Source organism: Lepidochelys kempii, chromosome 1 (genome assembly GCF_965140285.1).
Source record: "Lepidochelys kempii isolate rLepKem1 chromosome 1, rLepKem1.hap1, whole genome shotgun sequence".
In the NCBI taxonomy this organism is placed as follows: Eukaryota; Metazoa; Chordata; order Testudines; family Cheloniidae; genus Lepidochelys; species Lepidochelys kempii.
In genome coordinates this window covers 261402669-261537456 of record NC_136380.1, presented here as the reverse complement: position 1 = coordinate 261537456, position 134788 = coordinate 261402669, and the positions used below count along the sequence as shown (strand labels likewise).

Sequence of the window (134788 nt, the reverse complement as noted above, 5' to 3'; positions counted from 1 at the left end):
CCTATAGCTCTGCTGGCTTTGTGGCAATAGCAGGAGCAAAAAGTACTAAGGGTTTATTCTGGTCACTGAAATCAGCAGATCTGACTCCACTACAGACAGGAAGCAGACTGGCTGAGGAAGAGTTTTACATTGCCACTCTTCTGAGCATCACTGCACTTTCCTGCAGGGAACAGGTAATAAAAATGTGCTTATTTAGCAAGTTTGTAAGTTTCCACAGAAGACATTGACCAGGAGTGGGGGAAGGAGCATCAATGAGTATTTCTACTGCTAGCAGCAGCCATCTTGCTAGGCACCAACCCCAAGTGTTCTCACTGGGATGTTAATCTGTTTCTAGAATGAGACCCATACATACAGACCTCACTGCACCCACACAGTTCCTCTTAAAATGCGCTATCAAGCCCATGGGCTGGACATGACCTTAAATGTTAAATAGGTCAGGTTCTTATTTCTAGTTAACCGATTGAGAGTTTGTTTATGCTCCTAGCCTGAGTCCCCATGCTACCCAGGTCATTGGCAATCATGGCATTTCTCAGGGAGGTGAGCAGAGAGAAGAGGGAGTAAATAATTTGTAGCAGGAGACCACTAAAGCCAGTCATCTAGTCTATTCTCTGCAACACCTTAGGGATTTTGTTCAGTATTTCATTAATGATCTGGATGATGGGATGGACTGCACCCTCAGCAAGTTCACAGATGACACTAAACTGGGGAGAGAGGTACATATGGTGGAGGGTAGGGATAGGTTCCAGAGTGACCTAGACAAATTGGAGGATTGGGCTAAAAGAAATCTGATGAGGTTCAACAAGGACAAGTGCAGAGTCCTGCACTTAGGACGGAAGAATCCCATGCACTGCTACAGACTAGGGACCGAATGGCTAGGCAGCAGTTCTGCAGAAAAGGACCTAGGGGTTACAGCAGACAAGAAACTGGATATGAGTCAACAGTGTGCCCTTGTTGCCAAGAAGGCCAATGGTATTTTGGGCTGTATAAGTAGGGGCATTGCCAGCAGATCGAGTGACTAGATTTGGCACTAGTGAAGCCAAATCTGGAGTATCGTGTCCACTTTTGGGCCCCCCACTACAGAAAGAATGTGGACAAATTGGAGAGAGTCCAGTGGAGGGCAATGAAAATGATTAGGGGGCTAGGGTACATGACTTATGAGGAGAGGCTGAGGGAACTGGGCTTATTTAGGCTGCAGGAGAGAAGAGTGAGGAGGGATTTAATAGCAGCCTTCAACTACCTGAACCTGAAAGGGGGGTTCCAAAGCAGATGGAGCTAGGCTGTTCTCAGTGGTGGCAGATGACAGAACAAGGAGCAATGATCTCAAGTTGCAGTGGAGGAGATCTAGGTTGCATATTAGGAAAAACTATTTCACTAGGAGGGTGGTGAAGCACTGGAATGGGTTACCTAGGGAGGTGGTAGAATCTCCATCCTTAGAGGTTTTTAAGGCCCAGCTTGACAAAGCCCTAGCTGGGATGATTTAGCTTTGAGCAGGGGGTTGGACTAAATGACCTCCTGAGGTCTCTTCCAACCCTATTCTTCTAGGAGTGTATGATTTCCATTATCCCTTAACCCATACCTGATAGATGGGCATTTAGTCCGACCCCTGGAGCACCTCCAGTGATAGAAATTCCACTTCAGCCTTCAGCGGTTCCTTCCAGTGCCCAAGCAAATGAATTGATTGCTGGTAAAAGGTGTGCCCCCAGCTGTTGCTGTAGCTTCAGCGGTCCCTTTATTCCCCAGAGAAAGTAAAACGTAACACGAGTATCAGCAATGCAAGCTTTGTCCCTGCAGCTGTGCCTCAGTCAGACTCTGCTGGAACACTCTAGGGAGGAGATGTCAGTGCAGTCCTTGGACTCTCTGCTGAGACTGCCAAGGAGGCCACTTGACACCAATGGTGAGCAGCCACTTCATGCAGAGCTAGACTGAGAAACTAACTTCACCGCAGTAACTTTTGCTCACCACAGACCTGGGGAGGATCAGAACAAGCAAGAGCCCATCATCAAGCCCCTCCTCATCCAGACTGCAAGGCCATTCTTACAACTCCATGTGGCTCTCAAAGGTTTCATTTAAACAGCAGAGTATGGAACCTTCTGCCTCCACGTGTATTTTGTGTTTATTGTTCAGTCACATCTAGACGCCCTTCCCACCACTGCTTGAGACCTGGGGAAATTTGATTTCACATGTTTCTCTTACACCGCACCTTCCGTAGATGAAGCTGACAGGAGATGGGGCTGTTGTTCAATAAAGGGAGATTTGAGTCCAAAAGAGAGATTTGCTGACATTTTGCGAACTTCAATCCTGCTCAGCACAGCTATAGAAAAAACGGGAGTTAGAAGCAGATGACTCAAGGGTCAGGCACGAGAAAAGGAGCTTTAAACCTCATCAGACTGAAGCAGGAGACATTAGAAATCACTGCTACTATCCTATGGCCAGTCACTGTGAAAAATGGTGAAGACGCCTCAGTGCATTTCCTAGTAGAGAGAGTTGTCCACATAATTTTTTCTACATTGTTCTTTGCAGAGGTAGTCCTCCCCCAGCCTTCCCTTTTAAGGGACTGTAAATTTAGACAGTGTCATTACAGACAATACAGTTTTAGGTGCATGGAACAGGTCTTGGTTTGTTTTGTAAAGCACCATGTACATTTAAACAATGAGGAGTCCGGTGGCACCTTAAAGACTAACAGATTTATTTGGGCATAAGCTTTTGATAAATCCATTAGTCTCTAAGGTGCCACCGGACTCCTCATTGTTTTTGTGGATACAGACTAAACACGACTACCGCTCTGATACCATGTACATTTACAGCACCTTAATTATTCATACTAAAGTCACAACTGGCCCCATTTTTGATAGTCTCAATGGGAATGGCCAAGGACTGAATGGGGCCAGAGACACCAAGGCCTTTCCCCAGTAGTGGTCCTTTTAAGTTAAGTCTGAGGCACAGGGTGGGGATGGGGGTAGTAAAAAGCATGTACTACCACTATGTAGGATTTACCTGATTGGGGGAATAAGTAATCCAGCACTTTTCACCAGCACCATTTATTAGAAAGTTTGGTTGTGGTTTAAAATAGGCAAGGGGAGGGGGGAAGAGGGAGAAAATCATTTTCAACATATTTTCTCCCTGGAGTTCTAAATAAATTCTGCGTCGTCCACAAGATTGCCAACTAAATCCTAACTACCTCATTGTAGTGCTGAGGCAGAGAGAGAGCACAGATGATGTTTGTGGCATTGGCAGGTTTTCTTTGGACCTTGCAAAGTGGAAGTTTGATCTGGAAGTGATCAAGGGACAAGAAGTATGAATGGTGAGATTTGTGACATTTCCGAAGTCAGTTTATAATCACAATGTAATAAAGGAAACAGAAGATGAGAAACTGTGTTGCATGTACACCATATACGCATACAAAGGGACCAGTAGGACCTAATTTTGGAAGATGAAGCACCTTCCAACAACAACTGAAGGATCAGCATCAGGCAGAATGCTGGCAGAGAGAGAGAGAGGAAAAATACATGACTAGATCTTCCTGTAGTGGAATATACACTTTATTTTTTTAAAAAGGAAAAATACTAAACAATTTCATACAGTCAAAACTTTACATATTAAAGAAAAAAGCATTAAAAAAACAGTCATCAAGAGCAGAAAGGATTTCAACTACAGTACCCACAAATTCCAAGCGATTTTTCAATACTTGGAAACTTCAAATCCAGAGTTCGTTCATTAAAAAAAAAAAGTCAGAAATGGAAATATAGGAGGATACTGGGTGTACAGTGAAATGCCCCTTTCCTCATCAAACTGCAATTCAGGTACCTTTATTTTCTTTGATCAGCTGGCAAGAGTATGTGTACAAAATGAGCAGTTTTGGGTACATGATTAATAGCGAAGCTAGATTATTTATGGTAATAGACAACTTTACTCACCTGTTTCACAAACATGATATCTGGTAAAAGTATCAATTTTACATTTCTATAGGGCCTTTCATTCAGAATGACCAAAAAGCATTTTACAGACTGACTTACAAAACTATATACAGGAATTACTCTGCCTTCCTCAAAAATGGAGACACCCAAGAGGTGAAACACAGCAACTGTTTAATGACACAAAGCAAAACTATATATTAAAATAATATTTTGCAGTTAATAAAATATTCCGCAGTCAAATTTTTCCTTTTGAATGAGTGGGATAGAGTGGTGTCATCTGTAGATCCAAATAAAGGACACTTCAAAATTCTCTTGCTTCTGGCATTAAAATGTAGTGTAAACCAAACACACCAAATGCGATTCTTCCAGAAACACTAATTAGATCAAAACAGACTCTCTCCTCTTCTCCAAAAAAGGTTGACAGGTGCAGAACTCCAGTGAATAATTTGCACATAAGTAACTGTGAAGCAGCTAAATTAACAGCTTGGGAACAGAATACAAAAATGTACCACCATTTCTGCCCACTATAAAAAAAAATGTGTAATTTTCCATTGTTATTTCAATGGAATGCTGCAGCAGCAGATAATGGAGAGCAGGCCACTGCTGTACATCAGTTAAGGTCAGTGAGCTAAAGATAGGTCAGCAGGAAGGTTTTATAACAGGGCTGTGGGCCCCAATGCTAGATAAAGTTTGAAGGACAAGGACAAGTTGCTTCCTAACACATTGACCATGATTCTCAACCATTAATTTTGTTTTCCTCTAGTCTAAAATTGACACAAAGAAGAATTTCACTGGCTGAAAGTTCCATCTGTGCAGTATACAATGAAAATGCACTGAAAACTCAAGTCTTTAGTCAATGTATCTCTCCATGCACCAACGGTGTGCGAGCAGGATAACCATATATTTGTGTGTACACACAACACGACTGATGAAGGTTTATTCTACTTATGTTATGGGTGAGTTGCGGTAACAGTCAATGACAGTGCAGTCTGGTTAGAGGGCTACGTTTAAGCCACAACCAAGCAATTTAAAAAACAAGTTACTGTTTTTTCTGGACTCGCACAGTGCTTTTTATGAAACTGACCAATTGGAGTGCTTTCTGTTATTGGCCAACAGCAAAACGGACAATCCAGAAAATGGGATTGTCTGAGAACAGTGATGAATGTCACCTCAGTGACTACTGTAAAAAAATAAAATGAAGTTTCTCTATTTGGGTGGTTTATTATTTTTAAATATTTTTGTGAACAGGAAGCATCACAATTAAATGAAAACTCCACAACATCAATCTCACTTTGATTTCTGCAGTTCTCTAGAAAAAAAATCCCAAGTCATATGACATGAAGCACTTTTAACAATTTTCAGGTGTTACAATAGAAGCGTTATTTATTACTTTATAAGACAGATTAATTTTAAAAATGTATTTACATATTCTAAATTATACAAAATACAATATTCCAATAAATCACATCATCACATAAGAGTGTAGAAGATGAATCCTTCCATTACCCTGACCAGTAGCAAACAGATACCTCATCGCTTCTCCAAAAAGATAGATACCAGCTACCTGCTATTCCATTTAGGTAAGTGAATGAATCCTCACCTCATCCTCACATATGGATGCAGTGCTGTCAAGCAGTTCAGGTAACCACATGAGCAAAGTGCAGCATTACTGAGATCTGCACGTCAGAATCAAGTGCCTTAATTTAATGGACATACAGTGAGTAAATTAATATAACTACAGTAGTTAAAAATAATAGCAACTTCCCCCACTCTCCAAAGTTCTTTTCACCTTCACTCTCTATTGTGGCCCATAAGAAATATGAGCAAGAAAAGGAGGCACCCATCACTTTAAAAAGTGAACATCTTGGATATGAGCTCAAGCTGTGGGGATGAGATCTGGATCTGAACTGCCCCAAAGTTAGAAGCAGTTCGGCTTCAGTTTCAGCATTCTGGCTCAGGCTAGTATTTTGCCTTAACCTTATCTTTCGGTTTTTCCTCTCTTCTTTATGCTCTGCTTACTTTTTTACTTCCCTCACAACTCTCCACTCTATTGTGACTGCCTGAACTTTAAAAGTTTGTATTCCAAAAAAGCCACACAAAATATAATGAACCATCTGGCTAGAAATATTGACTTTGTCCCTTCCCCCAACCTTTAGTGGTGGTTTTGGTAGATGTACAACAGAGAAATTACTGAAGACCAACAAATCTGGTGAAGATTTTGTATTTGTGTGAGGGGAAAAGCCCTTAAAAAAAAAGATACTAAAATAAATGTTCTTTCCTCAGTAAAGATTTAGATATAGGTTACTGTAAAATATGAAGTTAATGGGTCAGGTCACCTCTGCACCTCCCCTTTGTCTTGGGTTCACCCACTACAGCCAGGAGAAAACAATACAGGCACACCCTGATTTTACAAAGCTTTGAGATAACTAAACACTTTGTAAAATCAGGACTTTTGATAACCAGGAGCTTCAATTCTGTGAAGTTTAGGAGGTCTGTGGATCTGAAGTTGCACAGCAGCACTGCTCTCCTACTGACTACACAGAACGTTTTTGTCACAACAATTGTACTTTTACAGTATTCCTAAACTCTGGCACTGCTGGACCTCCACTGCACCTGCTACCTTAAGATGTACCTGGTACAGTTAGTAGCAGCTCACCAGATGATGCGGAAAATAGTATTTCCAGCTAGAACACAAGGGACTTCCAAACAGCACAGCAAAGAAATGAAATGGATAATTATCAGCAGTGAAGACCTTATTAAAAAAAAAAAGTAAAGAACTATATGACACCTGGAATTAACACATTTCTTCTCTTAGCATGCACTGCATATTTCTTCTTTACCCAGACCAAACAGCAAATCAAAGATTAATTAAGCAGACTATCTGAATAAAAAAAGTTCTCTCGTTCGTAAGATAAACAAAAGTGATGGGAAGATCAGTCCACCAATACTGCACCTGCAATCACAGGGGTCTCTTCTGGTCCCAACTCAGGGCTTGTCTACCCTACAGAGGCGACAGCTGTGCCGCCATGGCACTGTACACGCTTCCTACAGCAACGGAAGGGGTTTTTCCGTCAATGTCACCGATCCAACGCTCTGAGGGGGTTGTAGCCAAGTTGACAGAATTCTTCTGCATCTATATGGGAAGTTAGGTCAACCTAACTATGGTGCTCAGGAGCATACACTTTTCACAGCCCTGAGTGATGTAACTAGGTCACTCTAATTTTTAAGTGTAGACCAGGGCTCAGTGTGCTCCAGAGGAAAGCAAAGTCATCCACCGCTCCAATGTTTGATGAAAACTCAAAATCACCAGAGCAGAGAATAAAGACCTTTGTCTATGGAAGTTCATGAGAGCTTTGCCAACAACTTCAATGGGAACAGGATTTGGCTGTAAGTAAAAAATGTACTTAAGGAGTATTTATTGCAAATGTGCACTGCTATTAGATATCTTACGCTGTTAGACCTATTGGCAGACTTTGTATGAAACTAATGCCCATTGAATTCTCTCTTGCATCATTTATTGAACTGTTTTTTCTGGTTATGTAATAGAATAGACATTTTTAAAGCAGACGTTCCCCACAGGTAACCCTATTAATAGTGGGGACATTTTGAAAGTTTGTAGTCTGATGGCTGTTCAGTGGAAGCTAGATTTAAACCACTAGCCATTTCACAGGGGCTACTGAACAGGCATCCCCATCAAACTGCTCCCTTCATGATAGTCTCTGTAGTAAGGCCAAAGATGCAATTTCCTTTTTTCCCTTTGAGATGGTCCCTATCAGTGAGGCATAGGACACATTGCCATGAAGCAGTGTATGTGAGAACCTTGCTTAATTATTGCTCAAGCTGAACTTGTGCTGTTAGAAAACTTCAGGCTCTTGGCCTGTCAATTCAACCCCTTTCAATATTAAATTTGTTTGAAACAATTTGTCAGTATTCCACTGCAGACACTACGGTACTGTTACCAAGGGGAAGAGGCTGCACAGGTAAGATGGCAATCCTAGTTACATTATCGTCTATCACAATCTCAGAGTTCATGGTAATTTACTCTAAAAGGAGTGGAAAGCTCTGAAGCAGCATGCCTAACCTCCAAGAGACTGTAAGAATTGGAAGAAGTCTGACATAATCTCGCAACAGAAAGCCAGAACAAGACAGAGAGAGGTGTTGGCCCCGCACAAAGGAGGTGGCTGGTAAGAGCTGTGTTCATATGGGAATAAGAGATCACCACCATTACCTCAGAGAACTTACTGGATGTCTCACAACGTGACGGTTCTCCAGCTATAAAAATCAATCCACACTTGAGAAAAAACTATGCTTGACTGACACAACCTTGTATCACCTAGGTACAGCAGCACACATGATGTGTAACTTTGTGCACTAATCTACACAGAAGGACCACGGCATGCAAGATGGATAGTCTTCTCTGAAAGACAAACCAAATGAATATTTCACTGGTTTATGTTATATTGCACAAATTAATCTGGAAACCAAATGGGACTATTCACATTACTTGAATATTATGGTGATAATGTAGCATGATTATTACAAAAGACAATTCTCCATACATGCATTGTTCTAGACGATAGCATTAAAGGTTACCATAGTCCACTGCAGTTGCCTATTTAAATATCAACTAAGACTGCTGAAATAAGTATATTAGGATTGTTCCTAATGCAGAACGATGGTAGGATCCAAATGAATCATACTTGTAAATTTAGTCAGTTATTATTTAACTAAAAAAATCCACCTCACTTCAAATGGTAAACATGGCTGTGAAAAACAATAATTCAGAGCCAAGTAATTGGAAATAAATGCTAGAAGATCATATTTACATGCATTCAGCGTCTTTAAAATCAAGCCCCTTAAACTAAAAAAGTAACCCCCCAAAAAAGGGTTGTTCAAGGCTGTACTACAAGGTGTAAGCCTGTGGCACTTTCTACAGGTGGCACTATATTCCCAACATTTTAGGAATTTGATGCTGGAATAGTAACCCATTTGCAGATGTTTGGAAACTTTCATGTACTATCCTAGCGAATCTTAAGAGTTCCAACTTATACAAGTACTAGTTGTGTTGTTCCATGGATGTAATTTGTAAAGTCATGTGTGCAAAAAAGCCAAAAATGGCTGTGAACTTAGGACAGTAACAGATCACAGCGATGGCTGCACCTGCTGATATTCAGAACAAAAAGAGCTCTCAACCACCTGTGTAGCTGTTTTCCACCGCTTCACACTGACTCTACAGCAAGTTAAAGAAGTATGGGCTGGATGAATGGACAATAAGGTGGATAGAAAGCTGGCTAGATTGTCCGGCTCAACGGGTAATTATCAATGGCTCCATGTCTAGTTGGCAGCCGGTATCAAGTGGAGTGTCCCAAGGGTCGGTTTTGTTCAATATCTTCATAAATGATCTGGAGGATGGTGTGGATTGCACCCTCAGCAAGTTTGCAGATGACACTAAACTGGCAGGAGAGGTAGATACGCTGGAGGGTAGAGATAGGATACAGAGGGCCCTAGACAAATTAGAGGATTGGGCCAAAAGAAATCTGATGAGGTTCAACAAGGACAAGTGCAGAGTCCTGCACTTAGGACGGAAGAATCCCATGCCCTGCTACAGACTAGGGACCGAATGGCTAGGCAGCAGTTCTGCAGAAAAGGACCTGGGGGTTACAGCAGACGAGAAGCTGGATATGAGTCAACAGTGTGCCGTTGTTGCCAAGAAGGCCAATGGCATTTTGGGCTGTAAAAGTAGGGGCATTGCCAGCAGATCGAGGGACGTGATCGTTCTCTATTCGACATTGGTGAGGCCTCATCTGGAGTACTGTGTCCAGTTTTGGGCCCCACACTACAAGAAGGATGTGGAAAAATTAGAAAGCGTCCAGCAGAGGGCAACAAAAATGATTAGGGGACTGGAACACATGACTTATGAGGAGAGGCTGAGGGAACTGGAATTGCTTAGTCTGCAGAAGAGAAGAATGAGGGGGGATTTGATAGCTGCTTTCAACTACCTGAAAGGGGGTTCCAAACAGGATGGCTCTAGACTGTTCTCAGTGGTAGCAGATGACAGAACGAGGAGTAATGGTCTCAAGTTGCAGTGGGGGAGGTTTAGGTTGGATATTAGGAAAAACGTTTTCACTAGGAGGGTGGTGAAACACTGGAATGCGTTACCTAGGGAGGTGGTGGAATCTCCTTCCTTAGAAGTTTTTAAGGTCAGGCTTGACAAAGCCCTCGCTGGGATGATTTAGTTGGGGATTGGTCCTGCTTTGAGCAGGGGGTTGGACTAGATGACCTCCTGAGGTCCCTTCCAACCCTGATATTCTATGAATAGGCTTCAGAGACAATCCTGGAATCTTATTACATACATATAACACATTGATAACATTTCTTACTGGTTAGGAAAAAAGTTAAAGCGTGTTCTTTAACACTGAAAACATGGTCCACTTGTAAGACTAGATCAAGCAGTGCACTTGATGGATCAAGCCCATTCATCTTTCCCAGGTTCCACTGAAAAATTAATTGGTTACAACTTTGTTTAAAGAAAGTTTGCAACAGTCTGCTTCTCCCCATTGCTCCCTTTCCTCTTCACCTTCCTACTAAGATGTTCTGGGGGCAGGAATCCCTCTGGGGAAGAAGAAGACATGGTATTTGTACAGTATTAAACCATATGTCATAAGTTTCAGTTGTAATGGATCCTGAGCCTCCCATTTAGGCCCTTTTCGTTTTGCTGGCTTTCAAAAGGTCTTTATCAGCCAGGTGTCTGCCATTAATCAGCCTCCTGGCAGAGAGTTTAGAGAGTTTTCTGTGTGTCATACAGTCACATAGAAAACCTCCTCTCCATTTCTATGTTATTGACATAACCTTGGATACAAGTGCAGCCCTACAATATTTTACTGGAAATAAGCCATTCCATTTTCTCTTTCACCTATACATTTGGTTATGATGTCTGGTTAGGAGTCTTTTGCTGTACTGATGGCAATTTTCCTTCCATGGACATCCTCCCTTTTCTACACAGGGCCAACATCCCTGCAATGCTCTCTAAGTGCCTCATCTATCTCCATACACGCCCAGAGTCTGTTTTTAAAGCTGTTCCATTATGACACAATGGAATTGCTGGATATTTTGGGTCCATGAGACAGATGCCCACCGTACTTTCTGAGGTGCTTGGGGAATTAGAGTGCAGTAGGAAAAAGAGAAGGATGCATAGCATAGTAGCTGCTAGCCACTGTTCCTCTGGGGCTTCAATACAGACTGACTGGTCTGGCCTGCAGCCAGATACACGGCTCAGCAGCTCAGAGAGGTATACACCTCTCCTCTATTTTGGTACAGCAGCCAAGGAAACGGATGTAATTTGTTTTATTGAGATACAAAAGTATCCCCTTAAAAGTAAAAGGGGAAGGAGGTGGGCTCCCCATAGTGTACATATCAGGAGAGGAAGTAGTTAAGGAGTTTTGTGTCATCTGGGCTATATAACAGGATTTATTTGTTACTCTTTGTACAGCACACTCTATGGTGCTTTTTAGTTTACTTCAACAAATCTGTTGCATTTTCTTGCACTCCTAGACTATTTTCCATGGATGCCTCTGGTTCAGCACCCCCAGCAGTACGTCACAAGATGCTACGCTTGTCAGAACCCAGCTGCAGCAGTAGCTAAAACCTATTCTACTGCTCCCCCCAACCCCAAAAATCGGTGACAATATAGTTTAAGCCATTTTAAGTTAGAATCCCCCTTCCTTCCATTTCGTTCAAGTATCAAAACAGAGTCACCATTCACACAAGTCATCAACAGATTGGACTGAAAGACATGAGCTGTGAGTGTCATTGACAAGTGTCAGTAAGTAACATTACTGTAGTTTGATTACAGAGAGAAGAAAAACATTAGTACAAAAAAAGAGAGATAAGAAAGCCATACACAGCATTAAGGAGACCTTGCACTTTTCATCATGTCAGCCCCCGTGCAGTTCAGATGGGATACTTGCAGGCAGTGTCCCCGTCAGTTGTTTTTGTTGGATACCTCTCACACATCTCACTGTTCACTCTGAAGACAGATGGTTTCATGTGTGCTTTTTAGTTTCTTTGTTTTTAGAAGTCTTTAAAGTTGCATCACTCGGAATCAGATAAGTCACTTTAAATAAAGCAAAGCAGTAAGTGTGACAATTTATTTACAGTATACTCCATCTATCACCACTACACACCACTCTGTGAAAGAAAAAACCCAATGGTGTGGGATTCTATTTTCCTGCTGCAAAGTTATCTCCCTCCTTGATGCTCAGGAGGAACCTGACTGGCGCTGCACAAAATAACCAAAAACAAACAAACAAACAAAAAAAAACAGCTCAGCCCAGACAAGCAGGTAATAATGCAGGGAGAAAACAGCTCCTGTATAGATTTACTTTAATCATGCTAGATTAGCTTCCTTCCCCACTCCACTGGGGAGTGAACATATGAATTTAGACAAGCTGTTTTATTCTCACATTGAGCTCACAAAGCTGACCTAGTCAAAATCTGTTACAGAAAAAAAACCCTATAACTTCTACGTGCTCTTATAAGTTTCTAATTCCTTCACTCAAATCTATCCTAAAACCTTTTATCTCCCACACTCCTCTTGCTCCCAAATACAAACACCATCCCCAGACATCTAACCAACAGTTATAACATATTCACTGCCATAAGCCTGGGATAAAATACATATGACAGTGACAGTCTACTTTTGTACCAGGCATTTTACTAAAGCTCTCCATTGCAGGTGGAGGCAGCCTCCAACATTCACAAAAATGCATTTTTCTTTAGCACCATTTACTGTACGAGCAGTACTCGGAAGTAATCCATTCTCAGCACCAAGAGGGCAAGTCATGTGCTTGAGAGAAAACCAGCTGGCATAGAGAGACTGCCACCCAAAGAGGTTGTGAGAGAAGTTCTTCATGTTTAGAGTGGGTGTGGCTTCTCCCTTGCTTGCTCAAAAGGCAAAGGACCAAGTATCACTTACAGAGGTGCAACTCTTGTACGACTGCGAAGATGCATTAGAGTGGTGGATTGGGTTTGTCCCCCCTTCCCCGCCCAAAACACAAAGTGCTGGTGATTCCCAAACCAGATGGACCTAAGAATTGATCTGATGAGGCCACAGGTAAATGACTCAAAGTTTGGTGGTGCCCTTCTCCTTCACTTCTGAATGAAGAGTCATGCGCTGCATAATTAGTAGTTCAAGAAAAGAAGTCCCCTAACTGTATTAGGGGAAAGGAAGAAAAGAGTGATGCACTCCCTAAAACCCATTGCTGTGAACTCAGAAAGTGTTACCTCACATTAGTAAAGGAGAAGTATGGGGCTCTTTGCCCTGCACCTCATCCTATGCTTCTGGGAGCTAACCAAAGAAAAACGTGTAAGTATTGTTTAGAAACAATGTGTTCACTGCACTATGGTTTACACAAATGCACGTTCATCTGAATGTTATCTTCACCTCTGCAGAAGACAGACAGTTCCCAGGCCTAGGAGGTTTCCCTGTTCCTCCTGAGCAGGAGCACAGAGCCCTGCACAACAGGGGCTGCTCAGCTACGTTCCAGTGTCTAGGAACTGGGGAAGGAACTTTTTTATGATGCTGTCCAGCAGCACCCATTTGTATCCCAAATTATAAAACTAAGTTTTAAAAAGAAAGGGGGAGAGAGAGAGAACGAGAACGAACAGGAGACTTTTGCACTTCAGCCAGCTCTCTTTCCATTTAAAATGGAGATTAGAACAGAAAGCAAAAGCCTTGTCCAACAATCTAAACAGATTCACTTTTATTTCCCTGGATGGATGAATCCATTCTCTTGGATTAGCATCACCAACTGCTCTAGCAGTGTTAAAACAAAGCTGTAAAGATGGACACAACTTAGATTCTGGCACCACAAGGGTCAGGAAAGGACCTGACCAAGTTGTGCCATCAGAAGCGGATCTTTGCTATAGATGCACAATGACAAGGTCTCCATACATGTTATTTCTGGGAGTCTCTACAGAAGGCAGAGAAGTCCAAGAACTAAACAAGGAGCCCTAGCAAGGAAAGAGGGTGTGCTTACAAGGGTCCGTATCTGGTCTCATATTTAGAGACAATGTTCTTGCATTTCCCCACTTCCTTGCGCAGCTCTGCCACCTCTGTCCTGAGGGCAGTGTTCTCCTTCTCCAAGAAGGCTGCTCGGATTGTGATCTGATTCTCTTTCAGTCGCCGAGCGTCACGGGAACGTTTCGCTGCCACGTTGTTCTTCTTTCGCCTTGTCCAATATTTTTCATCCTGTAGGAAAGGGGGGGGGGGGGGGGAGAAAAAAAGTCAATCTGACAGCTCAGCATTTCATATCCAGCATCAAACAGCTACCTTCCTGCCCTACCACAAGAGTCATCCTACCCATAAAAGCCATCCTACTTGCTATCAGATTTCCTCCTGTAGCTCATGCAGGAAGTTGTTGGGTTGGCTAGGCTCAGATACTAACTGAAGTTTAGACAACATGGTACTGGAAGATTGTCTCCTCAAAAGAAGCCTATTTAGGATAGTTCAGGGTGGGGTGGGGAAGTAAAATTGAGGTGAAATTAAACAAAGGGAACATTTCAGCTAGACATCAAGAACAATTTCTTAACAGCTATGTCTATTAGCCTGTGGAATAATCTCCCAGTGAAAGTGATTAACGTTCCATTGTCTGGGGCACATAGAATTGGACTAGACAAAAGCATTGGCAAATGAGCATATGACCATTTGTGGGGCGCAAATTTGCATTAGTGAGGAAGAGCAAAGGAGGAATGAGCTGAGACAACTTAGTTTTTCCATCCTTTTCTGTGTCTACCACCACAAGTCACTCCTGCCCAACAATTCACTCACTGTTCCAAGTTAAAGCAGTAAGGGCCTTACAGCTGAATAGGAATCAGTCTTCCAACCCTCTTCTGAGCAACGTTCTCCACTCAACCCAGTAGGTATGGCCCACTGGCCTTGCCCCAAATGTATTTCAACATACAAAAAAAGACCCCCACACACTCTGCGTAAAGCCTTATCAGTCTGATAAAAGAAGTCTGTTACCTTTTGCTCATCTGGGACAAAAACCTTCTTGGCCTTTTTAATCATGGGCTGTGGTTTCAGGTCCTCTTCAGCAAACTTGTGCTTGCGAGGATTGAAGAGCTCACCACCGGGCACGCTGGAGAGCACTAAGTCAGCAGGGTCGGGATTAAAGTTCACATCAATCTCAATGCACTCTGGATCAACAGGGCTCGGAGTCTCTCTCTCACTCTCTGGGGAGGAGTCTAGCAAAAGGCAGTAAACATCAGAATAGGAGATCAGCATGATGAAGAAAATAAATCCAGGTACCCATATATGGGCATCTCTGCTCACTGACCTAGTGTATGCCACATTTATCACTTCTATTTAATAGTGAACTCAGTACTGTACAAGACATAGTTCCATTCCCTGCAAGAGATAACATCTCAACTTTACACAGAAGTGCTGGATAACCTGCTTCACCATGGAAGAAATACAAGCCCTGGGCATGCATGCCCAGAATGAGATACACAAGAAGATAAAAATGGCAGAAAGAGATGAAAGTTTCTCCCTTCAGCAAAAATCTTGTGGCCTTGTGCACCTCGCTACATATAAGAAGTATTTGCTCCAACAGAGTGAAATCAGAAATTCAGAGTTCTAGCTCCCTGCCATTTATGGCTCAGAAATTCCCACAGAAGCATGAGCTGGCCTAGAGATTTCTCTCACTGAGCCCACGGAAGACCATAAAAATTTGATTTTCAACATGAAAAATAGAGGTTTGATAAAAATCCACACATCATGTTCTTCCTTATTTGTTATATGTAAATGGAAGAGTAATAACAGAGGGCCTGGTGTGGAAGAGATGTGTACTGTGACAGAAACAGATTGGTAGCATGATCTTTAAAGACATGAGTTAAAAGTCACATTACAGTAACTTTATGTTTATATACATCTTTCACATTGATGAACTGCAAATTTTAGCACTAAGTGAAATATAGGTAGGGATAAATAAATCTCTTCTTCCACCAGTGAAATGCAGCCACATATCTGGGCAGTAAAACATTAGCAACACTACACGAGAGTTTAGGAGAAGCAACAACAAAAACTATACCCAAAGGATAACATAAAACACATCATATATAAACATGGAGTCAATAAGTGAGCACTTGATGCACGGTTGCTTTCCTCTCTCCTGTTGAAAACCTTTGTACTCCATGTTGTGCATATGTCTACCAGGTTCGTGGAAAGGGGGTCAGGGTTCAGGCCCTTTCCATAAAGCCATCTCGCAGGTTCTTTTCCTCACAAAATAGCCATTAAGTCTGTGCAGTGTTATTGTGTGGAGTTCCCAAGTCCAGCACTAAACTGAAAAGTGAAGGTCCTCTCCAGATACGCACACTGCTATCTAGGATCAGGTCACGGGTAGCTAAGGTGGAGGCACCAGAAATGTGTTTTATTTCTTTGTCTCTCCTTTCTCACCTCAGGTACTCAAGAGACTTCCAAGCATTCCTTGGAGCTTCAAACTAAAGTATAAACAGCCTCTGTCCAAAAAACTTAGCTGTCACACTTCACAAGCCAAATGAAAGGCTTTATTATAACATTTCCATAAAGCACAGTTCACTGGATGTACACTAACTACTAATGGCTTACCTCAATGGACTGAACCACCAAGGTATTCAAAAGCTTATCTGAACCTATCAAGACTGCAGATCTTATAGTAACAGATTCTTTCACAAGAATTCAAGGAATTCCAGACTCTTGCTAGGTTAGAAGTACCAATCAGAAAGTTGGTATTTCAGATTTGCCAATTCCAACTAGAAACAAAACAGCACAGAAGCAATGTGTTTTTTGTTTTTTTTTAAAGACAGATATTAAAACCTTAAAAAAAGTCCAGCTTCAGTTGTTGGGGAATGTTTGGGCTGGTTCTTATTTTATCCAGGCTCATCCACCCAGCTCTAGCATCAACAGCCACAAGATCTGCAATCAGATACACTGAATGTGAAGTGGCTAAGCAGCAGTGGCATTAAGGCCTTGTCTACACTAAAAGGAAAAGTCGATCTAAGCTACGCAATTTGAGTTACATGAATAACGTAACTCAAATCAATGTAGCTTAGACCTACTTACCACAGGACCACACTAAGCGATGTCGAAGGGAGACGCTCTCCCGTTGACTCCCCTTACTCTTCTCGATCAGGTGGAGTACAGGAGTCAACAGGAGAATGATCGACTGCCGACGCATCAATCGCCGCAGCGTGGATGTTCCGGTAAGTGTAGACAAGCCCTAAGTTATTTTGAGGGTGGGAAAGACCTCTTCATAAAGATTAGCAGGAACTTACAGATGAATGAGACTCTATAGGCTAAACACTGTTTATGCTTCTGAAGCTAATCTCCTCAGGATGGTAGTGCTTCTCCTCAGGTTAAGGAGGTCTCTTTACATATCACAACAGCAGAAACCATTCACAAGGCTTCAAAGTATTTCACCCTACCTGTGCCGGAGGCAGCTTCAGATGGTTGGAAAACTACAGTGGAAGATGATGAGGGAGGGGAGGCAGCAGATGCACTGGTGGGCTCTTTTCCTTCCAGCTCAGCCACAGGCAGAAGCGGGTTCTGGTTCAAGCCTAGGTGAGCAGGGCTGGAAGGGATTCCATTCTCCAGGAGGAACTCATCCAGATCCATGTACTCCAGGTGGAAAGATTCCCCATCATAAGGGATGGTTTTGTCCCAGATGGGAGGCATGAGGGAGGCAGAGACTGCCATAGTGCTGGCAGCTGCAGCTTCATCCTCCTCAAGTTTTTCCTTCTTTTCTTTATCTAAAAGACAAAAACATAAAGGTCACAGTGTAAAATATGGGTTAGAAGATTAAAGACTAGATTTAAATAATGGTAAGAATTCAATACAGACTCCATCAGAGCAAGAAAATTAACTCGACATGTTCTACACCAGTTTACTCAGACCAATCTCCATGTGTAATGTTCGATGAAGTGGGTTTTAGCCCATGAAAGCTTATGCTCAAATAAATTTGTTAGTCTTTAAGGTGCCACAAGTACTCCTTATTCTTTTTGCTGATACAGACTAACACGGCTACCACTCTGAAACTTAACAGTTCATTGGTCTCCATCTAATAGGTAGGCCACAGAGATTTACAGGTACATGAAAGTCTTTGAGCTAAGAGAGCAGGGTCTTTTAGCATAGAGGTCCTCTGTACAATCCGTGCTGCAAACAACCCACCCAGGGGTGGCATAATACACATAGTCCTAAGCACCATGATTCACCACAGTTTAGATTTGATTATCTTTAGGATTTATGGCAGATATTTTGTTTCTCCCAGGCTTTTCCTGGAAGACAGGAAAAGTAGATGTGGAAGGGTCAGGTTATAATGGAAACTATTAAGAAGCCTTTGAGGTAACAAGAGTTTATCCTGAAGTTGGGAGAGAAGTGCAAAGAGGGAAAGATTAGGTACAAGCGGGGGTGTGGGGGGGGATTTTCATATTTGATTTGGAAATAAGACAAAGTCCATCTATATTAAATGCTAACTGTAATGGTTCAGCTAAGCATTTATAAAAGCATTTGTTCCTGAAAAAATTCAGCGTCCCCACACAGTACTCCCTCCAACACTTAATTATAGGTCAAAGCACCTATCACAGCGCTCTCCAAAAGGGGAGCTTGTAGGAGAGCATCTCAGAATTTTCCCCAGAAACTGATGCAATTTTCTGTTTAAACTACACTATAGGGTATACACAAAAGAAGCACAGTTGTCTCTATGCTAAGCAAAGCCCATTTCTGACTGAATTCCTGGAAGCATGGTCAACTGGCTGCTGAAGGTCATAGATAAGCTGAGCAGAATCTCAGCAAAGAATGAGGCCCAGAAGAATTAGAAGACAGCCTTAAATAATGGCACTACTTTGTTAATGAAACCCACACTCACTCAAGGTGCCTATCTCTAGATCTTACTAGACTGAGTACCATTTTGGGGGCAGAAGCACATCCACAGATGGGTGAAAACATGCTGGTGGAGACCTGGGATGACGAGCAATGGCTGTAGAGCAATGAGATCTTTTCAATTTTTGTGAGGTGCTCACTCCCACACAAGAGTACCTGGATGAGAGCTCCTCTCACTTTAGGCAATACAGTGAAGATTTCTCTCTGGAAGCCAGGAACCTCAGGTAATTAGTGCTTGATGGGATGTTAATTTGGGAGTTGGAAGTCTACATACAGGCTATTGTGTGGGAAGTGTATACAGCGGTACAAATTCATGCAGCAGGTGTGATCAAAGTATAAATATATACTTGCAAGAATGCTCAGCAACTGTAAACTAAATTTCCTTATGCTGCAATATGGAAATAGACAGCACCATCATTCAGATTCCGAATAAAACAACAGTGACCAGAATGACAAATTCCAGAGAGATGTAAATCCTGTTGCATCAGAGGTCAGCTCTTCAATGTTCACATAGGGTAGCCTGGCAAAGGGCACGATGCACAAACCTGAGAACACTGCGCTGTTCCAAAGCAGATGGAATAGATCAGTCAGTAGGCCAGTAGGGTCAACTACACACAGAGACAAGGATAGCCGTTTTAGCCCTGCTGTGATTTTAGAAGATCCTGCCTACTAACCCTTAGAAAACCCTACCCCGATTACTCTGGCAGACATTACTTCAAACTACTTCCTTAACAGGAACAGAAGCAAGGTGGAATATGTCTTTTGAAGGCTCAAGGCAAGAATGAGGTTTCTGTTGAAAAGGACAGCACTGTGATAGAGTATCATTGTTACTTCAACCTGCTGTTTTTCTCACATTATGTTTAAAAGCACAGAAGAAAATGTAATTCATAGCAAATAAACAAACCTGGATGAGAAAGTAATTGCTTTGCCAGCCAGAGGCTCAGGACTCCGCAACAGCTGGCAGGAACACACAGGCTGATATTACATCATAGGCTCTTCAGATAGAACTATGTCTTTCCATGCATTTGTTCAGTACCTAGCAATAATCTAGCCCATCCTGCCTGAGATGGCTGGGTACTAGCATAAGTATTAATCATAGAATATCAGGGTTAGAAGGGACCTCAGAAAGTCACCTAGTCCAACCCCCTGCTCAAAGCAAGACCAATCCCCAATTTTTGCCCCAATCCCTAAATGGCTCCCTCAAGGATTGAACTCACAACCCTGGGTGTAGAAGGCCAACGCTCAAACCACTGAGCTGTCCCTCCCCCAAATGCACCAAACGACACTGACGACTTGATTCTGGTTGGAGTTGTAAGGCAACTGGACACTTGCATGCCCCAGGTGGCCACGCCTGGAGCAAAGCCCAGCCCTGGGGGTCAGGCCGCGCTGCTGCGGGGGGGGAGGTTGTTTTTTAGTTTATGTTGCGGTACTTTGCACTGGCAAAAAGCCCCGAGGCTGCAGCCAGACTCCGAGCAGGGCAGTCACCCAGGCCACAAGTCTCCTCAGGGCAGCCCTGGCCGCGTGGCTAAGGAAGGGGGAAGACACTGGACGGGGGGAATCTCTCCCGCTGCCGCCTGGGCACACCGGGAGGGCCCGGAGCTCCCCGGCCCGCAGCCACTCGAGCCTCGGGCTGGGCCCGGCCCGGCCCTGCAACCGGCGGGGCGGGGCAGCAGCACGCGCCACTCGCGGGCCCCGGCCCAGCCAGGGCGCCTCCCCGGCAACCAGAGAGATGGGGCTCGCCCCGCCCCCTCGACACGCGCGCGTCCCGCCGCTCGCGCGGGCGCGCCGTGCGTGCGCGCGCGCTCCCGCCCTCACCGAGGCGCGCGTGCCGCGGAGGATTCTCCATCAGCTTCTTCAGCACCAACGGGAAGGTGCCCGCCAGGCTCCGCTCCTGCTGCGCGGAGGCGGCCGCCCCCGCGCTGCCCGCTGCTGCCTCCTGGCGCGCGGCGCGGCCGGGCATGCTCCCCGCTGCCCGGCGAGCGGTGCCAACACCGAGGCCCCCGCAGCGGAAGGCTACGAATTAGGGCTGCGCCAGCAGCTCCCGGAAAGACACCGCCAAGGCGCACGCGCCAGCAGCTGACGCCGCGAGCCAGCCTCGCCTTACTTCTTTATTCATGAGCGCGAGCTTCCCTCACTTCCCGCCCACAAGCCAGGCCGCCTTCTGTGATTGGCTGCGCCGCTCCAGGGCAGCGCTCCCATTGGCCGCAGGGGGGGGGCACGTTCAGCCGGCGCAGGCCAGGAAAGTGCAAGGAAGGCGTGTGACTCATTAGCATGTTAGTCCCGCCCACCCAGCGCCCCAAGCGTTCGCGTCTCCGCTGCCGCTGTTTCTTCCACAGACCGCGCGCGGAGGGGTGCGGAAAGAGCCGCGCGCACACGAGTGCCGCGGCCACCGCAGGAGAGCGCGCGGGCGAAGCCACTGCGGCCGGGAGTCGCGAGCCCATTAGCCGCCGTGCCCCCTCGGGAGGGGGCGGGGCTGCGGGCGCGCGCAGCGGCTCCCCCCCACTTCCCCAACAATCCCTTCCCCGAGGCGCGGCCCCGCTTCCCTGCAGCGGGTGGGGCCGCGGCTCCGCACCCAGCGGAGATGGGGGGCCGGATTTCGGAGCGATCCCAGCTCGGGCTGCAGCCAGCGCTCGGCCGCGCGGGGGATTATGCCCCACGTGTGTTCCCGCGTGACAAGCTGCGCTGTGCATCGCCCCAGCTTACACTGGTTTCAGGCAAACAGCCTCTGTCTACACTAGGGGTCGCATTACTCCAGCTCCACTCCGGGCTGGCCCCAGCTGGCTGTTCGCGAGTCACCTTTCCAGTGAGGACAAGGCTGATCACGTGACACGGGCTCCACTTGCGTGCAGCTGCTAAATGTCAGCAACACACGCTAGAAATACGTTCGTTTCTTTGATATTCGTATCCTCTAGAGGCAATTACTGTCATTGCCGCAGCGGAGCTATGGGCCCAGAAATATTTAAAAAAAAAGGAGTTGTTTGTGCACAACCGGGGAGGGGAACATACTCTGAGATAAAGAACTCCAACTTCTTCTCTTTTCCTTTCCCACCCTCTGCTTCTCCCCAGCATTTGGTGCTTTTATTTTACCTTTATTATGTTAGTGATGAGGGGCCAACCAAGAATCCTTCCCTGTTGTTCCAAGCACTGTACAAACATAGAAGATGTCTGTCTGTTGCCAAAGAGATCATGTCAGCACAGTGAAAAAAAAATGTGAAATCCGACTCAGCCCCCTCCCTCCAGGGTCTGAAGCAGTGATGTGTATGATCATTCTCCTTGCACAAAAGTCATCATCTAACATTTGTGCCTGACCAGCACCTGCTTTACTTCTTGGAGTAGATTTTCAAAAGTACACAAGCAGGAGCAGAGTTTCAAGAGAGCTCAGTGAGCTAGGAGCTGAGCTCTTGACATCTGGATGCCAGTACCACAATACAACGAGCACTTGAAAGTCTGGCCTTGAGTTCCTTACGAAATCTATTCCTTATTTTTCATCCAGGGAATATTGCTGAGTAAAGATGTGTTTAGAACTTCCATCTCTTTAGCTTTTTTTGTTTTTTTTGTTATTGGGGGAGAGCAGGGAAGATAAGTCACAGTCTAGTGATAATGATTTAGATTAATGGGAAACATAGCGTATTGACCGACATAAGGAAACTAGGTGAAAGGCAATGTAAAAAGGCAGAGCACTCTATGGTACTACCAGTCTGCTTAAATTCAAATGTCATGCAAATTTATTCTCTGTGGCCAACATCAGGGGAGATCAAACCTAACACAACCTCCAGATGGGATACTAGCATTACTGCCTGCATCAGGCAGCATAGCAATTAGGAGGATACATGAAGACCATAAGAACATCGAGGAATATAATTTGGATCCAGAGATCACCTATCCCCTGTGACATGGATATGATCTCCCCCTGTCCTACATCGTGACAATAGCTGCTATGTGTCCTATGTGATGTCAAACCCCCTAGGAGAAGGAAGAAACTTTGAGGTTGTTTCCAGCCCTCAAACAAACAAGGAAAATGGTGCTGGATTTAGAGGTGCAGACCCAATATAACTATACTGGTGAAGTTGGTGAGAAACAACCCAGAGTTACAATCTGACATTGGCAGGCTTTGGATAGGGTAATCTACGAGTTCTTGTTTTTCTTTCTTGTCTTTAGTAATTTCCCACCTCTGTTCCTGCTGAATGTTTCCTGTATCACTCAAACACATATATGACACTTGCCACCTAAATGCATAAGTGGAGAAACTACATCCTGCAATCTTCCATTTCAAAACACACAGATCTCTACCCAGCCAGGTGTTAAAGGAGTACCTCCAGTAGCTCAGCTAGCAGAGCTAATAAGCTCATAGACAGTGATATACACTTCAAACGGACAAATTTTTGAACCGCAACACTGTCTTTTACTTTTCAGAGTAACAGCCGTGTTAGTCTGTCTTTGCAAAAAGAAAAGGAGGACTTGTGGCACCTTAGAGACTAACCAATTTATTTGAGCATGAGCTTTCGTGAGCTACAGCTCACTTCATCGGATGCATACTGTGGAAACTGCAGTAGACATTATATACACACAGAGACCGTCTACTGCAGTTTCCACGGTATGCATCCGATGAAGTGAGCTGTAGCTCACGAAAGCTCATGCTCAAACAAATTGGTTAGTCTCTAAGGTGCCACAAGTCCTTCTTTTCTTTTTGTCTTTTACTTGACTGTAAAAGTGCCACACACATCTACAGTGATGTATGAATAAATAATATATTCCAACCAGTGGAGGACAGTGTGACACATGCTCAAGACGGTCCACCCCATATCTAAAAGAGCCACTTCCATAATTCAGCCAGAAGGGAACTGCACTCCTCTGGCACAAGTGCCATTATCTACCACAAAGATGAAGCTCATTTATGCATTTTCATGGGTCAGACCATGACCATGGAACTCACTCCCATAGAATCTAAGAACTACCTCAGATTTCATCACTTTCTGTCCCAGTTGCAAGGCAAACTTTCTTTGACCTGACCTTCACTAATACAAGCTCATAGTACATCAAAATCAATTTCCCACCCACGCTCCAGGGGGATAAATGGAGAAGAGATAGCACATGATAGTAATTAGTCATGTTGCTCAATGCATCACTGGAAGACATTGAGCATACCATGATGAGCAGCACAGTGAAAAAATCTAAGAAGAATAGAACTGATATATGCCCTCTACAGATTCGAAATAGTAGGCAATTAGTGCCCACATACACACAGCCAATCTCCTCTAGCTCAGCCGGTAGAGGACAGAAATATACAGATAAGAAGATTTAATATATTTTATCCAGCAAGGGGCAATGAAAGGCATGCACAAGACTACTCATAATAAATCCTCCATTTGCAGACCATGATACTCCATGTGGGGCAACTGGACTGTAAATGAAGTTTCCACCATGTGCTAACTTCCTACAGCTAAGACGAGAACTCAGCCTGGGGAGACTTAAAAGGAGAAGGAATCTCCCAGGGGAAATGAGATTTTGCAGAGGAGGTGTCACTGAGTGCTTGTTAGAGGGTTACAGTCCTCATATCTGCTTCCCACCATTTTGTTCAAGGCTGCAGTTTCCCTGGCAAGGCTGGTTTCCAGTGACCTACTGCACCCATCCACTTTATTCCATTGGTGACTAGACTCTGAGTATCTAATCCCAGGAAGAGTCCAAGGAAACGAAGATCTGTAAAGGAATCTAAACTACTGTACTTAGGCAGTGAATTAGCTCAACAGTGTCTTCCTCATCTCTAGGCCCCAAAAGTGGAAGACTGTCTGGTGGAGGTGCAGTGTTTGTGCCTAAGACTGACCTTGTTCCCTGACTTACTTCCAGATGAGTTCAGCAGATGCTGAACATTAGGATTAGCTTTGTACAGTCATAGGCATGTGCCTGTGCACAGGGAGTGTTTAATTTATGCAAAGATGATTTTTTGCATAGGCTTTAACAGGAGTTTCCAGGGAGCTTCTTGTGGGATCCTTCACAATGCACTCTGCATGGGTGTCAAGTGTCTGGCTCTTCTTCAGGCAGTGATGGGAGAGGCTGGTTTGAGAACGTTTCCTTGGACTCTTCCTGGGATTAGATACTCAGAGTCTAGTCACCAATGGAATGAAGTGGATGGGTGCAGTAGATCACTGGAAACTGTAACATCAGCTGCACCCTCCTGCTTTATTTAGATTTTGCAAATGTAACTGTCAGTTTCTCTTTAGCTGTGGTACTAAGAATTGGGGCACGCAAGATGGGAATCCTCAGTGGGCTTAGCTTTTACACTGCTTAGCTTGTGATGGGGAATTCAGCTCCAAAGGGGATGAGGAGAAGCACAGCTCTGATGTGACGGGAGAATCTGTAATAAGGAGCCTACGGCCAGGTAGGGGGGTATGTGTGCAATCAACACCACTAGGAGGTCTGCTGCAGGATAGCAGAGTATGTAAAATGGAGGGGTGTGTGTGATGACAGACCTGGTCCCTGAAAGAGGGGGTTGGAAAGTCTGGCTCTGGCAGGGAGGTGTACTAATAGGGAACTAAGAACTAAAGGAGACTAAGAGAACATGAGGGAGGTCCCCAGGCAAGGGGAGGGAGTTGTCATGGTACCATGTCCCCATGCAGCCAAAGAAAGTCATATCCAATAATCAAAGAATTTCCTCTCTAGCCCCCTCAACAAATTCTTCCCAGCTCTCCTAGGTTGGATGGATTCCAACCAGTTGCCTCGCTCCGCTGAATCTAGATACCAAGGATCTAAGGAATTTACTTAATCCAGCCTTGGCCAGAGCACCATCCAGGCACATGCACTAGTGACACTGTTTTCCTAGCTCTGCCACAACTACACCCTCCTCTCTCGGTCAGCTTTTCACCATGGCACAGGATAGCTGAGAAACACGTCCAGGACCAGCCATCCAGCTCCATATTATATAACAGTCTGGTTATTGTACAAGTCTCAGCAAGGGAGGGAGTGAATTTACAGAGAACAACAGACGGACTGTGCTACAGGGACTTGACAAAATGAATCCGTTCAGAGAGGTGGGGACCTACAGTAATCCCTTCGTCATCACAGGTCTTCCTAATGCCACAGGTCCTTGTGTCTAATTATTCTGTGCCATAAGCCACTTACTACCAGCACTCCTGCCCCCATTTATATCCCATTAGCCGCTCTCCTTGGCTAAGAGATTCTTTCATTAATGCCTTTTCTGGTGCACCTCTCCTGTACCATGTTAGCCCCTTTTGCTGCCACAGAACCATATCTGTGTCCTGGCAGCAGTTTCCTGAGAACATTTAGTTCAGTGAACATCAGTCTGTGAGGTAAGGAGGCACATGTCCAAACATGACTGAGGTGTGCCATGGCATTTCCACGTGCACTCCCACCCACAACGCTGCTCAGCCAGGAAAGAGTTAAAACAACCACAAAGCAGCCTGCAAGGGACATGTTTCAGAGTAACAGCCATGTTAGTCTGTATTCGTAAAAAGAAAAGGAGTACTTGTGGCACCTTAGAGACTAACCAATTTATTGAGCATAAGCTTTCCTGAGCTACAGAAGTGAGCTGTAGCTCATGAAAGCTTATACTCAAATAAATTGGTTAGTCTCTAAGGTGCCACAAGTACTCCTTTTCTTTTTGCCAGGGACATGTAACTATCCCATCTGAAAATGGAAAGGTCCCTGGGTGTAGCGATTCCCCAGTCCTTAGAGTGTATCAAGCAAGGGTACTGCCCCGGAGAGGACAAGAGTTTGCACCGGGGGACCTCCTAGGTTTTTTGCATCTGGTTTGTGCGGTACAGTCCTAGGAACACAGCAAGAGGGAAAGTCCAGAAAGGAAGAGGCTCTAAGTGTACAGAAGGTGGGACATCGCTCTTGCTCCCTGCCCAGCTTTGCATTCGTAACCCCCTCCGCAGCAGCAGACACAGAGTTTGCCCCACAAACACCCAACCCCCTGGGTGACTCGTTCCCACCGTGCGCCCCTGGGGGCGAGGGGCAGCAGCAAAAGCCGGAGGCTCGGCCGTTCTTGTGAAACGGGCCAAACAGGGCAGAGGATCGGCCGGTGGCGAGGAGTTGCGCCTATTGCGGCGCAAAGCCCGCCAGGAGCAGAGCCCCAAAGGCTCGGCAGCTGCGCCCCCTTCCCGGGGCTGGCGATCCGTCTAACCGGGACCCCCGCCTCGCCCTCTCCCGCGGGAGCGCAGCCGGGCAGCGGAGCGCTGGGGGTGGGCAAGGCGGGGCGGGGAGGGGAGGGGAGGGGAGGGGGGCGCCCGCCTACCTGCGAGCGTGTCGGCCCAGGGTAAGGAGTACTCCAGCAGGGACTTCAGCACTTCGGGGAAGTCCATGGCAGGCGGGACGCCGAGGTTGTCGCAGCCGGACATGCCGTGTCCCGGAGAGGCCCGCTGGGTGCAGAGCGCGGATGGCGCTAATGGGAGTCACGAGAGAGGTTGCGGCCGTGCTCGGCGCGGGATTGGCGGAGCAGCGCTGGGCTGGGCAGAGGAGAGCGAGCGAGAGCAGCAGCCTGTCCCAAGCCGACCCTGCCCCGCCCCGCCCGCCCGCCTCCGAGCCGCGTCCCCGCTGCGGGGCCCGCTGGTGGAAATGGCCTCCTGACTGGCTGGGCCGGGGCCGCCTGGCACGATTGGCTGATAGGGCCCGCCGCAGCCAACCAGGCGGCAAAGAACTGGGCCTGTTACCTAACTTTGGGAAAGAAGTCACCGGCTGCTTGGAAAGATGGTCGGACAAGTAATACACGCACCGAGAGGCAGTCAGTCACGCGCCCTGAGAGCGGACACATGCACAGAGCAAACACGGGTCATCACAGGCGCTGAGAGCAAACACACAGGGGGAAACCATGCACCGAAACAACAGACCGAGAGAGAGAGACACACACACACACACAGCAAACGCAAACACCCATTGAGAGACAGCGGAACACACACAGAGATACAGCAAGCAAACAAACACACATACTGCGAGCACATACATTGACAGCAAATATACACTATGAGACACAGAGCACAGGGACAACGAACAGAGGCAGCAAATACACACAGTCACACATAGGAGAGTAGGAGGACTTGTGGCACCTTAGCGACCAACCAATTTATTGGAGCATAAGCTTTCCTGAGCGACAGCTCACTTCATCGGATGCATACCGTGGAAAATACAGTGGGGAGATTTATATACACAGAGAACATGAAAGGATGGGTGTTACCGTACACACTGTAACGAGAGTGATCACTTAAGGGGAGCTATTACCAGCAGGAGAGCTGGGGGGGGGGGGGAAGGGGCGGACCACACCTTTTGTAGTGATAATCAAGGTGGCCATTTCCAGCAGTTGATAAGAACGTGTGAGGAACAGTGGGGGGAGGGGGGGAAATAAACATGGGAAGATAGTTTTACTTTGTGTAATGACCCATCCACTCCCAGTTATTACACAAAGTAAAACTATTTCCCCATGTTTATCCCCCCCCCGCCGCCGCCACACTGTTCCTGAGCTGTTCTTGTCAACTGCTGGAAATGGCCCACCTTGATCATCACTACAAAAGGTTCCCCCCAATCCTGCTGGTAATAGCTCACCTTAGGTGATCACTCTCATTACAGTGTGTATGGGAACACCCATTGTTTCATGTTCTCTAGCTTGTCTATCTTGGTTGCTTAAGGTAAGTGGAGTAGCTGTGGGGGCTATTCATTATTAATGTCTGTTTAATGAGGGGAGGAGACAGACTATCCTCAAATATGCAGAGGCCTGCCCCTCCTCAGGGACCCATTCATTGACACTGGCATGCTTGCCTGTTATCACCAAGTCTAACTTATCCCCTTGATTAAAAAAAAAAAAAAGTTGAGCAGGTAGTGGCTATTCAGTTCCAGATGCATTTGTACACCCAGTGACATCCTGGGTTGATTCCAGGTGGGCTACAACCTCTCTTTGAAGGTGAGATGACACCGGTGAGGGACAAGAATGTTTTTTTTATTATTATTTGTTTTTAATTGCATATAGCTAGCCATTTGGGGGCTAGAAGACTTCTCAGTAATTTGTGGAACAAATGCCTGTGGGTTATTGCTAAAGAAGGATGTTGCTAGTGTCTGAAATTGCCATCCAGTGGTTTGAGCCATTAACAGAAAAGAGGGGCTGTTCTGTGGTGATAGATATTCATGTGTTATTCACCAAAGGTCTAATAAGTAGTATCCCCCACCATGTGTTCACCATATAAATGAGGCCTTGTGAAGGTTTGGACTCACCCAGCAGCACCTCCTGCTGGCAGTCATCAGCTCATCCAGGCACCGGAGCACCCTCTGCAGGCCGGTGATCCACCTTACCACTGGCCCCTGTGTCCCTCCCAGAACCCGGTGCACCTTTCTCTGGAGTGCTGCCCCCCTGGCAGTACCCCCACACTCTTAGGTTCTGGGTCTCCCCACCCAGAGGAACCCCCACCCTCTAACCTCACCTCACTCTGGGCTACTGCCAGTCCCCACTTAGCTCCTTGTATCGGGGATAGACTGAAGTGTATACTCCACTCATCACAGGCAAGGGGGTTTTGGGCCTGCTGCCTCTGCCTACCCATGGGCTACCCCTCTGCAACCCTGCACCTATTTGGCCTGTAGTCAGGCCTACAGCCTGAGGCTTTCCAGGCCAGAGCTCCCAGCTCCTCTAACCCTTGCCTTGCCCCAATCTAGGTGTCCTGCTCAGCACCTTGCAGCCAGGCCCTTCTCCCTCTACAAGCAGAGGGAGACTAACTAGGCTCCTGGCTCACAGCCTCTTATAGGGGCCAGCTGGGCCTGATTGAGCTGACCACAGCTGCGGCTGCTCCCTTAATCAGCCTGGGCTTTTCCCCATAGCCCCAGCCCTCTCGCAGGGCTGGCCTCAGCCCTGTCAGGACCGGAGCGGGTAACTGCCCCGCTACAGGCCTCTTGCCAAGACTATGTCTTTCATGCTTCATAGACCCTGAAAATATAGTCCCTGCCCTGGAGAAATGCTTGACTGATTTCACTAGAAGGATGCATCAGAGCGGTCTTGTTTTCAAGGCCTGGGGTATCAAAAATCATGGCAGTAGGTACTCATCGTAACAGGAAGGTTCTCTCTTCCTTTGTGCCCCTGCTGTTGAGGGGGCTTGCTCTGAGATAGTGAATAATGTTTAAAACGCTGGCTCTATCTTTGTCCATGGAAAGCTGTGTGTCAGACATCGTAATAAAATGTTTCAGATGCACAGTTTGTCCTGGCCACATCTTTATCATCTTGCAATGACCTTGCAGGCCCTCATGCTCCTGTGCGGTTTATTATTGTAATTCCATCTGAGTGGAGCTCTCAGCAGGGCTTCTCCATCATTCACAACTTGTTCAGCCTCTGGAAGCATGTTTGCTCACCGGTTTGAACTACCAGGGTCAAATTACGCCTGCCATGCATTCTTTATATAATGTACGTAGATGTAGCTTAATTTTAAACTGGCACTCCTGGGTTTTAAAGCCCTCAGTGGTGTAGGCTTCAGTTACATGCAGAACCATTCCCCTAAACCTCATCCCACCAGGTATCTGATCACACACACCATCTGCTGTGTGGTAATAAGCCTGTTAATCTTGCCTTTTAAATTTGTATGCAATGGTGGCTTGACTGCACTGGGCCCTAAAGTGGAATATTCTTCCCTTGATATCTATCTTAGTACATTTCTTCCCACTTTTACAGTTTTCACCGCAAAGTTGGCTTTTCATATAAAACTAATGTTGAGCACATATTTGTTTCCTTTACACCCCATTCCTACTCTGAGTTTGGCCCTTTTTCCCAGTAGCAGACCCCTCAGTTTGCTTTATTAATTCCACATTTTAAGAAGGTATTTTTCTATAGAGTTTTATTGCATGTTGGTATGGCTTAAAGCGTACAGCAGAGCGGCCTGTTACAAATTATTCCAGTTAGGACACATACAGTTCATTGCTAGGCTGAGGCAACCAAATAAAGACAGACTGCAGAGTATCTCAAAGTTTGTAGGTTTATTACGCTCGAGTGTGGTACCGGTCTGTTAAGCAGAACGGGACCCCGATTACAGGTTACACAAAGATTATATACTGTTGGCAAAACATCCTGCCTGGGTGCCTCGGTCTGGGGGGGGCCTAAACCAATAAACAGGCCTTCTCCTTATCTATCACCAATCCCCTGCAGCCACCTTCCCCCTGCAAAAAAGCTGAATTAGCAACTGTTTCAGGCATGTTGGCTGGTTCCTGTCTCCTTTGTTTCTCTTATCTTGAAACTGTCCAGCTGTCCACCCTGAAGGATCCTCCCTTGGTACGTGATGTGCTCGCCTCTAGTTAATGGCCGAGAGGAAACCAAAAATGGAGTCACATATGCTAACTAGGTTGATTTCCCCTAACAGTCCTGAGTGCAGTTATTATTAATTCTTCGTCTATCACTCCGCCTCTGTGTGGGTGAGGCAAAACTCTGTTGAAAGCAACTTGGTTATCCAGTAGTTTTGTCTCTTCTAGTAAACAGATGCTATTTTTTCTTCAGCTGAGACAATTGATTTTTGCAGCATTGTCATTTGCTTTGGAATGTCACAATTGCCCTCACCGAGACTTCGCATCATTCTGCCACGTGTCCTGTGGATCAAGATGACTCATAGCGTTCGCCATCAAGGCTCCAAGCCCTGAGGATGGAAAAACTCAGCACTGACAGTTGGCCCCTCTTTCCCATTAGAAAAGTTTCTTGGAGGCCAGGCAATGACCTTTCCACATATTTCTTCTTTTCTTTGTCTAAACCAGGAATTGGGCTAGGTAGTCAATTGAAGTCAAGGGGAGTTTTGCCTACTTCCTTCAGGACTGAATTTGGCTTCTTTGGGGATTTTTGTAACTTTTGATGAGAGCCACCTTCTCTGCCAATGACCTAAATTTCACCACAACCTTTTGAAAAAGAATGTTTGTGCCATATCCCAGCTTCCCCTTTACGGTGGACTTTATCCAACCCAGTGCAGCAGGGGTCCTAGGACAATTTTTATAGTAGGGGTACTGAAAGCCATTGAACAAAACTGTAAACCCTGTATATGATGGAAACCACTTCTGCACTCCCAGCATCCCTAGTTCTTGCACCCCTGAATTGCAGTAGTTCATGAAGTAAGAGAGAGATGGAGATCAGAAGTGAGGGGCATTTGGCAGAGCTGCGTGGGACCTCAGGACTGCAACACTAGGGGAAGCTGAAGCTCAGGCTTGAAATGGATTGGCAGTAGGGTTGCCAATTTGGGTTCAATGTATTCCTGGTAGGGCTGTCAAGCAATTAAAAAAAATTAACGCAATTAATGACATGATTAAAAAAATTAATCGCGCTTAATCTCACTGTTAAGCAATAATAGAATAGCATTTATTTAAATATTTTTGGATGTTTTCTACATTTTCAAACATATTGATTTCAATTACAACACAGAATACAAAGTGTACAGTGCTCACTTTATATTTATTTATTACAAATATTTGCACTGTAAAAAACAAAATAAATAGTATTTTTTGATTCACCTAATACAAGTACTGTAGTGCAATCTCTTTTTCATGAAAGTTGAACTTACAAACGTGGAATTATGTACAAAAAAACTGCATTTAAAAACAAAACAATATAAAACTTTGGAGCCTATAAGTCTACTCAGTCCTACTTCTCGTTCAGCCAATTGCTCAAACAAGTTTGTTTACATTTGCAGGAGATAATGCTGCCCACTTCTTGTTTACAGTGTCACCTGAAAGTGAGAACAGGCGTTCGCATGGCACTGTTGTAGCCAGCATTGCAAGACATTTACGTGCCAGATGCGCTAAAGATTCATATGTCCCTTCGTGCTTCAACCACCGTTCCAGAGGACATGCGTCTATGCTGATGATAGGTTCTGCTTGATAATGATCCAAAGCAGTGCGGATTGACGCATGTTCAATTTCATCATCTGAGTCAGATGCAGAAGGTTGATTTTCTTTTTTGGTAGTTCGGTTCTGTAGTTTCCACATCAGAGTGTTGCTCTTTTAAGACTTCTGTGAGCATGCTCTACACCTCATCCCTTGGATCGAGTGCTGTAGCTATCTTTAGAAATCTCACATTGGTACCTTCTTTGAGTTTTGTCAAGTCTGCTGTCAAAGTGTTCTTAAAACATGTGCTGGGTCATCATCCGAGACTGCTATAACATGAAATATATGCAGAATGCGGGTAAAACAGAACAGGAGACATACAATTCTCCCCCAAGGAGTTCAGTCACTAAGTAATTAATGTATTATTTTTTTAATGAGCATCATCAGCATGGAAGCATGTCTTCTGAAATGATGACAGAGGCATGAAGGGGCATACAAATGTTTAGCATATCTGGCACATAAATACTTTGCAAAGCTGGCTACAAAAGTGCCATGCAAATGCCTGTTCTCACTTTCACAGTAAAGAGATTGCACTACAGTACTTGTGTGAGGTGAATGGAAAAATACTATTTCTTTTATCATTTTAAGTGCAAATATTTGTAATAAAAATGCAAAGTGAGCACTGTACACTTTGTATTCTGTGTTGTAATTGATATCAATAAATTTAAAAATTTAGAAAAACATCCAAAAATCTTTAATAAATTTCAATTGATAGTCTACTGTTTAACAGTGCAATTAAAACTGTGATTAATCGCGATTAATTTTTTTGAGTTAATCACGTGAGTTAACTGTGATTAATTGACAGCCCTAATTCCTGGAGGTTCATCACATGACAATCTTTAATTCCTGGAGACTCCAGGACAATCCTGGAGGGTTAGTGACCCTTATTGGCAGAGCTCAGTACTGGTGGGGGCTAGTGGGATAGCTGCCACATAAATCTGAAGTGCAATGCCCACATTGTGTTGCCCTCCAGTACCTTTGTAGGGGACATAATTTTAGCCTATCCCTAGCAGCTGACCGTCCCTTACACTAAATTACCTGGGTGATGATATTGCTCATTATAGACAAATATCACCATAGATTGGAGGATCTTTCATTCAAGTATCATACAGGTTGTGATTTATTTATTTTTTAAGGGAAAATAATCAAATATCAAAGGCGGATGGATGGCTCAGAGGTCTGAGAATGGGAGAGGAATTTTTCCACAGTAGACCACTAGTGACCTAGTTCAGTGACTGTGAAACGAGTCAATGAAACAGGAGTAGGTTAGTGTATACTAGGAAACTTTCAGCACATGGTAGCTGGGTCCACAGAGACAGTTAGTGTGTGGCACCCTAGTGTGCTGTGCATTTACAGCCCAGCTTGCCACGCACTAACAGTTCATCTGGACAAGCCCTTAGGTAAGTGCCCACATGGCAAAAGCCCCATGACTACTGGCCCTAATTCTCAGCACAGAAGCCAAGGATTGAATAGCCTGTAACAGAGAACCTCTCCCATAGGGGCTTGAGTGCCTAAAGCTAGCCAACCCTGATTATGAAGGAGCCACACCTGGGTTGGATCAGGTGGTCCCACTATCAGAGCAGCAGGAAGCTGCAACAAGGAGGAAGCCAGAGAGTGAGAGAAAAGCTGCAGCCGGAGCACTGAGAGAGTTGGTGAGACTGCCAGAGGCAGGAAACTGTGGAAGAGACACCCTGAGGCCAGAATTCAACACTAGCAGAGTAGTGTTATTTTCAATTTTTGTTTGCTGTACTAACAAAACGAAAGAGGACTAAAAGCCTGGCCAGAAGTGTCTGGAGACTGAAGCCTGATAAGAAGCTGGTGAGACTGTTCCTTTGATGTGGAAATTATGGGAGAGTCCTGAAAAGGGGAGGAATTGTTAGCAGGGGCAATGCCCAGGCACCCCTGGCCATGAGGGGGTGCCCAGGAGGCAACTGACCCATAGGGTATGTCTACACTACAAAACTAGGTGAATTTTATAGAAGTTGTTTTTTTAGAAATCGTTTTTACATAGTCGATTGTGTGTGTCCCCACACAAAATGCTCTAAGTGCATTAAATGCATTAACTAGGCAGAGTGCTTCCACAGTACCGAGGCTAGCATAGACTTCTGGAGTTGCACTGTGGGTGGCTATCCCACAGTTCCCACAGTCTCTGCCGCCTTTTGGAATTCTGGGTTGAGATCCAGATGGGGCAAAAACATTGTCGCGGGTGGTTCTGGGTACATGTCATCAGGCCCTCCCCTCCCTCCGTGAAAGCAACGGCAGACAATCGTTTTGCGCCTTTTTTCCTGAGTTACCTGTGCAGACGCCATACCACAGCAAGCATGGAGCCCGCTCAGCTCACTGTCACCCTACGTCTCCTGGGTCCTGGCAGACGTGGTACTGCATTGCTACACAGCAGCAGCTCATTGCCTTGTGGCAGCAGACGGTGCAATAGTCCTGAAAACCATCATCATTGTGTCCGAGGTGCTCCTGGTCACCTCGGTAAGGTCGGTCAGGAGCGCCTGGGCAGACATGCACAGGGACTGAAATAGGAGTGACTTGACCAGGACATTCTCTTTAGTCCTGCTGGCAGTCCTATTGCACCGTCTTTTGCCAAGCAGGCAGGAGATGAGGATGGCTAACAGTCCTACTGCACCGTCTGCTGCCAGCCAAAGATGTAAAAGACAGATGGAGTGGATCAAAACAGGAAATAGACCAGATTTGTTTTGTATTCATTTGCTACCCCCCCCCTGTGAAATCAACGGCTGACAATCGTTTTGGTGAGGTCTGTCGGGGCACCTTGAAAAGTTTAATGGAGATTCAGTCCTGCCTAAAATACCATGTGGAGAGATAGCTCAGTGGGTTGAGCATTGGGTTCAGCATTGGCCTGCTAAACCCAGAGTTTTGAGTTCAATCCTTGAGGGGGCCATTTTGTGTGACAGTTGTTTTTGTTTCTCCTTGATGTAAAGCCACCCCATTAGTTGATTTTAATTCTCTGTAAGCTATGTCGTCAGTTGCCCCTCCCTCCATCAGAGCAACGGCAGACAATCGTTCCGCGCCTTTTTTCTGTGCAGACGCCATAACACGGCAAGCATGGAGCCTGCTCAGATCACTCTGGCAATTAGGAGCACATTAAACACCACGCGCATTATCCAGCAGCATATGCAGCACCAGAACCTGGCAAAGCGAAAATGGGCGAGTAGGCGGCAACAGCGCGGTGATGAGAGCGATGAGGACATGGACACAGACTTCTGTCAAAGCACGGGCCCTGGCAATATGGGCATCATGGTGCTAATGGGGCAGGTTCATGTGGTGGAATGCTGACTCTGGGCCCAGGAAACAAGCACAGACTGGTGGGACCGCATAGTGTTGCGGGTCTGGGACGATTCCCAGTGGCTGCGAAACTTTCGCATGCGTAAGGGCACTTTCATGGAACTTTGACTTGCTTTTTCCTGCCCTGAGGCACAAGAATACCAAGATGAGAGCAGCCCTCACAGTTCACAAGCGAGTGGCAATAGCCCTATGGAAGCTTGCAGTGCCAGACAGCTGCCAGTCAGTCGGGAATCAATTTGGAGTGGGCTAATCTACTGTGGTGGATGCTGTGATGCAAGTAGCCAGTGCAATCAAAGATCTGCTGATATCAAGGGAAATGACGCTGGGAAATGTGCAGGTCATAGTGGATGGCTTTGCAGCAATGGGATTCCCTAACTGTGGTGGGGCCATAGACAGAACCCATATCCCTATCTTGGCACCAGAGCACCAAGCCTGCGAGTACATAAACCTCAAGGGGTACTTTTCAATAGTGCTGCAAGCACTGGTGGATCACAAGGGACGTGATCAACATGGGATGGCTGGGAAAGGTACATGACGCTTACACCTTCAGGAACTCTGGTCTGTTTCGAAAGCTGCAGGAAGGGACTTTATTCCCAGACCAGAAAATAACCGTTGGGGATGTTGAAATGCCTATAGTTATCCTTGGGGACCCAGCCTACCCCTTAATGCCATGGCTCATGAAGCCGTACACAGGCAGCCTGGATAGTAGTCAGGAGCTGATCAACTACAGGCTGAGCAAGTGCAGAATGGTGGTAGAATGTGCATTTGGACATTTAAAAGTGCGCTGGCGCAGTTTACTGACTTGGTTAGACCTCAGCGAAACCAATATTCCCACCGTTATTACTGCTTGCTGTGTGCTCCACAATATCTGTGAGAGTTGGGGGAGGTGTTTATGGCAGGGTGGGAGGTTGAAGCAAATCACCTGGCCACTGGTTACGCACAGCCAGACACTAGGGCGGTTAGAAGAGCACAGGAGGGCGCGGTGCACATCAGAGAAGCTTTGAAAACCAGTTTAATGACTGGCAAGGCTATGGTGTGAAATTTCTGTTTGTTTCTCCTTGATGAACGCCCCCCCCCTTGGTTCACTCTACTTCCCTGTAAGTTAACCACCCTCCACTCCCCCCTTTGATCACCGCTTGCAGAGGCAATAAAGTCATTGTTGCTTCACATTCATGCATTCTTTATTAGTTCATCACACAAATAGGGGGATAACTGGCAAGGTAGCCTGGGAGGGGTGGTGGAGGAGGGAAGGACAAGGCCACACAGCACTTTAAAAGTTTAAACTTATTGAATGTCAGCCATCTGTTGCTTGGGCAATCCTCTGGGGTGGAGTGGCTGGGTGGCCGGAGGCCCCCCCACCGTGTTCTTGGGTATCTGGGTGAAGAGGCTATGGAACTTGGGGAGGAGGGCGGTTGGTTACACAGGGGCTGTAGTGGCGGTCTGTGCTCCAGCTGCCTTTCCTGCAGCTCAACCATTTGAGTTTGATCCTCCAGCAGCCTCAGCATTGAATCCTGCCTCCTCTCATCACTCTGCCACCACCTTTCAGCTTCAGCCCTCTCTTCATCCCGCCACCTTTCCTCCTGATCATTTTGTGCTTTCCTGCACTCTGACATTGTCTGCCTCCATACATTCATCTGTGTTCTGTCAGTGTGGGAGGACAGCATGAGCTCAGAGAACATTTCATTGCAAGTGTGGTTTTTTTTGCCTTCTAATCTTCACTGGCCTCTGGGAAGGAGAAGATCCTGTGATCCTTGAAACACATGCAGCTGGTGGAGGAAAAAAAAGGGACAGTGGTATTTAAAAAGACACATTTTATAGAACAATGGGTACACTCTTTCATGGTAAACCTTGCTGTTAACATTACATACATAACATGTGCTTTCGTTCCAAGGTTGCATTTTTCCTCCCCCCACCACGTGGCTAGTCCCTCACCCCTCCCTGTGGCTAACAGTGGGGAACATTTCTGTTCAGCCACAGGCAAACAGCCCAGCAGGAATGGGCACCTCTGAATGTCCCCTTAAGAAAAGCACCCTATTTCAACCAGGTGACCATGAATGATATTACTCTCCTGAGGATAACACAGAGAGATAAAGAACGGATGTTGTTTGAATGCCAGCAAACATACACTGCAATGCTTTGTGCAATGCTGACTATGTGCTACTTGCCTGGAGTGGTAAAGTGTCCCACCATGGTGGACGGAATAAGGCTGCCCTCCCCAGAAACCTTTTGCAAAGGTTTTGGGAATACATCCAGGAGAGCTTTATGGAGATGTCCCTGGAGGATTTCCGCTCCATCCCCAGACACGTTAACAGACTTTTCCAGTAGCTGTACTGGCCGCAAATGCCAGGGCAAATTAATCATTAAACATGCTTGCTTTTATACCATGTATACTATTTTAAAAGGTACACTCACCAGAGGTCCCTTCTCCCCCTGGCAGGTCCGGGAGGCAGCCTTGGGTGGGTTTGGGGGGTACTGGCTCCAGGTCCAGGGTGAGAAACAGTTCCTGGCTGTCGGGAAAACCGGTTTCTCTGCTTACTTGCTGTAAGCAATCTACAACCTCATCATCATCTTCCTCATTCCCCAAACCTGCTTCCGTGTTGCCTCCATCTCCATTGAAGAAGTCAAAGCACACGGTTGGGCTAGTGGTGGCTGAACCCCCTAAAGTGGCATGCAGCTCATCATAGAAGCGGCATGTTTGGGGCTCTGACCCGGAGCGGCCGTTCGCCTCCCTGGTTTTCTGGTAGGCTTGCCTCAGCTCCTTAAGTTTCATACGGCATTGCTTCGGGTCCCTGTTATGGCCTCTGTCCTTCAAGCCCTGGGAGATTTTGACAAATGTTTTGGCATTTTGAAAACTGGAACAGAGTTCTGATAGCACGGATTCCTCTCCCCATACAGCAATCAGATCCCGTACCTCCCGTTCGGTCCATGCTGGAGCTCTTTTGCGATTCTGGGACTCCATCATGGTCACCTCTGCTGATGAGCTCTGCACTGTCCTGCAGCTCGCCACGCTGGCCCAACAGGAAATGAAATTCAAAAGTTCACGGGCCTTTTCCTGTCTACCTGGCCAGTGCATCAGAGTTGAGAGTGCTGTCCAGAGCGGTCAAAATGGAGCACTCTGGGATAGCTCCTGGAGGCCAATACCGTCTAATTGCATCCACAGTACCCCAAATTTGACCCGGCAAGGCCAATTTCAGTGCTAATCCCCTTGTTGGGGGTGGAGTAAAGAAATCAGTTTTAAGAACCCTTTAAGTAAAAAAAAAGGGCTTCGTCACGTGGACGCGTGCAGGGTTAAATCCATTTAACGCTGCTAAATCCGACCTCAACTCCTAGTGTAAACCAGGGCTTACTCTGAACCGCCTCTGTATTTCTGGGGGGGGGATCACCCACTGGCAGTGTGTCTGCTGCCCCTGTGTTTCGGCTACAGAATTTGATTGCTAGGGGCACCAATCTCACCCCTTTCACCAGCGCTAAAGAAACATCTCCACAGGCTGGGAGCTGAGGGTGGCCTCCCACCTCACTGCTTTAGCAAGCAGAAAGGCCCGGCCTAATTAATCAAAGTGCTCCTGTCACAGCATCCATGGGAGGGAGAATTAGAGTTAATACCCACAGGCAGGTGTCTGAAGAGCACCAGGGAGGTGTGCCTGGTGTCAGCATCAGCGTGACTGCTTCTCCTTAATCCCTTCCCTCGATCACTGGGCACAGCATGGTGTGGGTGTTCAGTTTCAGCTCAGCTCCCTTGAGACAGAGTGGGAAGGGCAACCTAGTTGTTTGAAGGAGGGAGGGAAGGGGGAGGCACTCCCTTACTTTAGCAGAGAAAGAAGCAGCTATGGTTTTCGCTTATGTGAGCTGCAAATGCTTCCCTTAGACATCCTCCTGCAATGATTAGAGCAGCATTTCGGGTGTCCTAGGCTGGCATCCCTGTGGCTCCAGTGAGGAGCTGCTGTGATCAGTACTTTGAGCATCCAGCTTGGCACCTCTGTAATGGTCATCAGCTTTATGTAGTCTATGGGCATGTCATCAGCATGTGTGAGCCTGCAGCTCTTCATCTAAAATCACTACAGTCTTCCCCAGTCCCAGCCTAAATGAAACCAAACTGCACATGGGCAATATTAACAAGTCCCAGCAGCATATCCTTGGCCCCTTCCTTCCCTTCCCCCAAACTGTCTAAAGCCAGCAGGCCTTACTTATGGAGCCCTGTGTTGGACAAGCAACTGATCTCAGTGCTGGGAAGAGGAATCACCTGCACCTCCTGAAGCAGAAGAAATTCCTTTCACATGTCTGTGCCAAAAACTAATTAGCTTTGCTTCAATCCAAAGTTGTGCCCCCTCCCCGAGAGCTCACGTGGCAGCTGGCTTCACCACAGCTCTGCACACCCATGGCCATCTATAGCCCAGCGATGACTCACCAGTGCAGTGCAACTCACTGCTGGTTGTCTCAGGAATTAGCTCTTCCAGCCCAGAGTACCCCCTGCAGGCCAGTATCTTGCCTGCTGCTGGCCCCAGTGTCCCTCACGGACCCCGGTGCCCCTTTTCCTTGGGGGTACTGCCCTCTGGCAATGCCCCCACACTCTGGGTTTCCCCTCCCAGGGGAACCCCCAACCCTCCATCTCCACCTCACCTCAGTGGCTACTGCCAGTCACCATCTAGCCCCTGCTCACTGGGGCAGACTGCAGTCTGCAAACCAATCATCACTGGCAAGGGAGTGTTGGACCAGCTGCCTCTGCCTAATCCCAGACTGTACCTCTGCAGCCCCAGTACCGTCTTTGGCCTTTAGCAAGGCCTCAGCCTGGGGAGTTGCCAGACTGGAGCTTCCCAGCTCCTCTGGCCTTTCCCTAGCCCTGCTCCACTCCAGGTACCCTTTTCTCCCAAGCAGCCAGGTTCTTCTCTCTTGCTCTCCCCAGCTAGAGAGAGACAGACTCAGCTCCTGGCTCACAGCCCTTTTATAGGGCCAGCGGTGGCCTGATTGGGGCATGGGCCCAGCTGTAGCTGCTTCCCCACTGTTAATCTCATAGGGAGCAGTGGAAGCCTTTTGCATAGGGAGGCAAGGAAGGCAGTTGACACGGATTCCCCTCAGGGCAGGTCGATGTACTTCCTCTAAAAATAAGTGAGGCCAGCAGTGAAATTAATGAATTATGTTACAGCACAAACATGCTGGGTAAGGTAATATCTTTTTCTGGATCAACTTCTGTTGATGAAAGACAAGCTTTGGAGCTCTTCTTCACATCTTATGTTACAGCAGACATTTCTCCAGCACCTTTCACCCCCTACACATCCCAGAGCACTTTACAGACTGGATCACTCCCCCACCACTGAAATGCAGGGGCCTCTGGGGTGATGTGCCCTGGAGCAATGCAAATGAGAAGAGCAAGGGAAGACACTGTATGTGACTGAAACTGTGTGTGTTGGGGGAGAATGTATGTCAGAAGGATGTAATTACCCAAACTGGAATTAGGATAGGGGCAACACTTTTCCTCATATGGAAAGCAGCTTTTTTGATGACTCCAGATAGTCAGGGCCTCCATTTTTAGGTCTCAAAAGAAAGATGGCATCTGCAGCTGAATAGATTCCCCTGCCATCATTCTGAAATATTGGTTCCTTACTGACTCAGAACATCCCTGCACGAGTCACTAACACCACTTCCTGCAGCACCATGCAGTTTCTTGGGGGTCTCCTATTGATATTATCATTTGGGCCTGATGCTGTTCAGCATATGAAAACCGGTGCAGTCACCCACACACACTCCACGCAATCAGGGATTTCCAGTTCTACTGCACAACCAGTATTAGGTGCATGTTGTTACCAGGTGTTCAGTTCTAGCAACACATGGCTATCTACCCCTTCCCAGCATCTGCCTGTAAGGTACCAGAAAGTTAATTGTCACTGCAGACAGAGGGAATCTATAGGAGTAAGAGTTACTCAGGGTTCCTTTAATGTTAAGTGTTTCCCCCTCTTCAGAGCATGAGGTGGCCATGATGGGAGTCATGTTTGAGAGGTTCCCCTTCCAGTCCTGGGTGAGCTTCATTTATGAGTTCCACTCATCTGGTACCTAACAGTCTGTTTTTCAAAGGTCTGGCCCACAAGCTTATAATTCCCAAGCATTAACTGTTACAATATTTGAGCTGGCCCACAGGTTTAGCATCACATGTATATATTTCATCTTCATGTTGCATCATGGCTTGACATTGCTCTATAATCAATCAGTGATCATGCAGCTTGACTAGGAACCCCATTTACAGATTTTAGAGCGTGCAAGGTAAACTCCCCGTGCAAGATCACCTCAGAACTGCCTTTTTCAGTTCTCCATATCTAGCTTGTGTTGCATCACCAGGGCCTCCACCACCTGGCCTTGAGAGTCCGTCACTGCTTGCTCTCTGTTACTGTTGAAAATTTTCATCATATCAACACTTGAACTTCTTGCTCTTTGGTCATCACGTGTCCTGCTGCCTTCAGAACACAAGAGTTCCCTTCTTTCAGTGCTCATTTTATAGTTTTGAGTCATATCTCCAGGGAGGTTCTCCTTTCTCAACACCGCACATTTAGCTCCAGCTCTTTCTCCTCGTGTTGTCCTCCAAACCTCCTATATTTGACATTTGTATTTTATGTAGCTTTTGCCTGAAGCATGGAGACCAAAACTCCACTCCGTATTCCAGACAAAGTCACACTAGTTCTATAGAGTGACACTTACCACACAGTTTTACACAGGTGATACCTCCATAGACATCTTAAAACAGCATTGGACTTTTTTTCCTAAAGCTTTGCACTGCAGGCTCATGCTTAGCTTGGCATTGCTTGTTACCAGTAGGTCATCCTCTGTCTTCACCTTCCACATAGCTGTCCTGGTGCTTGTATCCTGCTGCATTCAAGACTGCAATAATGAATCTCAGCTAGTCGTTCATTGCATGTGGCCCACAGTTCCAGTAAGTGGCTGGGTATTTATACAACCGAGTTTCTTGTGTTTGCCACATCTCGATATTTTGGTATAATCAAGAAATGAAATCTCAGATAAGTCATTATTGAAAATATTTAGCAAGTGTCCCAGTATTGACCTCTTCCCCTCACCTGTGGTGCTCCACTGGATAGTGTTCTCTATAGGGGGAAGTCTGGGCAATTACTCTGCATTGCCTTAGCTGCTGGTACTAGGTGCAGAGGACTGTGCGTGTCCCAGGATGTGGAATGTCCTCTTACAGTGAAACATGGGAGGCAGGAGAACTGGCTAACCCAGTTAAACAGATTCAGTTATTCCGACCAATCTACACAGCAGAACTCTACAACAGCCTGACAATCAAGTTACAGACTTGCTCACCCACAGCCTTGAAACATGGGTGCCCCATATACTTAGGAAGGATGTGTTAATGCAGAGTGACCTTGTACAGGCTCAACACGCTTGGTAAAAATATGTCATTCAGATGGACCACTTACACAAAGATTTGCATGGCTGGTGGAGAGTTGCAACACACACACCCACACACTTTTCCATACAAGAGGGCAGCTCCATATTATGAAAGGTACCAGGTTCAATGTTACTGTGGCATTGAGAATGAACAGATTCTTCAGGGTGTGGAAGCTGACTGTTGGAAGAGGCAGTTGGTTTTAGGTTAGACTGATAGATTGACCTGAGTTCAGATGCTCTGTGTAGATGTTAACTATGTATCTAAAAAAGACAAGTTATTAGCAATTAATAATTATGAAGACTGGTGAATTACATGAATATAAAACACAGGGTACCAGGAGAGAAAGTACTGATAAAAAGAACTAGAAGTTAAAAAAAACAAACCCAAACCACCACCACCCTGAGGTAAAAAGGTTACTCATAAGTGAAAAACAAGTTTGATTGAAATAAGATGGATCAATTAAGAGTGCCCCCATTCCTAAAAATGTCAAGAAATGCTGCAGAAAATTGGAAAAAGCTTAAATGTGAACTTGATTGATTTTTGAGGGCGTTGGGATCTACTCATAAGGAAGATGAATAAAAGATTACCTGCAATATTCAAAAAGAAGGACTTGAAACAATTATATAATTCATCTGATTTTAAGGTTAGAGAATATTCTAAGAGTGTGCCTTAATTTGAGGAATACTGTTTACAAAAAAAAAAAATTGAAAGATTTCACTCAAGAAATCAAATGGACGCAGAGACTTTTGAAGCATTTTTAACAGATCTAAAGATAAGTCAGAATATAATTTCCAGAATTTGAGTCAATGAGAGAGATGAAATTGTGATGGGTATATAAAGATTTCAGCGTAAGCACGTTGACTAGAGTCACATATAAATCTGGAAAAAGCAGCAAGAATGTGTCAAACTGCTGAACTTAATCAACAGTGATTGCCCATTTAAGAAAGAAAACAAACTGATGAATAGAGAAGTTAAAAAAAATAGTAGTATGGAGGAAAACAAAGTGAAAGTATTAAAGTTAAAACATATAATCATATGAAAGAACGTTCTAGATGTGGAAGGAGGTACCAACCTAGGCAATGTCCAACATATGGTCAAACTTGTCATATCTGCAAGAAACAATCATTTCACAAAAGTTTATAAACAGAAGTCTGGAAAAACTTTAACTTTTGAATGTTGAACTAAATGTATATTTCTCACGCAATACCAAAGAAGGACAACAGAGCTGACATAACAGATGAAGAAACTTGTTTCTAGGTATTTTGAAACAGTGACTTTGAACTACAAGGAGGATTGGTCAATTACACTATCTACTAATGGAACATTTATTTCCTATGTAATAGATACCGGTCCACAAGCTAATGTAATTTCAGAAAAAAATTTAAAAATGTCTAAAACTAAAATCTGTAGTTATAACAAATACATATTAATTTACAATATTATAGGGATGAAAAAATTCTTATGGCTATTTATGAATTACAGGTCATAGTTAAAGGTAATTTAGAAAACAAGATTTGTAGTAGTTAAGGGAAAACATTTCTATATTAGATTTAGAAACGATGTTTAACACTAAATCTACCTGGTAGAATTCAGACTATTCAGGATTCCAAGACACTGGAAAGAAAACAGCCACTTACAGAGTTATTCACTGGCATTGGTAAATTGAATATAATGTGTAAAAAAAGAGTTAAATGAAACAAACCAGTAATACATGCAACTAGAAAGATATCCTTAGCTTTAAAAAATGGGATACAAAAAATTGGGTTAGTTAATTTAGATATAATTAGAGTAGGTGAATTCATTATTAACAGTAGAAAATAAAGATGGATCATTACATTTATGTTTAGATCTAAAAGACTTGTTTAAGGCTGTTAAAAGGAAACATCTTAAAATTCTTACTAAGAAACAGTTAGACAAATGTCAGGAGCAAAATACTTTTGATGCTTCAAATGGATTTTGGCAAATACCGTTGGAGCAAGAAAGTTGATTGAGATGTATGTTTAATACACCTTTTGGCTGTTACTGGTTTAAAAGATTTTTTGGATTACATTCAGCTCCAGAGGTATTTCATAGAGCAATACAAAACATTTTTGAAAGTGTACATAGATAAAATAATAAGGGAAAACTTTAGAAGAGCATGATATAAGATTAACTAAAGCATTGTCTAGAGCTGAAGTAACAGGATTGAAACGTAATAAAAATAAATAAGTTCAGAGTGCAAGAATTAACATTTCTAGAAGGAAAAACTGACCGCTCAGGGATTATATATTGATCCACAGTGAATAAAACCCATTGATAGTATTGCTTACCTAAAAGACGAGTCATTACAGAAATTTTGGATATTGTTAATTTTATAGGAAAATACATACCTAGCCTAGCAGAACCACCACCATATTTAAGGGCTTTACTTTGTAAAAGTAATAATTGGAAATGGGACCGTCAACAGCAACAAGAATTTAAGCATCTTAAGCAACTAATAAAAACAGCTCCAATATTAAAACGATTTGATAGTAACAGACTTATAAAATTGTCTTCATATGCCTCCAAACAAAGCCTAGGAGCAGTTCTATTACAAAAGTAGGGTGATGTATGGAAATCACTCTCTTATGCATCCTAGAGCCATATCAAAAATGAAATGTCAGTATGCTCCGAGAGAGAGGCTTTGACATTGGTTTTTGCATGCAAAAACTTCACATGTATATAGGGTAGACCAGTATTGGCAGAAACAGATCACAAACCATTAGTTAATATTTCAAAAAGGAACACGACAGACATACCGCCTCAGTTCCAAAGATTATTTTTTCAATTATTTAAAATTAGGGTATCAGCCAAGCAAATCATTAATGGCTGTTGCTACTGTTTCTAGAGCTTATTGCATAACCAATGTAACTGAAGAAGGGGGATGTGGTACATGTAAATGTATTTAAACTGTTTTCTATATCGGAGTGCACAATCCAGACCACAGGTGGTTCTGCAACCTTGGGTGCCTTATGCCTTGCTGTAGTATCTCCCCCATGATCCGCTCACAAACAGCCTTCCAGCATGCAAGCCACACCCTGAGTGTCTGTGTGTAACTGCAGCCTGCCAGCTACACTCTGGCTCTCACCAGCCTTGGTTATACTGCAGGGTGACCCCAACATTTCTCCAGAAGTGTGTGTGCTACACTGCCCAGCCCTGAGTTTGACAATACAAATATATAAAGTCTGTTAATCCTTAAAGGGAATAATGCGCCATTTTATTATTTTAAATAGAGTACGCAGACACTCCCACTTAAACACACTGGAGTAGAGAACAGTAAAACAAGCTTATTAACTACGAAGAGATTGACTTTTATGCCTCATTACTTGTACTCACTTAATCTGAAATGGTTACAAGTAGGGTTGCCAATTTTTGGTTGGACATATTCCTGGAGATTTCATCCCATGACATAGAATCATAGAATATCAGGGTTGGAAGGGACCCCTGAAGGTCATCTAGTCCAACCCCCTGCTTGAAGCAGGACCAATTCCCAGTTAAATCATCCCAGCCAGGGCTTTGTCAAGCCTGACCTTAAAAACCTCTAAGGAAGGAGATTCTACCACCTCCCTAGGTAACGCATTCCAGTGTTTCACCACCCTCTTAGTGAAAAAGTTTTTCCTAATATCCAATCTTAACCTCCCCCACTGCAACTTGAGACCATTACTCATCGTTCTGTCATCTGCTACCATTGAGAACAGTCTAGAGCCATCCTCTTTGGAATCTTTAAAGATCATAATCTTTAAAGATTGATCTTTAATTCCTGGAGACTCCAGGACAATCCTGGAGGGTTGGAAACCCTAGTTACAAGACAAAACAGAAAAAATGTTGACTAGTGCCTAACTATATTAGATTCATACAAAAATTCTCAGCACCTGCTTCCAGCATGGTTATTGTCCAAACTCTTCAGGTCAGGACCCCGCCCCCAAAGTCCAACAGGTATTTCCTTTTGTCTTCTCATGTGCTGACACTGCAACGGGCAGGGGAACAGAGAGGTGTCTTGGGGTGGCTGCCCCCCCCCCCTTGAGAAGCATTTCCAGATTAATCTTTAATTTAAAAACATCATGTAACAAAACCTCCAGGCATACACCCAACCAAAATTGGCAACCCTAGCAACAGGCAGTATGGTGAAGAAAAGAAACTCCATGCTGTTTCTTAGCTAAGATGTAGATTTTTTTGTGCCTGCCTCTTCCTTGCCAAAAAATAGCCACTTCACAGGTAATGGTCCATCAGCCTCATTGACACCTGGCTGAGGCCTCAGCTTGCCCTTTGCCTCGGAGGAACTGGTTTAGTCCCTCCCCAGACTTATCCAGGAAACATACACTTCAGTCATGATTTCAGCTTATGTTCATAACTTTACATATAATGTTATGTGCATTTTGCCATGACATTATTGATCAACAAATTGAGTTTTTTTTAAATACCACACAAGGCATATCTTGTACAAACATTATTACAATAGCATGTAGGGTACATGCATGAACGCAGGAGCATATTCTGTCACACAGTCTGGGAAGAAATTGTACAAGCAACTAGACAGAATGAGAATTTATAAAGGATTATTACAGCTATTGGAAAGCTAATAATACTAATAAAATGATACTGAAGCCATATAATCAATTTATTCAAGGTTTACCAGTAATTGAAGGAATTCTGTTTAAAGGTAATAGTAGTAATTCCCTTTAGGGTTAACAGCAGAGATGTTGAAACACACACAGGAGGGACAGTTAGGCATAGAAAAATGTAAACAGAGCAAGAGAGGTTCTGTATTGGCGACAAATGAACCAAAACAGAGCATTATATACAAGAATGTGACATTTGTAAAAAGATGTAGAAATGCTCAGTCTAGAAAACCTGACATTTATTCATGAAAATTCAAGACCTTGATCTAAAGTAGGTTTAGATCTATTTGAATATAAAAGACCTGCATGTTATAGTTCTTGATTACTTGCATTTTCCTAAATATATCTATACTGGAAAACATGCCAAACAAGTCATTAATAAAATGAAAATTTTTTGCAAGGTATGGCATTCCCAATATAGTAACAACTGATAATGGACCTTAGTTTCAGAGTCAAGAGTTGAAAAGCTTTGCCATAGCATATCATTTCAAACATATTACATCAAGTCCAGGTTACCCATAATCTAATGCGCTAGTGAAAATTGGTGTTAATAGTAAAAAGATTATTAACAAAAAAGGTGAAGAAACAAACACTGATTTATATTTGGCATTATTAAATTACAGAACATCACCATTACAAGGTTTATCACCTGCACATTTGTTGTTTAACAAAAACAGATTACCTACGTTTGTTTAAAAAAGGATATAAAGAAAAGAATAAGTATAAACGGTTGAGTTTGTATCAAAAGATTCATTATGATACAAGATTGCATAAACTACCTTATTAGAAACGGAATGATAGAGTGTGTGTCTATATTGGTAGACACTGGGCTCAGAAAGCCATTGTAACAAAAGAGGTAGCACCTCAGTTTTATGATGTCATGACTAATAATGGTCAAGTGTATAGGCGAAATCAGAGACATTGCAGTTGTTACCTACAGACCAGACTTAGTTGAAAGAAGAAATGAGGTAGTACAGTACCAAGAGCAGGAAGAAAATGACCTCATTCCTCTCAATAATAAGAGCAACTTCATTAATACAGCAAATATAGAATTTAGACAGCCACTGCCTCAAAGAAGATCTGTTAAGACAATTTTGATATGAATAGATTTGTATTAAAAAACTAGAACACAGATGTGGTGTTAATGTGGATTTAAGAGACTGAATAGAATTTTCAGGGTGTGGGAGTGACTCCTAGAGAAGGCTGTTTCTCACGTTAAAAATGATAGATTGGCCTGAGTTCAGATGCTCTGTATATACGTTAGCTATGTCTCTAAGAAAGACTGTTAATAATCATTCATTGCTAGTAGCTTAAGACTAGTGGATTACTTGGATATAAAACCACACCAGGTGTCCTTCAATCCCATACGCTCTCCCCTCCCACACCACTCTCTTCCTGGAGCAGCGATGTCATTTATCAAGGAGGCCTTGAGGCCCAGATAAGGCCTTTCACCAAGCTCTTTGCAACACAGACACGCAAGTCATCTGGAGAGGGTTTAAAGTGCACACTTTTATTTTCTATTACAAAGGCTAAAAGAAGCAAGTTTGTTTTAAGAACAAAAACAAAATTGTTAAAACATCTACATTATTATCTTGGTACTAGACCTTATGAAAGGTACTAAGGTTTTCTTTAATAGTAAAGCGTGGTATTCTTAAATTACATTAATACAAAGACATTTTAAAGGACTCCATCTTATTACTATCCAGCTTAGAACTGCAGCAACCCCTTTGCTATTTTCCCCTTTCACATGCCAAGAGCACATCCATTTCTGACGCACTGTTCATATGAGCGGATTTGTTGTTTTTTGCTTCAAACATTTGGTTACCTCTGACACCAACTTCACAAATCCCTCCCTTCACTTAAAGGATTGGGAGAAGGATTTGTATTATATCCCTCAGCACTTAACAAGCTGAACTAAATCAAAGCCTGGTGTGTGTGTTGGTTTTTATAAATAAAGGGGCAAGATATTTTTCTTAACGTTAGCCCTCAGATTTGTTTTCTTGCTGAAAATCCTCCCCTTAGCCCCCACATAGCACAGGCAAGATTGTTATTGTAGGAGGAGTGAGTGCTGTGCTGAGCATACTGGTTCGTTGTCGGGTTCTTTTCGAACACTGGAGCTTATGGTTTAATTATCGTACAGCTGATAGTGCTGAGTATTTTTGGTGAGATGAAATATCACACTGAAAAAAGCTAAGCAAAATAAAACGAGGGGTCAGATCTGGAGTCTCCTGCCCTTTACATACATATAAGCAAAGCTTTTAATCATAACTTTTACTCATTAGCTAAGCACCTGAATGTTCTTTCACTAGGGTGGGGTAGGAAGGTCATCACCGGAGGGTTTTCAGAGGTGTGATCAGGAAAACCTGTCCCAGCTTGAACCTTATACCTGAACTCCTCCCTTCCTCCTCCTTTCTGCCACCCCAGCTGAGGGTGGGGGGGGGGGGGGGGAGCCTTCAAATTGAAACAGGAGATGCTGCATTTCCTGGATTGAGTCCTTTTCCCTTACCCTCATTAAAAAAGATTCCTTCGATACCACACACATATATAATATTATATAGAGCGATATATTTAATACCTGTGTATATATGCTTCACAGGGGTCACATATATACACACTAAAACAAGTCTGTGACAAAATACTGCAACACCACAGATCAGGTTATCATATCTGGGAAAACAAAAATAGATACGCAGTGCCCATGAGCATCCCCAACCCCTGTGCCCCCCCTCCCCAGCCAACACTATCAGTCTGGAGAAGAGTGGGTGCAGAGCAGTTATTTTGATTAAAGAGAAGGGGGGGCATCACCCCGCTCCATAATCTAAACAAATGATCAACTCTTAAATCACGGCACAGCAAATGTGACAATTACACTGTAAATGCAGATTTGTTTTTAAAATAAAAAACAAGCATTTCTTTCCCCCTTGATTAATTTTTCCTCTCTTCTCCCCTGCACATGTGCCTGCTGCCACTCCAGCGAACATGGTACAAGCCTACGCACTGGTGCGAAGATCACTTTTTTGGTAAATTCTGCAGAGGGAGTGACCGGCTGAGCATGCGTTGGTAAAGCAGGGATTAGACCGCTACAAAAAGGGGTGTGTGAAGGGAAGGCTGAATTAGCTCATTTAGCAGCAGTTGGGTTCCTGTTACTTTGCTTAATCCAGTGTCTCAGCAATTCTATACATTATGACTATACTTGGCAAAATAGAAGACAAGCATCCCTCTCCCTTGCCATCTAGCCTTTACAATTTCAGTACTTGAGACAATGAAATGTACGTACTAGGAGATGAGGTGCCCAGTTTCAAATCTGAACAGAAGTCACACCTCACCGTTGATCAGTGGAAACAAATACAGCATCAGCCTGTTCAAAAACCATGGGCATCCAATAAAACTTGGGATTGGGATCAGTGGAGCAAGGATCTTTCCAGCTGCTCTGCTGTCTCCTTGAGGCATGCGTGCATGCGAGAAAAAGTATCCTCCCTTCTCCCACCTCTCTATCATAAACAATGAATACATACTCAATCTTTGTGCTTCAAATGCCACTTCCAGGCAAGGATCCCAAAGAACTGTACACATACTAATGAATTAAGCCTCATATCGTTATCGCAATTTGGCAGAAGGGAAAACTGAAGCATTGAGGGGCTAGCGGCTTGTCCAGGGGACCCAGTGACTTAACAGCAGTGGCTGGAAAGACCAGTCCCCAGGTCTCATTAATACCCCGAGGCTCTAATCACTATGCAAGAGCTAAGCCAGCTGCCTATGAGTTGTGTACGTCCAGAGTTAGGTCTGTATAAAGATGCCAGGTGCCAATTCAGTAACTCCCACATATTACTCCCTACCTAATATCTCTTGTCTAGGGACACGTGTTCTCAGAGGCAGGGTGAAGAAAAGGGGACCCATTGCTGCTTAACCCCCATGCAAAATACAGCCATGTTTTATTTATTGTCCATACAGCACTGGAGGGCTCAGACTTCTCACAGGCAAAACAATCTCATGAGACCCTACAAAGAAAACAAAACCAAAAAAACTACACACACATTGCTTTAAGAAGGTGGAACTGTTTGTTCTTGAGCTGATGGTGCTGTATCAAATTATGTACACACATGCACACTGTATTAAACTGTAATCAGAGTGAGGGGTAGGGAGGCTCAGGACAAAGGGGGAAGATGTCAGCACACCCACTCCCCAGTTACAGGTGAACCAGGATGAGGCACAAAGCTGACCCCCAGAGAAACTCTGGGGTGTTGGCATAAGCTCATTATTGCCATTATAAATACTGAGATCATGACCTCAGTGGAGTTATATCTGAGACTCTACTCCGCACCCCAGTTTGGCCAATCCGTTTGAGCTGGCTTGTTTTAACATAATTTAGATCATACCAGTATTGGAGATATAAAATCCAGCGAGACGTCCTATCACCACCCCTCAAATTAACAAGGCAAGAGTGCAGGTGGTATAGCATGCACTATGGACAGTCTCTGCCATCTTCTTAACATAACCCTGCATCAATCCCATCCCACCCAAATGATGTGGGGTCACCCCGCCAACCTGCTGACAGACGGCAAGTGCTGGGCCACATCATGGATCTTCCCTCTGGAGCCACGCATGCCACATGCGCTGATGAATCCCTTCAGCTGGGCTCAACGGAGAATGGTACCTGCTCTGACAGGAACAGCATTCAGCTGGGTCACTTCATTTGGCAACACTAGCTTCGCTTACAGTGGACACAGTCTACGGGCTGGTCTACACTGGGAACATACAGCCGTACAGCTACAACTCTCGGGGCGTGAAAATTCCGCACCCCTGAGAAACGCAACTATGCCAAGCTAACCCCCGGTGTAGACAATGCTAGGGTGACAGAAGAATTCTTCCATTGTCCTAGCTCTCCCTTCTCAGGGCGGTGGGTTATCAACGCCAATGGGAGAACTGCTCCTGTCAGTGTAGGAGTGTCTACACTGACATGCTACAGCGGTGCAGCTGCAGCTTTGCCCCAGTAGCATTTTCAGTGTAGACATACCCTCTGAGTATCAGCTGCTCCCCCTAGAGCTGACCTAATTCAAAATGAAAGTCAGCACAATACCAGCAGCGGACCTGACAGCTGTTCCCTTTCTTGTGCCACGAGGCGGGGTGATTCTATCAGAGGCTCCTGTATCCCCTGCGTGCCTGAATGTTCCCATGACAAAGAGGCACTCCTCTATTCTTCCTGCTGGGAGGGGCCAGTTTGCTGAAAAATGACCTTACTTGCAGCACCGGCAGTCTAGTGAGGGGAGGGAGGCACAAAAGCTTAGAAGCCAGTTTAAATGCAATGTTCGTAATGATTTAAAAAAACCACAATCAGAAAAGCACACTTCCTACTGCTGAACATTCCCCACCAAAAAAGCAAGGTGTAACCTGATGGGGACACTGCGTCTAGGTGGTTGTGTTTCTATTTACCCTGAGGGACCCTCATATTACAAATATGATCTTCCTCTTCTCTTCCAGACGGTTGTTGAACATTTTGGCCTCTGTCTGACAATGGATACAGGAAGAATTCATTTCCTTTTTCTTTTGGGAGAGCGGAGGGGAGACTGCAAGGGGACACACAGTCAAAGTAAAATCACATTCTAAGAACAAACAAACAAACAAACAAACAAACATTCTCCTCACTTGCATTAATAACTGGCTTCAGTTTAATAATCTAAAAGAACCTTTAAAATTGGTCTCTTCAGCACGCTATTGGTTTGTGTTTTGCACTTCACTCAGCTCCAAACTATCCTGGTCGGTTTGGTCTTCCATTTCTAGTTAGCTTTGTTTTCTGGTTCCCACACACTAGTCAAATGCTATTGAGCTTGATTTTGCAACACTGCAAGAGAAAGTTTCAAGCCCTTCCAGCAACCACACTGTATTCATTTCAATTGTGAAATCATTTCCAAACGCGTTCTTTGTCAAACACAAACTCTGAATTTTGGGCCTATGCTACTTGATAGTGTCCTTTAAATCGATTTATGCCCACTTCCTCTGACAGCACATTCAGCCTCTACAGACAAAACCCATATCCAAGTAACCAAGTATGTAGACTATTTAAAGACGTAATCCCCGAAGCAGAAGCTGACTGACTTTACACTGCTGACAAATAAAAATACAAGCTCCTTTTCTGTTACTTTGTTTTTTCTGGCTGATCCCAAGGCCCAGAGCACACAGATGACAACAGCACCACAGTATTAGCTATATCCTGTGGACAGACTCAGGTCTTACTTACATAATCACACTAGTTTTTAAAAAAACAAACAAAAAAAAACAAACCTGCACTCTTCTGTCCATGAGAAAGACATCAAATGACCCATTACTAGTTTGTTTTTGGGTACAACCAATAGTAATATCAAAAAAGTCATCCATGATCACTTTCAAACTGCCCCTTCTGCAAAAAGCACCCTGCTTGTTTTCTCAGCTATGCTCCTTGCATCCATGTATGTGGGGGCTAGACAGCTGTTACCCTCCTCAGTTGTCGTGTGCCTCAGGGGAAGACTTGGGATGTAATTTTGCTCCTTTGCGGTCATCCACAGCAGCTAACAGGCCAGGAGTTTTAAAACCACCCTTTTAAATCACATGGACTTAAAGGCTTTCCTCACCTGCATCTCAGCTATAATTGTTTTTTATATTGTTCTTTCAGGAGAGTGTGAAAGAGAAGAGGAATTTTCTCCATCATACTGAGGAGAATGAGCACAGAAGACTGCAGACACATATGCTCCAGTAACCCTTTCCCCAATCTCGGCTCCCCCTCTCAGATGCATTCATGACACTGCATTGTCCCAAAAAACCTCCCAGCTACTCTTAAGAGTCTAGAGGTGGGGAATTAAAACGAAAGGATTTTCTCTCTTTCATGCCCAACTGTGTTCATTCCTTTCAATTAAAAAAAGAAAAAAGAAAAAAAGAAGAAGGTGGGGAGAGAATAAGGAAAGAAAAGAGAAGATAGAAAATAAACTTTATGAGCACGGCATTCACTGGCCACAGAGGAATCGGGTCACAATTTCATTCACCACCGGAAAATCATATTGGTAATCTTGAGACAAAAGGAAAAAATAAAGTTCTCCTTGTGAGACATGTATCTCAGTTGCCTTGCCACAGTCTCACTCTTTGAAAACTTGCTTCTGCTTCTCCAGTCAACGGATAAAAACCACCCCCCAACTATACACCGTCCCGCAATAGGAAGTTGTATTTGCCGAAGTCGTCATCCCTGGGGCACAGCAGCATGTCCTTGCGAGCTTTGGCCAGTTTCTGCTTCAGCACCTCCCGCCGATCCAGCCACTCTGTCAGTTCGTCCTGGCCATGAGCAAAGCAACATTTCTCCCCCTCAGGGCAGGCCTTGGTCTTCTGGAACCTGCCAGGAGAGAAACACAACTCACTGGACTATTTTTTTTAATGGGGAAAGGTTTAAAGGGTTGATCCATTTCTCTAGCATTAACATTGTGCTGGATTCTAAAGCACTTTACAAACTCTCTCCCTGTATCGGGCTCATTCTCTGACTGAAGACATGTAGCACCACCTCCGGGGTGAAGCCTGGAGGTTGTTTAAGAGAGTATAGCAATAACAGGTTTGGCCAAGAAGTGATGTATCCATACCCAACTGAGACTAGAAGGGGATTTAGGGCTGCAGAACGAAATGACAAGTTGAAACTGGGCTAATATTTAGGGTTGAACAGCCCTACTCTTGAAAAAAACGCCAAGGGATCTTTAAACAGACACGAGTGACCAGGACCCCAGTTTTCTATTTCACCTCCAGCGGCACAGTGCCTCCGGTCACCATCTTGAGGCATGGACAAAAGAGAGAGGGGCACTCTAGTGAGACACTAAACCCACTTACTGAAGCAGCTGGGTTTCCCAAAGAGATGTCTCAGACAAGCAAGGACCTAGCCAGGCTCTGATTAGCTTGTGAGAGCTGATGTCACCATAGTCATGGGTGGCATGGCTGTTGGGTTAAAGGTTCTTTCATTTCCCAAAATATAAACAGACTGTGAGCCTGGAGAAGCATCACTCGTGCCTTTTAGTTTTGTAGTTTATCACTTTTAGGTGCGGGAAGGGAGTGTGTTCCCAATAATGCAAGGGTGGGCACACTTTTTGGCCTGAGGGCCACATTGGGGTTCCAAAACTGTATGGAGGGCCGGGTAGGGAAGGCTATGCCCCACAAACAGCCTGGTCCCCGCCCCCATCTGCCCCCTCCCACTTCCTGCCCCCTGACTGCCCCCCTCAGAACTCCCGACCCATCCAAACCCCCCTGCTCCTTGTCCCTTGACCACTGCCCCCGCCGGGACCCCACCCCTATCAAACTTCCCCGCTCCCTGCCCCCTTACCATGCCACTCAGAGCAGCAGCAGGACTGGCAGCCGTGCTGCCCTGCCAGAGCGCTGGTGGCAGGCAAGCTGAGGCTGTGGGGGAGGAGGGACAGCAGGGGAGGGGCTAGGCAGGACGGTCCGGCAAGCTGTAGTTTGCCCACCTCTTCAATAACATCTCCTACTTTTCGACCTCCCCAGAACTTCTGCGAGCTGCAGTTCCTTGGGGCTCCCCATTTAGGAGCAGAGCGACTCAGTACCAGGTCTGCTCTCCTTTCACCGGCAGCGGCCCCCCGTGTGGAACGGGGGCGTGGCGCACGCGGTACCTGTCACAGAGCCGGAATTCACCCATGGGGAAGCGGTAGTTCCAGCAGCTCGAGTCGTTGTCGGAGGTGAAGACCTTCTCCTTATGCTTCTCCGACTGGATGTGCTGCTGCCATTGCTTCTTGCTGTTGCTGTTCTTCCCACACAGCCAGCAGTGGTATCCCATCTAACCGGCACAGACCGAGCAGCCCGTTAGCGGTGCCCACCCTGACCTGCCCGGCGCTGGGGAGTGGAGAGGAAGGGATGTCCCCTCTCCGCCAGAGCATCAAGGGTCTCCCCACCCCACCCAGCACCTCCCTCCCTCTCCTGACACATCAGTGTTGGGAACATCAAACTGCTGGCCACAGGGGACAGGACTAGTCTCTTTGTCTGAGCCCACCAGTATCGCTCCCTATAAACAGCCATAGGAGGGATTGTTGAGCAATTAGATATGGTTTCTCCAGACCTTAGTGGCCTGCCCATCCCCCTTCCCCATACCTCTCCTCTGCCACACATTAGTATGCTGCCTATGCACTCTCCCCCTACTTCTCTTCCCACCCATTGGTGGGCCAGTTACACTCCCACAGATCTCTCACCCCCAACCAACTATTTTCAAAACGGCCAGCCGTGGGGCTTTGCCATTCCAGGGCCCCAGGGAAGGGTGGGAGCCTGGGTGGAAGGCGGGGGCCAAGGAAGCAGGAGTTCATGCGTAAGATACAGTTTCAGCTGACTTCTTGGATAAAAACATGTTTAACGGACAGAAAAGTCCTGGAGCAGCCTTGCTGACCCGGGCCTATGGCCTCCTGCCTCATCACTGCTACCCCGGCTGCCCTCCTCCTAGCTGGCAAAGATCACAGGCTTTTCCCCAAGGGAGCGTTCCAACCCTGCTGGATTTCCAGTTAGCACAGCCTCCTCTCAAGAGACTCCTGCAGGGATGCACAGGAGAGAGGGAGGAGAGGTATTACCATGATGTCAGCATAGTCAGTGGGCATCTGGATCTGCTTCTCTCCTTCCCGCGACGTGAGTGGTGTCCCCTCTCCTGGCTTCCCAGGGTTGTGTTTCTTTAGCCACATGTCATAGGTCTGCTGCATATCCAATACTGTGAGGAGGGAATCAGCCAGATCAGCCAGGCAACTCACCTACCCACCCACTATGGACACACTCAGAACAAGGGACCTGTACAGATCTGGTGTTGAGTGTGCACCCTCCCTTCAGTTACAGACACTCCTTCTGAGGTGCGGTTACCTCCTCAGGTGAGAGGCTGGGTAGGGAAATCTCTTTCCCTTGGTCTGGGGGAGGGAGGCAGATGCGAGTTCTGAAACTCACAGGGTACTGTGATGGCAGCTTTTATAAATATTGAGAGAGAAGGAAGGAGGGCAAAGAGTTAGCGATTGCTCTGGACTTCACACCCACAAGGAGGTGCCAGATCAGACCCGAGCCTGGTCCCTCTCACTGGGTAGCTCACCTCCTGCTGCAACAAAGCAGGAGATGCAACAAAAAAAAGTAGCGTATTTGGGTTTCAAATGTTGTGATTTTTTAAACAAAATATTAATTCAAATAGACATTTTCTTCGGAAACAAAGTATCCAAACACTGACATGGGGGCGGAGAGGGGGATCATTCTTTTTTGGCCAAAACTATTCACCAAATTTGACCCACATTTTTGAATAGTTTTGGAACCCCCCAAAAATGCATTTTTTAGCAAAATTGCCATTAGGTAAAGCATTTTGGCCAGCTCTACAACTCAACTGGCGGGACAGTGAGGTGGCAAGGGTAGAAGGAGAAATTTTGGCCAAGACCATGGGGCATGGTGACCACCTACATTTCCAAGAACTATTAACAAGTGAGGACAAGCTTGTTTGTAAGGGGCACTGCCCAACAGCATCCTCATTCAGGACACAAAGTTCACACACCTGTGTACGATCTTTCACACAATCAGCAGGGAATGCTGCAGCCTAGGCGTGAGGGACATTAGCAGAACAAGGGGAGAGGCAAGGACAGGGGCAGAGGTCAGGAGTGAGGTGTATGGAGCCAGGGCTAGACTAGCAGAGGAAGAGCAAAGCTGTGGAGCATGCAGGCGAGAATGGAATAGCACCAGGTGCGGGACTTGGATGCGCTGGCAGAAGGGTGATTGCGCAGCTGTGCGTGGCTGTCGTTTGAATAGCTCTAGCTCACGCTCTGAGAGTCTCATTTTTCAGAGTAATTTCACCCTCTTGCTGGAAAGGCGGGGGTGTGCGACATCCTTTCCAGCTCTGGGACGCCGGGGAGAAGGGGCGTAACATACCCTGTGCTCTTCAGCGTCCCCATTCCTGCCCTCAGCTCACCACTCACTTTTATTTTCTTTCATGAAGGTCCACATGTCTCTCTCCTCAGGGCTGTGGGCAAAGGAGCAGTTCCCAACATACTGGCACTTCCTGCCATTTTGTGCATGGATACACAGCTGTCAAGAGACAGAAAAGAAAACACAGCCCCCCCCCCCAGACCCTTCTGGTTAGGGAGGCAGAAGAGAAAGGGGCAGACCAACCAGCAGAGGCACTGAGCAGGTGATGCTGATCACTCGTGCCTTTTCTCCCTGGGTCCCGTAAGACTTTGGGGGACGAGATCTTTGTATAAACGTACAGGAGGCTTGAGTTCAGTGACTTTCCTCTCACTACCTATCCACCAAGCCCATGGCTGGCCCGCTTACAGATAAGGTTACTCATGGAGCCAGGTGAGGTGGTGGAAAGCAACTTAAGGGGACTCTCACTCATGTCCTCTCCAGCCTGATGGATGGAGGTCTTTAAGAGATGGAGAGGCTTTCAGAGGGAAGTGGAGAGATACCCAAGGTGAGTTTGGATTCAGAGCAAAAGTTCCCAATGACAAAACTCTACTAGGAACAGCAAAGCTTTCCCTGCATACTTCCAGCCCACCCATTGCTAGTAACACACTCGCTCCCTTTCCCCCTGTAAACAGTCCTGCCAAGGAGAGTCCGGAGGGCTCAGCGAACAGCGGGTGGCATATAGAGCCTTTCCTCTCCATTCACGGCTGTCCTTATGCACAGCCAAAGCAAGCAGCTGTTTGGGGCCCTGTCTCCTTCGCAAATCACCAGCTGACCGTATCTCCCGCTTCAGCGCCAGGAAACGGGTCCCCTCCAGATCCCCTCTCCTCTTCCAGCAACCGGGCTGGAATTACGGCTGGGTTTCCCCCCATTTCAGCAGCTTAGCCCCTGAAAACTGTCAAGCTAGCCCTGACTAAGCTGATGGCTGCAATCCAGCCCAGATCAGCAGTGACACCTAATTGTTACCCACTGGGAAGCTGCAACGTGGCCCCACATGAAATGAGCAAGGCATGGTATGAAGAAGGGAAACTGCCTTTCGGAAGCACCTGACCGCAGAGGTTTTTGACACTGCAGCCCCCCCACCGAACCGTCTACCTTGCAAAAACCACCCCCGCAGTTAACACACCGACCCCCTTGTTGCAGCCTCAGCAGCAGGGCCAGGGACTGAAGGCGTCACTGGAGACATAACCATTCTCTCGCCCCTTGGAAGCGAGAGAGAGAGCGCGCAGCAGGGCCGGGGTGGGAAGCTTGCACTCTTGCTGCCCATGCACTACCTATTGTGGAAACAAACCAACGGGTTCACTCCCCAGCAACAGCCAACGTGGCTCCTTTTCCACAAACACTAACCACACGTGTCCACCCGCACAGGAAAGAGAGGAAAAGCCCCGCAGACTCTCCAGTAACATCAGTGCCAGCGGCGGCGTTTGGGGCCGCAGGTCAATGATTCCCTCACAAGCTCAGGAAGAATTCAGAGCCAGGCCCAAGGCTCTTGTCAGGTCCTTCTCTCAGGACACAGACTCACAAAACAAAAGCTGTCACCCTAGAGCACATGTGCTGCCCCCGCCCAGGGGTCCCTCCTTCTGCAGCTCTCCCATGGGCACACCCCCCTTCCTCTTAAAGCCCCGCTGAACCCCGTGACAGGCAGGCCTTAGCCTCCTCCTGGCAGTGCCTGTCACAGGCTCTTTAATGGAGGCACGGTGGAGAAAACAAAGGGCTACTTCTTCTGCCAGACACCGGCTCCCATTTCCCATAGCACTCATGCCTCCTTTTGCACTACGAGGAATCTTAAAAACAAACAAAACCAAGTCAGCTATGCTGTGAGTCCACACCCTTCCCCTCTCCCTACCCCACAGCTGGGATCTCTCCTGGGTGACATCTCAACAGCAACTTAGTCTGACCTATCACCCCCTCCCACCTCCAGCACACATACATGATTTTGGCTTTGGGCTGAGAGGGGAGAGACACAAAAATCTGATTAGGAACAGACTGAAAAACCCAGGACAGTTTCCCAGAAGTCAGCAGCCACTCCAGGAAGAAACTCCCACTCCCCCAGGCACTGCCTGTGACTGCCATGGCAGCACATGGAAATCTTTCATTGCGAGGCAACGGAACACACTCAAGCAGCTGAATGATCCAACTGACAGAGGTCACAGATGCTTTATAGCTACCCTGGCTGTGAGCAGAAAGGGATCCCCAGCATTTTCACATGGGCTCCCCTATGGCTCTAGATTAAGACATGCCAGACACCTCTTAATTGAGGGGAGGGGAGCTCTCTGAGGCAGAAAGGAGAAGGGCACTATCCCACCTCCCATCACATGCTGAGCTGGGATTGGGCTTTACAGCTTTTCACATAGCTCTGGGGTTTTAATTTAGGGTGTGAGGGTTTTTTTTGTTTGTTTTTTTTAAACATATCAGTTTTCAAATCACCTTTCAAGAGATCTGTAAAAACTGGTGGAAGTGGCTAGATTGGAAGCCTAGAAGGCTAGTGCTCTCTTTACCAGCAGAACAGGAACAGCAAAAGCAGGGACAACATAAGCTTATCCCATGCCTACTGCCCCACCTGTGACCTGGTCTGGAAAGGTGTGACCTGAGGTGAAGGGCTAGATCCCATCCCCTGAGCCGGCCAGTCCTATAGGTGGTGACGGTGTAAAGAGCAGTGTCAAAAACCTTGCTGCAAGGGTCCTTTCATACCATGACACGGAGCTGGCTGAGATGGAACTGATTTCTCTTGGCTTTCAGCTGGTCTTTGCTTTCCACCCGAGTCCACGTCTACCTACCCACCCGACCATTTACAAAGCACGCGCCCTCGGAGCATCGAAGCACTGGCTCCATGCTTGGTGCGTGCAGTGTTGCAATAGGAAGGGAGAGGATTCTGGAGCCACAAAGGGGTACAGGGCTTACATCATATTGCTGTGGGAAGTTGCGGATGGAAGGCAGCGGTCGGACAGATACCCACTTCCTCTTTGCTTTGGACATCACCAGCAGGACGCGACGCTCCTTTGTCCAGCTAGGAAATGGGGGAGGGGGAATTAAAACAAAAAGGCAGGAGGGGAAGCAAAGGGGGTTTAAAATATCCCATCACCACACCAGGACCGTCACTCAGCCTGCCCCTTGCACTGGTTGGTAGCTGGACTGGGACGCCTGTGTGCGCATGTGCTACAGGTAACTACAGCAGACGCACCAGAAGAACAGACTGTAGCTCTCCAGGGTGAGCCAAAGGGACCCTTTCCTCCCCCCCCACAACCCACTCTTGTGAACTGCTGAACATCTGCAGCACTCCATCCCCAGGGGTGGCTGAACCGGTCCTGATCTATACAGTCTGTAAAAAACAAACAACAAAACAAAACACCACTTCGGGACCCCTCAGGGTGAGAGATGCTGTAGAACATCCTTACACACAGACACTGCACTGTGAACAAGATCCTACAGTTAGGCAAATCACTCTTCCACAATGCCGTACAAAAGAATCAGAAGAGGGTATTGTGGCAAAAAAAATCCAGGCCAATAGACCACAGTCAGAGAAATGACATCCCAGGAAGGGAAGGTGACAGTCCCTCTCTATGTAGCACTGAGGAGACCTCTTCTAGAGCACCACATTCACAGACCAAGGCAGAGAAATGCAACAAAAATGATCAAAGTACATACCATGGCTAAAAGTATAACCAATAGCGATAGGATTGCCACCTACAAACAGCAGACGTCTGGAAACAAGTTTGGAGATGAATTGTTTTGGGTGCTCCAGCTGAGTATAGCTAGGAGAAATGGGATGAACTGAACAAAGGGAAAGTGGGCTCCTAGAGTGGGGACTGTGTAAGCTCCTAGAGAGGGGATTGTGTCTTTTCTCTCTCTGCAAAGTGCCATGCCCAAAAAGGGCCCTGCATACAAATGAAAAATAATAGAATCTGACAGCAGAAAAAAAACCCAACAGTTACCTACCTTTCCGCAACTGTTGTTCTCGGAGATGTTTTGCTCATGTCCATTCCAGGTGTGCGCACGCCCACGTGCACAGTCGTCAAAGATTTTTGCCTTAGCGGTATCCCTAGGGCTGGCTGTAGCGCCCCCTTGAGTGCTGCACTCATGCGCCGGTATATTAGGCACTGCCAGCCCTATGCCCTCTCAGGTCCTTCTTGCCAACTCCTCCGACAGAGGGGCAGGAAGGCGGGTAATGGAATGGACAGGAGCAACACATCTCGAAGAACAACAGTTACGAAAAGGTAGGAGACCGTTTTTCCTTCGAGTGCTTGCTCACGTCAATTCCATTGTAGGTGTCTCACAAGCAGCATCAGTGGAGGTGGGCTCGGAGCTCACAGTCTTGCAGCTTGCAGCACTGCTCTGCCAAAGCCAGCGCCGTCTCGAGCCTGCTGGGTAAGAGCGTACTGAGACGTGAACGTGTGGACATATGACCAGGTAGCGGCCCTACAGATCTCTTGGATTGGCACCTGTGCCAGGAAGGCCGCTGACGATGCTTGCACCCTAGTCGAGTGTGCCGTCACGATTACTGGTGGAAGCATCTTCGCCAGTTCATAGCAGTGGTGGATGCAGGCCGTGATCCAGGACAAAAAGTTCTGAGTAGACACTGGGTGACCTTTCATTCGGTCTGCCACTGCAACAAACAACTGCACTGAGTTACAGAACAGCTTCGTTCTATCTGTGTAGAAGGCCAGCACCCTCCTGATGTCCAGAGTGCGTAGCCTGTGCTCCCTATCTGACGTACGAGGCTTTGGAAAGAAGACGGGTAAATATAGGTCCTGGCCAGTATGAAACTGGGAAACTACCTTGGGCGGAAATTACCTTGGGTGCGGTCGTAACTGGACTGTATCCTTGTAGAAGACGGTATAGGGCGGCTCTGAAGTAAGCGCCCCGATCTTGGACACCCTGGGGGCCCGATGTTATCGCAACCAGGAACGAAACCTTCCAGGAGAGAAGCAGGAAACCAGAGGTTCAAAGGGAGGCCCCAGATGCCTCAACAGCATGAGATTCAGGTCCCAGGGAGGGATGGGATCCTGGACACGTGGGTAGACACACTCCAGACCTTTCAAAAACCATGCCATCATGGCATGAGCAAAGAGCGACCTGCCTTGGAACGGAGGATGGAAAGCCAAGATAGCAGCCGGGTAGAACTTGATCGATGACAGGGACAACCCTTGGAGTCTGAGGTGCAGCAGATAATCCAGGATCTCCTGCCGTGGGGCCTCCTCAGCTCAGATACGCCGTTCGGAGGCCCATCACATAAACCTTTTCCACTTGGCCAGGTAAGTCACTTTGGTGGAGGGTTTCCTGCTACTCAGCAAGACCTGCTGAACACAGGGGGAGCACACCCGTTCGTCTGTGCTCAGCCACGCGGTAGCCAAGCGGTCAAGTGCAGTGCTGTTAGGTTCAGGTGCAAAAGGCCGCTGTAGTTCTGGGACAGCGGCAGCAGGGTGGCTACCGAAAGGCTCAACAATGTGCCAAACCAGTGCTGGTGAGGCCATGCAGGGGCTATTGGGATAATTCTCGCCCCGTCTTACTTGATCTTCACAGGGACCCTGTGAATCAACGGCACAGGTGGAAAGGCATACATCAGCGCCCCCGACCACAGAATGAGAAAGACGTCCGATAGGGGGCCCCTGTTTATTCCCCCCGGATCAAATAGAACACATGGCATTTTCTGTTCTGGAAGATTATGCTGACCGCCTCCAGATGGAGCAGCCACTTGTGGTGAGATGAGAAAGTCTTGCTAAGGTGATCTGCTATGATGTTCCTTGTTCCGGGCTGGTGCGCTATCATGCCGCACACAAAAAAATCCCGAAGGCGGAGAGCTTCTTGACAAAGGGCCGAAGACCCGGTGCCACCCTGCCTGTTGATGTAATACATCACGGCAGTATTGTCCGTCAGGATCTGCACCACCCTGCCCTTCAGGAGGGTCAAGAAAATTGCAGAGTACAGCCCTGAGATACTCTGTCCAGCACCCCGCAGTCCGAGGTGACCTGTGACCAAACGGTAGGGATGAACATGATCAAGGAAAGAACAAGGTGGATGCGGGGATTTGACTGGGGCGTCGCTCTCGAGCGCACCTTCAAAATGAGCATTTCTGGCCCTGGGATGCTTTGCCAGGCTGGGCTGCACAGGTGGCGATGACGAAAGCTCGTGTCTCTATCCCTTCTCCTTGCAGACCCCTGGAGAGGCTGCCAAGGCCTTGGTAGTGGGTGCAGCCAGAACTGCTTCCGTGCAGACTGCGGCATATGCATGCCCAGTGAGCAAAGGGTGGCCCAAGTGTCCTTTAACCTAAGCAGGCTTGCATCAGTCTGCTTCGAAAAGAGACCGTCCTCACAAGTTTAAACTGTACCTGCCAGAGAGGGCCTGTTGGTTCACCATGTGGAATTGCAGGCTGGCTGTTGAATAAATTTTTCTCCCCAAAAAGGTCCAGTCTTTTGGCGTCTTTATTTTTGGGAGTTGAACTGGTGTGTCCCTGCTTGTCCTTTTTGTTGGCCACAGAGACAACCAGCAAGCCCAGAAGTGGATGGGTATAAAAAGGTACTTGAACCCTTTGGCTGGGATGAAGTACCTCTTTTAGGCCCTTTTGGAGTGGGAGGGATGGACGACGGGATTTACCAGAGAGTCTTGGCAATTTTCAGGACCCCATCATGCACTGGAAGTACAACACATGCCGGGGTAGAGGCTGAGAGGACACTGAACAAGGTGTCCACCTGCCTGGCCATCTCCTTCACTTCTAGGGCCAAGTTCTCGGTCACCCATTGAAGCAGGGCCTGGTGTTCTTCTAAAACTGTCCGGCGGGCTGGCCCTCAAGGGTCCCGTGACAGCCTCATCCAGGGTTGAGGACGACAACTGTACTGCTGGGGGAGGCTCCGGAGCATCATCCCCCCGTGGAGGAGCGGGGTTTTGGGGTGGATGCCGTCTCCTCTACTCCGACCTCCAAGCAGGTCTCATGCACCTAACCCGGTGCCGCCGGCTGTTGCTCCAGGTGGTGGCAGATGAGCGATGTGAAGGGGGCATTGTCATTACCAGCATGCCCCATGCACTCTAATAAGGCCACTGCACCGGCCACGCTGCCAAGGCAGCGCTGTAGATGTCAACACAGCATCAGGTGCCCAATCGCGCTGGTGGGGTCTTGGTGAGGGGCTGAACTGCCCTTCCATGCCAGAGCAATCCCCTTCCGGTGACCACGGCAGGGCCATCACCGCCTGTGTCTGCCTGCTGACTGTCGCCGCCAGAGACCAGTGCCTGGAGTGGGGGGGTGGGAGTGGGGAAGAGGAGGAAGAGAGACCGGTGCCGGCATAAAGGGGACTGGAATCGCGACGGGGAGTGCTCCCACGGGGCAGGCAACCAAGATGTGTGCCGAGAGAATGACTGGCGGGAGGGTGAACAGTGCCGGTAGAATGGAGACCGGTGCCTCCCCCTAGGTGATCAGCATTGAGATGGTGGGGACCGTGATCGCAGTGCCGCTGACCGAGGGCGAGCCCCAGAGGATCTGGGGTGCGATGCTGTAGATCTGCGATGCAGAGATGGAGAGCGCTGCCTTGTCTTGGGGGATTGGTGGAGCTCCACTACCCCCGGAGGGGTCTTAGTGGCTGGCTTGCCCTTGTAGGGAGCCTTTGCCACTTCCTGTGGCACGGGAGGAGACCTCTACTCTCTCAGTGCTGGGGGAGCTTGGGAAAGCGTCAATGCCGCCAGAAGTTTAGGTCCCCTAACCCTCCCGGGAGTCAGTGGTGGCTCCTTTAAGGGGCTAAGGGCCCTGAACGGGAAGCGCGTCCACATGGCTCTGGAGCGACTGGTTGGCCCGAACTGGGTCCTTTGCTTGATGCCCCATGGCCCTTCTTGCCCGGTGCCGGGGAGCCGTGCTTTTTTGTTTTCTTTCTGGGCACCGGCAACGGGAAGCAGTGCCGGAGGTGTGCTGTGCACTGAGGCTGAGTACTAGGTGACTCTTGGTGGGACGGCTCGGAAACCAGACGAAGGGCAGCCTCCATGAGGAGAGCCCGGAAACAAATATCCCGCTCGGAGTCCTGGGTCAAATTTTCTTTTTTTTACAAATATGACACTTGTCCTCCACATGATTCCAAGCACTTGAGGCAGCTGCTGTGAGGGTCACTTAAGGCATAGGCCTGTTACAGTCCATGCAGGGCTTAAACCCTGGAAACCGGGGCGTGCCCCACCTGGGGCAAATTCCCCTCTGGGACTCTAACTTCTAACTACATTTAACAGCTACTTAACACTAACTACTATAAACAACTATTTACAAGGCCCTAAGGCTCGAAGTCAGAAGAAATGAAACTGCTAGCCCTTGCTATGCAAGGAAAGGTGCTCTGACTAACCACCCCTGGCAGTAAAAAGTAACAGATGGCATAGTGCTGGCGGTACTTGATATACTGACGTATGAGCACGGCAGTCAAGGGGGCGCCACAGTCGACCCTACGGATACTGCTAAGGCAAACATATCCGACAACCGTGCACATGGGTGTGTGCACACCTAGAATGGAATCGACACAAGCAAGCACTCAAAGAATGTTTGCTAATGGTGATGTCTATTAAACTGTGGAAGAGTCTCCTCAAGGGAACAGTCTGCCAGGATGGAAGCCCTCACAGATATTTCAAAGTAGCCTGTATAAAGCACTGGAGAATGAATACATGGCGGGGGGAAATCCTGCACTGAGGCTAGGGGGGGAGACAGAGGAGAGGGCAGGAACACTCACCAGTGGCGGGCTTTGGCACTACAATACTTGAGGTCCTTGTCTGGCTCCACCACCTGCCCGTTCCTCCAGCATTGGCCACAAACAAATTTCATCTGGAGGTCAAAGCTGCTTGACGTCGGAGCCCGGGGGGCAGCCTGTGAAGGATCACATGAAGAAGCAGGATTCAGGCAAATGGACCTCAACACTTTGCCCCAGTCATTACTGTGTACATGCATGCATATGCCCTGGGATAGATGCCTTTCCCCATAGGCACTTGTACACTACAGCAAAGAGCATAGTATAAAAGCCAAGACAGAGGCAGACTGAGCTCTCATTTGGCAGCACAAGCCATTGGTCCATCAAGATACCAGATCAGATCAAAGCACTGGTCAGTTTAGTCTGGTTTCCTTACTTCTTGCCATATGACATAGGGCCATTGATCCCTCCTGTTTGTACCCTCTCTCTAACAATGGCTAAACCCAGGTCTTCAGAGGAAGACACAACCACCTCACAATGCACGTAACCAGGCCACACACACACCACTAGCGCTGACCGAGGGCTCAATCCGTACCCACTGGTGCAGCTGCAGACAAGGGGTGGGGATTCATTCGCAGGGAGGGTAGGGGGCATCTGCACTGAACTTCCTGGGGATGCTGTCTATCTGGAGAAAGCAGTTTAAAGTCACAATTTGGGCCCCTTAGGAGCTCTGATAGCAGAGGAGGCCCCCCAGGCTGCACTGAATCAACATGTCTCCTGGTCACACTACATCCAGCCACCGCCACCCACTTTTGGGTCACAGCTGGATGATGCGGGCCCCATCTTGTGCCTCTAAACTCCATTCTGGGCAGACTTTCCACCCCTGAGGTTCCTGTGCCCTGAGTTGCACAGCCAGACTCAACCCACCAGCCTATTAACCAACATGTGACCCGACGCTTGAGAATTCATAGCCCTTACATCATGATCCCTAGCTGAAAGAGTCACAAAATGTCCGCAGTCCTTTCACATGCTGTCTAGGGAGGAAGAACGGTCATATGATTAAGATACACAATTTGCAATCAAGAGGCCTGAATTCTGTACCTGCCTCTTCCACGCACTTACAGCAGAGTTACATTTGGAATTTGCGCCACTAACTCAGGCACTTATACCTGCAACAACAGGGAACACGTGATGTTTGAGTCTACAGCTCAAGGAAGAAGCAAATGCAGATGCAAGGAGCTGTGCTTAGCAGCCAACCACCTGGGGTGCAGCCAAGGATCCAGAGCCAAGGCGGAATTCCCAAAGGAATGCCCCTAGAGGCGAGCGGGCTGCGGAGCCCAATGATTTTGTGCCAGTACACACGACTGTCTGCCTGTGCCAGCTAACCAGCTTGCACCAGCTGTCCCATATTGACTTTCCTATGCTGGGCATTTACCAGAGAGCAAACAATCTCCATGAGCAGCAGGTTTTAGTCAGTTTGCTCAGCAGCAATGTGGATCCTAGGGACGTTTGGGCCAATATCTGGCAGGTGGAAAGGTCCAATGGACAATGCAGAGCCCAACTGTACCTCAGTTACGGACCTACAGGCTTCCAGTTCGCAGACTCAGTTCTTTTGATTGAGGCAGATCTGGTGGCATATTCATTTTCACCAGCCCTGCAAGATCTGCTGTATTATCCTACCATGTGGTATATTTCCCAACATAACCATGAGATGCAGGTTAGCTCTACCCGACAGGCCAGACTGACATGTCAGATCCAGAGCATGACAATGTTCAGGGACCTGAGAGGATTAGCTGAAAAGGTCCTAACAGTGTCTGGCTCCTGTTCCGAGAACTTCAGGCAGGAGCTAACCAAAAGTTTTCTGATGTGAGTAGTGCAAAGACCGTGAATATTTACTGTGACGATCAGGATCCAGACACCCCAAGAGGAGAAGAGAAGGTTTAAACCCACAAAATGAGCAGTTAAACCAACTGAATTACAGCATAATACAGTACGCAAAATTTATCGAATAAGGTCTTTCACAAAAGCTCGTCATGCCCTGAACTTGCTGGCCAGTATGAGATATGTACACGGAATGAGGTTATGACTCTATGTGTACAGAAAACTGCTCAGAAGCTGTACTACATCTCACAGCAGGGCAGTGAGCCGTCAAGCAGAAAGGGGCACCACCCAAGCCAGGTGTTTTAACATGAAACCAGCTTTTTTTTTTCAGCCCAGAAAAAGGCAACAATGGACCATTAGCGATAACGGGAAGGCAGAGAGACAGCCTGGCTATCAAGCCAAGAAGGAATTTCCCCACTCTGGCTAAGCAGGAGTCATCATGGACAGAGAGAAAATAAAAGGGAAAAAAACCTTTTAAAAACAGGCTTGAGACTGAGGGCTCGTCTACACTTAAAAGGCGACAGTGGCACAGCTCTGTAGCCGTAGTGTTTCAGTGTAGACGCCACCTACACAGACGGGATGGTTCTCCTGTCAGCATAGGTATCCACCTCCCCAAGAGGTGGTAGCTAGGTTGACAGAAGAATTCTTTTGCCAACCTAGGGCTGTCTACATGGGGACTTCGGTCGGCTTAATTATGCCGCTCAGGGGCGTAGATGTTTCACACCCCTGAGCGACGTAGTTAAACCAACCTAATTTTCCAGTGTAGACCAGGCCTAAAGTTTTTTATTCCAGAACTTGAGGGACAGTATCTAGGCAGGAGGCTGTCCATGAATGCTGGATCCCTTCTATAGCTAGAGGGTATGTGGAGAAACTGTTTTAGGGCAATAGGTAACTTGTATTTGAAAAGGGATTTTATCTAACACGGAAGAGTAAAGTCGGAGGTTGTGTCTATGTTTATTTACTATGTAACTTGTACAGGTTTTCACGACTTTACAATTTCATCTTTGAACCTGTGTTTTTTTAACAAACAAAACTTTTGTTTATTTTTACCCCAAGCGGGTCTCTAGTGTGCAAATTGAGTGGAGAGTGGGGGCCAAAGTGAACTGATAACTGGGAGCTGGTTTCATGCCTTTAGGGGTGAAGAACCAGATGGGAACAGTCTGAGCATCTTGTACTTAAGAACTGGGGGAGAATGAATTTGGGACTGGAAGGGCTGGTGGGGGTCTCTCTGCAAGGAGCACCTAGGCTGTTGAAAGCCAGGGTGAGACCTTGTGCTTGTGGGCAGGCTGCTGGTGTCAGGGGATTGAATCATAGCTGCACAGCACAGGGACACAAGGTTACAGGGCAGGCAGTGACAAAACCCCTAACCAGGCGGGTGATCCCCAGAACGTCTCACTGACCATGTGCAGTAAATCCAGCATGCATGCATGCTCAGTGGGGACTGGGCGTAAAGAGTCAAAGCAGCTGCTGCTATACACAGCTGTATTTGTAAGGACATGCTACACGTCTGGCAGACTGGTAATAAAACAGATCGCCGTGACATGGAAATTAGGGTCTCGAGAGGTTGCTACACATTAAGTCAGTCAAACGGGCTTCAGGTTATAACAGCGCCCATTGTTATGAAGCCAACACAGAAGACTACAACAAAGTTAGCTACTAAACTGTAGCAACCAAATGAATCAAGACTTTGGCACGGTCGTTCTTAGCTTTATGTTCCAAATAAGGCACCAGACACATTATAAAGGAGGCAAAAAAATTCTCCTTCCCACATTTTCCCCTCAGTGTCTAGCTACCAACTCTGATGCTCACCTCAGATGTTGTTCAGCAGCTGGCCACTGTGATGTGGCACAGTAACTTCTGGAGTTGCAAAGACCTCCGGGAGCCAGGGTAAGTCTACTGCAGATTCCCCAAACCACCTCCTCTCTCACCCACATCCAGCAGCCGTTTGCTTCTGCACTGCAGCAGACTCTGATCAGAAACTTCTCTGACCAGCTCTGGGTGAATGGCCAGAGAGCCCCACGTCCTCTGGGACTGAGCTCCAGCACTAGCCTGCAGAGCAGGCCTTTGGCATGTGGCACCTCCTGCGTGAGCCTCCTCGTCTGCACAGCATTGCGGCCTTACACGGTTCTTCTCCAGCCAGAGGCATCTAGCTGGTTTTGGGGCTCAATTAGCTGCTGTGACAGTTTAGGTTGCTCCTAACCCTATAGGAGATGCCTTGTTCCTGCTGTCTGAAGAACACCCTGAGAAGCTGACATCGGAGCTATTTAAGTTAAGGGTGGGAGGAGGGGCTAGTTTGCACAGTGCTCCTGGGAAGTTGCCTTTGCCATGCAGCTGAGTTGTGAAGCTGGGTGGATGTTATGCCAGATTAATCTGCTCAGGCTGGAGAAAAATAAAAGCAAAAACAAACTTCGCTCTGCCGAATGGGCTAGCCCTGCCCTGCAGTCTGCAGCAGCGAGTTGCTGACTCTCCTGAGCCTACTGTCCGAACACTCACTGTTGCCAGAGCTGTGGTGCGCTGCCAGGCACGCATGTGGCTTTAACTGACTGTAGGACAGTCTCTCTCTCTTTTTAAAGACACAAACGATGCCGTGCATTGGCATCAGGCTGGGGCACCGACCAGCTCCACGCTCGTGACAAGGGACGACGTGATAAGCAAGCACCTTCCAGCTACACTGACAATATATCCCACGTGTCCCACGACAAACACAGCGACACAGGCCCTGCAGCTCTGTTATGTTGCACACCACCACAAAACTCAGCGCCTGGCTGTCATGCAGCTTTATGAAACCGTTAGCAAAGGGGGCTGGAAATTGTCAGCTTGGTCTTCAATCCCCACAGGCACTGATGTCCTCCTGATCCTGGCACTGCACATGTCACTGCTATAGGCCTTTAGCAATAAGGGGAACCCGCATATTCCAGGTGTTATTTCCTACTTCCCAACCTTTGTCTTTATTGTTTGTACATTGTCCATTTTAGGACCTAATCCCTCTGCTAGGCCGAGGCACCTCAATTCCCAGTGATTCTGATGGGAGCTGAGGACGCTCAGGGTCTCACCCGACTGGATTCTAGCTTTTCAGCTCTGCAGGGAGGGAACTGGCTCCTGTGGTCTCTACACTGCCAACAAAGTATTGTTGCTCTGCCACCCAGGCACGGCCCCTACATCCTGGGTGAGCCACTAGACTCCTCGGTATGTTGCAGATGGAAGCCAAGACCCCCCCTTGTGGCAGGAGGGTTTAACAAGGCATCCCCCGGTGGGGTTTGTATGCCAAGGCCTTGATTGGAGGCATAAAGAGACTCTGCTCCTACTTTTCTCACCTTGTCAGCTGCACCAGACAAGTAAAGAAGAGAGAACTCTGTGTTCTAATGCAGCTTTAATCTGACCCCAGGGCGGGGCTGGGCTCAGATGGTTACTCACCAGCTGGGCTCTGCTCCACAATGCAAACAGCCACCACCACCAAGGTAGAGGGCACGTGGTTAGGGCTAGGTCTGCCTGACACCACCCAGACCCTACAGCTCAGAAGGAGGCAAGCGTGGAGCAATGCTCTCTGCTTAAACACCCCTCTTCAGGGTCAGCGCTGTCTTGAAAGCCTGGGGGGGAGGAGGAGTACGACCAGGGGGACAAGCAATGCCCTCCATTTGCTCTGCCCTGCAGCCAGGTTGGTTGGCTGGCGTGACCAGCTTCACCAGCACCTGAGCTTGAATGTCCCTGGACTTGTTTTTAAAAATGGGCTCCTCCACCCTAAAAGGTGTGTTTGAACCTGGCACCCGTATGACAGTTACTGCTCCTCACGGGATCTGGCTTGCATTAGCGGGATGCCCTCCTTCCCTGCAGAGGCGACACAGGGGCAGGGGGAACGCAGGGTCACGTGCCCACCCCCCCCCCCGATTTCTCATGCCACGTCTCGCCGGGATGCCTAGCAGCAAGGAGGCAGTGGCTCGCCCTGGTGGCAGCGCTCACCATGTACCCATGCAGCGCGGGGAGGAAGGAAGCAGCAGGGTGGCTGTGGGCTGAGCTCCCCCGCGCACTACATGGGGCTGCTTCTCCTTCTCTGCTGCTAGAGTCCCAGCGTTTTGCAGGCTGCCCGCTTTGCAGGCTGCCCGTTAAGGTGAGTCAGGTGGCATCTTCGAGATTGGGAAGAGGAGCTGTGACATGGTGCCCAGCACCAGGTAGCTCAGGTGGAGCCCCATCCAGCCCGAGAGCCCTGGGGTGAGTGAGGGGAGCAGGCGGGGGGAGAGGGGGAAAGAGTTGGAAAGTGGGGGCTGACCCTGCTGCTGCAATGCACCCCTAGCAGCAGCTTGCAGCTGCTGGGAGTGCATTGAAACAGCAGCAGCCTCCAATGTGTCTACTAAGGAGAATGTGATTTGGGGGTGTCACATCCCCACTCCAACAAAAAGTGGCTGATAATTCTGCAGCTTCTCGTTAACTGAGATGAGCCAGCCCCAAGCACCGTCCCACCTTGGTGCCACCCACCCCGGACTGCACATCCCAACTGCATTCAAGCTCTGCAAGGGGCTGGCCAGCCACAGGGCAGAGAGCATGAGGAGGAGGAAGTTGCTGGTGTATGTTGTCTACATAAAGATCAAGTTTTAGGGGATGGAGGCAGAGGCAACATGAAGGGCGGTCATGTTGTGTGACCCCCACTATCTACACTCATGACTCACCTCTCATCTTCCCTCCACCCCCCCCATCACAACAGGCACCATCTTTGCTCCACCCCTGGCACACAGCGGGGGGAAGGCAGCCCTCACTGTGACTGAGAATGCCGGAAGCGATGCCTCATGCTAGAGAGAATCAAATGAAGTGAAAGTCTTAAATGAATCCACATCTTCCATAGAATCTTTATGGATAGTAATCCTATGCTCTAATAAGAATATAATAGTAGATCTATTATCGACCACCTGACCAGGACAGTGATAGTGACGATGAAATGCTAAGAGAGATTAGAGAGGCTATCAAAATAAAGAACTCAATAATAGTGGGGGATTTCAATTATCCCCATATTGACTGGGTACATGTCACCTCAGGACAAAATGCAGAGACAAAATTTCTCGATACTTTAAATGACTGCTTCTTGGAGCAACTGGTACAGGAACCCACAAGGGGACAGGCAACTCTCGATCTAGTCCTGAGTGGAGCACAGGATCTGGTCCAAGAGGTAACTATAACAGGACCGCCTGGAAACAGTGACCGTAATATAATAATATTTAACATTCCTGTGGTGGGAAGAACACCTCAACAGCCCAACACTGGCATTTAATTTCAGAAAGGGGAACTATGCAAAAATGAGGAGGTTAATTAAACAGAAAATAAAAGGCACAGTGACTACAGTGAAAGCCCTGCAAGCTGCATGGACACTTTTCAAAGACACCATGATAGAGGCTCAACTTAAATGTATACCCCAAATTAAAAAACACAGTAAAGGAACTAAAAAAGAGCCACCGTGGCTTAACAACCATGTAAAAGAAGCAGTGAGAGATAAAAAGGCATCTTTTAAAAAGTGGAAGTCAAATCCTAGCGAGGTAAATAGAAAGGAGCATAAACACTGCCAAATTAAGTGTAAAAATATAATAAGAAAAGCCAAAAAGGAGTTTGAAGAACAGCTAGCCAAAAATTCAAAAAGGTAATAACAAAATGTTTTTTTAAGTACATCAGAAGCAGGAAGCCTGCTAAACAACCAGTGGGGCCCCTGGACGATGGAGATTCAAAAGGACCACTTAAAGATGATCAAGTCATTGCAGAGAAACTAAATGAATTCTTTGCTTCAGTCTTCATGGCTGACGAGGTTAGGGAGATTCCCAAACCTGAGCCATCTTTTGAAGGTGACAAATCTGAGGAACTGTCACAGATTGAAGTGTCACTAGAGGAGGTTTTGGAATTAATTGAGAAACTTAACAGTAACAAGACACCAGGACCAGATGGCATTCACCCAAGCGTTCTGAAAGAACTCAAATGTGAAATTGCGGAACTATTAACTATGGTTTGTAACCTGTCCTTTAAATCAGATACTGTACCCAATGACTGGAAGATAGCCAACGTAACACCAATATTTAAAAAGGGCTCTAAAGGTGATCCCGGCAATTACAGACCGGTAAGTCTAACGTCAGTACCAGGCAAATTAGTTGAAACAATAGTAAAGAATAAAATTGTCAGACACATAGAAGAACATAAATTGTTGGGCAAAAGTCAACATGGTTTCTGTAAAGGGAGATCATGTCTTACTAATCTATTAGAGTTCTCCGAAGGGGTCAAACAAACATGTGGACAAGGGGGAATCCAGTGGACATAGTGAGTGTACTTAGATTTCCAGAAGGCCTTTGACGAGGTCCCTTACCAAAGGCTCTTATGTAAATTAAGTTGTCATGAGATAAGAAGGAAGATCCTTTCCTGGCTTGAGAACTGGTTAAAAGACAGGGAACAAAGGATAGGAATAAATGGTAAATTTTCAGAATGGAGAGGGGTAACTAGTGGTGTTCCCTGAGGGTCAGTCCTCCGACCAATCCTATTCAATGTATTCATAAATGATCTGGAGAAAGGGGTAAACAGTGAGGTGGCAAAGTTTGCAGATGATACTAAACTGCTCAAGATAACTTAAGACCAAAGCAGACTGTGAAGAACTTCAAAAAGATCTCACAAAACTAAGTGACTGGGCAACAAAATGGCAAATGAAATTTAATGTGGATAAATGTAAAGTAATGCACATTGGAAAAAATAACCCCAACTATACATACAATATGATGGGGGCTAATTTAGCTACAACTAATCAGGAGAAAGATCTTGGAGTCAATGTGGATAGTTCTCTGAAGACGTCCATGCAGCATGCAGTGGCAGTAAAAAAAGCAAACAGGATGTTAGCAATCAATCATTAAAAAAGGGATAGAGAATAAGACGGAGAATATCTTATTGCCCTTATATAAATCCATGGTAAGCCCACATCTTGAATACTGCATACAGATGTGGTCCCCTCATCTCAAAAAAGATATACTGGCATTAGAAAAGGTTCAGAAAAGGGCAACTAAAATGATTAGGGGTTTGGAACGGGTCCCATATGAGGAGAGATTAAAGAGGCTAGGACTTTTCAGCTTGGAAAAGAGGAGACTCAGGGGGGTTATGATAGAGGTATACAAAATCATGAGTGGTGTGGAGAAAGTGAATAAAGAAAAAAGAAAAGGAGTACTTGTGGCACCTTAGAGACTAACCAATTTATTTGAGCATGAGCTTTCGTGAGCTAAGTGAGCTGTAGCTCACGAAAGCTCATGCTCAAATAAATTGGTTAGTCTCTAAGGTGCCACAAGTACTCCTTTTCTTTTTGCGAATACAGACTAACACGGCTGTTACTCTGAAACCTGAATAAAGAAAAGTTATTTACTTGTTCCCATAACATACGAACTAGGGGCCACCAAATGAAATTAATGGGCAGCAGATTTAACAAATAAAAGGAGGTTCTTCTTCACACAGTGTACAGTCAACCTATGGAACTCCTTGCTTGAGGAGGTTGTGAAGGCTAGCACTATGACAGATAAGTCCATGGAGGTTAAGTCCATTAATGGATATTAGCCAGGATGGGTAAGGAATGGTGTCCCTAGCCTCTGTTGTCAGAGGGTGGAGATGGATGGCAAGAGAGAGATCACTAGATCATTACCTGTTAGGTTCACTCCCTCGGGGCACCTGGTACTGGCCACTGTCGGTAGACAGGATACTGGGCTGGACGGACCTTTGGTCTGACCCAGTATGGCCTTTCTTATGCTCTCCATGGCTGTGCAGAGCACCATTCGCATTGGGGTGTGGCAACAGCAGGGCTTCACCCTTCCCTGCAGAACTTCAGGTCCAGCCCAGGCCGCTGTCATGTGCTCACTCCCACCTGCTCGCTGTAGCACACGGGAGGCAAAGGGGGCCCTGGCAGCGCCATATTCTCTCTCTGATTGGTGGGGAGCAGCAGTGGGAGGGGAAGGCACAGAACTGACTGTGACAGGTGCAAGTAACAGCTCCAAAAAACCACAAACCAGTCCCAGGGTCCCCGTGGCTTCTTACCGTGCTGCTGGTGGCTTTGCTGGCATGCGCCTCCATTAGCTGCCAGTACTTTTTAGACTCCTGGACAATATCTTCATGGGTCATACCTGAGAACAACAAAGCAGAGACACGACTGAGCATCCCCACACCAGTCTGCTGACCCAGGCACCCGAGCGTCAAAGGCACTGAGGGAGGGAGGGGAAAAGGAGCCACATCACCACCACCGGTCCAAGACTCCACTTCTAGTAATGCTTCAGTTCATGCCTGCATCACATGGATCTTTAGTTTACAGGCTAAAAAGGTGCTGGAGTCACATCCCTGGAGACGCCAGCCTTTTACTTATCACCAGAACAGGTTCACCGCAGGCCAAGAAAGTTCAAATTTCCTCCATACACTCTCTCTCTCGCCCATGTGAATCAACACCGCAGAGAGAGAGAAGAATTCAGCCTCCATGACTCAGTCAGTCTTTGGCCTTCTTGCTGAGACAGCCACTGACTCCTTTGCTGGCAGTTTTTAAGATGTGGACACTTGTTCTACAAAATCTTGACAAAAAAGATCCACCAAACAATGTCATGCGGAGCACTGACCAGCCAGCAGAAGCCACATACATTACTACCAACCTGCAGCTGGGTTGGAGCTGGTGCCTTAAGGATGAAAGGCTGCATACAGTAGAACATCAGTGTTTGGGATACCTCGGGAATGGAGGCTGTCCGTAACTCTGAACAAGACGTTACAGACTTCAGCCATGGGGTGGGGGCTGTCAGGGCTTCTGACCCTCAGGAGCACCGGGGCTCAGGGCTTTAGATCGGGGGTGGGGGGAAAGAGTGTGCTGAAGCTCGGGGCTCCAACCTCACAGGGTTTGTTGGAGCTTCTCTGTCCCGCAGCTCCTTTCCTGGCTTCAGGGGGCACTGGGGCATGGGGCTGGTTTCAACCCCAGCGTTCCCCCTGTAGCTAAAGCTCCGATCCCTGGCACCCTCACAAAACCAGAAGCAGAGCTGTGGGGCTGAAGCCTCGCACCCCAGTGCCCCCCAATCTAAAGCCCTGAGCCCTGGTGCTCCAGAGGGTCAGAAGCCCTGACCACCCCCTGCCAAGAGTCTTGACCTCCCCCTTCCACGCAACTGCAACCCCAACCTCCACCCGCCCCACAAAGCCTTGAGCCCTGGGGCTAAAGCCCCAAGGCAGTAAATATATGGGGGTGGGGGTAGTTGGGGGGTGGGTGGTGTGTCTGTCTCTCCACTGCTGCCTGATGACTTCCGGTTCCAGAGGGTGTCCAGAACTCTGGAATTTGTATCTTTGAGGTTCTGCTGTATATCACATTCCCCTGAGTCAACCAGTCTCTCACAGATCTTGAAAATCTAAGCTAATTCCTGGCTCCTAGATTCAGTCTGTCTGTTTATGGAAAGTCACCCAGTTTTGATCAGGGACTCAACAAATCCACTTTAAAACAAAACCAAAAACCAAAACCCAAACAGGCCGTACATTTTATTGGATACCAACTATGGCTCCTCCCATTAACAAGACATTCACATATTTGGTTGAAGATAAATGTCTACAGTTTTTGTACCGATATAGCTATATTGGTTAGGGTATGACTGTTTACCAGTATAGCCCCTAGTGTGGACAGTTATATCAATCTTGAGATACCTTATACCAGCATAGCTTTTCCTGTACAGGAAGAGGAATAAGCACATTTATACCAGTAAAACTGTCTCCAGTCTAAGAGGGATGTGACACTTAACTGTAGTAGTGTAGGTAAAGCAATATAATTTGTGCGTGTAGACAAGCCACAAGGGCTGATCTACACACAAACTGTCACTAAATAACTAAATCAGGTGTAATTCACACCTCGTGGTACTTTGCTGCAAGTCTGTGTGTAGACACTCGTTTCAAAATAAACGTCCTTTTTTCGATTTTGATCAAGTTGGTAAGAAAAAGACTCTTACGGAAACATTGCCTTGGTCACAATTTATCTCAGGAGTTAACTCCTCGATGGGTTCAAGGATCTGAACCAAAGCCTTTGCCAACACTACCAGCGTGGAGACAACCAACCAGCATTAAGAGTCTCAGAGCACCGAACAGTGAGAACTTGTTAATTTTCTAGCAGGCGTACAAGCATGCAGTCAGTGGACCAGTATGTGGTGAGACATCTTTAACTAGCTGGGTTAATGCCAAGCCTAATTATCTTGTTGCCGTGCAGTTTAGAGATGGCGTATGAAGGATGTTTAAGATGTCTGACCAACTTCCAGCTCACTGAAACCAAAAACACCAGAGGGTTGCTTTAATAAAGCCCCACTTATACAGAAAGGCAGCAAAGCTGTATATATTACAGTCACTGAAAGCTGTTATGTTAGCTTTGCTATTACAGAGTACCCTGTGAATGCTCTCTCGGCTCTGAGAGTCTGTGTAGTCCAGAGGGTCGGAAGCCAGGAAACTCTATACTTCTTATGACCTGCTGCGTGGCACTGGACAAGTCAGAACATTCCGTGCCTCAGTTTCCCCATCTGTGAAATAATACCGTCTGGCAGCTTCCCAGGCATGTTGGGGCATTCATTTTGTTAAAGTCTGTACAGTGTGTTGAGGAAATCCAAAGCACTAGATAAGCATTTTTATTATTCAAGCACACCCAGAAATGCCTCTGAAGCAGCAGCTGCCCTGTGTTTGGTGCTGAAATCAGTGTTTTGCTGGTGATGTCCTTGTTGATACAACTTGGTGTTAGCCCCCAGGAAAGACTGCATCATGTCATTCTGGGTCCACTTCTCCCAGCCCTCATGCATTCTGCAATTCCAGAATGTAGGGTAAAACCAACCTCTTACCAGAAGATCCTGCTCAAAAATCTTTTTAGTTTTAAAATTACATTTCTTGACCTTGTGGTTGTGTAAAAAAACCTTCCAAGTGCAAACAGTGCTGTCCTTTTGAGTCTGCAGACAGCCTGAAACAATGGCTCTGAGAGGCATGAACTGCCCAAGCATCTCAATGGGATAGGAATGCTGAAACCCAAAGCCAACTATTTACGTTTTGACATTGTCAGCTGTTTCACCCTCCTCTGTACCATCCACCAGTATGGAGGGCAACTGCCTGAGGAGTCCAAAAAACCCCAAGTGTTGTTGGATGGTGGCAAAAGAATGCCCACTACCATCTTCTACTCACCAGAAGATTGCACCCATCTGGCTGTCGTGGCCCAGGCATGTGTCCCCTCCAGGCCTGACAAGTGCAATTCATCAGCCCTAGGACACAGCCTGAGAAAGCTCAAGCGGCTACAAAATGCAGCAGCCCATCTGCTTAGCAACACGGGTCACTGAACACATCACCTCCAGTACAACCACCCTCGCACTGGCTCACCAGTGAACAGAGTCCAAGTCAAGCTCCCAGCCCTGCTGGTCAAAGGTCTCCATGGGATTGGCCCCAGGTCCCCAAGAGAGCCCCTCTCCCTCCGTAACCATGAACTCCCATGGCAGCTACATTTCACTGCGACCATCAGCCACGGAGGGCAGGCTCTTGAGTGACCCAGAGACAAAACTTTCCCAGGGACTGCCCCTACGTAACAGCACCCATTCCTGCAAAGAAACAGGAATGAGCATGGTTCGAGTCCCCCATGCAACTAAATGCAAAACCCACGTCCTCTCCTCACACACAAACACACTCACTTGCACCCAGGCTGAGGAGGGAGTTCATAATTTCTCTTTTTATGTACTCGGGAGGAGCTTAAATACTACAGAATCCATCAGTACGACAGGCCACACAAGCACCTCGAGAGGCAGGCAGATATTTCTGTGCTTTCCCCTCCGGATGGGCATCAAATGGAACTGTCACAGGTTTAGCAGCCTGCTTATATTTAGGCAGGCAAAGGACATTTGCCTTCTAATTTCAGCCGAACTCCTCCAAGCACACTGCTGGGTTCTCCACGAACTGTTCCAAGGCAGGAAAAAGAGTCGTGCTTCATTTTGGGACAGGACAGTGAAAATCTCTGCTCAGCATGCAGTGAGTCAGAGAATCAGACAAAGCACTTGGAGGGGAGAGAAAAATCAGACTGAAGAGATTTCCGTGCCATTATGTAAGTGACCTGAATTGAAGACCGCACTCTGAGAGGGGGCAGATGGCCTGTTGCCAACTATTTAGTTTCCATAACAGCCTCTTGGGAGCGGCTTTATCAAAGGTTTTTTGAAAGTTCAAAGAAATCTCACTGGTTACCACTATTTTGTGAACATGTTCGAAGAAGCAAAACATCAGAGGGGCCCGATTTCCTTTCACAGCAGCTGCGCCGGCTTGTCCCTGCCATATCCCGATCACCTAGCAGTTCTAGGACTCTACTTCTAACGACCATTTCCTCCAACACACGTGGTCCTGAGGTAAAGGCTCGCTGGGCTAGAATTCCCAGGATTGCCCCTAGACAAACAAACCTGGCAATAGCACTGGAAGGGCTGACCTCCCAGTCAGAGCATTTCACGGCCCCACCTCTATCTCCTACAAGCCGAGAGAGGGAAGGGAGTGCATGTATGTGAGAGAGAATGTAAAATGTCTTGAACTCTACCAGACCCCCTGCAAGGCCCGCTCTCTGTCCCCAGTGGCACAGTACCTAGGCTGGAGAAGGCATGAGCACACGCTCTCTCCTCCTCCTCCCTCCCCACCCCAAAGCCGCACCCAGCGGCGCACTTACCCGAGTATTGCTGCAGCAGCCAGACCTTGAGCTCGATGAAGCTGTGAGCGAAGTGGCAGCTGTCCTCACGCAAGCAGCCGTAGCGCACCTCATGCCGGCACACATCAAACTGGAAGTGCTCCTGGAACTGGCGGATCTTAGAGTATTTCAGGGAGGTGGAACGCACAATATGAACCAAACACCTGCAGTGGGGAAAATGGCCGAGCAAGAGAAACACAAGGGATCAACGGATTGACTCTTCACCCCTCCTCCTCCTTCCCCATTCTCTGAGCTGGCCGAAGCATGGATGGGTGTTAAAGCCGAACCTAGGAGTCACTAACAATCTGATAGTGCAATGAGCAGCCATTTGCACGGGTGGATCCAAGTCCTGGGTCATGCCTTGTCCCCAACCCTGGAGCACCTCAGGCAGACACTTTACACCACCTTGTTTAAAATATCTGACCTCTGAACCCCTGTGCAGCATAGGCCAAATCCAAGCTCACTGGAGTCAAGCTGCAGTCTTTCCACTGACATCAATGGGCTCTGATCTGGCTCCAAATCCCTTGGCACCAGGTGTCAGACATGCAGGGCAACATATCGCACCTTGTGCTTTCATGTGCTGGGGACGAGAGGAAGAAATGGGCAAGTAACAGGAGCTAGCTGGCTGGGCACCAGTAGGGTTACTCCAGCAGGCACTGCACGGGCCAGTTCACTCACTTGTTGTCATAGAAGCTGTGTTTGGCAGCAAGGTTGGAGCAGACAGCTGGAGAGTCCTTGGTCCCTTTGCTGATTATCCGGGGTTTGCTGTCAAAGCAGATCTGAGAAGGGAAGAAGCAGCACACTAGGAAATCTCAGAAAGCAGGAAAAAGGAGAGATGCTGCCAGAGAGCTCACCCAGACTGGGATCATTTCACTTGGAATGGAGAAGAGCTAGAGGGAACTTACTCAAGAGGTCCAAAAATTAGAACAAGCCTGATGGAAACTTAGCACTAGAGCTGCTTGGAAACCAGTAAACACATTTTGCAAAAATTTCCAAACAAAATTTTTGGAGTTTTTTTTTTTTTTTTGGACATTCCAACAGTTTTTTTTCATCACAGTTGGAAAAATTTTAACCAGGTCAACTTATAATTCCCTTCCTTTCATCCAAAAAATGCAAAAGCAAAGGGAGTGATAGAGGAAATTAAAGACGAGTAAGTCCAAAACAAGACATGTTGCTTTACATACACAGTCACCCTGGGGAACATGCTTCTGCAGGAGGCCAAGAGAGAGAGGGCCAGATCCTCAGTTAATGTAAATCAAGGTAGCTCTACTGGTTTCAAACAGCATGTGTTGTGCAAGAGGTCAAACTAGATGATCACAATGGTCCCTTCTGGCCTTAGAATCTATGAATGAAGTGACACTAGTTTTGCCCATTACGTGGTTATGGTTTTTCAAACATCTGGGTCAAAGTTATGATTATTAACAACCTTGCTAGCTATGAAAGCCCAGGGTAGTCAAACTGTATGCTCCAGGCGTGAGCTGACCACCTGCAGAGGGCAGAGAGGAGTTACTCCCTTCCACACCTACAGCATCACACAATTGCTCAGGTACATCATGGATTGTTCAGTTCTGTCACCTTCCTCTGAAGCAATAGGGACTGGCTGCTTCTGGAGGCTGGATACTAGCCAGGATGGACCAATGGTCCAGCTGCACACTGACAGCTGAACTACGGTGGGATGCAGCAGAAGGGAGCCTGCCTCTTTCACACACTTACAGTAGAGTTATATTTTGGCATTTATATCTGCCACAAGGAATGTGTGAGGTTTGTTTCTATAGCTATTCCACAAGGAAACAGTTCTCCCCGCTCCTCTTCCTCCCTGTACCTCGCAGAGGAAGGTGAAGATGCCCTGGTGTTCCTTCAGGAGCTTGGCAATGGTCAGGTTGCCCCTCTTGATCCCTCCCAGTGGGTCAAAGAGGAGGTCGCGATTGAGTGTTCCCTTCCTTTCCTCCGTCCACACGTCAATCTCCTCCTGGTGGTACGCGAAGGTGCAATTATCCCCATACTTACAGTCCTGCTTGTTAATCATATCTACAAAGCAACAAAGAGCAGAGCACCCCACAGAGAGGGGGGCCAGATCAGAAACTGAGCTCGCCCTTGTCACCTTGCCCTGTTCCCCACAACTCACAAGGAGCTAAAACTGAAGAGTTAAGAAAGACACCAAGCCTGAGCTTTTGGCCCCTCATTAGACACTTTACAGTTACACCACCTCAGAGACTAGTCTGGTTACATCTCATACACGGAGCAGGGTCGGGCCTGATCTGGCCTAGGATGGGGAACTTCTTGGGAAAGTCCCAGTGCTCTGCAGCAGAGCTGGTTACTCAGCAAGAAAGGCTCTCACCAGAACCAAAGTCCCAGCCCGTGCTGGTGGGAGCAGTGTTAGTAGTTCAGTGCCAGTGGGAGACAGGCTCTCCCACCTCAGCAGGGCACCTAAAACTGGTTGCTTTGAGAGAAGCAGGCTGCAGTCTTGCCATTCCCACCACCCTGCGAAATCTCCAGAGGCCAGTCGTATCGCTCTTTCCAAGCTGTCCCGTACCCAGAGCAAAAGCACCAGCTGCTGCTCCACTCTGCGAAACTCCCGTTTTCTACCTTGTGTTACAGGTTCATCCGTCTCGTCTCGGTTTCTCACTCCACCTTCCAACCCCTGAAATCCAGTGATCGTTTCACGAAGGAGCAAGAAGGCTCCAGAGGGAGCACATGATCCATGCTGAAAGCTCCCCTGATACCTCTGACGGCATATGCCTCACAGTCCCGTCCAGCCACCAGCTCACCTTTGCACAGATAATAGGATCCCACAAAGTTGGTTTTGGTGGGGCGGGGCCGGATCCTCTTCCAGGTCTTGTCTTCAGAGTTTCGCAGTCTCCCCAACAATACGTCCCGCTTGCACTTGTGCTCCAGGCCTTCCCGGTAAGTGTAGTCACCAGCCTTGGGGCCTATGGGAAAGGAGGACCCGATCAGCAAGAGGGAAAACAATCCCCAAGCACACAACTGCTGCGGGTGTTACGAGCACATCACCTGTTTTGGGGTAGCAGAGGTGGCAGGCTTGTTTGAAGACATGAGTGGATGCCAGGGGGTTCTTCACAAGCAGGGCAGTGTTGGGCATCATCGCCTCTGGCTGAGACTGCAGGAGCTCTGCCCCCTTGGGGATGATAGGGTGACCCACACCACTGAGGCTGACCTGAAAGACAAAAAACACATACATCCCTCTTCTAATCCTCACAGCCAAATGTACAGAAACTGGCTCCCAGACTAATGCTGGGCCCCCTTCATGACCCCGTAAACACACAACAGCTCGTGCCTCAGCAAGATGGTCGCCACCAGCAGCAGGCGGCTCAGAAATGGCATCAGGCACACCAGTTGTGTTTTCAAATACACTCAATGGGCAATTTATCTGCAGCAGAGAAGGACCTCTCCCTCCCCACGGAAGGGCCAGCAGCTCAGGGGACAACAGCTCTCTCTTCATCCCTGGAGGAAGGGCTTCTCTCCCCAATCTTCCCAGCACTTGGACAGAAGAACTAACCCTGCCGTGCAACGTGTCAGACGGAAATAAAACAGGAAGGACGGAGGTTCAACGATGCCCCAGCCCCACTCAATAACCTAATTTAGACAGAGGCAGATCATCCCACCCACAGAGCTCCTGGGAGAAAAAGCCTCAGCCCAGCCTCAGACTCGGTGAGACCAACATGCAATCCCATGCATGACGGAGACTGGAATGGAGCATTTGACTCCATTCTCACCCCAATAATACACTGGGGGAGGGGACAAAGAAGGAAGAGGAAAATGCTGTGCTACCACATACGGAGAAAAGTCTCCACACAGCCCTGCCACCACAGGGGGCGAGTGGGCAGGAGGTTACGCACACAGGCCAGGGTAACTGAAGCCACCAGATTTTGGAACTGATTAAGAAAGGGCCCAGAGTGCAAGAATAGCCCCGTGCCCTCCCCACTCCCATGGCACACGGGCACCTTGGTACATTCAGCGGGGGTAGCAGCTCACTCACCGCAGAAGATGGTTTCTGGCTGCCAACAGTGTGTCGCAGTTCCTGAGGACCAGCTTCTTCTGGGCAGAGGAAGAAAAATCCCAAACACACACACCTCACTTTTGGAACCTGCTCTGATGCCCGAGACACAGATTTATGCTTGTTCAATAGTTTAATTCTTTTAATCTTCCAGGAACATCCAGTACCCAGGGCAGAGACTTGAAAACCTCTGCAAGAGCCTCCCCTTTTTCTGAAATCCCTGAAGGCAACAGAACCCCACTGCCAGCTGCCTTAAGGGTGCTTTTCACAAACAGCAAGGGACCAAAGGAATTCAGCACAGACAGGAGCCGAAGTTCCAGCACAGGCCTCACTGGGCAACCTCTTCTCCACTTGTGACGCTCTAGCATTCAGTCTGCTGTAATGTCCCCATGCTTGCACAGTCACCCATGGAGCCTAACTATGCCCCACGGGGCTGAAATGCTCCTTACCCGATCTCCCTCCAGAGCCCAGCTCCACAGAACATGACTGGAGTGCTCTTTGGGCTATGACACTTATTGCTCACAGAGATCAAAGGAGGCAAAGACTGACGAAACCATCTAGTCCACCCCACCCAATGCAAAATCCTGCCCTAAAGTAGATTCGCCAAGACTTTGCCAAAGTCTGTTTTAAATTACTTGGAGTAAAAGGGCTCCCACTACTTCCCTTAGGAGACCACTCACACTCTAGGAGATCTCAGTGTCAGGCAATGTTTCTTTGATATCAAGCCTGAATGTCCCCTCATTGCCTGAATGTCCCCTCATTACTCTAGCTATACCCCCAGGATAACCCTGAACAGCTCTGCCTCCTTAGTGTCTACAACCTGCAGATGCTTGTAATCAGCAGTCATACCCCCCACCATACACCCCCCCCCCCCCAATTATCGCTCAGACAAGCTGTGCTGATATTTAGTTCAGTTAATCTTTCGTCCATCTCAATCAGTTCTCTGGAAACTTAACTATTGATCTCTCGTCTCTAACATGGACATCTGCCTGCTGTGGAGACACTCAGAGCTTAACACAGTGTTCTAGGGGTATTGTCACAGTCAAACACCTGCAACCCCCACTCCTCTGTGCCCTGCACCTACCTATAGCAAAGGAATCCAGGGCATCCAGTGATCCCCTGCTAGTCCCAAAGGCGTCCAGGGCATCGAGCCGTGGCTCTGTGTACGGGAGCAGGTCCAGTGAATCCAGAGAATCCAAGGGGGAGCCACCACTGCCCCCTGTGGGCTCAAAGGCATCCAGGACGGAAGAGGAGAGCTGCTTGGTGGGATCCATCACCAGGCCGAAGGAGGCAGGTGGCAGAGGATGTTGGTTGATCGGGATGTTGGCTGTCACCACAGGGGGCAGCAGAGGGGTTCCGCCTGGAAACACGGGGATCAGCTGGGGCATCTCAGTAGGCAAGTTGGTGGGAATGGTTCCCTGGACCAGAGACTTTGAGAGTTGGGAGGAAAAGGGGGCACAGACAGCATGTTAGAGAAAGGACTGGAGGAAGCGTGTGTCAGAGAGATGGGTGGATGGACAGAGCACACTACAGCAGCAAGTAAAACAAGGTCTCCCACTCCAGAGTGCACAACGCTTTACTTCAGAGCAATAAGCCAGCCTCTACCCTCCAGGCCCATTTCCACCCCCAAACACTTAAAAGCAGGGGGTGAAAGGGGGCAAGGTGCTAGCTTCATTCCCATGTGGGACTAGCCCCTCCATCTGGATTTATGTATTTCACTCACACCAGGCCACCCAGTGAACCAAGATCTAAGATGGGCTCCTGAGAGACACACAAGCCAGCGATGGAAGAAAGAAAGTGACCGAGCACACACTGCCAGAGGAACACGCAACGGTGAGGAGAGAGAGAACGAACATGCTCTAAAAGGATTAATTCAGAACACGACCGGAGCTCTTACTAGAGGGTACTGTGACCCATCAGCCAGGGAATCCAGAAGAGAGTCCAGTTCTTCCCCAATGACCTCCCCATCTGTGAAGTCCTCCACACTCTCGGGCACAGGCAGGGATACGCAATCCGGAGAATGGAGCAGTGTGGCAGCAGGGAGAGAGGTGGGCAGGCCCTTTGCATCCATGTCAGAGGCTGAAAGGGCTGCGCCCTCGCTCACAGGAATAGAGGTGGCGAGGGGAGCAGGGATGCACTGCAGGTCCATGGAGAAGTCTGCGGGGTGGGACGGGGACACAAAGCCAGTCACATGGCACCTGGGGGTGAGCTGAGCGTGGCTTGGCCAAAGAACACAAGACGTACAACTTAGTTGAACCTCAAGCCCCAAGCAGATGAAACCCTTTACAGACTGGTGGCTCCAGTTTCAGAGATTCTTGGCCTTTGGTTTTTGTCTCAGACCTCCCAAAGGCCTTCGCAGAATGTCTCGTGAATAGCCAGACAATGCTCACCTCCCATGATGATGCCTGGGAAGTGTCTGCAGGCCAAATCTTAGTCTCACTGAAGTCAATGGCAAAACTGCTATTGAATTCAGTGATGTCCAGTCCTAGCCCCATGAGTCCAGAGTCCTATACCCCATTGTCCGGTGGTTTTTAAATGCTTCTAAACTGCCTCCTCCTGCAGAGCTCAGTTGTCCTCCTAGCACCTCTGCTCCTTGCAGCGCCTGTGCCCCCCACTAAAACCCACTTCCCCGCAGGCTCTTTAAGTTTTGAGCTTCCCTGGTGGGGAAGGGAGGGACACACACAAACCCTGACTGGGGAGGGGAGCAGGGTAAGGAAGCCCAGACAAGCCTCCCAAAGATCATACAGAATACTGGGTCCCCAACAAACATTAGAAGACTCACCAGATGCCCTTGCCAGAGTGGTGCCTCACTCCTGAGTACCCCTCCCTTCAATGTCTCCAAGAGACAGGCTTCCTGCCTTAAAGATCTTTACTGCATTACTGAGGCTTCCCTCAGTAGTTTTAGGGGCAAGGGGAGGGAAGAGGGGGGGAGAAGAGACAACTTTCCCTACAGCTTCCTTCACCCTCTGGCCCAGTGTTCTGACTATTTGAAAATGAGGCAATTCCGCCCCCACCCCCACAATACTCTGTTAAGGTGGCAAGCATACGTTGGTCATCTGAGCACGCTTTATCCTGCAAAACTGTTAGAGTTTGAAAAGAAACAATCCAAACGTTAGACCCCCCAGGAGATGCAGAGTTACACATGTAAGTCTCAAACCAGGCACCCAAACTACCTTCATTCTGCCCCGTAGCGATGCCCTGAAAAGAAAAAAAATCAGAAAAATACTACCACCTTCTCCATCCTCTACTAAAGAGTTCCATGTTCAGAGATTCCAAGGCCAGAAGGACCACTGTGATCATCCAGTCTGACCTCCTGTATAACACAGGCCATAGAACCTCCCCAAAAACGTTATCAGCAACCCCAAAACTCGAACGCCTTCATCTCAACTGATTAGTGATTGGGCTGCTTTATGGACTTCCACATATGCCAATTCCTGATCAGACAAATAGCAAAGCGAAAGCAATCATTCCTCACTCTGCATTAACAGCCCAATTCTGTGACGTACTGAAGGCTCATAAGAGACGCTCATCACCTCACAGGTCTGGGTCTTATGATTCCATGTGATAGTCAATTATTCAAGAGTCATTAAGCACAGAGCTAATGTGTTTCCACATGCAAACTTCATACACCCAGATCATAAAATGGGGCCCTTTACCAGGGCCCAGCAATAGTTAGTGCAGTGACAAAGCTTCACACCTAGTATTGCAGACATTTATGCAAGGAACAAATAAAAACCAATGTGCTGTGGAGCATGGTTTTCAATACGCTGTTAAGAAGGGTGGGTGTTGGGCTGGCATTTCTACGGGAGATAGAGTTACAGTAGTTTAGTCCCTGGCAGGAAGACAGCAACCTTGCAACTTTCACTCTGCATTTCCTGGGGTTCTAAACATATAAGGCTCCAATTCTAATGCTCTTGGAGGGTAGCGTGTATTCAAAGCACAGCTCTGTGTCTACCGTCTTAACTTTAAAGCTGTTTAAACTTTAAAGTTGTTTTCTTTGGGAACATACAAAAGAATCACATTTGTTCAAACCCAGCTTTAGAGCTGAAAATAGGTTACGTCCCATGTGTTTGTAATTTGCATGAATTAGTCCCCATTTATCCAAAAATATGATATGTCCCTTGTTCTGCTTGGATAGCTAGAGTTCAATTGTACAAGGTTCTCCTAGTAAGTGCCTCTTGACCTGGTTTTCCCCTCTGTCAGTGTCTTAATAGTTCACTGAGGATTCTGAAGAAGTGAAGAGAAACCAATATAAAGAACAGCACCTCCATACATTCCTGCTCCCCACCACCTCCTGCCCCCATCCCCGCTAGGCTGGTCTCTTCCAGTCTCCAAAGTCAGGAAACTCAAAAGAGGTCCAAATGAAGACAAAGCCACTATTAGTCCACCCAACTCGGGCAGGTGCCTTATTGCTGCCATGAGAAACAGAAAGGAGAAAGCTTTACCTGTTTCAATATCATCTATGGAGCCCAACCCATTGGAAGTCATCTGCAAGGCAGGGAGAAGGAGAAGAACAACTCATCACTACAAAGACATCTTTTGAAAGGTGTTAGTGCTTCATAGCCCCAAATCTCCCCTCCCAAATATCTTCAGTGCAGGCTGCTGCTGCTCCTCTCCCCCCACCCCCGCCTTTCAGTGCTGGAACAATTTAACTGATGTACTTTTGGACCACTATTCCACCTAGCCTGGTATTTCACCTTCAGCAGTGACCAAAACCTGCATTCCTCTGAAGTAACAAACCCCCATAATACCTGACCTTCTCAGTAATTCTGCACATAGGATTGCATGTGGGTGAGAATATTCCTTCCTGATTCCCAGAGCCAATCAGCTAGCCCCACAAAGCATGAGATCTGATTAGTTTTATCTTACATAACTAGCCTTTCTGAGCTTACATATCTTTCCATTTAATAAACCACTAATTTTTACAGCAAGACTAAAAACAGGAAAAGGTTCCCGCCAAAACAACTGCTGACTGTGAGCCCTAGGCAAGGAATAAATAGGCAACTTTACAGAAGTATGAATGGTGCTGCTGGGAATAATTTTCCTAATAATTTCACTAGGCCTACCATGACTCCATTTCCACACAAACATTCCTGTATTAGTCCAAAGGCCACTTGGTGTTAGTTATATCCAAAATACAAATATAAGCAAATATACCTATATTCTATACTCCAGCAACAGTACAGTTTTAAGTATTTTGGCCAAACAGGCTCCGGCTCGGGAAGACACCTTCCCATCATGGCATCACTCTGACACAGAACCCCTAGAAAACCTTGCCTTTTATGCACTCTAACAAACGAGTGATGTCATTGCTGGTTACCAGACCTTGGCCAAGGCCAGATGAAGCAGCTTAGAGCCTAGCTCTATCCTCTGCTCTGGTCAAGACAAGATTAATGACTGGGCCTCTTTCCTCAAGGTTTTCTTATCTCATTTTACCATATTCCTAAACTAAGCATTTCTTTATAATCAATTCAACCAATCATTTACTGCACCTGGTACCCAAATAATAATATTTTAAAAATTTCTATGACCTCAGACCAAACCTTAAATAAGATAACACAAGTAGTTTAAGGGTCACCACAAGTTTAACACAAACAACTCTTCCTTCTCATGATCTGACTCTCTTTAAAAATCACAGGCTTTGGGCCTATTCCTTATGCTAAGATTGAAACTCAAGTTAAAGCCACAGTTCACCCTAATGTGAGCCTATAGTCCAACAGTGCAAACACATTTTTCTTCCTACTTCTAGTTAAAAATGACAGACGTCAGTATGACAAATATTAGAGATTACACATTTGCAACTTCATCAGTTACAACTTCAGCTTTTGCAGTGTTCTAATTTTCCATAAAAGGGAACATTTTCAATGGAAGAAGATTATGGGTGGCTACAAGAAATGATCCAAGGCTGATTCTCATTGCTAGACAGATATTAAGGCAAGTCACCCAGCAATGTAAACTTAAAAGATACTAGAGCAGTACAATTTGAAGGGATTTTTAGGTTCTTTTAAAAAGGGACAATGTCAAATTGTGCTAGGCCCCAAATTTAAGAGCCTAAAATGATTGTTAAATATTTTTTTAAAAAATATGAAGCGTTTTAATGAAATCTCTTAAAAACCTGCAGTGAAACCAGCGATCTGATTATTTTTCATTCTGTGCTTGTACAGTGCCTAGCACAATGGGGTCCTGGTCCATGACTGGAGCTCCTAGGTGCTACGGTAATACAAAAAAGAGTAAATAATAAATTAAGCAATATTTAAATTGGCACACTTCACTCAGCTTGGACAGTGAAATCCCCCAGTCTAGTTTCATTTTTTAAGTTTCTTCATCTGTTTCACTTCCTGTTCTTGCATATTAGCACTTTGTAATTGTACCAGAACCAGAGAAGGAAACAGAAAGTGAAGTCATCCAGTCTAGATAAGTGAAATGCAAGCTTTGACAGTGAAAAGCAAAATTAAAGTCGAAAAATTCTTAATCTAATAATTTAATCAGCACTGCAGCAAATGGAAATATTTTAAAAAAAATGATTTTCTTGACATTGTTCCTTGAAAAGGGAAAAATAGATAAACACTGATCTTTTATTCCTAAAAGATGGTAATAAACTTGCATGATATAAAATATAGAAACTCTCATGTAAAATAATGTACGGGACATTGAGAAAGTCAGACAGGAACTGTACCTGATTTGCTAAGCTGGCTGATGTGCCATTACTGAGTAGAGAGAAAGTTTCCAATTCCTGCTGCAAGGAAGAGAGAGATTTCATGACACAGGGATTCCTTGAACTCCTGCAAATTAGGTAGTGACTGATTGTATCTTGTCAGCCACTGCTATCCAACAGTACACTTCCCTAACAGGCATTCTCTACAACCACAAACCATAGGGAGAGAAATCAGGACTGCCTGCTTTTCCTCAGTGTGCACCAATCATCCCAAAATTCATGTCATTGCCCCTGAAGCCTGTTGCTTGAAGGATTATGAAAGAGCCCCAGATTCAGTCCAGCCATCCTGGCGCAAAATGCACATCGATGCAAAAGCCTGGTGCGAAAACACCCCTGTTGCAATGCTGCATAAGGAGATAGTAAGTTTGAACCCCACTCCACGACAGACATTCAGCCTTGTAATTTAAAAAATTAGTTGTGGAGTGCATTAAAGCATTGGAATGAAAAACAGAAGCTAGAGCAAGCTGTAGCAAAATGCTACCAAAATGTTTCAATTAATTAAAAAAGGGAGTCTTGTGTTTTGCTTGCATAGACACAGTTTAGACTCATCTCTGTGGAGTAACAAGGTAGAGGGAAAAGTGCAGAGGGCCAACGGGGTGAGTAAGTATGGAAAGTATTTCAGGGAAAGTTTCCCTTCTCTCAAGATTCAATAATTACAACATTTTTAGAGATCTAGCAAGTGGAGGATTTTCCTCTAATCCAACACCACTTATTATTCTGCATTTCAAAACATGCAGACTTGATATTTATATAGCATCAATTACCCAAAAGCTCTTTGCCAACTACTACAAATCACTTCACTTAGCACTGAAATGCAGCCACTTCTCAGCTGGAATGTACCAGCTGTTTAACACTGCACAGCAAGGTTACACAAGAGTTAGAGACAGGAACTGAAGAAGCATGTTGCATCTAAATAAAACCGCAGAGAGGAATTTGAGGGACCAGAATGTCAATCACTCAAGCTGGAATTCAGCCAGAGCCTTGGGGCTAACATTCCTATTCTTGAGAAATGTGTCACAGGAGCGTCAGTGACCAGAAGTGATTTTGCCTTATCTAAAGGACAGCCATAGCAGTAGCTCAGCACCCCTCAGCACAATCCTGGGGTGTACATTTCATGCTAATAGAGAGAACAATGCTCCATATTGAACCACCACATCCATTTATTGCAGCACTAGGGTTTTCCTTAGAGCAGTGATTCTCAAACTTCATTGCAATGGGACCCCCGCCTTCTGACAAAAAAATAAAAAATTACTACACGACCCCAGGAGGGGGGACCGAAGTCTGAGCCTGGTCAACCCCTGCCACTCTGGGGGAGGGGGGGCAAAGCCCCACTGCCCAGGGGAGTGGTGGGGGGAACGCAAAGCCAAAGCCCAAGGGCTTCAGCCCCAGGCAGGGGGCCTGTAATCTCAGCTCCACTGCCCAAGACTGAAGCCCTCGGGCTTCAGCCCCAGAGTATGGGACTCGGGCTTTGGCTTCGACCCCTTGCCCCAACAAGTCTAAGCCAGCCTGGTGACCCCATTAAAATGGGGTCACAATCCACTTTGAGGTCCTGACCCAGTTTGAGAACTGCTACCTTAGAGCTATCCCCTCAAACAACGTCCAGGCTCCATTCTGCTTAGCTTAGGATATATGAGATTGTGCATCAAGCCAAGATGCTTATGGCTGCAAGCCGGAAATGCACCTGCAGGGGTGCTGAAGGCCAGGACTGAAGAATGATTGGCAGATCTGGGGGTGGGGCATTCCCAGGAGTGGAATAGCAGGAGGTGCTGAAGGCTATACCTATGGCAATGCAGCCGCTCAGAATCAGTAGCCTGTACAGAAACATATCAGTGGACTCCAAAGGACAGTCTAGAAAGAGTCATACCTGAGGCCTCTTATACGCTTTCCGAACCCTTAAACCCAGCTTCTGTGCGAGCTCCTGACCAAGCTGCGTAACGCTCTCATCCTAGGGAAAATGTAATTCAAGGACATTGTCATTTTAAAGCATGTGGTTTTATTTTCCTGCACATACAATAACCAACCAGAATCAGACCACAAGTTACACAAGCAGACTACACAGACTGAATTACATGCTAGTATTCTTATTGGTATGCAAGTCGAGAGGTAGTCAATTGCAGACTCCATTCCAGGAGAGGCCGTGCAGATTTAAGATGTCATTCTGCCCTGCAGAGATACAAAGCTGCAGAAATGGAGAGGCAAACAAAGTATCGAGTCTCCAAATGCAGGGCTAGTGATCCTTACTGACACAAGGGCCGGACCTTCAACCCCGCTCCCTCTCTCCAGTCCCAGGATCTGGGTGGGAGCACTGGTTCAGAGGCACCTTTGACTTTCCACACTCTCTGCTGCACTGAGCTCTGCTAATGATTTAGCTCATCACATCCAGTCTGCATTCACTTTCTCAGTTCCTCTTTAAAAAAGTTTCCAATGTACCAAACACATAGACACTACTTCCTGGAACTACACAATCCACAACGTAAATTCAGCCAATCACTGCCCCTCTCTCCTGTTAGAGTCCACCCTATTAACCCACAGCACTAGGTCACTCCCAGCATCTGCTCCTGCTACCATGTCACTCAGCACCGTTGGCGGGAGGCCCATGACCACACTGCATCCCCCACTACAGTTTCGTTCTCTCCTCCTTCAACTCTGTCATCTCCCTGGCCAAACAAAAACAGGTTTCCTCCATCACCAAGTCCCACGAGCACAATCCCCAACACTTATTTTCACCCTCTGACTGCCTCCTTCAGCCTCATGTTCCCCATCCTTTCTTCCCTCCTTGCAAAGTATTTGGTTAACTTCGTCACATGAAAAAATCAACTAAATCCTCTATGATTCGCCCCCTGCCTGGTTCCCTTCAAACATCTTCTCCCTCATCACCAAACTTCAAATTTTGAAGTCTGCTGCCTTCTCTCCACCACTAACCCCTCCACCTGCCCCAGTGAGTCCACTGATGCTTGGCTCTTTACCTACGTTGCCCCCCTTGCTCCTCCCCCTCCTTCTCAACCTCTCCGCAGCCTTTGGCTCCTCCCCCTCACAAATACTAGTGTGCCCTGGTTTCCCCTCTCTTTTAGAGCATGATCCTTCAACCAGACCTGTCTCTCCAACTACTGCCCTGTCGCCATCCTCGCCGTCTCTGAACCCACTGAGCACAGTCTAAAACCAACGCATTTACTTCCTCTCCTCGGTCTTGGACCCCTTCCAATCTGGCCCCCCACCTCTCCTCTCTACTGAAACTGGTCTCACTAGTGTCTCCAACAACCCCTTCCTGGCCACACCTCAGGGCCACCAACTCTGTGCCACTTTTGATACTGTCCATTACCCTCCCCTTCTTGGCATCTTATCCTCTCTGCATTTTTGAGATACCACTGTCTCCTGGTTCTCCTTCTATCTCTCTGTCCATTCCCTCAGCTTCTCTTTCAGTGGGCCTACCTCCTCCCCTCTCCCACTCACAGTGGGGATTCCCCAGGCCTCTGTCCGTGGCCCAGAGACAGGATGTAAAGTGAGGACAGCACAGGGCCAGCTCATTTGCTTACTCCGCTTCTCAACCTGTCTGTGACATCTCCTCTTGGACGTCCATCTTCAGTTAAATATGTGGTCAAAACTGAACTTCTCTCTCCTCACAAACCTCCTCCACTTTCCCATCCTTAACTCTGTCAACCACACCACGCTGTCACTGTCACTCAGGCCTGCAATTTGAGGGTTTCTCTGTACCCTCCCACTCTGTTGCCACAAATACTCAGGCCATAGCCAAATCCTGCTACTGCTTCCTTCTTAACAGCTCCAAGATCCATCCTTTGTTTTCCCATTTCCCACAGTAAAAACCTCCATTCAGGCCCTCATTACATCCCATCTCGACTACTGCCGCACACTCGTCTCTGATGTTCCAAACACGCACATTGCTCCCTTCAGTCCGTACATAATACGGCTGCTAAAATCATCTCCTTTACTCATCAGTCTGTTTAGTCTCTTCCCTCTTCAGATTCCTCTACCAGCTGCCCATAAGCTATTATAGCAAATTCAATCTGCAGGTCACCACCTTTAAGGCTCTAGAGGACTCTGCCCTGCCCCAATTATCCTCCCTTCTCAAACTCTGTGTTTCCCCCTCAGTCTATCGCAAAAATGCCTCCAGGGCCCGCATACATGGGCCCAGCTCCCTGACCTTAGCCACAAGGCCCCAACTCTGTCCACGTTTAAGGCTCTTAAAGACCCACTTCTGCCATGCTGCCTACACTGAATCTAATGATTTATTTAAACAGTTTAAGGAATACCTATGCCAAATGCCCTAAAAATTCCTTAACATTACAACAACGAGGACCACACAGAAGCATACTATATAGCACCACAGTATTATTTACTGTTATTTAGATTTTAAGCTCTTTGGGGGATAGAGCATCTGTTTGTTAAGTAGGTGCACAGGGCCTAGCACAATGGTGCCCTGATCCATGATGCTACAGCGATATAAATAATATCAATATAATCATCATACTGGTAATGTATTAACCACACAAGCCAGCAGCAGGAAATAGCAGAACCAGGTACCAAATTAACTCAGTCAATCACTTGAAGTCTTTAGATAGTCTATAGCTCAAAAAGGAATTACAGGATTGATGCAGGAATTCCTGGGTGAAGCTCTCTGGCCTGGGTTATACAGGAGGCCAGACTAGATGGTTACAGCAGTCACTTTCTGGCCTTAAAATCTAGGACATCAAAGCAACATTACAGAATCCCAGAAATGTAGAGACTTTGAGAGGTCATCTAGTCCAGCCCCCTGCACTGAGACAGGACCAAGTAAACCTAGACCATCCCTGACAGGTGTTTCTCCAACGTGTTCTTAACAGCCATCAGGGATAGGCTTCCAATAGGGATGGAATCCCCATTCTAGAGATTTACTATCCTTATAGTTAGGAAAAAACTTTTTAATACCTAACCTAAATCTCCCTGGTCGCAGATTAAGCCCATTACTTCTTGTCCTACCTTTGGAGGACAGTCAGTCACAGTCCCCTTTATAACAGCCCTTAACATATCTGAGGAGTGTTATCAGGTCCCCCCTCAGTCTCCTTTTCTCATGACTAAACATGCCCCGTTGTTTTTTTAACCTTTTCCTCATAGAAAAGGTTAAAAAACCTAAACCTTTTATCATTTTTGTTGATCTCCTTTGGACTTTCTCCAGTTTGTCCACATGCGATGAAGTGAGCTGTAGCTCACGAAAGCTTATGTTCAGATAAATTTGTTAGTCTCTAAGGGGCCGCAAGTACTCCTTATCTTTCCTAAAGTGTGGCATCCAGAACTGGACACAATATTGCAGCTGAGGCCTCATCTGTGCCGAGCAGAGCAGAACAGTTACCTCCAGTGTCTTACATGTGACACTTCTGTTAATATACCCATATTAAAGCCCCTTTCACACACTGACACCTCTCACCCCAAGAAACACTGGCCACTGAGGGCCTGAACTCAGCTCTTAATGGGTAAAACGACTGCTATTTATCAGCTAAAACATATTCATGGTGCTCTACTGAGGCTTGGGGGATTAGGAATAGGGTATGTCTACACTAGAAACTTAAGTCGACCTATATTAGGTTGACTTACAGTCAGCACAGTAATTACTACGGTGGTGCATGTCCACACTTCCCTCCTTGGGTTGGTGGTGCACAGCCTCACCATGAGCTCTTCCACTGACCTAAGAGGGGCACTGTGGAGAGATGAAAGCCTGGTGTCTCGGCTCTGCTTGCAAGTCCCTGGCTGGAGCCCAGCTGCCCTACAGGCTCCTGGACTCCAAGTGGGCTGACTGGGGCTTCTCGCCTCCCCGTTCCCTACTGAGAGTGGGGTGGGCTGGAGAGAGAGAGGGGGAAGTTGCCCAGAGCTTCTTGCCTCTGGGGAGTGGGATCCAGTGGTCCCAGCTTCTTGGCCCCCTGCATCCGCTAGGAGTCAGGAAGCCCTGTCAATTTCACAGCTACAGCATGGAGCCATGAAATTTGACAAGACAGCCAACATTTCCAGCCGGCCCCGCCCGGCTCCCAGCTGGAAGCAGAATCCATTCTTGTCCTGACTCTCCTGCTGTGAACCCGACAAGACAGTCAACAGCTGATGTAAGTAATGCAGTGTCTGCACAGTCACTGTATTGCCCTAAATACACCGACTTAAGCTCTAAGCCTCTTGGTGAAGTCGAGTTCTGATGCTGGTGTAGTAGGGCACTTACACTGACAGGAGCAAGGCTGTAGTGTAGACACTGACATAATTAGGTCGACATAAGCTGCTTTATGTCCATTTAAAACGTGTAGTGTAGACAAGGCATGAATCTCTCTCGTCCATGTCTCCAGTTCCCATCTGTCCTAGACTGGTAGTGACTAGCAGTCATTCCCACCTGATAGCTGTTCCAACACAGACATGAAACGAGTTGATGATCTCAGCTCAGTTCCAACTGGGGCAGGCTTTCACATCACAAAGCCATCCCAATGGGAAAGGGGCAGCTATTTTGTTGGAAGCCTCAGCAGAGATGATTTGGGCTGACAGGGACATGGAGTTGGAACTCCCCGAGAGATGCGATTACTGGGAACGGGTGCGTCGTATAGAACAGCCAGCTTTTCTCTTCCACTACCATCACCATTCACGCTGTACTAGACCGCGGGAAAGGAAAGATGGAAAAGTGCCTCAGAGGCTGAGGTAGACACGCATGTCACACACTTACATGTGGGAGAGACAGCAGGCAGCGGCTATTACATTCGTACGCCTCCTTGTGCCTCCCCAGCTCATTTAAGGAGCGGGCTTTGCGGAAGAGGGCACGGATGTTCTCCTTCTCAAGCACCAAAGCCTTCTCGCTGTCTTCCAATGCCTTCTCGTACAAGCCCTGCATGAGAGGAAAGAGACCACCTGAGCAGGCAATGGTGTCTGCCACACACTGGAATCCACCTCCTCTCCCTGCGTGAAAGTTCTGCCCAACCATTTACTGCAGTTCACTGGGAACATACGTCATCAAAACCCATGAATATAAAAGCAATTGGAGATTAGATTTAATGCAGATTTGGGGGGGGGGGAATTATAAGGTTATAAAGGTTACAGAGTCAAGCACTCAAAAGTTAGGAAATGCCAGAATTAAGGGCGTCTGTGTGCATCTTAATTCAGCCCCTTCTGTGTACGCTGTAGTCTTGAATTACATGATCCCATACTACTTTTTCCACAGGTCTTCCTGCACCATTCAGTGCACAGGGTGGGCCAGCTCTAGGGATGAATAAGGGTTGTGTAGTGAAGGGGCCTGCCCCATGTGTTGGGGGGAGTTTGAAGGCATGTAGTAAAAGAGGCAGACAATCGAAGGAAGGGCAAGGATGGTCTCACGGTTAAGGCAGGTGCATGTTGCCATGGAGAATGGGAGTCTACCCCTCCCTCTGCCACAGAGTTCCTGTGTGACGCTGAGCAAGTCACTTAAACCAGACTTTTTACAGGTGGTCACTACTTATGTATTCCTCATTTTCTGGGTGCCTGAGACCCTGGGGTCCATTTTGGAGAAGTGCTGAGTTGCAACTGAACCCAATGGGAGCCACGATTTGAACATTAAAAGTGCTATGTAATGCGGAGTACTCTGAAAAAATCAGATCCTAGGCATCTCAAATTAGGCACCCAAAATTAAAGTCAAAAGTTCCACTAATCACCGTGTCTCAGTTCCCCATCTGTAAAAGTGAGATAACACCCCCCCTCCCATCTTACAGGGGTGTGTTGTGAGAATAAATTTGTTAATGGTTGTGAAGCACTCAGATAATGTACTTATGAGCACCACAGAATAGCATATGAGGAAATTAACAACTCTGTCTTCAGAGCCTAGTTTGACTAGTGTGCATTAAATAAGGTCTGGGGACATTCTCTAATCAATGAGAAGAAAACTAAATATTGAATAGCCGCTCATTCGGTAAGTGCTGCCTGTTCTGTGCTGAGCACCATCCACACTGAATGAGGCAGGGGTTCTGTGGAAAAAATAGTATGTAAACATGTAACTAGAGATTGCATCATAATACGAGGCACAAGGGGCCCAAATTAAGATCACACAAGCAACTTTTAAATGCTTGACTTTACCACCTCAATGTTTTGTTTTGTTTTTTAACATGCGTGTGCGTGTGTGTGATTTCCTAGGTTTAAAATAAGCATATCAAATACCATCATATTGATAAATTTCTAACAGCGAGGGTAATTAACCTCTGGAACAATTTACCAAGGATCATGGATTCTCCATCACTGACCATTTTTAAAACATGCTTTGATTTTTTTTTTTTCAAAGATATGCTCTAGTTCCAATAGAGTTACTTTGGGAGATTTTTATGGTCTATGTTATTCAGGAGGTCAGACTGGATGATCACAGTGGATCCTTCTGATCTTGGCATCTAAGGGTCATCAGCAGAGTTGGAACCTTTAGATTTACCACACAGACCTCTGCCACTTGAGTTAGTGGAGTAACTGGTAGCAGAAGTAGGCTGTCATCCTCTTTGTGTACCAGCACTACAGGGAGATGAGAGACACTGTCAGTGGATTTCACATATATCCGCTGACAGCAGAGGAATGCCGAGACTCAGGAATCCTAGGTTCCATTTCAGGCTCTGGAGGAGAGTATGATCTAGGCAAGCACAGACTTTTCCACCCACTTCCTCCAAGCTTAACCCCTTCTGCGCCTGGCCCCTCCAGCCCACACCTGGCCCAGTCCTGTCTCTTTCTCACCCCTGGTTCTTCATCCCAGTCCCATTCTCCGCCCACCTAGCCAGTCCCAGTCTCCACTCCTCATGCTTTTCATCCCGATCTCCTTGCCCAGCCAGTCCTAGTGTCTCCCTCCAGACTCCTTATCTCCCCACACCCCTACCCTAATGGATACCAGCAATTTAACTAGGAGGGTACTGGGGGTTCATGGCATACTTAGCTGAGAGAATTATGAAGTTAGAGCTATTAGAAATGTTTTTCATCTGATGATTTGCGGTGTGTGTGTGTGGGGGGGGGGGGAGGTTGACAGAAAATTAGGTTTTCACTAAACAAAACTTTTGCAAAGTGTCCTATTTCCACATAAAACTTTTTTCCCCCATTGAAAAATTGAACATTTGAAAACCAAAAAATTGATTTTTTTTCCCTCATACAAAAATGAAATATTTTAGTTCTGAAATCCCTCATGGAAGCTGTGGTTTGGGTACCTCATGCTCCTATACCCCTCTATAGGCTGAGTTCCCAGCCAGACTTCACCTTTCGTGACTCATTGTGGTCATGACACTGCCATGATGCACCACCTCAGCTCCCCTCTTGGTAAGTGGAGGTGTATCATGGGAGATGTAGTCTGACCAGGGAACCTGGTGTATAGAGAATGAGGCCCTTGAACTACAGCTCCCATGAGGTACTACAGCAGTATTCAGAATCAACATATTTCAGTTTTTGGTTGAAATATTTCAAAATTTTCTACGGAAACCCCACACCCACCATGTTCACACCAGATCTAGATTAAATGTATTTTCTCAAGCACAGGAGAAAGAATAATTTACAGAGCAATGCTCCCAAGATTGCATTATCATCATGGAATACTTGAAGGAACTGGCCCTTTATAGCTCAGAATTCCACAGCACCTCAACCTCTCCCCCAGCACTGTGATCTATATTAGTGCACTCTCAAGGCCTGTAAGGGCACCCCCTCACATTTTCTGTCTGGATCTTGTGACACCAATGTCATAATGAGAAGAGTTCAGAGTTTTCTGTATTCCTCCTCCAATGCTGGAGAAGTGGACGAGATCAGTTCAAACCCCCATCCTCTGCATGGCCATCTGTTGGGTCTCCCCACTTCCCAATGTTTTTTGTCCAGCTCTTGGGAATGGCTCAGGTAGGTGCTCACCATGGCAAAGTAGCAAGCAGCCCGGTTGACGTGCAGCTTACATAGGAGCTCCACTGGGATGGTCACCTCATCCGAGGCTGCATAATCCGCCACGTTCAGCCCTTCTACGTACTGCACCAGTGCCAGCTTGAAGTCCTTCTCCCGGAACAAGTCATTCCCCTCTGCAAAAAGGTTCCGCACCAGCTTCTGTAAAAAGGCCTGGGTGGAAAGAGAATATAAACAGAGTGGAGTGGAGATTCATAGATTCCATGGCCAGAACAGGTCATTGTGATCATCTAGTCTGACCTCCTGTATAACATGCCCAGAAACTGAGAGGGGTTTCCCAACCCCCAATTCATCTTCACGTGTGCCCTCAAATCAAGTCCTCCTGTCAAGAAATTAATTCCCCATCCTCAAACTCCATCCGTCCCCTAGTGGGGAGGCTAATTCAACCAAAACTCCTTCCCTCCTAGGGCTAAGTGCCATCACCCAAAGTCCCCCTCTCTTGGAGGTTAACTCCTCCCAGTATTCTTCCCCTTAAAGATCTTCCACTATAGACAAATGGCACTAGACCACTCCCACACATAACTAGCCCCTCTTTGCTCTCAAAAGCAAGGACATTAATTTATAACATCTGTGCAAGAGGGCAACATGTATTGACCAAAAGCCACCGTTATGTGGTTTCAAACGCCTTCAGAAAAACAAATCTTAAATTACCTCATAATCTTCTTGGTTTAGGGGTAATGTGGACCTGAGGAGAGAAGAGGAAGGTTTCATGAAACATGGGTCTGTGCAAACACTTGCATCTCTCTCAGCTAAACAAGCAGTCTTTCTTGCTCTGTGTTATGGATCTCATTACGCATTTTACTCCACATTTACTATTGATTACTTGTATCGCTGTTGTGCCAAGAGGGCCAGTTAGAGATCAGTACTCCACTGAGCTAGGCACCAGATAGCCACAACAGGAGATGGTCACTGCCTCAAAGAGTTTACAATCTGACTAATTTAGGAGACTGCATTTTCATGGCTATTCCCTATGCAAACCAGCTGCTCTAGGGGCTGCATTCAGGCAGCCAGGTTTCAATCTGGGATCAGAACAGATACTGTCATGCTAAAATGTTTTTATAAAAGAACATAAATTTTTTAAGAGAATATGGTACCAGTGAAAGATGTTGGACTGGTAGGTCCCAGAACACTGAATCCCTCTGTTTAGCCATGGAACAAGTAAGGCCCAGAGTGCAGCAAGTTGCTTCCATGCTTCCCCTGACAAAGAGTCTAAACCAGAGGTTCTCAGGACAAAATTTTTGGTGGCCTCAGAGTGCGGCCACCAACTCTTGGCAGTGGCCGCTCTCACACTTTCCCCTAAAATATTTAATTAGCTTTAGGACAACCAAATAAATATGCACATATACACGTCCAAATCATTGTAATTTATTTATTGCTAGCTAGTAAGTCTGTTGTGAAAAGTGATATTAACATACATACAAGTATCACTTTTCACAGAGATTTATTCAGCTCTGGCAAGCCAGTGACAGATTAAGCCCTGGATGAGGGGCCAAGGGAGGCAGCGAGGGGCCAGAGCCTGAAGCCCAGCTGCTGGAGTTTGGGGCCTGCTGCTGCACAGTCGGAGCCCAGAACTGGACCCTGAAGCCCCTCACCCACCCACCCCACCGCCCCAGGGCTGAACCCCAAAGCCTGAGATCCACCATCCATGGGAAGCTGGAGAACTGCTCCTCCAGCGTTGTGCCCTAGGGCCCAACCCCCTTGTCTCCAGAGGGGGACAGGGCCCCAGCAACCAACACCAGGGCAGGGCATCCAGGAGCAACAGGGTGGGGGAGTGGCTGCTACTTTGCCCCACCCCCAGCCCAGGAGGCTGTGGCCACAAGAAAAGTGCATGGTGGCCACATTTGAGCAACGTTGGTCTAAACCCTCCCCCGGAGGGAGCACCTCACAGGAGCTCTGGCTCCATAGGCCATCAATCCTTGCCTTTTCTGCAGAGACCATCAGCCAGGGAGCCAGTAGTGCTGGGTGGCTTCTGTGGTGAGAACACATGTACCACAACAGGACTGAGACCACGCCATTTCATACGGACCACCAAACAGCAGTCTGACGGTAAGGACTTTTGGTCACTTTCAAGATGGGGCCAGACTAGAACAAGTGACCCAGGGGTGAAAGACTCCATATCCCAAACCCAATCTTGAGATCATCCAGTCACCTTCAATAAAGTGTCTTTTAACCATCACAAGATAAGCCATGTTCCTTCCCCTTGATCAATGCACCAAGCCCAGATCCACAGTGTTTCTTTTCTTCAGGGAAGAGAATGCCAAGCCCCCCAAAAAGCCTTTCACTTTCCCCCTACCTTTCTAACCCCTGTCTACTCTCGGAACACTACATCATAATCATCTCACTAGCCAGATACACCAGACTCTCTTTCTAGAGCTCATCAGTTATTGCACCTTAAAATCAGGCAGAAGAATTTTCATGGACTTCATAAGTAAAGTGTGTGGGGGTGGTGGATGTGGCCCCATCATCATCAGGCCACTAAAATTTGAAAGCCCCTCCTCCACAGTGACCCCTCAAATCAAGCCATTAAATGAAACTTACACTGCTCCAAGGTTCAGGACATGCTATACAGGAATACTACTACTTCATATTTCTAAAGTGCCTTGAGATCCACATCTGGAAAGTGCTGTAGAAATGTGAACAAATTAAGCCTCACAACTTCCCCTGTGAAGTAGGTAATCACTATTAGCCCTACATACTCAGTCTGGCAGAACTAGGGACAAAATAGCACTGCAAGGCCAAGGCACCGGCAACAGTTTTGAAGTCCTATATGTCACAAATTGATCCATCAGAAGTACAAATACATATTATATACTATTGGAGAACTAGCCTTCTCAGCTTTCCATTACAAAACGGATCTTTAAAAAAAGAAAAAAACAGAACACCAACACATAATTCTCATTACCACCTTGCTTCTCTCTCACACACACACACTGGAATTTTGACCCGAGTTTTCAGCATTTGCTAAAGTAACTGTTGGAGAAAGAATACAAAGCTGTATTCCATGTAAAAGCAACTTAGGCTCCTAGCTTCCAAACACTGTACAAACATTCATCTCAAACTCAGATAGTCACATAAGGATGGTCAGGACTGGCAGTTAAGGAATCAGGATTCTTCTTGGGACATATGGCACCTCTTGTGCCTTGGTTTCCTCGTATCTCAAATGGAGATACTACTCTTATCTACCTCACTGAGGCAGTGAAAGGCTTAAATTATCAGTGCTTGACCAATGCTTTGAAATCCTCAGATGGAAGGCTTTGAAGAAGTGCAGAGTGTTAATATTATTATTACTGCTGCTGCACTGGGTATTAAGATCACATTGGAACGGAAGTAGTGGGCAAAACCAAGACGGGAATTGGAATGACTTGATTTTAAATATGGACATCTTGCAGGACAAGCAACACTTGAAAGAATCAGGACAAATGCTCTCTGGACCTTTCCAAGCATCAGCCCTGGACCAGTGAACAGAATGAAAAGAAAATGTTATTTCTCCTTATACCATACGTTGCAAGGACTATGTCCAAAGTCAAAAGAAAAGAGCAGTGAACCCGCTCACTTACTGAATGAATTGAAGTCCCTTCTCTATTTCCTCTTTCCTTTTCTGTCTCTCCATTATAGCGTCTGCAGAGAGAAAAAGACAAAGCCAGTTATTACAGATCTTACTGTCAAAGTAGCAGTGCACTATTTAAGTGATATAGCACTAGCAAAATGTTCCAGACTGACTGCCTTAGACACCAAAATGTTTTATTTACCCACAGCGTGGGAGGCAGCACCAATGCAAACTCGCTACCCATGCATCTCCCCCATGATTTGCAGGAGACCACCCAATGGTGTGAAAAGGAATTCATTCATACCGGCCCATTCAGTCCAAGCTCTCTGCTTAGACTGCCAACAACAGTAGCATATTGTCTGTGTATGCAATACATGCATGGCATTCCCCAGGACCAACCACGCCTGCAGGATGATTCCATCAGGCCCCCAAATGCACATGGAGGATGCCATTTTGAAGAACAAAATGGCATCTTCTGCACAGCATGACCTTGCATGCACTGTACATGCGAGGTCACGCCACATCAAGGATACAATTTCGCATGCAAGTGTAGAAGTGCATGCCTGACTAAAAATGTACCGGTATGCCATTGGCCAGCAAGGAAGTCAATTAGTGAAAATTGTGATGGTGGTTGTTCACTAGAAAATTAACTGAGACCTTCCCCCCACTAACTAATTTAATGCAGGCTACCAAGCAGCCATCAGATGATAAGCAACTTTGATCACTACTTACCTGGGTTAGATTTTAACCTGGTGTAAGATGGGGGAGGTTGGATACCATGGGGATATAGATAAACTGCCTACAGAATTTGAGAGATGCAAGCACCATGGTAGCTGAGGAACCAATTTGTGTGGTACAAATAAAAGTACAAGGATGAAACTGGGCAAAGAGAATGTCAGGCTGACTACTGGAAAATGTTTCCTAATGGTGACACCTGTTAGACTATGGAATATTCTCCTAAGGAAAGTGGTGAAAGCCCCATCATTTAACATGGAATGGACAGAGCCCAGGGGAAGCCACTGTAGAGAACAATCCTACATTGGCCAAGGATAGAAAGAGACCAGATCCATTCTCTTGCACCTCTATTTTCCATGACTCTATGGACGAAAACAAGTTAACCATACAAACGGGCCAATATCCCCCCTACCTTAGATTTGTGAGTAGTGAGACCTAGAAGGCCCTGTTCTCAACTGAAATGGGTTAGATTCAAACAGTTACGTTTGCATTGTTCATCTGCTGCAGCTTTGGTGCAAAACCAGGAATAGCCCACTCCCCACATCTGCACTGCTATCTTAACGAGAGCATAGGGGTAGCAGAGAGAGATAGAAGGCACCCTGGAATTCTGTGCCAGGAAAGATCTGTTGAAGCCCACAGATCCACACTGACACAGAGAAGCCATGTTCATGAAAGGTGTTCAACCTGGTGTGCGGGGGGAAGGGAGAAAGGCAGATAAACAGAGTAAGGGCAGAATAAGGGAAGTGAGGTGGAATTCAAGCTGCCACGTTCTTCAAGGCATGATTTATGCTCCCATGCTAGGGTTGCCACCGAAAAGGCCTGGGGGTGGAGGAAAAATCAGCCACCCCTCTAAGTCCACACCAAAACATCAAAGAGATATGGCCTACTTCTTATTTACATTAAGGCCATTTCCACCCATTTTAAGTGTTCTTTACATTAAACCAGAACAGGTTGAAGGAGCCTTGTTGTAAATGAGAATTAAGCCCTTGATGTCTAAGCAAGACATGGCAGCAGAATCCAACCATTATCATTTATTGAAGCCCCCTCACCATGCTCTGCATTATACAAAATGTAGAGAAAGTCATGGCCCCTACTTCAAGAAGTCTTTCCACGGAAGACTGGATAGACACTAGTGCTCAGATATGTAACACACCAGGGATCAGAGGGTAAAGTGGGGCAGACAGTTTAAGTCTCTCTGGGGATTCTCTTTACTAGGACCTGTGGAAGAAGGGCAGCTTTATAAAGGGGATCTGGATGAGGAAAGAGAATATGCCTGATGCAAATGAGGGGACTGTTCCAGGGGAAAGTGGAAGAAAGTATGAAAGCTAGAGTTGGAGATGGCTACAAAGGGAGCAGTGAAACAGGAGGATTGGGCAGAACAAAAGGAGCCAGAGGGAGAGTAAGAAGAAATGCAAGCAGATGCTGAGCTGGGCAGAGCCTTGAAGGTGAGGCTGGGAAGCAGGTACCTGCCCCAGGTGATGGGAAGCCAGAGGTCATGTTCAAAGAGAAGAGTTGCATGGTCCAAGCAACAGGTGGAAGAGACTATTTTAGCATCAGCATTTTGGATGGACTGGAGGAAAGAACCAACGAGGTCAGAGAGGAGGACAGTGTAATAAATGAAGCAAGAGATTATCAACGTACAGACGAGGGTTTTTAGTAGAAGGTATGGAGAAGACTGGATAGATGTCAGAGAGGTTGTAATAGAAAAACCAGTAGGATTTATCAACAACCTGGGCGTAAAAAAGAGAGGAGATAAATGTAACAATGAAATTGTGAGGCTGGGATGATCAACTGTGATAAAGAAGGGAAGGCTTGGAGAGGGGAGGATATGGACTTGAGTTTGGGCCAAAGAGTTTGATTTGATGTCAGGAAGCGGTAGATTTAGGAAATATCCACATAGAGGTGGTAGTTGAAGTGATGAGGAAGAATAAGGTCACCCAAGGATGAAGTAAAGAAGGAGACAAAAAGCCCTAGTCAAAGAACCTTTGGGGACATGAGAAAGAGAGGAAGAGGAAGTGGAGAAGCCACCACCAGAGACACTGAAGCAGCAACGGGAAAGGCTGGAAAGGCAAGAGAACACAGAATCACAAAAATCCAGAGAGAGGAGAGAATGCAGAGGAAGAGGGAGTTACTGGCCATATCAGATAGAACAAAGGATATGAAAATAAAGCAGTTGCCTATAGACTTCGCCCACTGGGGACCACAGTGAGAACAATCAAACATTGGCAGGTCATTCCAAAGCTAGAGGCAACAAGCCAAAAAAATGCTATGGCAGCACTTTGAACTCCTGTTTATCCACACACCAAATACAGCATGAGCAGCAGCTATGAAAGTTTCCTGTACACATCACCTAACCTAACCTCTGCCATTTGCATCAACCTTATTCTCAAGGGACCAGTAGGAGGAGTTGGTGGGGGGAGAGGAGTTCAGCTTCCATTCTATTACTTCCTTAGCCTTCCTGCTCAGACACCCCACGAGATGGCCAAATGGAGTGCGGACATAAATTACAACAAGATCTGGACTAGGACTTCTGACTTATTTCACACATCACTGAAAAAGCTGTCAACGGATAATGACTTTCAGTCACTACTAGGACTATAGGATTGTTATGGCGGTGACAATGTGATGGACACTGTGCCTTTTCAGCCTGGAGAGAGGGCGCATTGACAACACACAGCAGCATCCTCCGTCCCTGCACAGCAACCCTAATCCTGGCCAGGTCCCAGGCACAGGGGCTGCAAAGCCAGCTTGCCTCACACTCACTCTGCAGCAGCAGCTCCTGTCCCACAGGGCTGGGTCTGGTTCCCTGGTTCCTGGTTGCAACCTGGGAAACAGAGTCACAGTGCTGCTCAGGTTTGGCCTGGCCGTCGCTCTGTCATGACTCATACCTCATGACTCCTACCCATGACTTTACATGCCATTTCCCCTTAAACCCGTGATTTTTATTAAATTTACCATGACTGCTCTGTGGTTTTTGATAAAAAAATTTCACGACAAATCTGTACCCCTAGTCATTACTGATCAGAGGCCTGGTTGGAGCCACAGACTTTGCAGGGAAAAGGCTCCATAACTCTTCTCTGATCCCCCAGACTCACCCAGCTCCCCTTGGAGCTCATTTCAGATTTCTCCCCTTTTTCACCACCCCTGCTTCCCCCACACCCGTCTAACCTGCCACACCCCACATGCCTTCCCTCCAGAGCTCCCCACTTTGATGACTCACCAGCCTAATCTACCCCTGCTGTGACCCTCGTACCTGTCCACTGATCCCCACTGGATAACCCCACATAAAGGACCACTATCTCCTCTGCACCATCCTCTGTGCCTGAGAGGTGTTCTCACCTCCCTGCACTGCAGGCATAGCCAGCCCGTTCACTGGCCTTTCTACGCTCTGCATGCCTAATAGCGCCCCTCCTACCTCACATGGTTAACCAACCTCCTCTACTGCTGACCCTGACCACTTTCCTTTGCTGTTGAACCCACCCACACCTTTTCACGCGCCTCCACCCCTGCTTTATGTAACCCCACATACAAGAACTGTCCTCCTGCATCCCACCATCCTGCAATACTACCCACTCCTTTATATATCTCAGACACATCATCTCCTTCCACTATCTTTCACTGAACAAGGATCACCACCACTTTCCACTGTGTTCCACCCCATGAGGCTGACGTCTCCCCCACTCTCCCTCCATAACTGCTGTGACCTGCCTGCCTGACCACTCCCCTATCCCACATATGACCACGCCCCCAACTCCTTCTGCCACCCCCGACTCTGCAAATCTGACCACTTTCTCATCTCCCTCTGTCATTACTTACTTTGTGAGCCTGACTATTCCCCAGTCCCGCCTACCATGTCCCATCCTATGCCTCGCAAACTTCAAACCTGCAAATGTGGAACACCAGCAATCCAAATGCATGAAAAACAAGCAATATGTGGAGCACTTGGATTTTGTGGCATATCAGAACATAACTGACAGATAATTGTTTTTAATTATAAAACCTGTTTTAAAGGATGTGTTCGCACCATCTTATTTTAAAATAAAAATGGAAAACCATGCTATACCACATGCAACAACACAATACTTCCTCTGACTCAATCGGCAGGAAGGTTTAAACCCTGGGCCTTCACATCCCCTGCACAAACCTCTCTACCACTTGAGTCACAGAGGTTAGCTGTTACCATCTGGGTGGATTAACCACTAGAGGGGACTTTACACACATTTTGCCAAGGAGTTACAAACTATTTACTAGACAGCAGAAAAATATTGGCAACCACGTAACCTAAATTCTATCCCTGGCTCTGGGAGGGAAATGTGGTCTAGTAGTTAGACAGGGTAACCGAAGCACACAGATTTGGCACATTCAGTCTGAAAGACAGTATAACTCGGTGGAAAAGACTTGAGTCTGCCATATTAGAGATCTGGTTTTTATTTCCAATTCTGTCTGTGCAAAGTTTCTGTGAATTTATTTGAAAAATGGGGATTGAGAAGGCTAATACTTGACTGCTTTCCAGGGTTTGCTTACAATGCTTTGGTCAGTAATATGGGCTATAAACACGCTGAAATATAAATGGCAATCAGTAGAGGTGAGATCAGAACTCAGGTCTTCTCACTCCCACCTTTATTTTTTTTATTTTTTATTTTTGGCATCAGGTACTTTATGAAAAGATAAGAAATCAATCTATAAATTAAAATTAAACAAACATGAAATAGGATCTATTTAAATAGCTTCTGAAATACTTACTGTCCTTGTTTTAACACCTTTAAATATTGATTATTTAAAGATAAACAAGTCACTAATCCAAAAATACAAACTTCCTGATTTGTCTCATGCCCAGAGGTGTCCCATCTCCACACAGGTTTGTAACCATGCTGCCTGGTTAATCTTCAGTGCTTTGGAATAAGTGTGAATATCTGTAGTCCATGCATTGCTTTAATTTCTTCACTTAGTGCCTGATTAACCATCTGATGGTGCTGGACAGTTCTCTTTTCTTTAAATTCTTCAGATTCTATATGAATTTCATAAATCGCTCCACAGCCTCCCGATATATCCACTACTTTGATGGCCAAAGCCAAAGGGAATTTTTCTCGGAGGACCTGCATCACCCTGGCTTCCCCACCAGTCTGCGAAGCAAACGTTCTCCACATGTGGCACGGGAGAAGGATCCTGGGGCCGCGGCCCAGGATGCCGGTGGCCATGTCCCAGCGAGCGGGCCACAGGGTATTTAGATAAGGAGTTGCTAACCTGCAGAACTGTACCTGATTTGGTGCAGCAAAACAGACAACCTAATTCAACTCAAATGCAGAACATTCTGCATAAGCCAGTACATCAAAGAGCTCTGCCCAATCCTGCACATTTGATTGTCCTCCGCTCCATGTGCTTGAACTCTTCCCCAGTCCTTCTGCACCATGGCCCTTGCCTGTCAACTCCCCATGTCCACCCTGTAAACCTGACCACCTCATCCCATACCCCACTCTCCATGTCTGACCAACCCCCATCCCTTCTAACATGCCCCATCCCATATACCTAGCCACCCTCTCTCACCCTACCACTCCTCTTCTCTCCCTTGCGCCGTGCCCATTAGAAATGCTGCAAGCCACCAAGGTCATTAGCGGTGTCTGGCAAGACAGCGTCATTGTTACAACCTCTCTGAAATAAATATGGGGCACTTCTATAGCCACCCCTGTGCCCAGAGTACCCGAGTGCTGCCCCCCCCCATTTAAAAGCACACACAATAATGCCATTTAGACACACCACCCAGTGCACCAAGCCTTGGGGATCCCCACCCCACGCTCAGGCCTTGCCCCACTTTATAGCAGGCTCCCACCTGCACTGAGCCATGTTTCCCCCAGTCGGTGGGTCCGTGCATCTCCTGAGGGGGTGGCATTTCAATGCAACAGGCACCCAAAGGGGCAGGGGGATTTTTTTCCCCAGCCACTTCTTTGTATTGCAGGCGCTGCAGCCCTTCTCCCCGCTCCTCGGGGCGGTGTCACTCCCCTGCCCCACTGAGGGCCCTAGCAGCAAAATAGCCTGGTTTGAGCTCCCAGGAATAAAGTCATCTCCGCCCCTCCCCCACCAGCCATAGGCCGCCGATCCCCGGGCTCGCTTAGCAGAAGCAACGGGCGGCAGGAGCATCTCGGGCGGGGACATGCGCTAAGGCAGCACCGCCTTCCTTTGGCAACTAGTCTTCCAGACGTTCATCACCCCGAAGTCAGCTCTCCCTATTGCTGGGAGGTGTCTCCCATCACCAATATCGCCCAGCTCCCCCACCCACTTTAAAAACGACTCCCAAATCATTTCAACCAAAACACGAAAACAAAACACCTATTTCCAAGTGTTTTGGGAGACGACTTAAAAAAGGGGGGTTGGGGGGGCTAACAGCACCCTCCACCCAGAAGCCATAAAAAGGATCAAAGAATAAAAATAATCTCTCTTATTTGATGAACTTTCCAACCCCTGAGAAATGCACATCTGAAAAGCTATGTCACAAGCATTTATTTGCTGTTTCATGGGGCTTATACCCACAGAAGGGAAAACTGCAGGCGAAACACAGAGAAGGATAAAGCTTTGAAATCTGAAAACCACACAAACATAAAACCAGTTCATACCCAGTGTTCACATCAACCCTAGGGGCTTTTTTAGCTCGCTAGTAACTTTTAAACTCCAGTTGCATTTTTTTTTAAAGGAGGGGATTAGGGTCTTTCACAATTATTTCCTGCAAGCCCCACATCTTTTTGGTGGGAGGTGGCCTCGAAAATAAATAATTTTCTCTCCTTGTTTTTTGCTACTGCAAAACGTTTCCTCTATTTAATTACTATTAGGGGGGGGATTTTGCTAGTGTACACAATATTTAGCTTTTCTTCCTATTTCTCAGACCTGTCCCCTTTTATGTCTGGAGTTAGGAAAAAAAATCCAAAAAAATAATAAAGGACTCACCTCCGCTTGGGTTTTCCCCCACTCACACTATGTATAACTTTCCTTGATAAATGGTATGATATTACTAGAGATATTATTAGAGTATTATTACTGTTAGTAATAATAATAGTAAATGCTATTTAATTACAGAAGGAAGCATTCTGCTTCCGGATCTGCTGCCCCTGCAGCTCCCTCCATGTGCCTCCTGGTCTCTTTACTTTCATTTCCAGGTCTCTCTCTCCCCCTCCCTCAGCAGTAACAGCAGCTTCCCTGAGCTTCTTCTAGGTCCTAGTGGTAACCGGTTTCGCCTAAATAGACCCTTCCCTCATGGCGTTGGAAATCGGTTATTTGATTTTTACCAAGATAACTGTCTTGCTACCAAATTGTCACAGTGTTTGTTATGGTTGATATTATTTTGATCACTGATTTCAATAACTTTTACTGCTCTTTTTAGTAAATACCTGTACAATAACACAGGCCTGGAATCTTTGCATACACACTTGAGTAACTTTATGCAAATAAGGCATCACATTGAAGTCAGCAGTTAGAGTATGCCACCTAAAAAGACCATCACTATCTGTGTGCAATGCGACTATCACATGCATTAAGTTAAGCAACTGCAGGTGCCTAAATGGCTTGCAGGATGAGGGCCATGAAAATTAGAGATGGCAATTACCTAGTTCATCCCACACTGCTTTGGGATTGTTCTTTACAGTAGTAGTTCTCGGCCTGGGGCCTGGGGGCCTTGAGCTGGTTTCAAGGGAGCCTCCAAACAGGGCCAGCATTAGACTCACTGGGGCCTAGGGTAGAAAGCTGAAGCCCCCTCACCTGGGGCTGAAGCCCAGGTCCCTGAGCCCCACCACTTGGGGCTAAAGCTGAAGCCTGAGCAATGTAGCTTTGTGAGTGCCCCTGTGGCATTGGGCCCCAGGCAATTGCCCTGCTTGCTACCCCTTAATGTCAGCCCTGGCTTTTATATGCATAAAATCAGTTATTGTGGCACAGGTGGACCACAGAGTTTTTACAGCATGTTGGAGGGGGCCTCAGAAAGAAAAAGATTTAGAACCTCTGCTTTACACTACACTCTTAAACTCTTTATCTCAGTACAAAAGACACAAGCAACATATCCAATTTCAGTTACTTTCAAACTTCTAATTGGCTTCTGCTGGGGACTGATTGTCTGTTGCTAGAAATATCAGCTGTAAAATAATTTTTACTGCTTTTTCAAATCCATACATATTTCCAGTTTAGGCCCTGATCCCACATAAAGCTCCATGCAGGCAGAACCCTGAATCCATGTGGAGCACCTCTATCTTCAATTAACTCCATTTGGATCCAATTCCAGGATGGGGGCTTAATGTGCTGTCATTGTCTCCCCCCTCCCCCCAACAATATTGTTTAGTGGCAGATGTTTCTCTTCGGACCAATTCTGAAAAGACAAGACATAACAGGTGGGTAAGACAACAAGAGGGACAGGGTGGGGGTTAAGGAGGCAGGGTTAAGGGCCTAAACACTAAAAGATTGTGCACAGTTCTTAGCCAGTTGGGAGTAGTACTCCCAACTCACCGCCTGCCTCTTGGGAGACTGACATTGAGACTGAGACTGTGGCCACAACCTTCTAGCTGAACAATTACCTGGCTAATCAACCCCTTACAGTCTGTGTTGTGGATTGTCCACTCCCTTTCCAATCAGTTGTCACTTATTTAGGAGTCAAACTGGACCACACTGATACCTGTTCTATCTAGAACACTTAAAGATCTGCACTGTCTTGATCCAGAAGCTAGCAGGAACCTTCTGGGGAGCAAAAGCAAATGTTTTACGAACCTCAGTACCTCCTGGTGCTGGTATTTGCTCCAGCGGAATATTGTGCAGCAGTTTGGGGCAGAAGTTGGCTACACAGCTCGTTGATTCAGAGATGAACACAGCCACCTATATCATTATTGGCTGTCTTAGCCACACATTAACATCTAATTTATAAGTTGGCTCACATAGCTCCCCCAAAACTTTGCCAAGATGCCATCACCCTTAAAACTGCACAGAGGACTATGGTGGATGAAAACAACCTGCTGCACACAAGGCTGACAATGGTCCCAATAGGCACAAATAAACAACACAGAAGAAGATCTGCCCACTTCCAGAAGAAAACACCTACACCTGAAGTTCCTGCTGACTTGGCACAACTAACTTTGTAACATCCTTTTGCGGTGGCCATCCATGCATTATGGCCAGTGCCAATCTTGGATGAACAACAGCATATCAAGGCCAACAGCTATGTCCTCACAGAGTGGCAGCAACTCTGGGATAGAGAGACAGGCATGCTGATGAATTTCAGAAGCCCCAACTTATAGCCACCTGTTTGCAACCTGTGGTGCAGATCTTGGACTAGGCTTCACAGACTGCTGACTGGAACAGCCAGAGCGGCTGCCACAATGCAGAAATTTGGCTTAGTCCAATCTTCACAGTGTGACCGTGGGGTAGCGATGCAAATGGCCACACATGTGGCGGAGGAGTGCACAATTAGAAGATTGGAGGGTGGACTGCAACACCTTGCTGCCCTTGATGTTGCAGCAGTAAGATGGTTGAACAATCTAGATATTGACCTGCGACGCATACGAAAGAAAAGGACCTCCAGCCTAATAATTAATCTAGTTTAAACTCATCCTCCAGCTGCCCATGCACTAGGTTGTCAATAAGGACTAAATTTTTCATACAAGAATGTTCAGTTTCAAGATGGAAATATCCCAACTGCAATCTGTGGGTGTCCTAACTTGTTCCCCTAACAACCCTTGCCTGTAACAGCAAGGTGTATTCAACAGTGACATGCCCTAATGTGTACTGCTCCAACTTGGCCAAATCATCTTTCCCCATTGGTTAACCCCAAGATTCTACCACCAGCAGTCAGCAGGGAAGGCTATTCAGGCATTATCTATACACACAAAGGTTGTACTGCTCTATCTATAACAGTACAGTTCAAGTGGTACAGCTCCCTACCCCCATCCCTAATGTTGACACAGTTCTATAAGAATGTTCACAAAATCTTGTTTCCCTCAACACAGTAAGATCAAACAATAGTAGGTAGTTTCCTTGCTCACAATTTCCAAGCCTGCTTTTCCAGCCAGCATTCTGTCCAAAATAAGCCCTCTCTCTCCTGGCTTCCTCTTAGGACCACATTACCAATGCTTCTCTTGCTATATGATCCTGACTTTCTGGTTGTTTTATACTTCTCATTCATATGGCTAAAATTCAATCGATGACCCATTGTGACAATTTGCTGGGGTTCCCAGAACTGTGAGTTCTTCATCGAGTGACTGCACATGTCCATTACACTGTAGTTATGTGCACACCTCATGCACAGTTCTTGCAGATTTTTTCCTGAGCGGTACCTGTTGGGGCAGCGTCAGTGTCCTCTGGTGCCTCATACAACTGCTAGAGGTATAAAGGGCTATGCTGCCCCAGATCCCCTCAATTCCTTGCTTTGTTGGAGCTCCAGTCTTTGTATCGGCAAGTCTTCCCTCTTTCAGTGTATCTAGTACCCGCAGAGTTACTTTTCAGTCTAGTGTAATGTGTTTGTACTATTTAAATATAAGAATAAGTTAAGGATAGTAATTTTCTAGAGCGGCACTATCAGTTAGCGGCTGGGTACTGGTCTTGGTACCAGACTAATGCATAGTTTTCCTGGCTTCAAGGCCTGTCGTTCATGTAACAAATCTATGCCAGTGAGCAACCAACACTTCAGCTGCCTTAACTGTTTGGGAGAGGCATATGTGAGTGACAAATGTGACATTTATAAGGGGTTCAAACCCTGATCGAAAAAGGACGGGGCTGGCAGACTCAAGTACCCACTTATGGTGTCTGTGCTTCACCTGCCATAGGAACCTGCTCGGAATGGGTACTGAGCAAGTCCAAATCATCTAGGAGTACTCCTCCTGTTCTGATTGAATCCAGAGGCAGATCCTCATTGCCAGTACCTAAGACAAGACAACATTAAGTCTCCCATAGACTCAGTACCAGGGCTTTGAAGTCTACAGTGAAGGCACCAAGCAGAGGCGATGTCTCAGAAGTGCACTCAAAGAAGAGGCACTCCTAGACACAGTCCATAAACCAGCAGGGATTGCTGACTTGGGAGTCCAGGAAGGGTCCAGTGATACCAGTTCCTGAAGGACCAGTGTGCACCTTTTGGTATTGCAGAAAGGAGCCCTTTCTGGTGCTGTCTACACCTGAAGCTTTAGAGGCAGCCAGAGAGTTGCTTAACCTGTCAGTGCCAGCTTCCCCTGCTGTTCAGGAATCTCAACCAGTAATGGGATTGGAAGTGCATGTCCCCATGGTCCCAGCTCTAGCCCCAGAGCACCATTCGGTGGCTTCTACTGTTGTGGCTCCTCTCCAGGGGTACTGGAACAATTTGTATAGTGGGGGTGCTGAGAGCCATTGAACCAAACTGTAAACCCTCTATATGATAGAAACGACTTCAAGACAGGGGGTGTGACAGCTCCCCTAGTTCTAGCACCTATGCTCCTCTCCGTAGGGTTCCACCTAGAGGGAAGCCAGTGATGATCTCACCAGAACCGCCATCTCCAAACTCAGAGCCAATCTCCCCAGTACCAATAGGGTCAGCTCCACTATGGTCTGAGAAACAGACTCCACATCAGACCCCAAGGTCGGCTCCTATGTGTCCTGATCTGAATGCCCAGTAGCCCCAGGGGGCACCAGACCACTGTAGTACCGGCCACAGCCTCAGCACTGTAAGGACCAAAGGCCTGCAGATAACTGGGTCCCATCTCCATATCAATGGCCCTTTTGGGGCCTTGGGGCTTTCCTCCACATTCTAAAGCCTCTACGCTCCCTTCCTGCCCTTATACATTGACTAGGCACCAGGAGCATCTGCAGCAATGTCACTGTCTTCCCTCCCCCAGTACAAGGACCGGTACCGTGCAGGGGGAACAGCATGCTGAGGACTCACCTGTGGAGGAATTGGAGGAGGGAGCTCCTCAATAACCCTTTGCCTCTTCTTCTTCGTCGCCTGATGTGGCGGTACCTACTTCTCCCCCTCCTGATGATTTCAAAGCTCATGAAGACTTGTTGAGGAGGGTGGCTGCAGCTCTGGCTATCTAACCAGAAGAGGTGCAGGTAAGGTCACGCAGGCTTATTGACATTTTAGCCTCAGCAGGATCCTCTAGGGTAGCTCCCCTTCTTAATGAGGCTATCCAGGAATCTGTCAAGGGTTTATGGCAAATCTTCCCTTCCTCCCATTGCTAAAAGGGTGGAGAGAAGACATTATCATAGAATCATAGAATATCAGGGTTGGAAGGGACCTCAGGAGGTCATCTAGTCCAACCCCCTGCTCAAAGCAAGACCAATCCCCAATTAAATCATCCCAGCCAGGGCTTTGTCAAGCCTGACCTTAGAAACTTCAAAGGAAGGAGATTCTACCACCTCCCTAGGTAACGCACTCCAGTGTTTCACCACCCTCCTAGTGAAAAAGTTTTTCCTAATATCCAACCTAAACCTCCCCCACTGCAACTTGAGACCATTACTCCTTGTCCTGTCCTCTTCTACCACTGAGAATAGTCTAGAACCATCCTCTCTGGAACCACCTGTCAGGTAGTTGAAAGCAGCTATCAAATCCCCCCTCATTCTTCTCTTCTGCAGACTAAACAATCCCAGTTCCCTCAGCCTCTCCTCATAAGTCATGTGTTCCAGACCCCTAATCATTTTTGTTGCCCTTTGCTGGACTCTCTCCAATTTATCCACATCCTTCTTGTAGTGTGGGGCCCAAAACTGGACACAGTACTCCAGATGAGGCCTCACCAATGTCGAATAGAGGGGAACGATCACGTCCCTCGATCTGCTCGCTATGCCCCTACTTATACATCCCAAAATGCCATTGGCCTTCTTGGCAACAAGGGCACACTGCTGACTCATATCCAGCTTCTCGTCCACTGTCACCCCTAGGTCCTTTTCTGCAGAACTGCTGCCTAGCCATTCGGTCCCTAGTCTGTAGCTGTGCATTGGGTTCTTCCGTCCTAAGTGCAGGACCCTGCACTTATCCTTATTGAACCTCATCAGATTTCTTTTGGCCCAAGCCTCCAATTTGTCTAGGTCCCTCTGTATCCTATCCCTGCCCTCCAGCGTATCTACCACTCCTCCTAGTTTAGTATCATCCGCAAATTTGCTGAGAGTGCAATCCACACCATCCTCCAGATCATTTATGAAGATATTGAACAAAACCGGCCCCAGGACCGACCCCTGGGGCACTCCACTTGACACCGGCTGCCAACTAGACATGGAGCCATTGATCACTACCTGTTGAGCCCGACAATCTAGCCAACTTTCTACCCACCTTATAGTGCATTCATCCAGCCCGTACTTCTTTAACTTGCTGACAAGAATACTGTGGGAGACCGTGTCAAAAGCTTTGCTAAAGTCAAGAAACAATACATCCACTGCTTTCCCTTCATCCACAGAACCAGTAATCTCATCATAGAAGGCGATTAGATTAGTCAGGCATGACCTTCCCTTGGTGAATCCATGCTGACTGTTCCTGATCACTTTCCTCTCATGTAAGTGCTTCAGGATTGATTCTTTGAGGACCTGCTCCATGATTTTTCCGGGGACTGAGGTGAGGCTGACTGGCCTGTAGTTCCCAGGATCCTCCTTCTTCTCTTTTTTAAAGATTGGCACTACATTAGCCTTTTTCCAGTCATCAGGACTTCCCCCGTTCGCCACGAGTTTTCAAAGATAATGGCCAATGGCTCTGCAATCACAGCCGCCAATTCCTTTAGCACTCTCGGATGCAACTCGTCCGGCCCCATGGACTTGTGCACGTCCAGCTTTTCTAAATAGTCCCTAACCACCTCTTTCTCCACAGAGGGCTGGCCATCTATTCCCCATGTTGTGATGCCCAGCGCAGCAGTCTGGGAGCTGACCTTGTTCTTGAAGACAGAGGCAAAAAAAGCATTGAGTACATTAGCTTTTTCCACATCCTCTGTCACTAGGTTGCCTCCCTCATTCATTAAGGGGCCCACACTTTCCTTGGCTTTCTTCTTGTTGCCAACATACCTGAAGAAACCCTTCTTGTTACTCTTGACATCTCTTCCTAGCTGCAGCTCCAGGTGCGATTTGGCCCTCCTGATTTCATTCCTACATGCCCGAGCAATATTTTTATACTCTTCCCTGGTCATATGTCCAACCTTCCACTTCTTGTAAGCTTCTTTTTTATGTTTAAGATCCGCTAGGATTTCACCGTTAAGCCAAGCTGGTCGCCTGCCATATTTACTATTCTTTCGACACATCGGGATGGTTTGTCCCTGTAACCTCAACAGGGATTCCTTGAAATACAGCCAGCTCTCCTGGACTCCTTTCCCCTTCATGTTATGTCCCTTCACAAGGATTTGAGCACGTCTATAACCACCCTCCTCTAGGCTCCCTAGTAGTCACTGCTGCAAATGAAAAAGAGAGGCAGGGACACCAGGCCTCTACCCTGAAAGGAAAAGAATAAAAAAAGATACACCTATTCAGCAGGAAGCTTTATTCCACAGGAGGTTTATAGCTTAGGATCACAAACCAGCAGGCTCTGCTGAGTCGATAAGACTTCAGCCTGTGGAATAATATCCTGAAGTTCAAAGTCAAGCTTCCTGATGAGGCAAAGCAGGAGTTCACTGCTATGGTGGAGAATGGCAAATTAGTTGCAAAAACAGCATTGCAAGTGAGCCCAGATGCGGCAGACTCTATGGCTCGAGCTATGGCTTCTGCCATCACTATACGGTGTTCATCTTGGCTGCAGGTGTCAGGTCTTCCCCCGGAGGTGCAGCAAACCATTCAAGACCTCCCATTTGAAGGCCACTAACTCTTCTCTGATAAGACACAGAAGAGGCTTCAGAGCCTTAAGGATTCAAAAGTGACCCTTAAATCCCTGGGGATTTATACACCGGTGGCAAAAAGAAAGCTGTTCCATCCATGGCAGTCCCAAGGGTTTCAGCCCTTCTTGCCACAAAGCCAGGACCCATCCAAAGAGAGGAGCAGAAGTTACAAGAGGCAACCTTCTTCTCCTCCCACCTCTTCTGCAACTAGACAAACTGGATCCTCTAAACAATCATTGTGAGCAGCCTACCACTGACCAGAGTACCATCTTTCACACCACAATTTTTGTCAACCACTTCCTAAGTGCTTGGACCCACATCATCATGGATCAATGGGTCTTAAGCAGGTGGAATAGGGATACACTCTTTAATTTATTTCTATCCTCCCTTCCCAATCCCCTTCTCCATCCCTCTTCAGGGACCACTCTCACAAAACCATGCTACTTCAGGAGGTCCAGTCTCTCCTCCTCATGAGAGCCACACAGGAAGTTCCCGTGTCATTCAGAGGGAAGGGATTTTATTCCTATTTCTTCCTAATCCCAAAGGCAAAAGTATGTGGTGGGGAAGGCAGGGGGCGGGGGATTTTAAAGCCTATTTTAGATCTAAGACAGCTAAACAAGTTCCTAAAGAAAACAAAATTCTGGATGGTCGCTCTAGCATCTATTATCCCTTCCTTAGATCCCAGGGATTGGTATGCTGCTCTCAGCTTCAAGGACACTTATTTTCGCATGGTGATTCACCAGAGCCACAGAAAGTTTCTCAGAATCACGGTGAATGGATCTCACTACCAATTCACAGTACTGCTTTTCAGCCTGTTTACCTGGCTGCAGGGCAGAGGAGTTCTAACTGCTGACCAGAGCAGTCAGGATGGGCATTGTGGGACATCTCCTGGAGGCCATTTACAGCGACTAAACCAAACGCGGTGTCTACACTGATACTTTGTCCATATAACTTTGCCCCAAAAAGCTCTATGCCTCTCGTCGAGGTGGTTTTATTTTGTCACCAAAAGTTCCATTGCAGTGTGTACACCTCCACTGTTGTGTCGAGGAAAAGCTGCCTCTTTTCAACAAAACTCTGTATTGTAGACAAGGCCTAAGTCTTAAATATCACGGAGCTTCTGGCCGACCATTTGGCTTGCATGGCACTCCTTCTATATATCGAGGGGCAGAATTTATAGGTACTCACAGACAGCACAGCAACCATGTTCTATGTAAAAGGGAGGCATTTGTTAAAGTTATGCCAGGCGTTGATCCTCCTTTGGAATTTCTGCATCACCAGTTCCGTCAATCTGAGAGCTGCTTATCTTCCAGGAGTTCAAAACTCTCTGGGAGACTGCCTGAGCAGGTTGTTCGCAGGTCATCATGAGTGATCTCTTTGCCCAGATGTGTCCAGGTCCTTTTTCCAGCAGTGGGGAACTCCCCAAGTGGGCCTGTTTGCAACAAGAAGAAATAAAAAATATGACCTTTTTTGTTCCTGAGCAGGTCACGGTCTGGTTTCACTGAGAGATGCTTTCCTCCTACCTCGGTCTAAAGGCCTGCTGTATGCCTTCCCTCCAGTTCCTTTCTTGCCCAAAGTTGTATCCAAAGTCAAGAAGATTCTGCTCACCTTATTCTAATAGCCCCAGCATGGCCCTGTCAACACTGCGTTTTGACTCTACTCCTACTATCGGTCGATGTCCACTGTTATTCCTGAGAGATGTGGATGTGATCTTCCAGGGCCACAGCCGCCTCCTTCATTTCAACCTCCAGGCCCTCCATGTGACAGCATGGATGCTTCATGGCCAACAGCCTTGAAACGAGTTTGCTCTAAGTGGGTGCAGGAAGTTCTGCTAAATAGTAGGAAACCTTCAACTAAATCTACTTAGCTTGCTAGATGGAAGAGATTCTCTGTTTGGGCCATACAAAGAGGTGTTCCCCCAGCTCAATTTCCGATTTCCCAAATCTTAGACTGTCTTTTGTTTTAAACGACAAGGGTTAGCTCTTAGTTCCATCAGAGTCCATTTGACGGCTATCCAGCTTTTCACCCTTCCAAGGATAACAAATCAGCTTTTTTCAAACCCTGTCTCCATCAGATTTCTCAAGGGTTTGCTCAGATTATAACCACAGGTTCCCAGCCTAGTTCCACAGTGAAGTTTAAAATTAGTTCTAGCAAAGCAGATGTGCCCCCCTGTTTGAGCCACTAGCAACTTGTTCTGTATTATGCCTCTCTACAAAGGTGGCTTTCTTGGTTGCTATAACCTCAGCCAGGAGAGTACAGGAGATGCAAGCTTTAGTATCAGAGCCTCCCTATACAATTTTCTTTAGGGACCAGGTTTTCTTTCAACCTCACCATGGGTGGCGGATGGAGCCCCCCTTAGGGGAGGCTAGCCCCTGGCTCTGCCTCTTTCGCTGACCCCACAGCCAGAGACCCGAGACCCCTTGTCCCTCCCCTGTGGCTAGGGCCACAAGTCCCACACTGTCTGGAGGAGTCCCGAGCGCCCCTCCACTTCAGCCGAAGGAGTCTCACGCTGATCGGAGGCCTCAGCGCCCCCCCTGCCCCTCAGCCTCCGCTCCCTGATGTGGAGGTGCCCTGAGTCAGCCACAGCCATGCTGTGCCTCCCCTCCCTAGACCCCAAGCCACTGCAGGGAAAAGCCTGTCAGCAGGCTACTTTTGGGGGCTACGCAGCTCCTCTGACAACACCTGCCTGGGACCTTTCCCGCACCTTCCTCTCACAACCCTTTCTTTCTACCCTTCTACTTCCATAATTCACACACTCCTCAAAGTCATGCCATCACAAACTCACCCAAGGCCCCTTTGGCTTTCAAAGCACCTCTTGAGGGCCACAGCTTCTCAGGCCCATAGACCCTTCATTAGAACATAAGACCAGCCATACTGGGTCAAACCAAAGGTCCATCTAGGCCAGTATCCTATCTTCCAACAGTGGCCAGTGCCAGGTGCCCCAGAGGAATAAACAGAACAGGTAATCATCAAGAGATCCATCCCCTGTCGCCCATTCCCAGCTTCTGGCAAACAGAGGCTAGGGACGCCATCCCTGTCCATTCTGGCTAACAGCCATTGAAGAACCTATCCTCCATTAATTTATCTAGTTATTTTTTTAACCCTGTTACAGTCTTGGCCTTCACAACATCCTCTGGCAAAGAGTTCCACAGGTTGACTGTGCATTGTGTGAAAAATACTTCCTTTCGTTTGTTTTAACTCTGCTGCCTATTAATTTCATTTGGTGACCCCTAGTTCTTGTATTATGAGAAGTAAATAACACTTCCTTATTTACTTTCTCCACATCAATCATGATTTTATCTATCATATCCCCCCTTAGTCATCTATTTTCCAAGCTGAAAAGTCGCAGTTTTATTCATCTCTCCTCATATGGCAGCCATTCCATACCCCTAATAATTTTTGTTGCCCTTTTCTGAACCTCTTCCAATTCCAATATATCTTTTTTGAGATGGGGTGACCACATCTGCACCTAGTATTCAAGATGTGGGAGTACCATGGATTTATATAGAGGCAATATGATATTTTCTGTCTTATTTTCTATCCCTTAATGATTCCCAACATTCTGTTCTCTTTTTTGACTGTCGTTGCACTTTGAGTGGATGTTTTCAGAGAACTATTCACAGTGACTCTAAGATCTCTTTTTTGAGTTGTAGCAGCTAACTTCGACCTCATCATTTTATATGTATAGTTGGGATTATTTTTCCAATGTGCATTACTTTGCATTTATCAACATTGAATTCCATCTGCCATTTTGTTGCCCAGTCACCCAGTTCTGAGAGATCCTTTTGTAGCTCTTCGCAGTCTGCCTGGGACTTAACTATCTTGGGTAGCTTTGTGTCATCTGCAAATTTTGCCACCTCACATTTATCCCTCTTTCCAGGTCATTTATGAATATGTTGAATAGGTCTGGTCCAGTACAGACCCCTAGGGGACACCACTATTTACCTCTCTCCATTCTGAAAACTGACCATTTATTCCTACCCTTTGTTTCTTATCTTTTAACCAGTTACCAATCCATGAGAGGACCTTCCCTCTTATCCATGACAGCGTACTTTGCTTAAGAGCCTTTGGTGTACATTATATCTAAATACAATATATCCACTGGATCTCCCTTGGCCACATGCTTGTTGACCCCCTCAAAGAATTCTGGTAGATTGGTGAGGCATGATTTCCTTTTTCAAAAACCATGTTGACTCTTCCCCAACAAATTATGTTCATCTATGTGTCTGACAATTTTGTTCTTTATTGTAGTTTCAACCTGTTTGCCTGGTTCTGAAGTCAGGCTTACCAACTTGTAATTGCCAGAATCACTTCTGGAGCCCTTTTTAAAAATAGAAGAAGGAGGTGAAGAATATGCTGGCTGGGCCAGGCATTTCTTTCTCCCCATTCAAAAGGCATTGCACTCCCTGTCAGGGAGTTGAACCCTGGTCTCCCTATATGATAGGCAGGGATACACCACAGCACAGACTTCGCTGAGCAACAACACCCCTTGCTCTCTTCTCCTTCCTAAAGGCTTTGGCTGCAGCAACAGCCCTGGGAAAACCCCTGTCCCTCCTCACATGCAGTTGCCTCTCACTCTTGCCTGAAGAAGCTTTTGATATGCCCCATGCAGGTTCTGGGGCTGCTGCTGATGTGGTATTTGCTACTCAGCTTCCTGGTTCCATCAGTAACGTCCCTGGAGTCCAGGGAGATTATTGATGAATCCAGGAAGCTGAATAGCAAATACTGCCTCCTCAGCCACCCTGGAACCTGCATGGGGCATAATAAAGCAAAAACTTCCGCCCCCCCAAACCCCGCAACCAGGGGTCCAGCAGCAGCAGCAGCACCAGGTCTATCTCCCCTGTCCTATTATACCTGCCACCCATGAATCTCATCCAAAATACCTGTTGAAAGTGGTGACCTACCTTTCCATAATTGTTCTTCAAGATGTGTTGCACCTATCCATTCTACAACCCGCCCCACACATACCCACAATGGAATGGACATGTGCAACACAGTTTGAAGAACAGCACTTATGGAAAGGTGAGTAATTCTGTGTTCCCCCTTCAGCCTCAGCAAATGAGATTTTGCTACAGCTAAGCTGTGTCAACTCCCAGAAACGCCAGCTTGTCTGCCTTTCCAGCAAACTCCAGGACTCTGCTAGTCCAAACCTTGCCTAACAGGTAACAAACAGTGAACCCCAACTCCCGAGTTCCCTAGAGATGTCTCCCTGCACTGCCTAGCTCCCTTCATGAACACTCACAGAAGTTATTAAGTTTGTTGGTCCTTTAAAAACACAATACACTTCAGCCTGTTAGCTTAACAGGGCTTAATGCACCCTTCCTTTCAATCAGTGCATTGAATTAGTTTATAGTAAAACAAGTTTATTAAACAAAAGTCATACCTAGTGCTACCAAGTATAAGGAGTAAAGATAGAAATGGCTACAAGCAAACAAAAGTAAAAATACACTTCTAAGACTGAAACTTAACTTCAGCAAGTTACAATCCTTGCCTAAGCAGGTTTCTCACCTAAACTCAGTTCCCAGAGACGTCAACACTCTTGGTCGAAGGGTCCACTTTTCTCAGATGTACGAGAGCTCGAGCCTCTTGTATCTGCTCAGCCATGGATAACTATGGGATTCTCTCTCCTTTCTTTTGATAGTCCAGTAAACCTTTGAAATGTATTCTCTGAAAAGTAAGCCTGGCCAAAGCTTCTCTTTCCTGCGGGGGTGTAGACACCAGGCTGTCTTCCCAAAGTTCATTGATTCTGTTTCAAGAGGCAGGAAGGCTTCCTGGGGGTGCAGTCTCCATCCTCCATCAAGATAGTTAAATATTCATCTTTCCCCACTTGCTCTCCTGTTGGTTTGTTTATCTTGCATGTAAATGTGCTTTTCTTTGTCTTTGGTCAGACCTTGCCTCATTTATATTGGAGATCCATTCAAGCAGATGGAGCCACACATTTTTTTTTTTTTCTGGAGCGGGTTTGGCTGAGGCGCTGCTTGCCAAATATATTTTAAGAACATATTTGCTGCACATGTCTATACAGTCCTTTGTGGGTTTATCATGCATACATCATGCAAGAATTTCAATGATCAGTAGTTATTAGATTTCCAATGAAATATTACATGCAAGCTTTTGGGTACATATCATGACAACAGCGTGCCAGCTGCATTGGGGAACAGTTAGGTTTTACACCTATTCCCTGCATTTTCCATCAGTTCCCAGGGAAACCCTTATTATTTTCCCTGAGTTAGTTCTTGTTCAAGCCTTCCAGGTGGCCAATGCTTTGGGCCGTGACTTTTAATTTTTCAGCTATACCTACTCCATAAAGGAGCTTAATTGTGTCTTCCATTGAGACAGAATGAAAAGCAGCTAGTATGCCCATCAGCTTAAATGAAATCACTAGTTACACATTTGCTAGTAACTGCCAATACTCTCGAGCATAACAGTACCAATTTAACAATTTTGGCAGAAATATTTCACCCCTAATCAAAATAGTTCAACTGGTATAAAAATTGTGACTATACCAGGCCTTTGCTTACACTGCTCCGACATGAGTATGGCTCTCCGGAGCCTAGCAAGTTCATGCAGCAGTGCCAATTCTTGTGATTTGTATCATGGGTCTTATGATATTCATTGTTTTTCTTAAAGCCCCAGATCTTGAAGTTGTTTGGTTATGTAGGAATATCAGCAGAGCTGGCCCTGGACTAAATGGCACCCCAGGTGAGGAGTATCTTTGGCACCCCCCCACACACTTTATTTGATAAACTTTTGAATACCTTATTTTTATTGCATTTGTAGCCCATTTCACGACTTTGATGCATGATTTATCCATGTCATATAAGACAATAAATTTGCACACTAGAATCTGTGAATCTGTATTTATTCATGCCATATACAAACAAATAACAAATGTATTTCCGCTAAGCTTATAGAAACTTTTTAATTTTAAGAACAATTGAAATGTACTAACATCAAGAAATTGAACTGTGCACCAACACTGGGTGGATCAGTATGAAATAGTGTTACAATAGGTGATAGCCTTAGAACATTAACCCATGTCCTTTAGTTCAAAAGGTCACTTTTCTCGCTTTTGCCCTCGCGAACAGAAGCACAGAGTCAGAGAGATCCAAAGATTGGCCAATAGCATTTTCAAGCAATGAAATAGCAAGTGATGTCAGTCTCTCATCAGCCATCATCAAAGATATGTTTTAACGATCCTGACCTTTGAAAAGCTGCGCTCACCGCTCGTGACTATGACCCGCAGTGTGAGCAGAATCCTCAAAGCTATCCACACATGAGGAAACGTGTCCTTCAGCTCTGCATCATGAATAAATTGCAGAACTTGGAGGGGAGAGTGCTTCCCATTTGGCAAAATGTCACGGATGTTGTCCAATTTGACATAGAGGTCTTTATCATTGACGTCCAAACAGTCCCATGTGTCAGCGTCTGGTGAAGATCTATATAAATGTTCAACAGTGTTTTCCTGTCTGCTGGCAGCCTATTAAGGTCATACAACCCTCCCTATCCCAGGTCTTTTTGTGGTGCTTCATTTGTCCAAACCTTTCTGTGATGGACACTCAAGCAGTGTCAATGAGGGAGCAAAAAAGCTCCCTCTTGAATTTTCTTCCGAGCTTCCCATCACCTCATCTCTGCCCTCGTAACAAATTGTCTCTTCTTCCAGTGAGTACAAGTTTCCTTGAAGACAGGCTCAACTCCTAAGTTTTCTGCCATTTCTTTTGCAGCAGTGATGACATCTTCACATCAGTGTCTCTGTAGACCACAACAAAATCAAGGCAGCTTCTCATCAAAGTATTGGTGGTTGTGATTTCTATTGATTGAGTTTGTAATGTCTTGCCTACAATGTTTACTTGGAACAGGATATTGTGCCAAACCACAACTGAGACCAGAAATTTAAAGTCAGTGATCAAGTTTGCCAGGCTTTGCACCTCATGTCAGATTCCGGCTACGGCTTTACTTTACTGTGCCTGTTCCATTAGGGAGTCGTAAACCTCAATCACTTAGTACCTCACTGGTCTTACACTGTCAATGCAGCTCTCCCAGCATGTGTAACTTAGCAGCTTCACGGTCAGATTTGTAACATTGTCCGTGAGGATCTTCCTCCTAATAGTTGATGCTGAAAACAGGACTTAGATCCTTTGCGGTACTCCAAAGAGAGATACTGAATCTAAAGAAGATGATACTGCATCTGACACAACCAGGCTGAGGGAATGGCAGCCACAAGAAACAAAGAAAGCTTTTGGATTCAGTGCAAGGATCCTTTCCTGGACACCACTGTTTCTTCCCTTCATGTCTCTACTGTTGTTGTAGCCTTGGCCATGGCAGTCCTGAAGCTTTATTTACTTCTCATTCAAAATGTTCATAAAGAGTTCTGTTAGGCCTTATCCAGTAGAGCTGTTTACGGTCTGTGAACAAATAAAGTGTTCCTTTACTTGGATACATCTTTGTTGTCAACCAATCTTACTGTGAATGACATCTTTTCACTGTGACTAATGTCGGGAATGCAGTCTATTATTACGGTTTAGTACTTTGCTTTGCCAAGCCGCATCAATATGTTATCAAGCACCTTCCTTGCCATGTCAATCAATTCATTTTGAATTGTTTTGCTGCAGTAATGGTCCATAGCTTCATTATGAACTAGGTGCTCATGAATGACACTGTCATATTTCAGTGCACATATTTATGTTCAGTGCACAACTTAACCGATGAGCCCCGGAAAGCCAAATTATTTGCAAGGAAGAGGGTAATTAAGGTCAGACACTCAAGCACATTCCTCCAGTGCTGTGTTTCTACATTAATAATGAGCTGGTTTTCTGTATCTATGCATTTATTCAGCTTGAGCCTGGACTCAACCTCCATCCATTTGGAGTAGGCCGTAAAATGACTGGGTGACTTTTTATGTTGCTTCAGAGCATCAGTTTGATAGGTATCTCTGGCGTCTCATTAAATATGTCCCTTATTAGTCGCTACTTACATTCTTTAAATCTTAAAACACAAGTTTCACAATTACATAATAAAACAACGTTCACAATATGGCAGCTGGCTCTCCCTTTTATATCTCACTGACTGAAGAGTGACAGTCCGCCTCTTATATACCCATAAGGGCATGGCTGACAACATTGTAGGATGTTCCAAGAAAATGTAGTTCTCAGAAAGTCTGGAAACTGCCACGAGATTCTACAAAGGTCCAGAACATTCTAGAACGTTTGTAAAAAATGAATCCACATACTGAATACGTGAAACATTTACTTCAAACATTCTATTTTCCCTTTTGCTGCTCACAACAAAAACGGCACCCCAAGTCGTCACCTGGGTCACTTGCCCCTAAATCTGGCCTTGAATATCAGCTTTCATTAAAAAAAAAACAAACAACAGGTAAGTTTCTAACCCTCATTGATGCAGAGGAAAGCTTAAAAACCTGACGGCAATTAAAAATAAAATATTTTTTATTTTTTAAAAGTCTCATTATTTTAAAGCCAATCACATGACAATTTGGGATCTGACTGAAGATGTTTTAAAGCTTGGTGTTGGCAATACTGAACTAGGGCAAAATTTATTCCAGAAATAGCTTTATATTTAGGCTTGGAAGGATTAGATTTTTATCAATAAATGCTGGTAAACGTTGATTTCATTTCAAAAAACGATGAAAAATATTTCAACGATTTCAAAAAATGATGAAAAATATTTCCATCAATTGTAATGAATGTTTACAGCTGGGCAAAGTAAGAAAAATGCTGTTTGAAAACTTATTAGAGTTTGATTTAAGACTATTTACTTTGTATGTTTTGACATGTGATGTTCATAATTTGTGTTTCAAGGGTTATAAAGCTTTATCTTTTTGAATCTGCCATTAAATAATTACCATCTGACCACCACACACACACAGAGTGTCTGACCCCCATAATCTCCCACAACTTTGAAAATTTAAATTGATAACAATTGGGAAAAATGCTTAAAACCCATACTTTTGCACAACTGTGAACATTTACATTGATAAAAATGGAAAAAATACTTTAAAATAAATATTGATATTATGTCAAAATTACAAACAAATAAAAATTGAATTCTGTCAAGACTACTTAAGTTACTTGTTACATTCCTGAAAATTACAAGTGTCCTTGTTGTGCCCCAGGGCCAACCAGTAGAACAAACTCAACCCTTTAAAGTCTTCATAACCAACGGCTGGATTCATTGTACAGTACAGATTGCTCCAGCTGTAATTTGAAATGCATCCAGGTCACTGTCAGTAGGCATCAGCTGTGTCCCTATTGGACCAAGACAAGAGGAGCTATGTTAAGCTTGTTCCACCAGGGAGCAGCTTGTTGCATAGCTTACATTGTCCTACAGTTCATGACTTTTGTTTTATTGGGCTCTATTGACAGGGGAAAATATCACACAAATATATACAGTCACAGTCCAAAAGCATGTATTTTTTAATCATGACATAGAATCTCTAACACTTCCTAGGATGCCCATCTTTCCCATTAGGCAAGTGTGACAGCAAAATATAAGACAAGGGAGATCTATAAAGATAATATTATTTAAATGACAATTTAGTGAAAATTCACAGAGTAGGGTATCACACACTGGAGTTTTTCACCTGGGACACAATAATTCATCCTGAGCTTGATATATTGATGTATGATGCAATATGATGACTTTTCATTGGACAGTCATCACCTATCACAAGATTATCATTATGCATCTCAACGTGGTAACATTTTGCAAGGCATGAAAGTTATTGGGAGAAAGTTATTGGTTATTGCAAGCCCTACTGCTTGTGGGACATGGGATAATCTAACACTGTGGTTCTCAACCAGGGGTAATTGTATTCCTAGGCATGCATCAGATGAAGTGAGCTGTAGCTCACAAAAGCTTATGCTCAAATAAGTTTGTTAGTCTCTAAGGCCTGGTCTACACTGGGGGTGGGGACCGATCTAAGATACGCAACTTCAGGTACGAGAATAGCGTAGCTGAAGTCGACGTATCTTAGATCAACTTGGAATCACTTACTTCGCATCCTCGCAGCACAGGATCGACGGCCGCCGCTCCCCCGTCGACTCCGCTTCCGCCTCTTGCAGTGGTGGAGTTCCGGAGTCGACAGCAGAGCGATCGGGGATCGATTTATCGCATCTACACTAGACGAGATAAATTGATCCCCAATAGATCGATCACTACGCGCCGATCCGGCGGGTAGTGTAGACGTGGCCTAAGGTGCCACAAGTACTCCTTTTCTTTTTGCGGATACAGACTAACACGGCTGCTACTCTGAAATGTATCCCTAGGGGTACTCAGAGGTCTTTCAGGGAGGTACATCAACTCAGCTAGATAGTTGCCTAGTTTTACAACAGGCTACATAAAAAGCACTAGCGAAGTCTGTACAAACTAAAATTTCATACAGACAATAACTTGTTTATACTGCTTTATGTACTATACACTGAAATGTAAGTACAATACTTATATTCCAATGGATTTATTTTGTTATTATATGGTAAAAATGAGAAAGTAAGCAATTTTTCAGCAATAGTGTGCTATAATAATTTTGTATTTTTATGTCTGATTTTGTAAGCAAGTATTTTTTTCAGTGAGGTGAAACTTGGGGGGATAGAAAGACAAATCAGACCCCTGAAAGGGGCACAGAAGTCTGGAAAGGCTGAGAGCCACCAATCTAACAAAGCTGAGATGATCCTGGAAATATCAGGAGGGCTGGCAACTGTATATTTACTAGCAGTTGCATAAGTCATGTTTGCAATCTTGTTCATAATTCATATTATCTCAGCTTCCACAAAAGCAGCCTGAATCAGTTACCAATGCACATCTTTCCTCCAGATATCTGGAAAGCCTGTAAACCATTGCCCTGATTCTTTCTGTATTAGGTACAAAGCACACCTAATGGAAATTATGGAACCAACACAAGGGATTTCTGAGTACCTGTGCATGGCATAGGCTGGTAGCAAGCAAGGAACAAAATCATTTTGGAACCTGCACACTATACTAATACACAAGGTTCAAGAGGAGTTCATGGGTTTGGGGGCCTTTGATGATCCAAGCAATCTGTCCTTCTACCTCAAGGGGCATTTGGGACCTGGGGTGGAGTAGAAGGTCACAGCACATACAGCTTCAGTGACAGACAAGTTGACACTGAATAACATAGACTAAGATTTTCAGAAAAGTTAACTGTAAAAGGCATGTCACTGCCCCTTGGAATGGTCTCTTGAGGGGCCTCAACTTCTCCTGACTGACCCCATTACAAACATTATTTGTTTAAAGTTGGTAACAAGTCTTTTTAAGATAATTAGGGTGTGCTGAATCCAAATACGGCTGTTAGAAAGCTGTACGTTGTGTATAAAGGTGTCTAAAAAGAGAACAAAGTTGGATCTTAATGGGCTGTAGGACCATAGTAAAAGTAATCAGAAATATGCACAACTTTTTTATAAAGCTATTGAATTTCAATTTCTTATTTGCAAGAGGTATCAGAAATATTTTAATATGTTATACAACCGTGAAAGAGCATGTTTAGCTGGCTTTTATAACTTGAGCATAAGCAACTTGAAATAAAAGTATACAAATTGATTTTCTCTCAGAAATACAACACAATCTGAAAATACCTGTGAAGAAAATATTTTCACTTATTTTAAAAACTAAACACTGAGTTAATATTTTAATGCACACAAGTTAAGCACGTTAATGTTGTACTATTTCAAGAAACCCTGGAACACAGTGGCAGATTGAATTAAAAATATCTTATTTGGTCATTTACTGTGACACATTACCTATTTGATAATACTGTCCTTAAGCACTAAGGTACAGGTACATCGACACAACTTTGTTCCAGCGCTCTACATTTGCATGCTTCTATACAAATAAGTCATGCTGTTTTGTAGCTGCATTGCTGATTTCTGCACCCTGTGCAGCCACAGAATACTGCCTCCATGCAGTTTGCTGGTATTGGTGGCAATGACGTGAGCTATGGCAACAGACCTTTGTTCTCTTGTTTC

The 134788-nt window shown here is 46.4% G+C and overlaps 2 protein-coding genes across 12 annotated transcripts; both read right to left on the bottom strand.

Annotated features, from left to right (window-relative positions):
• Positions 1 to 3517: 3517 nt before the first annotated feature.
• TEF (TEF transcription factor, PAR bZIP family member) lies at positions 3518 to 27369 on the bottom strand. 4 transcript variants are annotated; one of them, XM_073327189.2, is made up of 5 exons: positions 27080 to 27367; positions 17376 to 17699; positions 14938 to 15158; positions 13952 to 14163; positions 3518 to 12027 (listed from the first exon to the last, which is right to left on the bottom strand). In XM_073327189.2, exons 1-5 carry the CDS (start codon positions 27180 to 27182, stop codon positions 12006 to 12008), a joined length of 882 nt encoding a protein of 293 aa, XP_073183290.1. In that variant the 5' UTR covers positions 27183 to 27367; the 3' UTR covers positions 3518 to 12005. The 4 variants fall into 4 exon arrangements, with proteins under 4 accessions (XP_073183290.1, XP_073183288.1, XP_073183291.1 ...); XM_073327187.2 differs by lacking the exon at positions 27080 to 27367 and adding an exon at positions 20644 to 20913; XM_073327190.2 differs by lacking the exon at positions 3518 to 12027 and having other exon boundaries at positions 13948 to 14163; positions 27080 to 27369.
• A 22647-nt stretch (positions 27370 to 50016) lies between these two features.
• On the bottom strand, positions 50017 to 114185 carry ZC3H7B (zinc finger CCCH-type containing 7B). Of its 8 annotated transcripts, none has more exons than XM_073327179.2 (23): positions 113962 to 114185; positions 106301 to 106361; positions 103395 to 103428; positions 102699 to 102896; positions 99541 to 99699; positions 94720 to 94800; positions 92817 to 92876; positions 90586 to 90628; positions 88038 to 88297; positions 87225 to 87570; positions 86123 to 86181; positions 85138 to 85300; positions 84894 to 85055; positions 83948 to 84153; positions 82804 to 82904; positions 82108 to 82289; positions 77475 to 77560; positions 67611 to 67744; positions 61825 to 61930; positions 58938 to 59046; positions 57573 to 57706; positions 56631 to 56794; positions 50017 to 55357 (listed from the first exon to the last, which is right to left on the bottom strand). In XM_073327179.2, exons 2-23 carry the CDS (start codon positions 106351 to 106353, stop codon positions 55165 to 55167), a joined length of 3033 nt encoding a protein of 1010 aa, XP_073183280.1. In that variant the 5' UTR covers positions 106354 to 106361; positions 113962 to 114185; the 3' UTR covers positions 50017 to 55164. The 8 variants fall into 8 exon arrangements, with proteins under 8 accessions (XP_073183280.1, XP_073183282.1, XP_073183281.1 ...); XM_073327181.2 differs by having other exon boundaries at positions 86123 to 86178; XM_073327180.2 differs by having other exon boundaries at positions 92817 to 92873.
• Positions 114186 to 134788: the final 20603 nt, after the last annotated feature.

Excerpts from the sequence above, each read along its gene's own strand:
- ZC3H7B (XM_073327179.2), bottom strand. The coding sequence starts at position 106,353 with ATGGAGAGACAGAAAAGGAAAGAGGAAATAGAGAAGGGACTTCAATTC. Across the intron at positions 90,629-92,816 it reads CAGCCAGCTTAGCAAATCAG|ATGACTTCCAATGGGTTGGG; the intron begins GTACAGTTCCTG and ends CCTGCCTTGCAG. Across the intron at positions 88,298-90,585 it reads CATAGATGATATTGAAACAG|ACTTCTCCATGGACCTGCAG; the intron begins GTAAAGCTTTCT and ends CCCACCCCGCAG.
- TEF (XM_073327187.2), bottom strand. The coding sequence starts at position 20,788 with ATGCCCGGCCGCGCCGCGCGCCAGGAGGCAGCAGCGGGCAGCGCGGGG. Across the intron at positions 15,159-17,375 it reads TGAAGCTGCCTCCGGCACAG|ACTCCTCCCCAGAGAGTGAG; the intron begins GTAGGGTGAAAT and ends GCCTTTTGCTAG. Across the intron at positions 12,028-13,951 it reads GAGACCAGATACGGACCCTT|TGACTTATCTGATTCCGAGT; the intron begins GTAAGCACACCC and ends CTTTATTTAAAG.